Below are 119425 nucleotides of genomic sequence, written 5' to 3'. Positions count from 1 at the left end.
TAGAGACAGGCTTTCAATTTTATGATCAGTGCGCTGGAAAATGGCTGCAGTTTGTGGATTATCATTTGGTACAACTTGTTTTCAAAGGAGGACACATGGAATTATTGATTTAGATGGTTGAATTTACAGAAAGGTAGGGCGATATTTTCTTGTCTCGTAAATTGATGAAAACAACAGTGCTTAGCCTACATCTCACCAGTGGAGGCTGCTGAGGGGAGGACTCATCATAGTAATGGCTGGAATGGCGCGAATGAAATGGCATGGAAACCATGTGTTTGATGTATTTGATACCATTCCACTTATTGCGCTCCAGCCATTACCACGAGCCCGTCACCCCCAATTAAGGTGCCACCAACCTCCTGTGCATCTCACAGTGCATAAAAGGTAATCTTGTGTGAGAGGCTACCTACACTGGTATAATCTTCACCGCAAATGTACTGCAAAATTCAGACATAAATACATCAGTGAATACATCAGCCTACACCATTTAGGAAATAGTTGTGACCAAGATATTCCTGATCGGGTTGAAGGTAATTTTTTTATGAATTAGATGAGCCTATCTTTGGTAGAGCGTGCGTGGCTCACCTCGCTCCCTCAGAGGCTCAGAAAGTTCAACAAACTGAGGTTTTTAGATTTTTCATGAATGCAACGCAAAGTAATATAACGTGTTACTTTCATGCAAAGTAATATTGTAAAGTAACAAGTTACTTTTGTTATATGTAACAAGTAATATGTAATATTACTTTTTCAAGTAACTAATTCTGCTGTAATGACACATGCATTACAGCAAGATACCTTTCCACCCAGTTACTTATCAAACATTAAACAGTCACTGGACTGGCATCTGCAGGGGTTGGAGGGCAGTATTCCTCATAAGTGTCGTCAACAGCTTGGAGAATGTGATGAACTGCACTCAGCAGCAGGATGTCAGTGTTGCAGCTCACAGACAGCTCACTGGAGTAGTTCTTCACTGGAAGCACATAGGACAGTGGCAAACCCACCACCTCTGCTGCCTTCTGCATCTGTGGCACAGCAGAACATAAGATAGAAGATAGATTGCAGATATAATGGTATTACAACACGTTAAACTACACCTAATCTTTTATAGTAGGCCTACCTTCTCCTGTAGGATCCGGCTGGAGTAGACAAACTTCACATCCTCTTGTACAGCATGACACACCTGGTCCACATGGGTCAACAGAACCACCTGGGGGATATCTGGATGGACAGGGTCATACAGATGTAGGATCTTAATTTGATCACTCTTTTGCTGCTGAGAATGCAAACCTGTAGTGTATTTGAGTTTTAAAAAGGGTTCTAAATTTGGTAATTTCCACTTTGAAATTTCAGACTTGATTTGCCCTAACAAAAAATGTATCAAGCCCTACAAAAATGTGCATGAATTATAATCCACATAATAATTTACATTTCCTGCTGTAGTAAACTGGCTCAAATTAAGATCCAACATGAATTGCAAAAATCTCTGAAGCTGGAGACTCTTATCTCCCTCAATAACTTTAAGCATCAGTTGTCAGAGCACCTTACCGATCACTGCACCTGTACACAGCCCATCCGAAATTAGCCCACCCAACTACCTCATCCCTATATTGTTATTTATTTTGCTCTTTTGCACCCCAGTATCTCTATTTGCACATAATCTCTTGCACATCTAGCATTCCAGTGTTAATACTATTGTAATTATTCTGCACTATAGCCTATTTATTGCCTTACCTCCATAACTTGCTACATTTGCACACACACTATATATATTTTCTGTTGTATTTCTGACTTTATGTTTTTTTTTACCCCATATGTAACTCTGTTGTTTTTATTGCACTACTTTGCTTTATCTTGGCCAGGTCGCAGTTGTAAATGAGAACCTGTTCTCAACTGGCTTACCTGGTTAAATAAAGGTGAAATAAAAAAAATATGTATACAGTAGTCAATGTGTGTGTGTGTGTCTGAATTCACCTAGGCCTGAGATTTCAGCTTGAAGTGTCCTCAATGTCCTTGTAAGGTCCTCACTGGTGGTCATAACTTGGCAGGCATTCAGAACGAACACCGCACAATGGATTTGGTCATTTACCGATGGATTAGGTCTGTAACCTGAAGTCTCAGCTTTGATGGGCACATCACTTTGAAACTATTGAGTAGGACAACATCATTGTGTTGCCATTAGAAGCAAACAGAACAAATTAATTAATATTGTTGCGATCCAGTAATGAGCCACGTTATAATTCCCACCAAGTGGGTTAACCCTATTGACACAATGCATAGGATGTTTGAACCTGGGTTCGTGGCCCTGTCCCTCTGTTAGCTACAATGTGTGTATGTTGGTTACAAAGTGAATCATATGCATAACATGTTAATAATATAACATGTTCAGTAAAATTTTACATGGAGGTTCCTTTGATCTTTATCCCAAGCAAGGGTAGGAATCATCATGAAGACATTGCTACTCACAGAAAGAAAACAAATGCCGCCTACCTTGTGTCCCTCTGGGGCGTGTCCCTTGATGACAGTCAGTGCGTCTGTGAGGGTCAGGCCAGTCGTCTCACCGTCACCCAGAGCCAACACATCACACAGGGTTAGAGCTGTGGGCTTCCCCCCTCTCTCTGACCGGATGTCATACGACTTCAGCTTGGTAGATAAAGAGAGGAGACAGTGTTTTGTTATCGAGTTTTGTTAGAGACAAACTCAGACAACGACCACCAAAAAGACAGACATACAGTATATCCATAGATGAAAGGGGAGTATCTTTAGTATATATCCCTTCCCTCGCACCCACCCACAGGGCAGGTCCTCACATTCAGGGACACATTGATATGGCGGTCCAAATGTTACTCCTTAGCTTTCTATCTCAGTCAAGGCATTATCAATCTTATATGCTAAAAACTCTTTGTTACAGACGCTATACCTTCTTGATGAAGCCCTTTGTTGCAGTGCCAATAAAAGGCAGGAGAAGGACTCTTCCGAACATCACAGATCTGACAGAGTTGATGAAGCTGGATTTTCCTGACCCAGGAGGACCCATCAGCAGAACCCTGACTCGATTCAGAGACTGGCAGGCCGGTTTGAAGGAGACCAGATTCTTCCTCAGTGACCCCCTCTCTCTGGTAAAATGAGATAGCACAGAAAGAGCCATAATATTACATCAGGCAGCCTGCAGACTGCTTTTAGGCCACCAATATTAAGCCACAGACTAGCCTCTACTGCTGTAGAACAGATTACTTTGTTATTGATAGATTCAGGAAATTCATTTCCAATGTGACCTACTTCTCAGTCCATGACAGCTCCCTCCAAGGGTTCAGCAGCACATCTCCAACACCTTGAACATAATAAGAACAAAAAATTACACTAGGCCTAGACTTCATTTTCAGAGAGTACATTTAATTAATCACATTGTATTGGGGCAGAATTACTTTGAATGCGATGCAACTCCACATCCATGAAGGGCACCTCCAACTCTTCACTCCAACCAGTGGGTGTGTAGGTATCATCTTCCTTCACATCAACACAAAGTGTTTTGTCCTTATTGTTGTAAATTTTTAGGCAATGCCCAAAGGCCAAGTTTTCATTATTATACTGATTATTAAAAATGATCGAATCGCGGTGCTTCACGACAGGAAAGACGTTTGCTTTTTGATGGTCTATTTCGAAGACAAATGCCCCTTTGTCCTCTTGGAAATAGGAATCAGGTCGTTCACTCAGATAGCCCCCCTTCATCATGCCTGATTCCAAATAAACGATTACAACGAATCTTCCCACTTTATCGAATTTAGAAATCAAATCAGACATCTTAAATCCATGGTGGCGCGCCGTGTAGAGCAGGTGAAGTCGGACAGGTTCGGGAAAAAACTTTAACAACTGTTTCTCTCTCCCCAAATCCAGTGCAGATACGGCCATGAAGAAATCAAGCGGAGATCACTAGCCTGCTACGAATGGAAACACAATATGTGCGCCTATTTCCAAAAGCAACCTAATGTCCGCACCGGAATCAATAATGTTCTGACTGTGGAATGGCCATATCCACATATGCCTAATTAACAGCCTATCGAAAGTGAAATGTTCCAGAAAAACGAAACTTATTGTAGACCAGCCCACTCACTGTCCACAAAAAAAGCTGCACGTAAAGGACCGGACATGATGGCATTGGGGCGGTGAGCAATGCGCAAACAGCTATTCTATTTTCCTGGTAGCCTAATCTTTTATGAGTAGTAACAAGTTTAGTTTCTCTGAAACACTCTAGGCCTACTATTGATATGGTGCGTGTTCGTAGGCTATCCACTAACACCACTCAGAAACTTGGAATTATTTCATTTGCATAGCAGTAGTAGATTTCGTGAAGTCTTGTGACATCAAATGTTTTAATGTCTTCAGTAGTACCTGCATTGAGCTTCGAGCAAGAGACGTATTTGTTGAAGCTCCTTCCTGAACCTGCCCAACTTCACCTGCTCAACAAGGGAAGCCACCATAGGTTCTACATGCATACGTTGAGATCTAAATTTGACAAAGAAGGAAGATTTGTTGTAATATTGTATTTCAAATCTGGGGATGTAATGAGTAAATCGTCTGAGATTTACTCATTTGCCTTCGAAATAAACCATCAAGAAGTAACACACTTCCCTGTTCTGGATGACTCTAAGGCGACACATTTTTCAATCTCTTGTTCTAATGGTTGCTTGAAGTTTGGGGAATGTCTAAAGTTGTACACCAAGAATAGAGAAATGTGCGTGAAATCGTTGGATATGATATATCACCAGAGTTGGCAGGGGCCGCAGTACCTGGATGTTGAGCTGTATCGAGTTGGAAGTAAATATATTTATTGTACTGTTAATTGTTCTGATTATGCACTATTCATTTTATATTCAAGGTGCTTGGAGGGAGCTGTCATGAACTGAGGAATAGGTCACATTGTGAATTAATTTACGGAATTCATCAGGAGTATCACACATTAACTTTCAGCAGTCTGCTTTTTGAAGGTTGTCTGATGCAGACCTGGGTTCAATTACTATTTAAGGTTTTTTCAATTACTTAAACATAGGCTACATTTCAAAGTACGTTTTAGGACAAATTTTATTCGGAAATACACTTGGAAAGTATTGTAATGTATTTGAAAATACTCATACATTGACAAGTGTATTTTCAAAGACACATTTGTAGTTGAACCCGGGTATGTTTGGTGGTAGGGGTATTTGAAATATATTTGGAAACAAGTAGACTATTTGAAAATAGATTCAAATAGTAATTATAGGAAATTATTTGCAAATACTTTCAAATACTACAAATAGAATTAGTTGATTCGACCAAATTATTTGCAAATACATAGACAATAAGTAATTAAAATACAAATACTTAAATAAGCATGTCTTTGAACTAGGGCTGTCCCCAAAAAATGATATCAAGATAATCGCAGGTTTTGCTGTGATTTAATCGTGATTAATGGTAAATACCGTATTTGCTCAAATTGATCTGTTATTTATACTGACATCTTGATGTTGTCTAAAGTAACATTTACCAAATTAGGTAAATTGAGAAAGCACACCCCCTTTAACCTCAATGTCAACTTGTTTTTACATGGCATTGTTGATTTGAGCTGTATAGATTATCTATTTTGGATGTTTAGAGTATTTCCAATGCTTTCAGACAATTAAGATTGCACTTAATTACAAAATGTTAACTTGAGTTATCTGATTAACTCTGACAGCACTTAATTGAACCCAGGTCTGGTCTGATGTAATAGTATGTCTATTTCTGTGCTATTCCATTTCACCAGAGGGAGAGGGTCACTGAGGAAGAATCTGGTCTCCTTCAAACCGGCCTGCCAGTCTCTGAACCGGGTCAGGGTTCTGCTGATGGGTCCTGCTGGGTCAGGAAAATCCAGCTTCATCAACTCTGTCAGATCTGTGATGTTCGGCAGAGTCCTTCTCCTGCCTTTTATTGGCACTGCAACAAAGGGCTTCATCAAGAAGGTATAGAGTAAAGAATCTGTAAGAAGGAGTATTTAGCATGATACATACAGTGCCTATTGAAGGTCTACACACCCCTTGCACAGTCTTCACATTTTACTGCCTTAAAATGTAATCTAAAAAGGGATCAAATCTTTTTTTCCCTGTTGATCTACACAACCTAGTCCACATTTTTATACTGAACTAAAATATAAAAAGTGTTTATCCCACGTTTCATTAGCTGAAATAAAATATCTCAGAAATGTTCCATACGCACAAAAAGCTGATATCTCTCAAATTTTGTGTACACATTTGTTTACATCCCTGTCAGCGAGCATTTCTCCTTTGCCAAGAAAATCCATCCACCTGAAAGATGTGGCATATCAAGAAGCTGATTAAACAGCATGATCATTAAACAGGTGCAACTTGTGCTTGGGACAATAAAAGGCCACTCTAAAATGTGCAGTTTTGTCCCACAACACAATGCCACAGATGTCTCAAGTTTTGAGGGAGCATGCAATTGGAATGCTGACTGCATGAATGTCCACCAGAGCTGTTGGCAAATAATGTAATGTTCATTTCTCTACCATAAACCGCCTCAATCGTTGTTTTAGAGAATTTGGTATTATGTCCAACCGGCCTCACAACCGCCGACCACTTATAACCACGCCAGCCCAGGACCTCCACATCTGGCTTGTTCACCTGCGGGATGGTCTGAGACCAGCCTCCCAGATAGTTGATGAAACTGAGGAGTATTTCTGTCTGTAATAAAGCCCTTTTGTGGGGAAAAACGGATTCTGACTGGCTGGGCCTGGCTCCCCAGTGGGCGTGCCTGGCTCCCCAGGGGGTGTGCCTGGCCCCCAAGTGGGTGGGCCTATGCCCTCCCAGGCCCACCCATGGCTGCGCCCCTGCCCATTCATGTGAAATCCATAGATTAGGGCCTAATTTCATTTATTTCAATTGACTGATTTCCTTATATGAACTGTAACTCACTAAAATCGTTAATTGTTTCATGTTACGTTTATATTTTTGTTCATTATAATTTCCCAAATTACTAAGAAATACAAAATGAGGATACATTGATTGCTTATGTCTTCACACCCCAGAGTTAATACTTGGTGGAAGCACCTTTGGCAGCCTTTACATCTGTGAATCATTACATCAACCTTGTAGTGGCATCATGTTATGGATATGCTTGTCATCTGCAGGGACTGGGGAGTTTGTCAGAATCAAAAGAAATATGAAAGAATCAAAGCCCAGGCAAAAAGTTCAAGGAACACCTGCCATTGTTTTCTGAAAACCTAACCCTGGGATAGTTTTATTTTCAGCGAGACACATATTGTTATGCCAAAGACAAACCAGAATGGCTTTCCAAGAGGTGGTGAGTGTTCCTGAGTGGTCTAGTCTCAGTCCTGACTTAAATTTGCTTGACAATCAGAGACAAAGTTTGCATATTGCTGTCCATCAATGATTCCCAACCAAATTCACTGAGCTTGAGCAATTTTGACAAAAACAATGGACATACAGTGCCTTCAGAAAGTATTCATACCCCTTGACTTATTCCATATTTTGTTGTGTTACAGCCTAAATTTAAAATTGATTAACTGTATTTCTTTCTCCCCCACCTACACACACATTGAAAACATGTTTTTAGACATTTTTGCTAATTTATTGAAAATGAAATTCAGAAATATTAAATTTACATAAGTATTCAGACCCATTACTCAGTACTTTGTTGAAGCACCTTTGGCAGCGATTACAGCCTCGAGTCTTCTTGGGTATGACGCTGCAAGCTTGGCACACCTGTATTTGGGGAGCTTCTCCCATTCTTCTCTGCAGATCCTCTCAAGCTCTGTCAGGTTGGATGGGGAGCGTCACTGCACAGCTATTTTCAGGTCTCCAGAGATGTTCGATCGGGTTCAAGTCCGGCTCTGGCTGGGCCTCAAGGACATTCAGAGACTTGTCCCAAAGTTACTCCTGCGTTGTCTTGGCTGTGTGCTTAGGGCCGTTGTCCTGTTGGAAGGTGAACCTTCACCCCAGTCAGGTCATGAGTGCTCTGGAGCAGGTTTTCATCAAGTAGCTCTCTGTACTTTGCTCCGTTCATCTTTCCCTCGATCCTGACTAGTCTCCCAGTCCCTGCCACTGAAAAACATCCCCACAGCATGATGCTGCCACCACCATGCTTCAGGGATGGTGCCTGGTTTCCTCTAGACGTGAAGCTTGGCATTCAGACCAAAGAGTTCAATCTTGGTTTCATCAGACCAGAGAATCTTGTCTCTCATTGTCTGAGAGTCCTTTAGGTGGCTTTTGGCAAACTCCAAGAGGGCTGTCATGTGCCTTTTTACTGAGGAGTGGCTTCCGTCTGGCCTCTCTACCATAAAGGCCTGATTGGTGGAGTGCTGCAGAGATGGTTGTCCTTCTGGAAGGTTCTCCCATCTCCACAGAGGAACTCTGGAGCTCTGTCAGAGTGACCATTGGGTTCTTGGTTACCGCTCTGACCAAGGCCCTTCTCCCCTGATTGCTCAGTTTGGCCAGGCGGCCAGCTCTAGGAAGAGTCTTGGTGGTTCTAAACTTCTTCCATTTAAGAATGATGGAGGCCACTGTGTTCTTGGGGACCTTCAATGCTGCAGACATTTTTTGGTACCTTTCCCCAGATCTGTGCCCCGACACAATCCTGTCTCTGCGCTCTACGGACAATTCCTTCGACCTCATGGCTTGGTTTTTGCACTGACATGCACTGTCAACTGTGAGACCTTATATAGACAGGTGTGCCTTTCCAAATCATGTCCAATCAATTGAATTTACCACAGGTGGACTCCAATCAAGTTGGAGAAACATCTCAAGGATTATCAATGGAAACAGGATTCACCTGAGCTCAATTTCGATTCTCATAGCAAAAGGTCTGAATAGTTATGTAATGTTTTATTATGTTTTTATACATTTGCAAAAAATTCTAAAAACGTATTTTTGCTTTGTCATTATGAGGTATTGTGTATAGATTGATGAGGATATATATATTTTTTAAATCCATTTTAGAATAAGGCTGTAACGTAACAAAATGTGGAAAAAGTCAAGGGGTCTGAATACTTTCCGAATGCACTGTAAGTATTCACATCCCTGAGTCAATATATGTTAGAATCCCCTTTGGCAGCGATTACAGCTGTGAGTCTTGCTGGGTAAGTCTCTAAGAACTTTGCACACCTGGATTGTACAATATTTGCACATTATTCTTAAAATTCTTCAAACTCTGTCAAGTTGGTTGTTGATCATTGCTAGACAGCCATTTTCAAGTCATAGATTATCAAGCCGATTTAAGTCAAAACTGTAACTAGGCGACTCAGGAACATTCAATGTCGTCTTGGTAAGCAACTCCAATGGATATTTGGCCTTGTGTTTAGGTGAATTTGTCTCCCAGTGTCTGTTGGAAAGCAGACTAAGCTAGGTTTTCTTCTAGGATGTTGCCTGTGCTTTATTCTGTTTCTTTTTACTGACTAGTCCTTGCCAATGACAAGCAGACCCATAACATGATGCAGCCACCACCATGCTTGAAAATATGAAGACTGGTACTCCGTGATGTGTTGTGTTGTATTTGCAATAAAGGACATAATGTTAATTTCTTTGGCACATTTTTTGCAGTTTTACTTTAGTGCCTTATTGCAAACAGGATGCATATTTTCCCTTCTTTTCACTCTGTCATTTAAGTTAGTACTGTGGAGTAACTACAATGTTTTTGATCCATCCTCAGTTTTTTCCTATCACAGCCATTCAACTCTAACTGTTTTAAAGTCACCACTGGCCTCATGAGCGGTTTCCTTCCTCTCCAGCAACTGAGTTAGGAAGGACACCTGTATCTGTGCAATTAATAACTTCACCATACTCAAAGGGATATTCAATGTCTGCTTTTTACATTTTTACCCATCTACCAATAGGTGCACTTTTTTGTGAAGCATTGGAATTCACTGCCCGACTGAGGGACCTTACAATTATCTGTATGTGTGGGGTACAGAGATGAGGTAGTCATTAAAAAAGTATGTTAAACACTATTATTGCACACAGAGTGAGTCCATGCAACATGTTACTTGTTAAGCACATTTTTATTCCTGAACTTATTTAGGCTTGCATTACAAAGGGGTTACATACTTATTGATTGAAGACATTTCAGCTTTTCATTTTTAATGAATTAGTAAACATTTCTAAAAACATAATTCCACTTTTACATTACGGGGGATTGTGTGTGTAAATTCAGGCTGTAACACAACAAAATGTGGGGAAAAGTCAAGGGGTGTGAATACGTTCTGAAGGCACTGTATGTTGCCCTAAGAGTTGTGCAAAGTTGTTAGAATATTATTCAAAATGATTTACAGCTGTAATGGCTGCCAAATGTGCTCCCACCAAGTATTAACTCTAAGGTGTGAAGACACAATTGAGACAACTTCATTCTTTTATTTTGAATTAATTTTGAAAAATGTCTAACTTTCACTTTGAAAATATGGTATAGGTTGTGTACATCTGTAGGGGAAAAAATCTAATTGAATCCCTTTAATATTACATTTTAAGGCAGCAAAATGTGAAGACTGTGCAAGGGGTGTGTAGACTTTCACTAGCAACGTTAAGATACTGTAGATAATGCCTTGACTGAGATAGAAATCCAAGGAGTATAATTTGTAACAGACAGAGACATTCTTGATGCTTGGGAACATCTGGACTGCCATATCAATGTGTTTATGAGTGTGAGGACTCGACCTGAGGGTGGGTGGTGGGAGGGAATGGGTGTTCTGTATGTCTGTCTCTTTAGCAGTCGTCTGAGTTTGTCTAAATAATTTACTCGCAAAACACTGTCTCCTCTCTCTTATCTACCAGCTGAAGTCGTATGACATCCGGTCAGAGAGAGGGGCAGTGGCGGCTCCTGAAAAAATTCTCAGGGGGGGCAATTTTTCTGATGATTTAGGTGACCTACACACATTTTAAAAAAGATATGTCCAGCAACAACATGAAGACAGGGGCAGCATATAAGTCAATACCAGAAGCATTTATTGACTGATCTGGGGAGATGGATTCCAGTTTCTGTGACAGATTATAAATAATCTCTGATGCCTTTGTTATATTAGCTTTTGGTTGAATGTACACAACGGTAACAAACAATTGGGGGAACTCACGGGGCAGATAGTAAGGTCGCAGTGACACAGAAAGCAGTTCAATGTCGGGGGTACAGAGTCGCTCTCTTACCAGGATCGATTTTCCCTGTGACTGTCAGATCGCGGTCCGCTCTGACCAGGGTGAAGCCGGCCGGCTCCACTTCTCTGTCCGGGACTCTGTCATCCAGCCAAGTCTCAGTAAATGCCAGCAAACAGGCCTCCCGATATTCGTGTTGGAAGCGCAGATTCGCTGACAACTCATCCGCTTTCCCCCTCAGTGACTGGGCATTAATCAGCAAGGTGGTGGGTAAGGGAAGTTTGTTCTGCTGTATTGGATTCCGCTGCCAGCAGCGTTTTCATTATTTAGTCCGTTCGTAGCGGGTATGTACACGATCAACAAGATCAGTCCAAAACCCACCACTGGAAATCCATGGTTGGCAGAATGTTTGTAAACTAAGTGTACAAATTAAAAACATAAAATAACGCCACTAAGTGTACAAATTAAAAACATAAGATAACGCCACACTGCAGGTCGCAACAGAGACGCTGCTACCCGCTATTTTCTTAGTTACGTTCATGGTTACGTTACGTATGACGAAAGCGCGTAAGTGCAAGCCCTCAGAAACCCATAGAGATTGTATTGAAAGCTCTGAAATTTGAAAAAAATAGATTTTACATGGGAGTCTATGACAGACTTCTGGGCGATTTTCAACCTGACTGAAATCGCCCCAAAAGGGGGGGGGGCCATTTGAAGCACGACTTTAGCCTGATTGGACATTTAGTGGCAGTCAGATCAGATTAGAACACTGATAACTACTGTTGCCGTGATATAATTGATTAGAAAAAAAATCCCTTCCTTTTCCCGTTTGGCAGTGCGTCGCCCATATCGCCCTATTGAACACACCGCCCCTGGAGAGGGGGGAAGCCCAAAGCTCTGACCCTGTGTGATGTGTTGGCTCTGGGGGACGGTGAGACGACTGGCCTGACTCTCACAGACTTACTGGCTGTTATCAAGGGACACACCCCCGAGGGACATGATGTATAGTATTACCTTTTCAAGATGTTCAAACCCCTCAGTCTTACTGAGGATAAATATCAGAAGAGATGGGCCTATATTGCTTGCTATGCTCTTGTCCACATTTGACACATGCAAACTTGTTGGCCTACTTTTTTTTATTTATTTTATTGTTATAACCAACTTTGAGATATATATATATATATATATATATACACAGTGAGGGAAAAAAGTATTTGATCCCCTGCTGATTTTGTACGTTTTCCCACTGACAAAGAAATTATCAGTCTATAATTTTAATGGTAGGTTTATTTCAACAGTGAGAGACAGAATAACAACAACAAAAATCCAGAAAAACGCATGTCAAAAATGTTATAAATTGACATGCTGCAAAATTTGACCCCTCTGCAAAACATGACTTAGTACTTGGTGGCAAAACCCTTGTTGGCAATCACAGAGGTCAGACGTTTCTTGTAGTTGGCCACCAGGTTTGCACACATCTCAGGAGGGATTTTGTTCCACTCCTCTTTGCAGATCTTCTCCAAGTCATTAAGGTTTCGAGGCTGACGTTTGGCAACTCGAACCTTCAGCTCCCTCCACATATTTTCTATGGGATTAAGGTCTGGAGACTGGCTAGGCCACTCCAGGACCTTAATGTGCTTCTTCTTGAGCCACTCCTTTGTTGCCTTGGCTGTGTTTTTTGGGTCATTGTCATGCTGGAATACCCATCCACGACCCATTTTCAATGCCCTGGCTGAGGGAAGGAGGTTCTCACCCAAGATTTGACGGTACATGGCCCCGTCCATCGTCCCTTTGATGCGGTGAAGTTGTCCTGTCCCTTTAGCAGAAAAACACCCCCAAAGCATAATGTTTCCACCTCCATGTTTGACTGTGGGGATGGTGTTCTTGGGGTCATAGGCAGCATTCCTCCTCCTCCAAACACGGCGAGTTGTCATTGGCAAACTTCAGACGGGCCTGTATATGTGCTTTCTTGAGCAGGGGGACCTTGCGGGCGCTGCAGGATTTCAGTCCTACACGGCGTAGTATGTTACCAATTGTTTTCTTGGTGACTATGGTCCCAGCTGCCTTGAGATCATTGACAAGATCCTCCAGTGTAGTTCTGGGCTGATTCCTCACCGTTCTCATGATCATTGCAACTCCACGAGGTGAGATCTTGCATGGAGCCCCAGGCCAAGGGAGATTGACAGTTATTTTGTGTTTCTTCCATTTGCGAATAATCGCACCAACTGTTGTCACCTTCTCACCAAGCTGCTTGGCGATGGTTTTGTAGCCCATTCCAGCCTTGTGTAGGTCTACAATCTTGTCCCTGACATCCTTGGAGAGCTCTTTGGTCTTGGCCATGGTGGAGAGTTTGGAATCTGATTGATTGATTGCTTCTGTGGACAGGTGTCTTTTATACAGGTAACAAACTGAGATTAGGAGCACTCCCTTTAAGAGTGTGCTCCTAATCTCAGCTCGTTACCTGTATAAAAGACACCTGTGAGAATGAAATCTTTCTGATTGAGAGGGGGTTAAATACTTATTTCCCTCATTAATAGGCAAATACATTTATAACATTTTTGACATGCGTTTTTCTGGATTTTTTTTGTTGTCATTCTGTCTCTCACTGTTCAAATAAACCTACCATTAAAATGATAGACTGATCATTTCTTTGTCAGAGGGCAAACGTACAAAATCAGCAGGGGATCAAATACTTTTTTCCCTCACTGTATATATACTAATGTACAGTATCTGTTTTGTTTGCTTCTCATCAATAAAATGATTCCCCAACACAATAGTTTCAAAGTTATGCGCCCATCAAAGCTAACGCTTTGAACACACCGACTGTGTCATTGCGTTTTGGTACACCAGAAGTACATTAATTTCCAATGGAACGCTGCGTTTGCCTTGCAGCATTGCATTGCAGAGGCAGTTGCAGTGCATTCTGTGTGGTGCGTACTTTGGATTTATCGAATGTATTTGTCAAACTGTATGCTTAAACGGGTTGACAGAAATGGTAGCAGAAGGTGAATGTTGAACTTTTGTTGCACACATATCTAGATGATGCTGCATACTATTTTGCGCAACGACTCAGTCGGCTTGTTCAAAGCGTGAGACCAGGTTACAGACCTGATCCATCGATAAATGACCAAATCCATTGTGCGATGTTCGTTCTGAATGCCTGCCAAGTCATGTCCACCAGTGAGGACCTTACAGAGACACTGAGGACACTTCAAGCTGAGATCGCATATCTGGGTGAGCTCATCCCAAAACTTCAGAGAGCAATTTTGATATCAGTTGATCATAGATATACCTAACTGATTTCTCTCTCTCTCTCTCACACTCCCTCACACACACACACGACACCATCCTCTCCAGACATCCCCCAGGATGTTCTGTTGACCCATGTGGACAAGGTGTGTCATGCCGTCCAAGAGGATGTGACGTTTGTCTACTCTATAAGGATCCTACAGGAGAAGGTAGGTTAAATAATTCAAATGTTTTAATCAATTTAGATTCACTCTATAATATGATGAAACAGTATTTTTAAAGTTTTATTTGCAATCTATTTTCTATCTATCATATGTTCTGCTATGCCACAGTTGCAGAAGGCAGCAGAGGTGGTGGTTTTGCCAGTGTCCTATGTGCTTCCAGTAAAGAACCTCCACATTTGCAGAATTCCACCATAAGCCCAGTAACCTTTTAATATTTGACGAATAACCATTGGTGAGAAATCATTTGCAGTTTTTTTTATTGTGATAGGATAATGTTTTTTGTTTTCTTTTGGGTGTTTAATTTTGTTCCAGATGTTGGAACCTACGTGTTGTATGCTATTAGGCTTAAAAATAACAAATTAATTCAAGTGAGACAAAGTATTACATTTTAGTAATTTAGCAGACGCTCTTATCCAGAGCGACTTACAGTTAGTGAGTGCATACATTTTCATACTGCCCCCCCGTGCGAATCGAACCCACAACCCTGGCGTTGCAAGCGCCATGCTCTACCAACTGAGCTACACGGTGGGATGAATTTGTTTTTGTACAATAAACCAATGAGAAGATGACAATGTCTGTTTTTTATGTTGGCCTATTGTATACTTTGAAACAGTGGCGTGTATTCATGGATGCCAGGGGTTCTCTAGAAAATGTACAAAAAAACATACACAATTATTTATCTTTCGTCTCTGTGTTTCATAATTTTCCTTCAATTCGCAAGAGGCTGAATGTATCTCACCGGAGAAAGAATCAGAGCGATGAATCTGTCTGATGCTGTTTGGTCAAAAAGAGTATGATAATGTTGCCGCCAGTAGCATTAAATGCAAGGGAATCCAGCGAAAATGTGTCCTCCCTTTATATATTTTTATACAATAATAGCCTATCAGCGTTGAGCTAAACTGAGTGAGCTCAACTGTGAATGGTTCTGGCACACCAAAAAAAAGTGTCAAGGGAAGCCAGTTTGGATTTGGCTTCACACCAATCACATCACATCACATCAAGCCAAACGTCATTGACAGAACTTGAATTGTTGCAACTTGTTGTGCTGTTGTCCTCCGGTGGCTAGGTAGCTAGCTAAAATTGGCCCTTTCCTAAATTAGCCATGGACGGAGATAGGGATTTGGACTTGTGGTTTTACTTAATTCTAAGTACTGGCCAATGATTATAACGGCGATTCTGATCCAACCAGAAATTCATATACAGTGGGGAGAACAAGTATTTGATACACTGCCGATTTTGCAGGTTTTCCTACTTACAAAGCATGTAGAGGTCTGTAATTTTTATCATAGGTACACTTCAACTCTGAGAGACGGAATCTAAAACAAAAATCCAGAAAATCACATTGTATGATTTTTAAGTAATTAATATGCATTTTATTGCATGACATAAGTATTTGATCACCTACCAACCAGAAAGAATTCCGGCTCTCACAGACCTGTTAGTTTTTCTTTAAGAAGCCCTCCTGTTCTCCACTCATTACCTGTATTAACTGCACCTGTTTGAACTCATTACCTGTATAAAAGACACCTGTCCACACACTCAATCAAACAGACTCCAACCTCTCCACAATGGCCAAGACCAGAGAGCTGTGTAAGGACATCAGGGATAAAATTGTAGACCTGCACAAGGCTTGGATGGGCTACAGGACAATAGGCAAGCAGCTTGGTGAGAAGGCAACAACTGTTGGCACAATTATTAGAACATGGAAGAAGTTCAAGATGACGGTCAATCACCCTCGGTCTGGGGCTCCATGCAAGATCTCACCTCGTGGGGCATCAATGATCATGAGGAAGGTGAGGGATCAGCCCAGAACTACACGGCAGGACCTGGTCAATGACCTGAAGAGATCTGGGACCACAGTCTCAAAGAAAACCATTAGTAACACACTATGCCGTCATGGATTAAAATCCTGCAGCGCACGCAAGGTCCCCCTGCACAAGCCAGCGCATGTCCAGGCCCGTCTGAAGTTTGCCAATGACCATCTGGATGATCCAGAGGAGGAATGGGAGAAGGTCATGTGGTCTGATGAGACAAAAATAGAGCTTTTTGGTCTAAACTCCACTCGCCGTGTTTGGAGGAAGAAGAAGGATGAGTACAACCCCAAGAACACCATCCCAACCGTGAAGCATAGAGGTGGAAATATCATTATTTGGGGATGCTTTTCTTCAAAGGGGACAGGACGACTGCACCGTATTGAGGGGAGGATGGATGGGGCCATGTATTGCGAGATCTTGGCCAACAACCTCCTTCCCTCAGTAAGAGCATTGAAGATGGGTCGTGGCTGGGTCTTCCAGCATGACAATGACCCGAAACACACAGCCAGGGCAACTAAGGAGTGGCTCCGTAAGAAGCATCTCAAGGTCCTGGAGTGGCCTAGCCAGTCTCCAGACCTGAACCCAATAGAACATCTTTGGAGGGAGCTGAAAGTCCGTATTGCCCAGCGACAGCCCCGAAACCTGAAGGATCTGGAGAAGGTCTGTATGGAGGAGTGGGCCAAAATCCCTGCTGCAGTGTGTGCAAACCTGGTCAAGACCTACAGGAAACGTATGATCTCTGTAATTGCAAACAAAGGTTTCTGTACCAAATATTAAGTTCTTCTTTTCTGATGTATCAAATACTTATGTCATGCAATAAAATGCAAAATAATTACTTAAAAATCATACAATGTGATTTTCTGGATTTTTGTTTTAGATTCCGTCTCTCACAGTTGAAGTGTACCTATGATAATAATTACAGACCTCTACATGCTTTGTAAGTAGGAAAACCTGCAAAATTGGCAGTGTATCAAATACTTGTTCTCCCCACTGTATTGTGCCTCTGGCCTGAGAGGATGGAAGTTCAATATGTAGGTAGATGTAGTAGGCTAAAGTTAGGAAAAGGGTTAGGTTTAGCTAAAAAAGAATAATAAAAAGGAACTTTAAGTAAATTTGACAAAAGCTGGATCCCATCTAAACATGACCCTGTGCCCATGCACTCACAAATGCCATAATGCGACCGATACAATGTTATCTCTATCATTCTCTATGGGCAGATATCAAAACTCTCCTGTGGTGGTATGTGTGGACCATGATAATTCCTTAGTGATGTGGATATCGGGCTGCTTTGGAGCACAGAGAGGCCTGAGCCCCTGATCCTGCCAGGATACAGCAGGATGGTATGGATGGCCCACATAGGGGGATTCACACTGGCTGTTTTAATAGAGCTTCAGTTGAGTAATATTACTCAAAATGTCCGTTGTAATTGCACCTGCATGAAAATCTTCATATGTGTCTTCTCTCTGATCGATACTTTTATTGTGCTCAATACTGATTGAGGGTCATTAGTGGCAATGCATTCTGGGATAGGTCATGGCCTCTCCCTCTTCAGTCTGCCACATAGAGCCCCACAGTGGAGGTGTCATAATACCCATAAAACCTAGCAGTCAAACAGGGAAGTTATGGTTTACATGGTTATCAAACGGTCACGCCAGGGTAAGCCTACACGAAACACAGCCCTTATTTTAAGTGTTTCTAAAATCCACTATGGGAAAATGTTATGGTGGAAAAAACGATTAGAACCATTTCCTTGTTTGACCGCTAGGGTTTATGGGTACTATGACTCATGCTGTGGTACTCTAACTCACCTGAGTTAGAATACCCCACGACTATTTACCAAGACAGATTTAAATATATGTTTTGTAGTTGTCTATTTACCGCCACAAACCAATGCTGGCACTGACTGCACTCAAGGAGCTCTATAGCGCCATAAGCAAACAAGAAAATGTACATCCTTAGGCAGCGCTCCTAGTGGCCAGTGATTTTAATGCAGGGAAACTGAACTCAGGCTTACCTCATTTTTATCAGCATGTCACCTGTGGAACTAGAGGCGAAGAAAAACTCTAAATCACCTTAATTCCAGACACAGAAACGCTTACAAAGCCCTGTATTTGGCTAATCTGACTATAACTCTATCCTCCTGATTCCTGCTTACAAGCAAAAACTCAAACAGGAAGTACCAGTCTTTCTCTTTCTCTCAAGTGCATGCTGCCACCTACTGTGCTGGAATGTACAATCAATCATGATCTGCCCAATTCTGTACTACCATGGAAATAAAATTCAAAACCAAATAAATCCCTACCTTCACCCAGAAGCACCAGCCCCGACAGTAGATCCACTTACTACAGGTACATCCATGTAAGCTCCATCAGTCTGCATTGTAGTTCTATCAATCTGTTTTACGGCCTCTGCATATGATACATCATGACTGATCCTATATCTCTGAGCCTCTCTAGCCTCTCTCTGTACCTGGCATCTACCAAATGCTTCACTGTGTTCTCCCCCACAATTACAGCATTTAACCACATTCACCGTAATCATGTGCCCCTCCACACTTGGCACATATTTTCTTTCCTTTACACTGAGCAGCTACATGTCCCATTCTTTGTCATTTAAAACACTGCAGTGCATATGGGACAAATTCTCTAACATTGAAACTAAGGAATCCTATCTGTACTTTTCCCGGCAAGACTTTCTCAAACCTCAGTATCACTAATAAGCTTTCACTTCTTTGACCCTCTTTCCTACTGATCAACCTATTGGCCTCAATCACTCTGCCTCCCTTCACATTTTCTTTAATTTCATCTGTGGACATAGATATTGGGACCCCAGTGATGACTCCCCTCAATGTAGCATACACACCAGGGACATGGCTTTTAATCTTCTTCCCATTAAGCTTTTCCATTTTCAGAATATTCTCTTGCTGAGCCTGGCTGTCACACAATATTAACAATCTACCATTTCCAATGAACCGAGCTAATTTCACTTCACCTACCTCTTTCTCTATGGCATTAGTTAGTCGGATAGGGTGTAAGTGAGGCCCTGTGGTCTCATCAAACACTATCACCACTTTCCACTCCGACACATCACTACTCTTGCTTTCTACCTTGGACCTCTTTATGCTTTCTTTACTAGACGCTCCACTGCTTTCTGTATCATGATCTCTCTTCTTCCTGTCTTTCCACTACCGACCATTCCCATCCTTGACCCTCATCATCCTGCTCCATACCATCAAAACTGACACCCATATTGTTCGCATTCCAGCACAGCTGTTGCTTCACCAACATTTTCTCAATTTCCTCCATTTCGTTCGCACTACTCGCCGCCATTTTCGACCTCTCGCCCCTTCGTCCCAATCGCCTCCTCTCCTCAATTATCTTTGACCTTTTTCAAAAGGAGGTGAGCGAGGACAGAGGAGAGAGGCGGAGGTGGTAGGTGTGGTGAAGTTCTCGGTGCCCAAGGCTTGCACCGAAGGTCAGGATAAAGTCTGTGACAATAGGAGTGAAGTTTTTGGAAAAAGTGGACCCTTGCCTTTTGGCTGATCCATTTGTGGTTTCAGGGTGGGTGCTGTGGAATCGGTGAGGGTAACCAGAAGTGGTCTTGTGATAATTGTTTGTGTTTCTGCTGGTCAGAGGGAGCAGGTGCTCTGTGTTAAACGAATGGGGGCAAGAGATGTGAATTGTTTTGCTCTCAAGAAAAGGGTGCCATTGAAAGGAGTGATTACTGGAGTAGCGATAAATGTGAAAGCTGACCAACTGAAGGGGAAGATTCACAGTGTTTGTGATGCTCGTCGTTTGGTGCAACGCAGACAGGGTGGCGTGAGTGGAGAAACAGAATAGTCATTGTCTGTTCTTTTGAGTTTTGATGTTGAGTCTTTGCCCGACAAAGTGATGTTAAGATATATAAGTTATCCTGTACGAGCTTTTGTGCCGAATACATTACGTTGTTACAGGTGTCAAGCTTATGGGCATGTGGCAGCAGTGTGTAGGAGGGAGGTTCCTAGGTGTGAGAAATGTGCAGAAGGGCATGAGACAAAGGAATATGTAGCATTGGGGAAAGTAGTGGTATGTGTTAATTGTAGGGGTGCCAATGGGGCTGGGGATCAGAAATGTCCTGTGCGAGAGAGGCAGGTTGAGGTTCCCAGGGTTAGAGTAGTGCAGAAGTTGTCATATGCTGAGGCAGTGAAGAAAGTAGAGGAAGATGGGTCAAGCGGGAGGGATCCTGAGAGGAGTGGTGTGAGTAGTAGATCTGTACCAGTACAGAGGGATAAACCAGTAAGTGATATATGTTTCAGTAAGATTGGATTTTTGGCATTTATAGCAATGGTTATCAACTGTACTGCAGGGATGGAACATAAGTCGCAGAAAATAGAGGTTATGGTGGCAGCTGCAGAGAGGTATTTGGGTGTGCGAGACTTGACCAATCAGAAGAGTTACAGGGTTTCCCATTCTTTCAGGCTGTTGTCCTGAAGTAGGACTAAATAGATTGAAATAGTGGAGTATGGTATTTATTATTATTTGTTATGTTTTGTGAGTGTAGTGTTAGATGGTAGGGTATTAATATTATTATTATCATTTATTAATGTTTATTTTTATTTTTTAAGCAAAGTATAAGGGAGTTATACTCCAGTCTAGTGGGTGGCAGTAATGCAACATTTATTGGATGCCAACCGCCGTTAAACCTCATCGAAGAAGAAGAAGAGTGCCTGCATACAGCCCTTAGCCGTGGTATGTTGTCCATATACCACAAACCCCCGAGGTGCCTTATTGCTATTCTAAACTAGTTACCAACTTAATTAGTATGGAGGACTAAAAGTGCCACAATTAAATAAATAAATACACCATTAAATAATTACTTAAATGTGTCATTAATTAATTAAATGTGTCATTAATTAATTCAAATTAGAATTAAATACATAAATGTGTAATTAAATGTATCATTAATTAATTCAAATACCGATTCATTTTATGTAAAATACATATATAATTATTTCACTATTTACATTTACATTTCATGATCCTGCATTGCAGTGATTCATGAATTACTTAAAACTGTCAAACTGACCCATCAAAGTCAGTGGGCGGGGCTAACGCGAATCTAGTCTGATCCATTGCTTTGGTCTGAAGTAGAGTAGGCCAACCTGGATAGAGACAATGGAGGATCTCCGTGAACTTTCCAGGGAGTTGGTTAGAGACATTTTAAACTTAGCAGAGGATGTAGAAGCAGGACCTGCTGACATTATCCGGAATTGATTTGTCTTGGCTTGATGCAGAGGGTAACCAATCAGGCGTTAGGTTCCGCCTACCAACTTTTGATGGGTCAGTTTGACAGTTTTAAGTAATTCATGAATCACTGCAATGCAGGATCATGAAATGTAAATGTAAATAGTGAAATAATTATATATGTATTTTACATAAAATGAATCGGTATTTGAATTAATTAATGATACATTTAATTACACATTTATGTATTTAATTCTAATTTGAATTAATTAATGACACATTTAATTAATTAATGACACATTTAAGTAATTATTTAATGGTGTATTTATTTATTTAATTGTGGCACTTTTAGTCCTCCATAAATTAGAGCAGTAACAATAAATGTTTTGTCATACCCGTTGTATACACTCTGATATACTACGGCTGCTGGCAATCAGCATTCAGGGCTTGAACCACCCAGTTTATAATTACAAATAATTTGTAGTCTGCAAATTCACTGCAAGAAGTCCAAACAGATATGTTTGACTAAAACATAATAATTTCAAACCTTGCTTACATTTGTATACGATCACGTGTCTCTTTATTATTCGTGGGAATAATTTTACAGTCCTATGTCCAACAATGAAAATGTAAAAAAGTATATATAATTGTTTTATTTTGCTCCGAAAACTCGGCCTGCCAGTTGGGGAACTCTGTTGTAGCCCATGGAGTGGGGACTGGGCTGTTTGTCGGCCAATAGCGGTCCCCAGTGTCCCCTGTGTGTGCAGATTTTAGTTCCTACATGTGTGTGCTATAGTCCCGTGTAGCTCAGTTGGTAGAGCATGGCGTTTGCTACGCCAGTGTTGTGGGTTCGTTTCCCACGGGGGACCAGTATGAAAAAAAATGTATGCACTCACTAACTGTAAGTCGCTCTGGATAAGAGCGTCTGCTAAATGACTAAAATGTAAGAAGAAGAGGAAGAAGAGCTAATCTTATTGAGAAAAGGCCCGTCTCTCAATCCCCATCCCACCCCAGCCCAACAGTTGGAGATATTGCATTATCTAGCTAACTGCTGAGCTGCAACATTATGCCAAAGAAGAAGAACTGATGCGTAGACCAGACGTATAAAATAACGGTGCCGACCCGGAATTGAGTTGTTGTCTTTTATTCGATGGGGTTGATTTCAATTAAAAAATTAAAAAATTCGTAGCAGAATCACCGAGTTTGACGAGCAAGCACGATTGACACGAATAGAGGAGAAGAGAACACCCGAAAGGCGCATCTTTAGATGTTTCTTGTCAAGGCAGGTTTGCGGACAGCTATATTACTTGGAGGGTCCCCAATGACATTAGCTAGCTAGGCTATGTAATTGTTAAGAGTGATGCCGACCGACTGTATGTTATTGTTAACGTTTAATGTTTTTGTGTTTGTGTATTCGTCCACGATTTGCGTTTACTGGGAGTAGTGAACACGTTTATCTGGCTGTAGGCTACATCAACAAGGTTTCCCCCCAGGATCACCTTGACAAAGCAGGCCAGAGTTCCTACTTTTTTCAACATTTTTTGCACGGTCAGTAGGCTATCAGTGTTTGAGAATCTCAGCCTAACTTCCCCACTTTTGATTGACACTTGAAACATTATTGCGCTTCTGTCAAAAACGCAGACACGGTTACTTTGTAGTCAGATTGGCATCTCATTTACACGAAACAGTGTACATTTTTGTTCTGTAACTGCTGTGACAACGTTTCACTTTTTATTTATTTATTTTAACTAGGCTTAACTCTTCATTAATAGGCACTCTGTAGCTAGTAAGATTCTAAACGCCCTCGGACCTCTGGACGTTGACATCCTGCCTCCACAAATCCCACCAGACGAGTGAGTTTGCATCCGTGTGTCATCGCAGCACTGTCATGCTGCTGTCTCACTCCGACCTATGGAAAGTCAGTTTGGAGTACATCTCCAGACCCTGCACGGTGGTCCTCGCCACCATCACCGCTGCCCTGTACTACCTCTGGGGCCGTGAGGGCCAGGTCAGTCCCTCGGTCCGAGACTAGCTGCCTTCGGGGTACTGTCTCCTGGCTTTGAGAGCATGTGCCTCTGCGCCCCTGTCCCATTTACCATCTAGTTTTTTACTCTTGAGTGCTTCATACCTCTATCTGCGGGCACTCGCATTATGTCCATCCCTCACCTTAGTTTTTAGAGCAGGCTATAGGAACCAAATAAGTTATCACCCAATATTGTATTGATCTTGGACTTGATAGGCCTATCGGATATAAATTAGGCATGTACCCTGTAAGATATGCTATCATCCAGTGTTCTCCATCCTCATTGTTATCACCTTTTACTCATATGTAGATTTTGTTCCATTGCCCAACCACCACAGCTAGCAGAACATATGGCCCACAGTGTCTGTTTGTTTGCCTCTGCTTATTCTACTCTGTTTTCACCCATTTCTATCTTCTCTTTTGTTCTCCCTCTGTCTCTCTCACACCCACACTTACACCTGTGCACACCTTTGTTTAGTCCCCTTTGCTCATACACACATGCTCACATACCCATGTCCTCTCTCTCTCTCTCGCCTTCACCCTCAGACACCGGTCTTGGTGTGTAGCGATGCATTCCGTGTGTTCCTACAGAGGCACTGTCCCGTGGTGGCTGAGCGCTTCAGCCCTACTCCCTGGTGCTGGGGCGGCCGGCTGCAGACACTGGTCAGAGTGCTCATCAAGTCCAGCCCCCAGGTTGACTACAGGAAGTAAGACAACCCAGAACCCACAACTTCCTTCCCTCCTCTCTACCTGTAACCTCTATAGTCATCTGCATATTGGGCCCACTTAATGTATACCATTTGAAAGGGTATTCTGTTAATACTAACCCTCCTGTCTCCTCCACTCTCCTCAGTGAATTGATCAGGACAGCTGACGGAGGTCAGATCTCTCTGGACTGGGTAGATAACGGGGCCAGCGCCGCCTACCCAGAATGCTACTCTCGTCCCACAGTGCTCATCCTGCCGGGCCTCACAGGGAACAGTCGCCAGACCTACGTCCTCCATGCCGTCAGCCAAGCCACACGCCGCGGATACAGGTCAGCCTGAGAGGCCATGACCTCTCACCTTTCACTTTACCTGTCATGCTATATGGAGTCCTTGGAAAAATCTCAAACAGTTTCTTGTTGGTTCTGGATTGGACTAGATTGGTCAAACAGTGCAGTATGGTAGCTTGACTCTGTCAACTGGAGTTGAGAAACACCGAAATGGGGCTCTTTGTCACTGTGCTGAGGTTTGGAATCTGAGATTAGATCTTTGTCTCTCTGTTTTCCCAGATGTGTGGTCTTCAACAATAGAGGGTTTGGAGGAGAAGAACTACTGGTAAATTCAGGGAGTGACTGAATGCCTTTTAAGTGCACTATCATGCATATTCCATCAGGGTCTGACACAATGCAATTTTACAAGCAGTTTGATAAGACATTATACTACTGTTCAAAGCTGACATTGTATACAAACATCAATAATGTAACATATGGTCTATGCAGTGCTTGAGCCTAGTAGTCTCATCACCTTGTCAGCACCTGTCTTCTCTCCCAGTAGACTCTGATGATCCCAGTCCTACCCCAGTAACCTACACCCACCCCCCTCTCTCTCCCCCAGACCCCTCTGACCTTCTGTGCGGCGGACACCTCAGACCTGGAACGGGTGGTCCTCCATGTCAGGGAACTCTTCCCACAAGCCCCTCTGCTGGGCACCGGCGTGTCTCTGGGAGGGTAAGTGCTTATAAATAAATAAAAATACATAGAGGTTCTAACTGCTTAAGTCTGTTCATAGCACATTTTGTGACGATTTGTTTTTTTCCTCCCTTCTACCCCTCTCTAAACACTCTTCTTTCCCCATCTTCTATCTTTTTCTTCTCTTTCGCTCCTCTCCTGTCTTCTCCCTCACCTTCCCTCCTATTCCCGTATGTATCCCAGCATGCTCTTGTTGAACTACCTGGCTCGTAAGGGTAGTGAGGCAGGGCTCGTTGCCGGCCTCACCATGTCTGTCAGCTGGGACACACTGGAGTCCTGTGCCTCGCTGGAACAACCAATCAACCGCCTGATCTTCAACCGACACCTCGCCAGCAGCCTGTGCCGAGCCATTAACAGGTAAGACTGACTTGTTTAGTCGCTGTGGTTGTGGTTTCCATGTACGTGTTGCTGTGAATGTTGTTGCCATGGTTATTGGCCTTTCAAAATGGAACAAGACCTGTCATTACTAGCCTTGGTGTGATTGCAACCCACATATCTGTCTCTCTCTTGCGTTCTGTCAGACACAGGAAGATGTTGGAGACTGTGGTGGATGTGGACCATGTACTAAAGGTAAGAACCAGTTTCATATGGTTTATCTATGAGGTGCCATCCTGTTGTGTGTAGAATGAGTGTATTAGTTGTTGCGCTGGTGCCCTTTTTTAAATCTAACTCTCTCCCTACGCCCCTTTGTGTTTACCCTCTCAGGCACGTACTATCCGGGAGTTTGACGAGCGCTACACGTCGGTCATGTTTGGCTATAAGTCCTGTCTGGACTACTACCAGGAGGCCAGCCCAAACTACAAGCTTCCCAGGACGACAGTGCCCATTCTCTGCCTCAATGCTGCCGATGACCCCTTCTCCCCCAAACATGGTGGGTACTGCCTGGGATAGTGCCTGGGGTATAGATGGTTCTTATTTAGATTTTGGAAGCAGCCCTCAACGTTTGTCATATGTACAAAAGTATGTGGACACCCCTTCAAATTAGTGGATTTGGCTATTGCTGACAGGTGTATAAAATCGAGAACACAGCCATGCAGTCTCCATAGACAAACATTGGCAGTAGAATGGCCTTACTGAAGAGCTCAGTGACTTTCAACGTGGCACCGTCATAGGATGCCACCTTTCAAACAAGTCAGTTCGTCAAATTTCTGCCCTGCTAAAGCTGCCCCGGTCAACTGTAAGTGGAAAAGTCTAGGAGCAACAACGGCTCAGCCGCGAGGTGGTAGGCTACACAAGCTCACAGAACGGGACAGGCGAGTGCTGAAGCGCGTAGCGTGTAAAAATCGTCTGTCCTCAGTTACAACACTCACTACAGAGTTTCAAACTGTCTCTGGAAGCAATGTCAGCACAAGAGCTGTTCGTCGGGAGCTTTATGAAATGAGTTTTCCTGTGCACAAAGCGAGGTCCATACAGAAATGATTTGTTGAGATCAGTGTGGAAGAACTTGACTGGCCTGCACAGAGCCCTGACCTCAACCCCATCGAACACCTTTTGAAGTGGAACGCCGACTGTGAGCCAGGCCTAATCGCCCAACATCAGTGCCCGACCACACTAGTGTTCTTGTGGCTGAATGGAAGCAATGTTACAACATCTAGTGGAAACCCTTCCCAGAAGAGTGGATGCTGTTATAGCAGCAAAGGGGGGACCAACTCCATATTAATGCCCATGATTTTTGAATGAGCTATTTCAAAGATTTTACTGAGTTACAGTTCATAGGAAATCAGTCAATTTAAATAAATAAATTAGGCCCTAATCGATGGATTTCACATGACTGGGAATACAGCTATGCATCTGTTAGTCACAGATACCATAAAAGAAATGTGCCTCACAATGGGCCTCAGGATCTCGTCACGGTATTTCTGTGCATTCAAATTGCCATCGATAAAATGCAATTGTGTTCAGCCTTTTATTGTCCCCAGTGCATTCAGACCCCTTGACTATTTCCACATTTTGTTACTTACAGCCTTATTCTAACATTTATTAAATTACATTTTTCAATCTACACACAATACCCCATAATGACAAAGCGAAAACAGATTTGTTTTTGAAATTTTAGCAAATGTAAAAAAAACAGAAATAACTTATTTACATAAGTATTCAGACCCTTTGCTATGAGACTCGGAATTGAGCTCCGGTGCATCCTCTTTCCATTGATCATCCTTGAGATGTTTCTACAACTTGATTGGAGTCCACCTGTGGTAAATTCAATTGATTGGACATGATTTGGAAAGGCACACACCTGTCTATATAAGGTCCCACAATTGACATTGCATGTCAAAGCAAAAACCAAGCCATGAGGTCGAAGGAATTGTCCGTAGAGCTCTGAGACAGGATTGTGTCGAGGCAGAGATCTGGGGAAGGGTACCAAAAAAATTCGCCAGAATTGAAAGTGGCCTCAATCATTCTTAAATGGAATAAGTTTAGAACCACCAAGACTCTTCCTAGAGCTGGCCGCCCAACCAAACTGAGCAATCGGGGGAGAAGGGCCTTTGTCAGGGAGGTGACCGAGAACCCGATGGTCATTCTGACAGAGCTCGAGTTCCTCTGTGGAGATGGGAGAACCTTCCAGAAGGACAACCATCTCTGCAGCACTCCACCAATCAGGCCTTTATGGTAGAGTGGCCAGACGGAAGCCACTCCTCAGTAAAAGGCAAGACAGCCTGCTTTGAGTTTGCCAAAAGGCACCTAAAGGACTCTCAGACCATGAGAAACAGGATTCTCTGGTCTGAAGAAACCAAGGTTGAACTCTTTGTCCTGAATGCCATGCGTCATGTCTGGAGGAAACCTGGCACCATTCCTACGGTGAAGCATGGTAGTGGCAGCATCATGCTGTGAAGATGTTTTTCAATGGCAGGGGCAGGGACTGGTAGACCAGTCAGGATCGAGGGAAAGATGAGCGGAGCAAAGTACAGCGAGATCCTTGATGAAAACCTGCTCAGGACCTCAGACTGGAACATTTACATTACATTTACGTCATTTAGCAGACGCTCTTATCCAGAGCGACTTACAAATTGGTGCATTCACCCTATAGCCAGTGGGATAACCACTTTACAATTTTTTTTTTTTTTTTGGGGGGGGTAGAAGGATTACTTTATCCTATCCAAGGTATTCCTTAAAGAGGTGGGGTTTCAAATGTCTCCGGAAGGTGGTGAGTGACTCCGCTGTCCTGGCGTCGTGAGGGAGCTTGTTCCACCATTGGGGTGCCAGAGCAGCGAACAGTTTTGACTGGGCTGAGCGGGAACTATGCTTCCGCAGAGGAAGGGGAGCCAGCAGGCCAGAGGTGGATGAACGCAATGCCCTCGTTTGGGTGTAGGGACTGATCAGAGCCTGAAGGTACGGAGGTGCCGTTCCCTTCACAGCTCCATAGGCAAGCACCATGGTCTTGTAACAGATGCGAGCTTCAACTGGAAGCCAGTGGAGTGTGTGGAGGAGCGGGGTGACGTGAGAGAACTTGGGAAGGTTGAACACCAGACGGGCTGCGGCATTCTGGATGAGTTGTAGGGGTTTAATGGCACAGGCAGGGAGCCCAGCCAACAGCGAGTTGCAGTAATCCAGACGGGAGATGACAAGTGCCTGGATGTTGGAAGGTTCACCTTCCAACAGGACAACAACCCTAAGCACACAGCCAAGACAACGCAGGAGTGGCTTCGGGACAAGTCTCTGAATGTCCTTGAGTGGCCCAGCCAGAACCCAATCGAACATCTCTGGAGTGACCTGACAATAGCTGTGCAGCGACGCTCCCCATCCAACCTGACAGAGCTTGAGAGTATCTGCAGAGAAGGATTGGAGAAACTCCCCAAATACAGGTGTGCCAAGCTTGTAGCGTCATACCCAAGATGACTCGAGGCTGTAATTGCTGCCAAAGGTATTTCAACAAAGTACTGAGTAAAGGGTCTGAATACTTATGTAAATGTTATATTTCAGTTTTTTTTTTTTTTTATACATTTGCTAAAATGTCTAAAAACCTGTTTTTGCTTTGTCGTTATGGGGTATTGTGTGTAGATTGAGAAGGAAAATACAACAATTTAATCAATTTTTGAACAAGGCTGTAACATAACAAAATGTGGAAAAAGTCAAGGGGTCTGAAAGTTTTCCGAATGCACTGTGTATATATAGTGATCAATTGTTGGTCTTCATCTAAATGCTTCAAACTGATATTTTCCTCCTTCGGTGTCACTCCCTTCCTCTCCATCTTCTACCCCCCCCCCCACCCTTTCTCTCTCCCCTCTCTCCCCCCTCTTTCTCTCTCCCCCCTCTTTCTCTCTCCCCTCCCTCTTTCTCTCTCCCCTCCCTCTTCCTCTCTCCCCTCTTTCTCTCTCCCCTCCCTCATTTTCTCTCTCCCCTCGTTTTCTCTCCCGTCCCCTCCCTTGTTCTCTTTCTCTCTCTCTCGCTCTCCCCTATCTTTCTCTCTCCCCTCCCTCTTTCTCGCTCCCCTCCCTCTTTCTCGCTCCCCTCCCTCTTTCTCGCTCCAGCCCTCCCGGTGGCCCTAGCCAAGCGCCTGCCTAACGTAGCCCTGTTGGTGACATCCCACGGCGGACACATAGGCTACCTAGAGGGCCTTTACCCACGTGGGGAGGGCTACATGGACCGCCTGTTCGGCCAGTTCATTCAGGCAGCCTTTGATCACCCTGGGGACCTCAAGGGGGCCTGCAGCATCAAGGAAGACCTGCTGGATTGACCTCAGACACCCTGGTCATGTGATAAGGTCCTGAGTGATCTGGGACTGACCGATTAACCTCACCAGCACCCCCTCTTCTTTTTAATCTCAGGTGCTTATTCGTCGACCAATCAGACAGAGCTTAACGCAATAGACACTATGACATCATATGTCAAAAATGTTATAAATTGATTTGCATTTTAATGAGGGAAATAAGTATTTGACCCCTCTGCAAAACATGATTTAGTACTTTGTGGCAATCACAGATGTCAGACGTTTCTTGTAGTTGGCCACCAGGTTTGCACACATCTCAGGAGGGATTTTGTTCCACTCCTCTTTGCAGGTCTTCTCCAAGTCATTAAGGTTTCGAGGCTGACGTTTGGCAACTCGAACCTTCAGCTCCCTCCACAGATTTTCTATGGGATTAAGGTCTGGAGACTGGCTAGGCCACTCCAGGACCTTAATGTGCTTCTTCTTGAGATACACTTTGTTGCTTTGGCCGTGTGTTTTGGGTCATTGTCATGCTGGAATACCCATCCGCTACCCATTTTCAATGCCCTGGCTGAGGGAAGGAGGTTCTCACCCAAGATTTGACGGAACATGGCCCCGTCCATCGTCCCTTTGATGCGGTGAGGTTGTCCTGTCCCCTTAGCAGAAAAACACCCCCAAAGCATAATGATTCCACCTCCATGTTTGACGGTGGGGATGGTGTTCTTGGGGTCATAGGCAGCATTCCTCCTCCAAACACAGGGAGTTGAGTTGATGCCAAAGAGCTCCATTTTGGTCTCATCTGACCACAACACTTTCACCCAGTTCTCCTCTGAATCATTCAGATGTTCATTGGCAAACTTCAGACGGGCCTATATATGTGCTTTCTTGAGCAGGGGGACCTTGCGGGCGCTGCAGAATTTCAGTCCTTCACGGCGTACTGTGTTACAAATTGTTTTCTTGGTGACTATGGTCCCAGCTGCCTTGAGATCATTGACAAGATCCTCCTGTGTAGTTCTGGGCTGATTCCTCACCGTTCTCATGATCATTGCAACTCCACGAGGTGAGATCTTGCATGGAGCCCCAGGCCGAGGGAGATTGACAGGTCTTTTGTGTTTCTTCCATTTGCAAATAATCGCACCAACTGTTGTCACCTTCTAACCAAGCTGCTTGGCGATGGTCTTGTAGCCCATTCCAGCCTTTTGTAGGTCTACAATCTTGTCCCTGACATCCCTGGAGAGCTCTTTGGTCTTGGCCATGGTGGAGAGTTTGGAATCTGATTGATTGATTGCTTCTGTGGACAGGTGTCTTTTATACAGGTAACAAGCTGAGATTAGGTGCACTCCCTTTAAGAGTGTGCTCCTATTCTCAGCTCGTTACCTGTATAAAAGACACCTGGGAGCCAGAAATCTTTCTGATTGAGAGGGGGTCAAATACTTACCGGTATTTCCCTCATTAAAATGCAAATCAATTTATAACATTTTTTACATGCGTTTTTCTGGATTGTTTTGTTGTCATTCTGTCTCTCACTGTTCAAATAAACCTACCATTATAGACTGATAATTTCTCTGTCAGTGGGCAAACGTACAAAATCAGCAGGGGATCAAATACTTTTTTCCCTCACTGTAGCTTAAAAACTAAATTAAAAGATACACTTTTCGTTCATCTTTTAATTTAGTTTTTAAGCTACAGTGAGGGAAAAAAGTATTTGATCCCCTGCTGATTTTGTACGTTTGCCCACTGACATAGAAATGATCAGTCTATAAATTTAATGGTAGGTTTATTTTTAACAGTGAGAGACAGAATAACAACAAAAAAATCCAGAAAAACGCATGTCAAAAATGTTATAAATTGATTTGCATTTTAATGAGGGAAATAAGTATTTGACCCCTCTGCAAAACATGACTTACTACTTGGTGGCAAAACCAATGTTGGCAATCACAGAGGTCAGACGTTTCTTGTAGTTGGCCACCAGGTTTGCACACATCTCAGGAGGGATTTTGTCCCACTCCTCTTTGCAGATCTTCTCCAAGTCATTAAGGTTTCGAGGCTGATGTTTGGCAACTCGAACCTTCAGCTCCCTCCACATATTTTCTATGGGATTAAGGTCTGGAGACTGACTAGGCCACTCCAGGACCTTAATGTGCTTCTTCTTGAGCCACTCCTTTGTTGCCTTGGCCGTGTGTTTTGGGTCATTGTCATGCTGGAATATCCATCCACGACCCATTTTCAATGCCCTGGCTGAGGGAAGGAGGTTCTCACCCAAGATTTGACGGTACGTGGCCCCGTCCATCGTCCCTTTGATGCGGTGAAGTTGTCCTGTCCCCTTAGCAGAAAAACACCCCCAAAGCATAATGTTTCCACCTCCATGTTTGACAGTGGGGATGGTGTTCTTTCTGATTGAGAGGGGGTCATACTTATTTCCCTCATTAAAATGCAAATCAATTTATAACATTTTTGACATGCGTTTTTCTGGATTCTTTTGTTGTTATTCTGTCTCTCACTGTTCAGATAAACCTACCATAAAAATTATAGACTGATCATTTCTTTGTCAGTGGGCAAACGTACAAAATCAGCAGGGGATCAAATACTTTTTCCCCCTCACTGTACTTGGGTTTTATTCTCATATAATATGGTTATGTGATTGTAATAGTGGTTAGCATACACAATAAAATAAATGGAAACGTCTTTGTATAACATACTGCACTTAATCATTCTTTGGTAGTCAATTACATTTCAATTTAGGAGATCATTGAAATTCCAGTGAAAAAGTTGAAGTGCAATTTATTTTCAATTAGGATTTTTTCATTGAATTAGAATTTTGATTCACATCCAGATTTGACTGAACTGAAATTGACCTCATCTGATTCCACCACAAAGAGAACAGATGAAATATATTGAACATGAAGGAATATGTTATGTAATACATACTGTGTATATTTATCTGTGTAAAGGCTATATCGATGAATGTATAAAATGCAAGCTGTCTAAGACTTGCCTTAGCGTTGGTCCTATCTCGGCCAGGAAAATGTGTTTGAAAAAATAGTTTTTTTATCATCAATATTGTTGGAGATTGTTTTTGACTTTTTTTGTTGCAACATCCAAACCTTTGCTGAAGTTTTTCACAATTCCATTTCAAAACAATCTGGGGTTTCCCACACATTCCACAACATAGCTTAGTCCTGCATACGTTCATGTGCATGATATGACCCAGAAAATCAATATCTTTATTTGTATGTAAAGTACTGTACACATATTAAGCTAGACATGGTAAATTAAAGGATGTAAAGGAGTGCAAATTGCTATCAGAAATGTCTGCTTGCTGTCCTTCTCTCTTGGTTTACAAATACAAGTGTAAAACCCCTGATTGTTTAATATGGACCAGTACCACTATACTAGCTATGCTATTTTAAATCCAGCCTATGTTTGATAATTATTATTGTGAGATGTGATTTTGATGAGTATTTTGAGGTTGTTTATTTGATTTGCAGTATTTTGTTCAATGGAGGATACATGCACAAAGCTCTGAGACGGCCTAAATTATGATACATTTTAAGATGCCTTGTGAGCTCTGACCTTACCCAAGGACTAAACCATTTAATTCAATGACACCCACAAGGGTGTGTGACAACTCAGTGGTTTAAACCTAGGGAAAGCTCACGTTTGACTTTTTTTATTTCTTAGTTTTGGAAGATTGTTTACCGCTTTGACTTGTTTGAAATTTGTACACAATTGTGGAAGTTTGAGTAAATATGTTTTATGATTATGGACTATATTATACAGAATGTCTTGTGGTTAAGTAACAGATATAGGTAATATTGCACAATGCGTGTCATGACAATGGAGCAACTATGTCTGTTTGTCTATCTTGCACTGAGACACTGGCTAAAGCAGTTACGGTAAAACAGGAAGATGATGTGATGTTTTTATGATGCTGCCATGGCGATCACCAGTAGTACCCTCCTCTTCCATCCCCACCCTATTAACTCTTATACACACTTGTGTTATTACTCAGTAATAACATCCGCTGGCACAAGACGGCCTGGACCTTGGGAGGAAGGCCCCACATACACTGACTGACCACTATACCTGCTGCACTGCAATGACAATGTGATGGCAATAATAATCTATTGTAATTTTTTTCTAGACCTTCCATTGTCCTTTTCTGTTGTTACCATGCCACTAATTTAAATATTAAATCTGTATTCCTTAATAAAAACACAAAGTAACAGTTGTTGTTTCTGTCAATATTCTGTTATTCAGTTATACAGTGGGAGGAAAAAAGTATTTAGTCAGCCACCAATTGTGCAAGTTCTCCCACTTAAAAAGATGAGAGAGGCCTGTAATTTTCATCACAGGTACACGTCAACTATGACAGACAAATTGAGATTTTTTTTCTCCAGAAAATCACATTGTAGGATTTTTAATGAATTTATTTGCAAATTATGGTGGAAAATAGTATTTGGTCACCTACAAACAAGCAAGATTTCTGGCTCTCACAGACCTGTAACTTCTTTAAGAGGCTCCTCTGTCCTCCACTCATTACCTGTATTAATGGCACCTGTTTGAACTTGTTATCAGTATAAAAGACACCTGTCCACAACCTCAAACAGTCACACTCCAAACTCCACTATGGCCAAGACCAAAGAGCTGTCAAAGGACACCAGAAACAAAATTGTAGACCTGCACCAGGCTGGGAAGACTGAATCTGCAATAGGTAAGCAGCTTGGTTTGAAGAAATCAACTGTGGGAGCAATTATTAGGAAATGGAAGACATACAAGACCACTGATAATCTCCCTCGATCTGGGGCTCCACGCAAGATCTCACACCGTGGGGTCAAAATGACCACAAGAACGGTGAGCAAAAATCCCAGAACCACACGGGGGGACCTAGTGAATGACCTGCAGAGAGCTGGGACCAAAGTAACAAAGCCTACCATCAGTAACACACTACGCCGCCAGGGACTCAAATCCTGCAGTGCCAGACGTGTCCCCCTGCTTAAGCCAGTACATGTCCAGGCCCGTCTGAAGTTTGCTAGAGTGCATTTGGATGATCCAGAAGAGGATTGGGAGAATGTCATATGGTCAGATGAAACCAAAATAGAACTTTTTGGTAAAAACTCAACTCGCGTTGTTTGGAGGACAAAGAATGCTGAGTTGCCTCCAAAGAACACCATACCCACTGTGAAGCATGGGGGTGGAAACATCATGCTTTGGGGCTGTTTTTCTGCAAAGGGACCAGGACGAGTGATCCGTGTAAAGGAAAGAATGAATGGGGCCATGTATCGTGAGATTTTGAGTGAAAACCTCCTTCCATCAGCAAGGGCATTGAAGATGAAACGTGGCTGGGTCTTTCAGCATGACAATGATCCCAAACACACTGCCCGGGCAACGAAGGAGTGGCTTCGTAAGAAGCATTTCAAGGTCCTGGAGTGGCCTAGCCAGTCTCCAGATCTCAACCCCATAGAAAATCTTTGGAGGGAGTTGAAAGTCCGTGTTGCCCAGCGACAGCCCCAAAACATCACTGCTCTAGAGGAGATCTGCATGGAGGAATGGGCCAAAATACCAGCAACAGTGTGTGAAAACCTTGTGAAGACTTACAGAAAACGTTTGACCTGTGTCATTGCCAACAAAGGGTATATAACAAAGTATTGAGAAACTTTTGTTATTGACCAAATACTTATTTTCCACCATAATTTGCAAATAAATTCATTAAAAATCCTACAATGTGATTTTCAGGAATTTTTTTTCTCATTTTGTCTGTCATAGTTGACGTGTACCTATGATGAAAATTACAGGCCTCTCATCTTTTTAAGTGGGAGAACTTGCACAATTGGTGGCTGACTAAATACTTTTTTCCCCCACTGTAATTAGGGTGTTTCCCAGGTAAAGATGTTAATTATTAATTTCCTAGACACGTCTTTAATTTCCCTTAAGACACGTCTGACATTATAATAATCATTGCTGTATTTATCGCAAAAAAGAGCAGCAATTCACCTTAGTTTGTTTGGTTGTCTTTATTATAGCACTGTGTCAGTCTCTCAGAGGTAAAACTAATAACACAGGTATTGCTTGGTGCTCCATGTCTAAACCTCTCATCCTGGAGCCATGCTCAGGTCTTTAATGTAGTTACATGTAGATATTGATTAACAGGATGGGTATCAATAATTAACTAAAGACAATAAAAATCCCAACTCACAATGTGAACTCTTCAGCCTCATTTAGATTACTTTAATGATGTTGAGCTGGGCTGGAAAAGATCCAATGGCTTCGCAGTGGCTTTGTGTGGAAAAACAGCACCTTATAAAGTAGGGGGGGGTTTTTCCACCTCTTGTTTTCCTCTCAGCATAGATCTAATCTGTTTATTGTACTATAAAAGCTAGTTTCTGCTGGTTGAAACTGGTGGTTGAAAGTCACTTGTGGTGTTTTTTGTAATGTGCTGTTGCGGACTGTTCTGGTTTTCCCTAGCTTTTACTCTAAATGTTCTATCACTCCCATCTTTAAAACCTGCTCTGGCACATTTTAGTGCTGATACATTTACATTTTACATTTTAGTCATTTAGCAGACGCTCTTATCCAGAGCGACTTACAGTTAGTGAATACATATATATATTTTTTTTATACTACAATTTGGGTATTGATCTCTTTGTCTTAGCCCACATGAAGAAATACTACAATTTACTATAGAATACTACAGTGCTTACTATAGAATTCTATAGTTAACTGTAGTATACTGTAGAATAATATACTACACACCATAGGTGAAATTGCCACGGGGTTGGGGGACAATAATTTATTAATTAAATAAAAAGTCCCTGGAGGTCAGGGATCTCCCAGATAGCATTAGAACAGGTCATATGCAATGGCAAAATGTGTAGAATTGCAGGAAATGAGCTTTAAAGGTTGACTTTGGGCACGAAAAACGTGCATTCCTCCTCTTTCTCAGTTGCCAGTTCAGCTAAACAAGCCACTTCTAGCTAGCCAGTAACTCCTCCAGTATGTGTTGAAGTCATTTCACCAGATTTATTTTTGGATGGACGCTGAGAACGGTAAGCACTGTCCAGTGTTTCCAGATTACTTTGAAATATGACTTATAATTAATTATAAAATGAGTGAAATAGTTTTCCATCCGAAACATTTTAATTAAAGGAAAATTCCACGCAAAAACGATCTTTGGATATTTGGTTCATTAGTCCATTGTTGATATAGTCCTTAAAAGTTTTGCATGTCAGCAATCAAGTTTTCAAGATATATAACTTTCAAAATACAGAAATACAGCTGGTATGATGCATTTTGCATCACGTAATGCTGCGTTTTGCATCATACCGGCTCTATTTCTCTATTGTGAAAGTTATACATCTTGAAAACTTGATTGCTGACATGCAAAAAAGATGTGGGACTATATCAACAATGGACTAATTAAACAAATATCAAAATATATTTTTTGGGTGGAATATTCCTTTAAGTATGTTAAAAAGCTGTTTTTCTGTGTTGGAGTGGTGTGGGCATTCCCCAACAACAGAATGGTGTGGGCATACTGTATACCGGTCATAAGAAATATTAATGCGAGTAGACTGTTGATTGGCCAGCTCATCGTCCTCAGGAGGAAGACATCATCCTCTGTGAGGAGATAGCAAGCATTTTGGAAACAGTCTGTTTGAGATACAAGTTTGGTGGGTTTATTTAAGGGATCTTTCTCCAATTTATGTTTTGGCCACAAATACAAGTATAGTATGAGTCAACAACATTATTTGGGTATGAGTTAACAGAATATGGTGTAAAGTACTTAAGTAAAAATCCTTTAAAGTACTACTTAAGTAGTTTTTTGGGTATTTGTACTTTACTTTACTGTTTATCTTTTTGACAACTTTTACCTTTACTTCACTACATTCCTAAAGAAAATAATATACGTTTTACTCCATACATTTTCCCTGACACCCAAAAGTACTTGTTACACTTTGAATGCTTAGCAGGACAAGAAAATGGTCCAATTCACACACTTATCAAGATAACATCTATTGCCCCTGATCTGGCGGACTCACTAAACCGAAATGCTTCATTTGTAAATTATGTCTGAGTGAATAAAAATAAAAGAATAGTGCCATCTGGTTATCGTAATATAAGGAATTTGAAATTATTTATACTTTGACTTTGACTTTTGATACTTAAGTATGTTTTAGCAATTACATTTACTTTTGATACTTAAGTATATTTAAAACCAAATACTTTTAGTAGTATTTTACTGGGTGACTTTCACTTTTACTTTAGTAATTTTCTATTAAGGTATCTTTACTTTTACTCAAATATGACAATTTTGTACTTTTTCCACCACTGGTTGGTGGTCATTCCACTTATCGTTCCACTAACACTGTGTTTTCAAAATACCCTTCCATATACCCCTCAAAATATCCATCAAGAGGCATCATAAGTCATGTCAAACTGTGTAGAATTGCAGGAAAAATGTCAAAACGATTTTCGGGGGAGGACCCCCTGGAACTCCATCTACTGTTTGTCCCCCCCCAATATCTACACCACAATTTCACTCTTGCTACACACTGTAGTATCCCTCAATCATGTGTAGTACTTACTATAGAATGTTGTAGTATACTCTAGAATGCTATAGTAAATATTACAGTATTATCCGCAAAAATATCATTGTAGTAAATACTACAGTGATGTCTGCAAAAACACTACAGTCCGCAAAAACAATACACTTTTTTTTTGTGTGTGTGTACTTTTTACCCCTTTTTCGTGATATCCAATTGGTAGTTACAGACTTGTCCTATCGCTACAACTCTCGTACGGACTCTGGAGAGGCGAAGGTCGAAAGCCATGCGTCCTCCGAAACACGACCCTGCCAATCCACACTGCTTCTTGACACACTCCTCGCTTAACCTGGAAACCAGCCGCACCAATGTGTCGGAGGAAACATTGTACAGCTGGCGACCGAAGTCAGCTTGCAGGCGCCTGGCCCACCAAAAGGAGTCACTAGAGCGCGATGGGACAAGCAAATCCCTGCCGGCCAAACCCTCACGACGCTGCGCCAATTGTGTGCCTCCTCATGGGTCTCCCGGTCACGGCCGACTGTGACACAGCCTGGGATCGAACCCGGGGCTGAAGTGACGCCTCAAGCACTGTGATGCAGTGCCTTAGAATGCTGCACCACTCAGGAGGCTAACACTACACTTTTTTAACTATAGTAAATACTACAGTATTGAATTTGCATATACAGTACCCAGCCCATTCCCCTCCCCCATGTCGCAATTTGTGCCACCCATAAGTTATAAACCTACATGCTAAATATATGTCACGCCCTGACTCTGGGGACTCTTATTTGTTGAGTCAGGGTGTGATTTTCTATGTGGTCTAGATCTATGTTGGCCGGTGTGGTTCCCAATCAGAGGCAGCTGTCGCTCGTTGTCTCTGATTGGGGACCATACTTAGGCAGCCTATTGGCACAAGTGGGTTGTGGGATCTTGTTCCGGGTGAGGTATGCTGTTTGTGTACCTTGGACTTCACGTTTCGTTTAGTTTGTTGTTTTGTCGTTGTTTATTTGTTTCAAATAAACATGTATGCATATCACGCTGCGCCTTGGTCCAACCCGTCTATGAACGAACGTGACAGAAGATCCCACCAAACGAGGACCAAGCAGCGTGCCCAGGCGGAGAGAGTAGCCATGTCACAGGTGGGCAAGTTGTGGTCGTGGGAGGAGATATTTGCGGGGAAAGGGCCATGGGCGAAGGTAGATGCCCAGGCAGGAGAGGAGCAACGGCAACACAGAGGACACCGGTCGAGGAAGAAGCCAGAGAGACAGCCCCAATAATTTTTTTTGGGGGGGGCTAAAAGGGTGGTTGGCGGAGCCTAGTGTTAGAGCAGAGCCAACTCCCCGTACTCACGCGAGGAAGCGTGTGACTGGGCAGGCTCCGTGTTATGCGGAGCTACGTACTGTGTCGCCAGTGTGCCGGCACAGTCCTGTACGTCCTGTGCTAGCACCACGCACGTGCCGTGTGAAGATGGGCATTCAGCCAGGATGGGGTGTGCCGGCTCAACGCTCCTGGTCTCCAGTACGCCTCCTCGGTCCCGCATATCCTGCGCCGGTTCTACGTACTGTATCGCCAGTGCGCGTGCACAGCCCTGTGCGTCCTGTGCTAATGCCTCACACATACTGTGCGGAAGTAGGCATCCAGCCAGGACGGGTTGTGCCAGTTCTCCGCTTCAGACCTCCAGTCCGCCTCCACAGTCCGGTACTGCCCGTTCCTGCTCCTCGCACCAAGCCAGTGGTGCGCGTCGCCAGCCCGGTCCGGCCTGTCCCTGCTCCTCGCACCAAACCAGTGGTGCGTGTTCCCAGCCCGGCCCGGCCTGTTCCTGCTCCTCGCACCAAGCCAGTGGTGCGCGTCGCCAGCCCGGCCTTTACCTGCTCCTCGCACCAAGCCAGTGGTGCGCGTCGCCAGCCCGGCTTGTTCCTGCTCCTCGCACCAAGCCAGTGGTGCGCGTCGCCAGCCCGGTCCGGCCTGTTCCTGCTCCTCGCACCAAGCCAGTGGTGCGCATCGCCAGCCCAGCCCGGCCTGTTCCTGCTCCTCGCACCAAACCAGTGGTGCGTGTTCCCAGCCCGGCCAGGCCTGTTCCTGCTTCTTGCACCAAGCCAGTGGTGCGCGTCACCAGTCCGGCCCGGCCTGTTCCTGCTCCTCGCACCAAGCCAGTGGTGCCCGTCGCCAGCCCGGCCCGGCCTGTTCCTGCTCCTCGCACCAAGCCAGTGGTGCGTGTCGCCAGCCCGGCCCGGCCTGTTCCTGCTCCTCGCACCAAGACAGTGGTGCGCGTCGCCAGTCCGGCCCGGCCTGTTCCTGCTCCTCGCACCAAGCCAGTGGTGCATGTTCCTAGTCCGGTTCGGCCCGTGCCTGCTCCTCGCACCAGACCAGTGGTGAGTGTGTCCAGTCCGGCACGGCCCGTGCGCGTTCCACCGGTGCCTGGTCCGGCACCAGTCAGCAGCTCCAGTCCGGAGCCAGAGCAGTCCGCTCCACCGGTGCCTGATCCAGCTCCGGTCAGCTGCTCCAGTCCGGAGCCAGAGCAGTCCGCTCCACCGGTGCCTGATCCAGGTCCGGTCAGCTGCTCCACTCCGGAGCCAGAGCAGTCCACTCCACCGGGGTCCAGTCCAGCTCCGGTCAGCGGCTCCACTCCGGAGCCAGAGCAGTCCGCTCCACCGGTGCCTGATCCAGCTCCGGTCAGCGGCTCCACTCCGGAGCCAGAGCAGTCCGCTCCACCCGTGCCTGATCCAGCTCCGGTCAGCGGCTCCACTCCGGAGCCAGAGCAGTCCGCTCCACCGGGGTCCAGTCCAGATCCGGTCAGCGGCTCCACTCCGGAGCCAGAGCAGTCCGCTCCACCGGTGCCTAGTCCAGCTCCGGTCAGCGGCTCCAGTCCGGAACCTGAGCAATCCTCTCCACCGGTGCCCGGTCCAGCTCCGGTCAGCGGCTCCAGTGCAGACCCAGACGTCAGCCCCTCTCCAGGTTCGGGGTCTCCCACACCAGGGTCCAGACAGGGCTTGGAGTATAGTGGGAGGAAGGAGAGGGGAAGCAGCGCGCCGAGGTCCAGACCAGACCAGGGGCGCAACAGGGAGGCGGAGAATAGGTGGTTGTCACGCCCGGAGCCGGATCCGCCTCCGAGGCAGAATACCCACCCGGCCCCTACCCTGTTAAGTAAAGGTTGTGCGGTCGGAGTCCGCACCTTTGGGGGGGGGGGGGGGGGGGGTACTGTCACGCCCTGACTCTGGGGACTCTTATTTGTTGAGTCAGGGTGTGATTTTCTATGGGTTCTAGATCTATGTTGGCCGGTGTGGTTCCCAATCAGATGCAGCTGTCGCTCGTTGTCTCTGATTGGGGCCATTACTTAGGCAGCCTATTGGCACTAGTGGGTTGTGGGATCTTGTTCCGGGTGAGGTATGTTGTTTGTCTACCTTGGACTTCACGTTTAGTTTAGTTTGTTGTTTTGTCGTTGTTTATTCGTTTCAAATAAACATGTATGCATATCACGCTGCGCCTTGGTCCGACCCGTCTATGAACGAACGTGACAATATAGACCATATATTGTGTTCCCTACAGGTTATAGAAAAGAACAGAAGCTCTGAACTATCCATTCAGAGCCCAGTACTACCTAGAGTACCTACAGGTGAAAGCCATCCACTTCTATGTCAAAGATAATAAAACAAAAACACTATAGTAAATACATTACATTTACATGTACAATTTTTGTCATTTAGCAGACGCTCTTATTCAGAGCGACTTACAGTTAGTGAGTGCATACATTTTCATACTGCAGAAACACTATAGTAAATACTACAATATACTACAGTCTGCAAAAACACGACAATAAATACTACAGTATACTACAATACGCAAAAACACAACATCAATTACTATAGTATATACAGTACTACAGGTTTCTTTTACTACAGTATTTATACTATAGTTACCTGTAAATACTTCAGTATACTACAGTAAAGTCCACAAAAACACTACTGTATACTATATATCTTTTTTTTTCATGTGGGAACCGCTCTCTCTTCCCCTGTGTCAAGGCCTGTGTATTCATGGGTGTTTTGAGGGAGTATGAGGAGTATCCATTTCTCCTCCCACTCCTTAATCCCCCTGTTCCACATTCCTCTGCCCTCCCTAATTTCCCCCCTTCACCTCCATCTCTTCTTTGTCCCTTGCCCCCTTTACTTCCACCTCCCTGAGTCTCTGCCCTCTTCCTCCCCCCCTCCCCACCCACCCCTACTCCCCCCCACCCCCAACCGTCCCTCCCCACCCGTCCCTCCTCCTCCCTCCTCTTCCTCCTCATCCTCCTTGGTTCCCCTGTCTTCCTCTACCTGATGTAATAGGAGGAGCCTCGGGGGTCTGGTTAATGATCCAACACTCTCGAGCTGCTGAGCAGACAGACGGATAAGGAGTAAGAGAGGGAGAGAGAGAGAGTGAGAGAGGGAGAGAGAGAGAGAGAGAGAAGAGAGAGAGAGAGTGAGAGAGAGAGAGAGGGAGATAGAGAGAGAGAGAGAGAGAAAGGGAGAGAGAGAGCAGTAAGAATAGAGGCGTAGAGGGACCTAGGTGAGGTCAGAAAGAGGAGAGTGAGGGAGAGGAAAGATACAGGATTAGGTAATTGTAGTGAAACAGAGATTGGAGGCAGTGTGTTTGTGTCTGTACAAATGAGTGGACTCTGCATGGGGCCTAGGAGCATTTAGATCACGTTTCCCTTTCAGGTGGAGACAACCTGATACAGGACCTACAAGACTTTACCGTATCGGTGGATTTACGGAGTGCTGGAGGAAGGTCCTGAGCCTCATGTGACGATCCATGTGGGAACTGTAGCAGCTACACAGACTCACCCTCCTTCCTACCACACCTCTCTACACAGCGTACAGGTGAGTCTGACTAAAGTCTTTTCCCTTGTAGAATCAATATCTTTGAGCAAAAATGAGACCTGTTGGAGCTATATCAGAGTTTGGTTGCAGTAATATGCATGTAGTTTTAATGGGCCAAGTTGTGATTGTAGTGACTGGCTTGGGGGCCAGTCGATTGTTATGTGAGGTAATCATTTCTCAATGGTTAACCCAGGTATTGGAGGTCATGATCCCAATCTGCCCCATTTGAGTGTTTTCGTAGAATGGCTGCACTCCTATAAAGCAATATTATAGACAATTTCCTTACCTTAAATGTCAAGGGTAAGAAGAGCCTGAAGTGAAAATCAGCAAATAGTTTGTTGCAACATGATTGACATGCACTTTACATTAAACCAATTCATTCACCTTTCCATTTAGAAATTAAATAGTTTTGTCTTTAATTACAGAGTGGAAAATGTAGACTTTATCTCCTATATTGTTGTTAGTTGTTTGCTGGGTAACTTTACAATCTGTAACACCACACCTAATCTCTGCCCTGTCCAATGTTCAGGGTGAAGGAGAGGTAATTGTGGTCACGTGAAGAGCGGGCACTAGACTGATTGCTAGGCTAACCCTGGCTCAGTTTGTATTGATGTGGATGTGTGTGCTAGGCTAATTGCTAGGCTAACCATGTGCTTTGTTTGCATGGATGTTAATGTATGCTCTGTCAACAGAGACCAAAACAGTTTTTAATTGACTACTAAATTAAAATTGTGAAGCCCCTCACAATCAATGCTACTGTATACTGGTCAATGGAAACATCAGTTGGGTAGTATTGGAGGGGGTTGCTACATGTATATGCACAGACACACAAATTCAAGAAAACACACATTTGTGCTACCATGAGAGAGTGGATGTGTTTTTAAGACATGCACCAGCTTAAATTCATGCCTGCACACATACACTAAAGGTAGCTTAGATTCCGGAAACAATTGTCTGACCTGTGAGTCTACCAGAGGTACGCAAATATTAGAGTCACAAAATACTGGCAGGTGGTAGTGAACATAAAAACGAAGTGACCATTAATAAATGACCAACAAGGCCTGGGTTAGTGATAACAGTTTCTATATAAGATGTCTTTCCAGGGTGGTATTCACTATTCATAGTGCCCCTAGTTGGTAGCGCATCATTAGTGTTCATTATTCATGTTGACAGTGCAGACCTCTCGCTGAGAACTGACTGTGTGCCAATTTAATGACAGATACTGGGGATACTGTGTGTGTGTGTGTGTGTGTGTGCATGCATGCATGTTTTGTGCAGCTTGTATGAGTGTGAAGACAAAAAAGTCAAGAATACTCTTCCTTATTTTGAACATTGTGTAAAAGGCAGCATTGGAAAATTGGCTTCAGTCCACATATCTTGGCATCTCTAGAAACACATAGTGTAAGCGGTTAGTGATTTTCCTTACAAAATCAACGTTTCAGCTAAATTAAATGTGTATGAAAAAAATGCCTTCATGTTTATGTGTTTACCTTCCTGTGACTCCTCTCACACGCCTCCACCCCTCCCTTCAGCCATGGAGGACCAGTTAGAGGAGCTGAGGCAACAGCTGGAGAAACAGACCCTGATCAACCAGGAGCTGCAGAACCACAACAAGGACCTAGGTACGATCACGACCATGACTACCATGACCGCAAGCATAACTTAGATCAAGACCATGAACATGATTGTCTTGACCACAACAAAGACTGCAGCCATGAAATCAACCTTGACTTAAAACACAACTATCCCAACCAATACCATGCTCTCCTGTCACCTCTAGAAAGAAGACTGCAGGAGAAGGAGAAGTTGCTGAAGGAGCTACACAGTCATTACCATGACCTGGGTAAGGGCATTTTGTGTCAGATCACTAACCATAGAACTTCATGTATATTAACCCTAATTTCCTGTGTGTGGTGTCTATATATCCCAGAGTTCCCTGCTCAGATGAGCAGTAATGAAGGGGAACCGGAGGTCAGGAAGAGCCGAGCGGCTGTCATGGCCCCTGAGCTAATCCCAGAGGAGCAGCTGGAGATCATGAAGACCAAAGTCAAGAAGACTGTGAGGTGATTGGCTAGGGCTATGCATGCAGCATATGTACAATATCATGAGTTATGTGACAACAGTACTGTATGGTGGTGTGATGCCTCCTTCCGCAGTGAGACAAGTCTGATCATCATGGCCATCCAGAAGAACGACTTCCTGAGTCGCCTTGACGACGAACAGATCACCATGATGGTGGAGCTCCTAGTGGCCATCGACTTCAAACCAGGAAATGATGTCATCAAGGAGGGCAGTGAGGGAGACAGCATGTACATCGTTGCAGGTATGTGTGAATTTCCCAACAAACATTGCTCAGTGTTGCTATGTCTGCTTATTATTCCCAATTAAACGATAACCATCACCCCTCAATGTCCCCCCTCTCCCCTCCTTCTCTACTTTCAGCGGGTGAGCTCTATGTCAGTCAAGCAGGTCGTAACCTTCGAACCTTGACCTGTGGGGATGTCTTTGGAGAGTTGGCTATTCTGTATAACTGCAAACGCACCGCCACAGTCAAAGGTGAGATGCTATAGAACTTGGCTATTGAGTGGTACACAATAACTAACTATGTGTACCTTCCTATTGTCTGTACTGTGCGTGTGCGCTGAACTGAATATTGCTTGTTGTTATGAATGAATTGTCCGCCTCACTCCCCATCGTAGCTAAGACAGTGGTGAGTCTGTGGTGTTTGGAGAGACAGACGTACAGAACCATCATGACCAACAAGTCCAAGAAGAAACGTGAACAGATAATGGGCTTCTTAAAGACGTGAGTTTACACACTTAACCTCATGACTTACATACACTCTCTTGGTCACACACCCATGCACACTGCTAATTCTGCTCTTATATGCTTACCTATCAGGTCTCAGACTCTGAAGGCCCTGAATGATGTTCAGCTCTCTAAGATCATTGACTCCATGGAGGAGGTTTGTGCTCAGCCATTTTACACACCTCACCCACGCTAGATCGCTTTTCCAGAGCATTAACATACAAATCCCATATAAAATGTGTTGTTTCTTGAAGGTGAAGTACCAGAACAATGACGTCATTGTGCGTGAGGGGGCAGAGGGCAACACGTTCTACATCATCCTTAAAGGAGAGGTACAGTAATGGCGACATGTTTGGTGGCTACTGTGATCCAAAACATACTGTTTCTGTGCACCATTTGTTTGATGATCATAGTGAACAACAACTAACTACACTAGTGGAGGATTGGAGTCTACAATACTCTTACCTGTGCTTACCAACCCATCTGTTTATTGCCAGAGTCAACCTTTTGACCCGTCTGTGTCAGTTGAACTTTATTTGCACAGCTCTTTTTTCAATGTCATACTGGTGCTGAATCGCTTATCGGATGGATCTGGCCTTGAGGACAAAAACGAGTCTGTGTGCGGGTCTGTACGTGTGTGTATGTGTGTGTGTCTGCCCTCAGGTCCAGGTGACTAAGAAGGTGAACAGCCAGCAGAAACAGATTCGCAGGATGGGCAAAGGGGAGCATTTCGGGGAATTGGCCCTCATACGGTACCTAAGGCGATAAAGAGACTTGCTGTTGTACAATAAAATGGCCTTGGTGTACAGTGTTAGTTAGTGTGGCTGCTCATATGTGTGGATCTGTACATAACCTACAGTGAGATCCTGAGGACTGCAACCTGCACTGCTCTGGGCCCTGTTACCTGCTTCTCCATCGATAAGGAGTGAGTCTGAACAAGTCAATTTCTATTTCTTGATCGGTTAGTTTATGGAATGATTGATGGTCTGTTATGTTCCCCCTCCAGGGTATTTGAGGAGACGATCCCCATTGAACACCTGGAGCTCCATGATGAGTGAGTATAAAGACACTCTAGTCCTTTTAGTTCTATCTTCACCACTCTAGTCAAGCAGTCTAACTGTAGTCTGTGGTCCACCATCAGCTCTAAGGTTCTGGAGGAGCCAGATGCTCCAGAGAAGACCAGTCCTAGTTCCTCTCTGAGGCTGAAGGACCTGATCCCTGTGCTGTACCAGGAGGGGCGCTACCAGGGAGAACCTGTCACCCTCGGAGTGGGAGGATTTGGTCGCGTTGAACTGGTACATGTGTTTGGTGTTGTTGTACTGTTTGGCTATTTATAGGGATAGTTAGTGGCTGAAGCTAACTGATGAAAGTTTACTGTCCCCTTTAAGGTGCTTGAAAGCCAAATTCAAAGTTAAATGGCTCTTTTTAGATCCCAAGTTTATCATTGTTTTTGTTGTTGTTGTTGTTGTTTTCCCCAGGTGACCACGCTGCACCATGGGAAGTACTTTGCCATGAAGCGGGTCAGTAAGAAGCACATTGTTGCTAAGCAACAGGAGGAGCATGTCCTCTTTGAGAAGAGGATCCTCAAAGCCATCCAGAGTGACTTCATCGTCAGGTGACTGTGGGGCTAGGTGGCAGGTGGCCTAGCGGTTAAGAATGTTGGGCCAGTAACCAAAAGCTTGCTCTTTCGAATCCCTGAGCCGGCAAGGTGGAAAAATCTGCCGTTGAGCAAGGCAGTTAACCCCCAACAACAACTGCACCAATAACATCAATTAAGGTAGCCCACAGCACCTCTTTGATTCAGAAGGGTTGGGTTAAATGTGGAAGACACATTTTGGTTGAATGCATTCAGTTGTGCAACTGACTAGGTATTCCCTTAACCTTCAACCATCATCATCTACGATAGCACTTTAACCCTCTTTGTCCCTTTGTCAATTGATGGTATTCATTAAGACTGTGGGGCTAGGTGACCCCTGACCTCTAACCTTTAATGTCCAACCATCATCATCTAAATTAACACATTAACCCTCTTTGTCCCCTTATCAATCGATGGTATTCATGAATCACTAAAGTACCGAGGGAGAAGGGAAAACCATCAGACACTGCTTTGGCCCTCAAGGTCCAGGAGGACTGAGGATACTGTACCATATTTAACCCTGTGTTATCTCTCTCTCGCTGTTCAGGCTCCATTATGCCTTCAAAGACACTCGCTATATCTACATGATTATGGAGTTCTGTGTAGGAGGGGAGATCTGGACAAAGCTCAAAGAAGTGTGAGGAAACATGGCTGACTAAGTCTACCTTTAAGTGATAATGCCCAAGAAGCCGTTGTTTTGGAGGATATATCGGCATGGGTGTTGTTAACCGTGCCAATATATCCTCCAAACACTGGCTTCAAGGGCACTATCCCTTTTATACAATGGGTTAGCAACATGTTCAAACAATGATTGACATATTTTCATTAAAAACTTTAATTTGTTGAATTTATTCATACTATTTTATCCTTCCACAAGAAGGTGTCCCGACACAAATCTAGGGTTGCTACCCAAACCAGCTGGTCGTTCGTTCTATCGGTTCGGTTGCCAGAGATAGTGGTCCTCTGTAGCTCAACTGGTAGAGCACGGCGCTTGTAACGCCAAGGTAGTGGGTTCGATCCCCGGGACCACCCATACACAAAAATGTATGCACGCATGACTGTAAGTCGCTTTGGATAAAAGCGTCTGCTAAATGGCATATTATTATTTATTATTATTTAGAGATGCGAGCCAGTAGTTCAGTCTTTTTGTTCTATATCTATGGACGCGACCCAGTCATTCGTTCGAAATGTTCCATTGCCGTACTGGCTGGCAATGTTCTTATCCCTTGCTTGCTAGCTGGTCAACAACGGCTAACTTACAGTCACGTCAAACAGTGCAGCCACAATATCAACAGCAGCTGGCTTTGCATTTGTTTAAGCGGTTTTCTAGTGACATTTATTTGGATACATCCATAACAATGAGTTAATGATGCGCGATTTCGCCTGGCATAGAAAATGTGCTCTCTTGTCAGGACACTGTTGTTCAGACGAGCTAGCCAACAACAAAGCTAACACAATCACTTCAAACTGAAGCTGGAAATAATAATAATATGCCATTTAGCAGACGCTTTTATCCAAAGCGACTTACAGTCATGCGTGCATACATTTTTATGTATGGGTGGTCCCGGGGATCGAACCCACTACCTTGGCGTTACAAGCGCCGTGCTCTACCAGCTGAGCTACAGAGGACCAAACTAGCTGCACATAGTTTCAATTGATATTTTTTCAATTGACATTTCTTTGTATACATCCATAAAAATAATGCCAGCTGATTCATGATTTCGACTGGCTGAGAAACGCTGCCTGCCTGTCTGTCTCGTCCCAACTCCCGCTACGTTCATTACTATGGGACACCTGGAGATTGAATTTGAATATTGAAACAATGTTGCAAATGTCGGAGAGACATGCAGCAAGGTTTATACAAATCTCCGCTGTTGAAAACTAACTGTTAGTCTAAAAGAAATGTGAGATAATGTCTAGATGCTTTTTATAGTGGAAATCAAGTTTATAAATTGCCTGGCTGGGCTGATGAGACAGTGGATTGCGCAGTCAGATGGAACAGAGTAAATAGGCATTTTAACGTCATAGATTTAGCCGGTGGTAACTTGTGGAATAGACACCGGCTGGAATGCGGTTTTAACCAATCAGCATTCAGGATTAGAACCACCCATTGTATAAATTCAGATATACACAACTGAGGTTGAAGATTTTTCAAGACATTTAATTAAGATCAAAACTATTTTATCTGCTCTGTCTCTGTGTTTGGCAGTGGTCACTTCGATGAGCCCATTGCTGTGTTCTGCACTGCCTGTGTAGTAGAGGCCTATGCCTACCTCCATAAGAAGGGCATCATGTACAGAGACCTCAAGCCTGAGAATCTGATGCTGGATGCCAAGGGCTACGTCAAACTGGTGGGTGGTACGTTAATGATAACATTAGCGATGCTAAAGAGTTCATGCATTCAGATAACTCTCTGTGTGTTTATTTGTGCATGTTTGAATGTGTGTGTTTTTACATGTAGGTAGACTTTGGTTTTGCTAAGGAGTTAGTGCACGGTAATAAGACCTACTCATTCTGTGGTACTCCTGAGTACATGGCCCCAGAGATCATCCAGAACCAGGGACACGACTTCGCTGCTGACTTCTGGTCCCTGGGCATCCTGGTCTATGAGCTGCTGGTGGGGAGGTACTGTACAGATCAGCACGGAAAGGGTTAAAGCAGCTTGATATTTCAGTAAACAATTGTTTATTTCAGTAAAGGATTATCTAAAATACTGTTTTACCAACGGACTGTTTTGCCTTTCAGCCCTCCATTTTCCAGTTCCGAGCCCGCGAAGATCTACCCTAAAATTTTGGATGGGTTGCTCAAGTTCCCCCCTTACATGGGCGAGGGGGCCAAGTCTCTCATCAGTAAACTGTGCAGGTTAGAGATGATGTGTTAGGTGCAGGATATAGTTTGATGTTATAACTCTTTTTCATACGTGTTTTGATTGGTTATTGATGGTTTGTGTTGTGTTGTGGCCCTCAGACCTCGGCCGGGTCAGAGGCTGGGAAACACCAAGAATGGGATCAAAGATGTCCGCAATCACAGGTAACCATGAGGACCCAACTGTCCGGTGTGTGTTTGTTGGTGTTGGAACTGTTGCAAATGTTGTACTATACACTGTACAGTAAATATTTCTGTCAGTCACCTTTCTTTTGTGAGGATTCATCCCCCTCTCCTGTATTCCCCTCCAGGTGGTTTAGTAGTATGAACTGGCAGAAGCTTCGTGTGGGCCAGGTGGAGGCTCCTACAATCAGACTCATACGCAAGGTCAGTCTAGCCTCAGCACACAGCTTTGTTTTGTTATCTTTGTGAAGCTCAAGCAGGTAACTCTTTAAATTTAAGGTATACTTCAAAGGATTTATAAATGGTTTGATAAGTATTTTACAAATGGTCAATTATTAGTTTATATGTAAAGATCAAGTACAAATTCAGGGTACGGATTGAGTTGTAAGTAGTTGCCATTTAGTCACTGTGTCATATCCAGTGTCAACGTCATTCCCAGACAACCACTGATCTGATCTCTTCCCATCCCTTTTTCCTCCAGGGTCCATGCTACATCAACTTTGACCGCTTCCCCTTCGACCAGACTAAGGCCGATGAGGAGTTCTCTGGCTGGGACAAAAACTTCTGACTCCAACCAGAACCAGATCCTGAACCTGAACCAGTCCTAGAGGGTCAGAGTTCAGAGGTTACACCGGGGCTCACTGATAGGTGGATCCAGACCAGATTACTTCTTGGTGACCTCGATGTTCCCGTTACCTTCTAGACTCTGAAAGACCAACGCACCGTAGGGGCAGGAATGGGACTATGCCCAGAGCGATAGATACACATGGATAGGTTCTGACTACTTTGTACTAAGGCTCTAATTTCACTATGCTGGCTTCGCAGAACCCTCTGGTGGCTGCTCTGTGACTTTAATAAGGTGAGAGATACTGTACAACACTGAGAGGCATGAAGTAAAACATGTGAATATGAACAGCCACTCTTGCATACACACCTTCTGATCTTTGTGGATGCCATCTTAACTTGGCACATGCTCACTGAAAGCTGTATGTGTGTGTTGTGCCCAAAAGAAAGTATAATATAAAACGGCTGGATGGAATGTCTCATGCTGGACAAAGTGAATGATTTTACCTTTGACCCTCATTGTACTGTGTAACTCAGGATGGCATTATCATTGCTTTTATTGTGTTAGTGTCTATGCCTTGTAGCATATAATGTCTGTATAGAATACTAAATGTATGTGTTTCACTTTCAAATAAATATATATGGCACCTAATGAACCCTAAATATACATAGAGAACAGGTGTTGTAGTACAACAAGTCAACACTAGGGGGCAGAGGCTGAAAAGGAATGAACACTGTCTGTTCTCAGCACAGCACAGTGAGTTTCCAATGTCTGTTCTCAGAGTCCTATAATGTACAGTACCAGTCAAAAATTTGGACACACCTACTCATTGCAGGGTTTTTCTTAATTTTTACTATTTTCTACGTTGTAGAATAATAGTGAAGACATCAAAACCATGAAATAACACATATGGAATCATGTAGTAACCAAAAAATTGTTAAACAAATCAAATTATATTGTATTTTTGAGATTCTTCAAAGTAGCCACCCTTTGCCTTGATGACAGCTTTGCACACTCTTGGCATTGTCTCAACCAGCGTCATGAGGTAGTCACCTGGAATGCGTTTCAATTAACAGGTGTGCCTTCTTAAAAGTTAATTTGTGGAATTTATTTTCTTCTTAATGCGTTTGAGCTAATCAGTTGTGTTGTGACAAGGTAGGGTTGGTATACAGAAGATAGCCCTATTTGGTAAAAGACCAAGTCCATATTATGGCAAGAACAGCTCAAATAAGCAAAGAGAAACTACAATCCATCATTACTTTAAGACATGTAGGTCAGTCAATACGGAACATTTCAAGAACTTTGAACGTTTCTTCAAGTGCAGTCGCAAAAACCATCAAGCGCTATGATGAAACTGGCTCTCATGAGGACTGCCACAGGAAAGGAAGACCCAGAGTTACCTCTGCTGCAGAGTATAAGTTCATTAGAGTTACCAGCCTCAGAAATTTCAGCCCCAAAAAATATTTCACAAAGTTCAAGTAACAGACACATCTCTACATCAACTGTTCAGAGGAGACTGCGTGAATCAGGCTTTCATGGTCGAATTGCTGCAAAGAAACCGCTACTAAAGGACACCAATAAGAAGAAGAGACTTGCTTGGGCCAAGAAACACAAGCAATGGACATTAGACCGGTGGAAATCTGTCCTTTGGTCTGATGAGTCCAAATTGGAGATTTTTGGTTCCAACCGCCGTGTCTTTGTGAGACGCAGAGTAGGTGAACGGATGATCTCCACGTGTGTGGTTCCTACCGTGAAGCATGGAGGAGGAGGTGTGATGGTGTGGGGGTGCTTTGCTGGTGACACTGTCAGTGATTTATTTAGAATTCAAGGCACACTTAACCAGCATGGCTACCACAGCATTCTGCAGCGATACGCCATCCCATCTGGTTTGCGCTTAGTGGGACTATCATTTATTTTTCAACAGGACAATGACCCAACACACCTCCAGGCTGTGTAAGGGCTATTTGACCAAGAAGGAGAGTGATGGAGTGTGCATCAGATGACCTGGCCTCCACAATCACCCAACCTAAACCCAATTGAGATGGTTTGGGATGAGTTGGACCGCAGAGTGAAGGAAAAGCAGCCAACAAGTGCTCAGGATGTGTGGGAACTCCTTCAAGACTGTTGGAAAAGCATTCCAGGTGAAGCTGGTTGAGAGAATGCCAAGAGTATGCAAAGCTGTCATCAAGGCAAAGGGTGGCTATTTTGAAAAATCTAAAATATATTTTGATATGTTTAACACTTTTTTGGTTACTAAATGGTTCCATATGTGTTATTTCATCGTTTTGATGTCTTCACTATTATTCTATAATGTAGAAAATAGTAAAAATAAAGAAAAACCCTTGAATGAGTAGGTGTGTCCAAACTTTTGACTGGTACTGTAGTTTAGTACAGACAGCAGGTTTGGTATGGAGTGATGCACTATGTATTATTCAAACATCATTACAGTGTCTGTTAGATTGACTAAAGCTCTTTTAAGTCATCAGTCCACTCACGACAAACAACTCTTATCAGGAAGGAAATACAAAACAACAAATCAATCTCCTGCGGCTAAGCCTAATCTGTGACGGTGGGCTGAAGTACATTTGATTTCTATTGGATTAAAAAGGCGCTGAATGATTGATCAATATGATTTGCCCAAGGGCCGTACACATTGTCATTGACAATAAAACTATTAAGATTAATCATATTTTTGATAAGCTGCCAAGGACAGCGTTCAGTGTTTGTTACTATTGTTTTTCCTTTGTGTGTATCTGCCAGGCTGTCGTTGTAAACAAGAATTTATTCTTAAGTGACTCGCCTGGTTAAATAAGGTTAAAGAAATAATAAGCTACATAAAATAAATCTGTATGGATCCTGATTGTTTGTGAAGAGTGTTTTAACCACTGCTTCACATCCTGAAAGGTATCCCGTGTGGCTTGAATCGACTCAATAAACATATTTATGTCCTTGTTATATGTCTTATTGACAGTATGTTGCACCCCAGGGAAACCTGCTTTCCTCACTCACTGTGCTACTGATTTCAACACAGTTATGACTGTGATCCGATTCAGAGGTTTTCTACCACTGCTGATTTTGAATTAAAGTCGCAGAGAGGTAGAGCTCTGTGTCATGCCAGGCTTTTGAGGAAGAAGGAAACAGCATTGTTCCCTTCTGTTAGGGATGGTTTGACATTTACATAATGGGGACCTGGAGGAAAATGGGGGAGGGTCATGCTTTTTACATTTCTGTCAGGGAGAGGGTTTAGATTGGTCCAGGGGAGGTTCATGTAATTCGTAATTGATGAAATGTCAATATTTCTCAGTGTTTTAGAATTAGTTGCTTGTTAGGCTAAACACTGAGTGTACAAAACATTAAGAACACCTGCTCTTTCCATGACATCCAGGTGAAAGCTATGATCCCTTATTGATGTCACTTGTTAAATACACTTCAATCAGTGTATATATGCGGGGGAGAAAGGTTAAAGAAGGATTTTTAAGCCATGAGACAATTGGGACATGGATTGTGTATGTGTGCCTTTCAGAGAGTGAATGGGCAAGACAAAATATTTAAGTGCCTTTGACCTGGGTATGGTAGTAAGTGCCAGGCACACCGGTTTATTTCAAGAACTGCAATGCTGCTGGGGTTTTCACGCTCAACAGTTTCCCGTGTGTATCAAGAATGGTCCATCACCCAAAGGACATCCAGCCAACTTGACAGAACTGTGAGAAGCATTGGAGTCAACATGGGCCAGCATCCCTGTGGAACGCTTTCGACTCCTTGTGGAGTCCATGTCCCTGACAAATTGAGGCTGTGCTGAGGGCAAAAGGGGAGGGGGGTGCAACTCAATATTAGGAAGGTGTTCTTAATGTTTTCTGTGTATCAGTGTGTGCGCGATGCCACCCCTCATCTCTGATTCCCCACTGAGCGCACAATATGAAATGCGCCTGAAATATTTATTGTGAACAGTTTTGAAATGCCTCTCGACATTTCCCTTCTTCGTATGAGCTACGTTTGAGTGGCAGATCAGACACACACATTTTGAATTTGTTGTGGTGAAAAAATTATCTTCCTCCCACTCACTGTGAAAGTGGTAGATTTCGGATTCTTGCTTCTTGGTCCAGCACTCATATTAAAAACGTAACAGCAACTTCATAGAAAAAAACTAGGTAAAAAAACAACTACCACTGGAACAACAAAGAATATTCGGTTACAGGTCTGTTACAGGTCTCGCAAGGGTGGAAATGTAAACGTACTAATTGCAGACGGTTGCTATGGTAGCAACAGTTTGGAAAACAAATGTAGCAAGTATAGTATATTTTTATTTTGGCTGTGCAGTAATATTTGAGAAAGAAGCTGACCTATAAGCAAAGCATACGGTGCTTCAGAACTGTGGACCTCATAATTTTTAAGCAGACTCGATGGTAACGCTGTGAATTGCCAAAATATATATTTTTAGTGCATACATTTTGAAAACTTTTATGTTTCTGCTACCGTCTCTTATGACCGAAAAGAGCTTCTGGTGATCAGAACAGCGATTACTCTCCTCGAACTGGACGAAGATTGTTTTGTGTCTTAAAGTAATGATGGACTGTCGTTTCTCTTTGCTTATTTGAGCTATTCTTGCCATAATATGGACTTGGTCTTTTACCAAATAGGGCTATCTTCTGTATACCCCCCTACCTTGTCACAACACAACTGATTGGCTCAAACGCATTAAGAAGGAAATAAATTCCACAAATTAACTTTTAAGAAGGCACACCTGTTAATTGAAATGCATTCCGGGTGACTACCTCATGAAACTGGTTGAGAGAATGCCAAGAGTGTGCAAAGCTGTCATCAAGGCAAAGGTTGGCTATTTGAAGAATCTCAAATATAAAATATATTTTGATTTGTTTAACACTTGGTTACTAAATGATTCCATATGTGTTATTTCATAGTTTTGTGTCACGGTTCAGACAGACGACCAGAGGACCACAATTGCGTCACACCAGAAAGTTTATTAAACTTAAGGGAAAAGGGAAGTAGGGAGTGAATGAAGGCTCCAGGGGTAACAGGGATCCCGTCCAATGCGCTGGGTCTGTGCCCCCCCCAGTGGCAGCGATGCGTCCTATGAAGCCGGTGGTGGGTGGTCCAGAAGTCCTGGGGGGGGGAGACACAGACACAACAGGGCGGAATGAAACCAGGCAGCAGTACAGTTCAAGGGAAATCCAAAATACGTAGTAGCAAGGCAGAAGGCTGGTCAGAGTTACCGGGATTGAAGAGTAGTCAGGAGTCGTAATGGCAGAAGCAGGTCTGGATCTCCTGAGGCAGAAGAGTATCCAAAAAACAGGCAGGTCCGGGGTCACAAAACCAGGGTGAGCCAGAAGCGCGAGCAAACAGGTTCCGGGTGTGAGCTTTGCAGACGATCTGACACCGGAGAGCTGAAAGACAGGGCCTTAAATACTGGGAGAGGTAGTGGGTAATGCAGCGCAGCTGGCAGAGTAATTAGAGCAGAGCAGAGCAGGGACAGGTGGAGCTAGTTAGGCTGAGTAGAGAGAGTGGTGAGCAGAGTGGAAGAAAATTAAGGTGGTAACCCGGTGGAGTGAGAGGCCCATGACAGTTTTGATGTCTTCACTATTATTCTACAATGTAAAAAATTGTACAAATAAAGAAAAACCCTTGAATGAGTAGGTGTGTCCAAACTTTTGACTGGTAGTGTATATCAGGGTTTCCGTCAGGAAAATTTGGTGCCGGTCAAGTGACTGGGAAGATTTTAATTGATTGGGTGTTTGAGAAATGTACTGGTCATCCGTATGCATTGGGTGCTTAACCCATTAGGGCATCCATTCACACAGCCAGCACCATCAATAAACAAGGGATATTGCCCAAATGAGCCACATTTATAAACAGCCTATGACAAATTACAAAAACACTATTCGTTGTTTTTCGATGTGTAGCATATTCAAAACTTTATAGCCTATTGTTTTATTGTTTTTTACTTGCTTAAACAATAATTTTCCACCTCACGGTTCAGCTGTCAGAGATTTTAGCACTAAATGCATCAGGGCATTGCATGCACAGGTGGCAGGTAGCCTAGCGGTTAAGAGCACTGGGCCAGTAACCGAAAGATCACTGGTTCAAGTCCCAGAGCTGGCAAGGTGGAACAATCTGCCGTTCTGCCCTTGAGCGAGGCAGTTAACCCACAACAACAACTGCTCACCAGCCGCTGATGATGTGGATGTTGATTAAGGCAGCCTTCCCGCACCTCTCTGATTCAGAGGGGTTGGGTTAAATGCAAAATACACATTTCGGTTGAAAGCATTCAGTTGTGCAACTGACTAGGTATCCCCTTTCCTATAGGCTTAGGTGTCCACTGTATGATATTTTTTATAAAGATAAACATGATATTGTTAGATTATAGGAGTAACTCTGGTAGGCCTAAAACATTCTTCCTCACCTCAAGTTCCATGTTTGGAGACAGTTGGAGTCCTGGTGGACATTGCCTTCATATCATAGCCCTACAGTATAATAGGCCACACCACACCAAACCTTCACTGAAGTTTAAAAACTTTATTACAGTAATATCTAAAGTAAGTCAAGCCATTGTTAATAGGGAAAATACGAGCAGGATATTATATCATGGCAAACACAACATTACAGTTGGAACTTAATTTGGCTCAACAGAATGAAACAAAACACTTGCGAACTGGTTTAGACCTTCACAAAAGTTTTGAACAGACTATATTGCAGCAATTACCAAGAAAGGCTAGTGCCTACCATACCCAACAAATGACAGCAATGGGCTAATTATATTTATTTTACAACAGATCTACTTATAACCTATGTTAAACTAAATAAGGAGCACACAATTAAAAAGACAGGTGAGAGGAGCTGGTTAGGCAGCAGAAGGAGCGGGGGTTAATGAAGGAACCCAGTCCCGCTCCTCGCACCAATCAAGTGGTGCGTGTCGCCAGTCCGGTCCGGCCTGTTCCTGTTCCTCGCATCAAGCCTGTGGTGCGCGTCGCCAGCCCGGCCCGGCCTGTTCCTGCCCATCGCACCAAACCAGTGGTGCGCGTCGCCAGCCCGGCCCGGCCTGTTCCTGCCCCTCGCACCAAGCCAGTGGTGCGCGTCGCCAGCCCGGTCCGGCCTGTTCCTGTCCCTCGCACCAAACTAGTGGTGTGCGTCGCCAGCCCGGCCCGGCCTGTTCCTGTCCCTCGCACCAAGCCAGTGGTGCGCGTCGCCAGCCCGGTCCGGCCTGTTCCTGTCCCTCGCACCAAACCAGTGGTGCGCGTCGCCAGCCCGGCCCGGCCTGTTCCTGCCCCTCACACCAAGCCAGTGGTGCGCGTCGCCAGCCCGGTCCGGCCTGTTCCTGTCCCTCGCACCAAGCCTGTGGTGCGTGTGTCCAATCCGGCACGGCCCGTTCCTGCTCCCCGCACCAAGCCAGTGGTGCGTGTGTCCAGTCCGGCACGGCCAGAGCAATCCGCTCCACCGGGGTCCAGTCCAGCTCCGGTCAGCGGCTCCACTCCGGAGCCAGAGCAGTCCGCTCCACCGGTGCCTGATCCAGCTCCGGTCAGCGGCTCCACTCCGGAGCCAGAGCAGTTCGATCCACCGTCGTCGGGTCCAGCTCCAGTCAGCGGTTCCAGTCCAGACCCAGACGTCAGCCCGTCTACAGGTTCGGGGTCTCCCACACCAGGGTCAAGACAGGGCTTGGTACGTCGTGGGAGGAAGGACAGGGAAAGCAGCGCGCCAAGGTCCAGACCAGACCAGGGGCGCAACAGGGAGGTGGAGAGTAAGTGGTGGTCACGCCCGGAGCCGGATCCGCCTCCAAGGCGGAATGCCCACCTGGCCCCTACCCTGTTATGTTTATGTGGCGCGGTCGGCCGCAACTTTGGGGGGGGGGGGGGGGGGTACTGTCACGCCCTGACTCTGAGGACTCTCATTTGTTGAGTCAGGGTGTGTATTTTCTGTGTCGTGTTGTGCTATGTTGATTGTCTATGTTGAGATCTAGTATGTGTAGATCTATGTTGGCCGGGGTGGTTCCCAATCAGAGGCAGCTGTAGCTCGTTGTCTCTGATTGGGGACCATACTTAGGCAGCCTTTTGGCACCTGTTAGTTGTGGGATCTTGTTCCGTGTTATGGTATGTTTGTGTGCTACATTGGACTTCACGTTTCGTTTGTTGTTTTTGTCGGGTGTTTATTCAGTAGATAAATAAACATGAATGCTTATCACGCTGCGCCTTGGTCCTTCTCGTTCATAAACGATCGTGACAGGTCTCCCCCCCGCTCTCCAGAACCCCTAACTCAAACATCTTCCCAAGGCTATGCAAAGGCCTAGTCTTTATGTCTGTCTGTCAGGGGAATAAAGCTTCCCCTCGCACGCCTGGTGCTGCAGATACAAAACATTACCCCAGCTCTCAGCCCTAATGAACTGTTTCTATAGCAACCACCGTGCTGTCTCCTGCATTTTTCACACACAGAGAATTGCTAAAAGGGTCGTTCCACCTCAAAAAACACAAGAAAGTGGATTTCGACACCCACCATCTCAGATTGTTCTGAAATAGTTTATGTTGTTAGAAACAGATAAGATTAGCATTCCTGCAACATTCTTTTGTTGAAATATAATTTAATCTCTTCGAAACTAAGCTAATTGATTGCATCCAAATTGACCATTTTAAATTATAGGATTCATATAATATTCAATACTGTATATACAGTGGCTTGTGAAAGTATTCACCCCCCTTGGCATTTTTCCTATTTTGTTGCCTTACAACCTGGAATTAAAATGGATTTTTGGGGGGTTTGTATCATTTGATTTACACAATATGCCTACACTTTGAAGATGCAAAATATTTTTTATTGTGAAACAAATAAAAAATAAGAAGAAAAAACAGAAAACTTGAGCATGCATAACTATTCACCCGCCCCAAAACTGCTCCAGCTCCTTCAAGTTGGACGGGTTCCGCTGGTGTACAGCAATCTTTAAGTCATACCACAGATTCTCAATTGGATTGAGGTCTGGGCTTTGACTAGGCCATTCCAAGACATTTAAATGTTTCCCCTTAAACCACTCAAGTGTTGCTTTAGCAGTATGCTTAGGGTCATTGTCCTGCTGGAAGGTGAACCTCCGTCCCAGTCTTAAATCTCTGAATGACTGAAACAGGTTTCCCACAAGAATTTCCCTGTATTTAGCGACACCCATCATTCCTTCAATTCTGACCAGTTTTCCAGTCCCTGCCGATGAAAAATGGGGATGGTGTTCTCGGGGTGATGAGAGGTGTTGGGTTTGACCAGACATAGCGTTTTCCTTGATGGCCAAAAAGCTCAATTTTAGTCTCATCTGACCAGAGTACCTTCTTCCATATGTTTGGGGAGTCTCCCACATGCCTTTTGGCGAACACCAAACGTATTTGCTTATTTTTTTCTTTAAGCAATGGCTTTTTTCTGGCCACTCTTCCGTAAAGGCCAGCTCTGTGGAGTGTACGGCTTAAAGTGGTCCTATGGACAGATACTCCAATCTCCGCGGTGGAGCTTTGCAGCTCCTTCAGGGTTATCTTTGGTCTCTTTGTTGCCTCTCCGATTAATGCCCTCCTTGCCTGATCCGTGAGTTTTGGTGGGTGGCCCTCTCTTGGCAGGTTTGTTGTGGTGCCATATTATTTAAATTTTTTAGTAACTGATTTATTGGTGCTCCGTGGGATGTTCAAAGTTTTGGATATTTTTTTATAACCCAACCCTGATCTGTACTTCTCCACAACTTTGTCCCTGACCTGTTTGGAGAGCTCCTTGGTCTTCATGGTGCCGCTTGCTTGGTGGTGCCCCTCACTTAGTGGTGTTGCAGACTATGGGGCCTTTCAGAACAGGTGTATATATACTGAGATCATGTGACTGATCATGTGACACTTAGATTGCACACAGGTGGACTTTATTTAACTAATTATGTGACTTCTGAAGGTAATTGGTTGCACCAGATCTTATTTAGGGGCTTCATAGGAAACGGGGTGAATACATTTGCACGCACCACTTTTCTGTTATTTATTTTTTAGAATTTCTTTAAACAAGTAATTTTTTTCATTTCACTTCACCAATTTGGACTATTTTGTGTATGTCCATTACATGAAATCCAAATAAAAATCCATTTAAATTACAGGTTGTAATGCAACAAAATAGGAACAACACCAAGGGGGATGAATACTTTTGCAAGGCACTGTACAGTCGTGGTCAAAAGTTTTGAGAATGACACTAATATTGGTCTTCACAAAGTTCGCTTCTCCGGACAAGGTGTTTTCCGGATGCCCCAAACAATCGGAAAGGGGATTCATCAAAGAGAAAATGACTTTACCCCAGTCCTCAGCAGTCCATCCCAATACCCTTTGCAGAATATCAGTCTGTCCCTGATGTTTTTCCTGGAGAGAAGTGGCTTCTTTGCTGCCCTTTTTGACACCAGGTCATCCTCCAAAAGTCTTCGCCTCACTGTGCGTGCAGATGCACTCACACCTGCCTGCTGCCATTCCTGAGCAAGCTCTGCACTGGTGGTGCCCCGATCCCGCAGCTGAATCAACTTTAGGAGACAGTCCTGGCGCTTGCAGTTCTTGATGATCCGATAAATGGTTGATTTAGGTGCAATCTTACTAGTAGCAATATCCTTGCCTGTGAAGCAATGATGACGGCATGTGTTTCCTTGCAGGAAACCATGGTTAACAGAGGAAGAACAATGATTTCAAGCACCACCCTCCTTTTAAAGCTTCCAGTCTGTCATTCTGACTCAATCAGCATGACATAGTGATCTCCAGCCTTGTCCTCGTCAACACTCTCACCTGTGTTAACGAGAGAATCACTGACATGATGGCAGCTGGTCATTTTGTGGCAGGGCTGAAATACAGTGGAAATGTTTTTTGGGGATTAAGTTCATTTAAATGGCAAAGAGGGACTTTGCAATTAATTGCAATTCATCTGATCACTCTTCATGACATTCTGGAGTATATGCAAATTGCCATCATCAAAACTGAGGCAGCAGACTTTGTGAAAATGTGTCTTTGTGTCATTCTCAAAACGTTTGACCCTGACTGTATAGTACCTAACATCCAATTTGGACCAAACTTTTTTTGAACAATGAGTTGGACATGAGGAATCCAAAGAAATTGTCAAAATCCACCCAAGCTTAATTTCTCAGAGATCTAATTATATTTCAACATAATTATGTTGCAGGAATAATAATCTTAACTGTTTCTAACTACAGAAATGATTTCAGAAACAATCTGAGATGGTTGGTGTCATGGCTTGCTGAAATGACATGGAACGACCCAAAAATGAAAAGTCACTTGTGGAAACGTTGGAAGAACAGAGCAGTTAAGAAAGATGACATCAAAACACAAACAAGATACTGAATGAACCACATTAATTAACCATGTGGATATGCCCGGAAGACAGAGTTCATTAAAACAATGGCTCCAGTATAATGCTGTAATGTAGGGGCCCCAATGCGGTATAACATCTCATAACTGAAATAACACCCTGACACCAGCCCATGTTTTATCTAGCCACCCAGTAGGTGGGCTTGGGCAGAGAGAAGGTCAGAGGACTATTCATCCTCTCAGCATGGGAGGGAACCCCACAGCCCCATGGACAGCACCATGGACACCCTGTCACAGGCACCCTAAAGGTCAAACAGTCAAACACACTACTCCTCCCCTGCAGCGGAAGAGTAGCCATGTTCAAAGTTACAGTTCCTTCAGAAAGTATTCACACCCCTTGAATTTTTTTCACATTTTGATGTGTTACAGCTTGAATTTAAAATGTATTAAATTGAGATGTTTTGTCACTGGCCTACACACAATACTCCATAATGTCAAAGTGAAATTATGTTTTTCAAATGTTTTATTTAAAATAAAGAATGCAAAGCTGAAATGTCTTGAGTCAATAACTATTCAACCCAAGTTGGTTATGGCAAGCCTAAATACGTTCAGGAGTAAACGTTTGCTTAACAAGTCACATAATAAGTTGCATGGACTGTTTGCAATAATAGCGTTTAACATTATTTTTAAATGACTACCTCATCTCTGTACCCAACACATACAATTATCTGTAACGGTCCCTCCGTCAAGCAGTAATTTTCAAACACAGGATCAACCACAAAGACCAGGGAGGTTTTCCAGTGCCTCAGAAAGAACCTATTGGTAGATGGGTAAACATTTTAAAAAGCAGACATTGAATATCCCTTTGAGCATGGTGAAGTTATTAACTATACTTTGGATGGTGTATCAATACACCTAGTTACTACAAAGATACAGGCCCTCTTTCCTAACTCAGTTGGCGGAGAGGACGGAAACCGCTCAGGGATTTCGCCATGAAGCCAATGGTGACATTAACTCAGTTACAGAGTTTAATGGATATACTAGGCAAAAACTGATGGATCAACAACATTGCAGTTACTCCACAATACTAACCTAATTTAGAGAGTGAAAAGAAGGAAGCCTGTACAGAACAAAAATATTCCAAAACATGCATCCTGTTTGCAACAAGGCACTAACGTAATGCTGCAAAAAAGGTAGCAAAGCAATGATTGTTTTGTCCTGAATATAAAGTGTTATGTTTGGGGGCAAATCCAATAAAACACATTACTCTCCATATTTTCAAGCATAGTGGGGGCTGCATCATGTTATGGATATGCTTGTAATCGTTAAGGACTGGGGAGTTTTTCGGAAATGAAATAAACGGAATGGAGCTAATCACAGGCAAAATCCTAGACGAACATCTGGTTCAGTCTGCTTTCCACCACACACTGCTTTCCATAATTCACCTTTCAGCAGGACAATAACCTAAAACACAAGGCCAAATCTACACTGGAGTTGCTTACAGTGAATGTTCCTGATTGGCCGAGTTACAGTTTTGATTTAAATCTAGTTGAAAATCTAAGGCAAGACCTGAAAATGGTTGTCTAGCAATGATTAACAACCAATTTGACAGAATTTTAAGAATTTTGAATAGAATAATGGGCAAATGTTGCACAATCCAGGTGTGGAATGCTCATAGAGATTTCCCCAGAAAGACTCACAGCTCTAATGGCTTTATCTTTGCAACTCTGCCTAGAAGGTCAGCATCCCGGAGTCGCCTCTTCACTGTTGACGTTGAGGCTGGTGTTTTGCAGGTACTATTTAATGTAGCTGCCAGTTGAGGACCTGTGAGGCGTCTGTTTCTCAAACTAGACACTCTAATGTATTTGTCCTCTTGCTCAGTTGTGCACCAGGACCTCCCACTCCTCTTTCTATTCTGGTTAGAGCCAGTTTGCGCTGTTCTGTGAAGGGAGTAGTACACAGCGTTGTACGAGATCTTCAGTTTCTTGGCAATTTCTCGCATGGAATAGCCTTCATTTCTCAGAACAAGAATAGACTGACGAGTTTCAGAAGAAAGTTATTTGTTTCTGGCCATTTTGATCCTGTAATCGAACCCACAATTGCTGATGCTCCAGATACTGAACTAGTCTCAAGAAGGGCAGTTTTATTGCTTCTTTAATCAGCACAACAGTTTTCAGCTGTGCTAACTTAATTGCAAAATGTTTCTTTTATGATCAATTAGCCTTTTAAAATGATAAACTTGGATTAGCAAGCACAACGTGCCATTGGAACACAGGACTGATAGTTGCTGATAATGGGCCTCTGTACACCTATGTAGATATTCCATTAAAAATCAGTTTCCAGCTACAATAGCCATTTACAACATTAACAATGTCTACACTGTATTTCTGATCAATTTGATGTTATTTTAATGGACAAAAAAATTGCTTTTCTTTCGAAAACAAGGACATTTCTAAGTGACCCCAAACGTTTGAACGGTAGTGTATGTAAATGAGATATTTCTGTATTCAATTTTCAATACATTTGCAAAAACGTTTAAAAACATGTTTTCACTTTGTCGTTATGGGGTTTTATGTGTAGATGGGTGAGAAAAAAAAAGATTTCATCCATTTTGAATTCAGGCTGTAACACAATAAAATGTGGAATAAGTCAAGCAGTATGAATACTTTCTAAAGGCACTGAGTGTACAATAAATGATGGACACCTACCAAATATTGAGTTGCCTCTTTTGCCCTCAGAGCAGCCTCAATTCGTTGGGGCATCGACTCTACAAGGGTTGCTGTACCATGTTGACTCCAATGCTTCCCACAGTTGTGCAAGTTGGCTGGATGTCCTTTGGGTGTGAAAAACCCATCAGCGGTGCTGTTCTTGACACAAACCGGTGTAAAGAGGTTTTATATTATACCACAAATCTAATACCACATTTCCAAACCACTAGCTTTTATTGGTCTTTAAAAAAATGTGATGTACCTTGCTGCATGAGTTTTACTGCTTGTTTATTGTTGTTTTACTGTTGTTCTCTGCAGTTATTGATTAGATTTGCAGCGTTCAAACTCTGGCCTGTGAGATAAAAAATTCATCAAGCCGTGTTTTTCCCCTCCATTTGAGCTGCAGTGACCATTAACTGAATCTTGAGGCTATCGTCTGTAGAGGATGAAAGCAGTGACAGTCAGAGGTTTTCTCTGAATAAAACATATATCTTCCTCTCATTTCTTGGAACTTGGAATTTGGTGAACCCTATTGTCTTTATTGTCATCAATAAAGTTACTCTGAAACAGTTTGAGTGGCCTAAAGCTACCTCACAAAGACCATTGATGAGAACTTAAAACCATATACTCTCCATTTCATGAGATGCTCTGTTGCTTGTGCTATATGACTGCATGGTATTGCATTTTCCTAACGAGACAGTTTGGCAATAGCAAGTGTCACTGTGCTAGCATTTCTCGTGGCTTGCCTCCTCCGGGTTTGGAAGCAGTGGCTGGGAAATGTTTTATATCAATGGACTGCATCTTGCTTAGCAGACCCTGTCTCATAACTAAAGGAGGTAATAGTTAAAGAACAAAATCCAAGAGTCCAATTATGAGCAGAATCACACACACACAGCTCTAACATCTCTCAATCTAACACCATCTTGTCTGACTGAGCCTGACGCATCCTTTTCAGTCTGATGTCACAGAGTACAAACGCATGAAGAACTCAGTCAATCACTCAATCATTCAATCAGTCATTCAATCAAGTCTAGATAGGAAATGAAGGCTTGATTTGTGCGTGTGTGTTTGGATTGTCATGTAGTGTGGTATGTCAAGTATGTATACAGTTGAAGTCGGAAGTTTACATACACCTTAGCCAAATACATTTAAACTCTGTTTTTCACAATTCCTGACATTTAATCCTAGTAAAGATTCCCTGTTTTAGGTCAGCTAGGATCACCACTTTATTTAAATAATATTATATGTCAGAATAATAGTACAGAGAATGATTTATTTCAGCTTTTATCTATTTCATCACATTCCCAGTGGGTCAGAAGTTTACATACACTCAATTAGTATTTGGTAGCATTGCCTTTAAATTGTTTAACTTGGGTCAAACGTTTCGGGTAGCCTTCCACAATAAGTTGGGTGAATTTTGGCCCATTCCTCCTGACAAAGCTGGTATAACTGAGTCAGGTTTGTAGGCCTCCTTGCTCGCACACGCTTTTTCAGTTCTGCCCACAAATTTTCTGCTGACAATTCCTTCGACCTCATGGCTTGGTTTTTGCTCTGACATGCACTGTCAACTGTGGGACCTTATATAGACAGGTGTGTCTTTCCAAATCATGTCCAGTCATTTGAATTTACCACAGGTGAACTCCAATCAAGTTGTAGAAACATCTCCAAGAATGATCCTTGGAAACAGGATGCACCTGAGCTCAATTTCGAGTCTCATAGCAAAGGGTCTGAATACTTAGGTAAATAAGGTATTTCTGTTTTTTGCCAACATATCTAAAAACCTGTTTTCGCTTTGTCATTATGGGGTATTGTGTGTAGATTGATGAGGGAAAAAAATAATTTAATCAATTATAGAATAAGGCTGTAACGTTACAAAATGTGGAAAAAAGTAAAGGGGTCTGAATACTTTCCGAATACACTGTACATCACTCTATGGGCTGCAGCACTTCTCAATGCCACTCAACACAAAGAGAGATTGACTGACTTCCATTTGAAGGGCATGTTCAGTATGGGGCCTGTCTTCATACTGAACAGTAAGGCAGCTGAGGTTGAGCATCTGTGTCTCATTAGGCCTGTCTCTGTGGACAGGGCCAGGGCGAGGAGCTGCTCAGTGTCACACTTCTTTACAATCATTAAATAATGTGTCACATCATATTATGGTAAAGGTTGTCAATACACCGTTCATCGTCTCTCAGACTAAATATGGCTGATTTCTACATGATAATAGAGACGGTCTGGGGTTCTCATCCAGCTGGCATGATGACATATTGTATATTTAAGACATGGAAGCAGGGAGTACCTTTGCGTATAAAGAGTATACACCAACACAATAGGCCTTTAGCCTAGTTGAGTCGCCTTGCGTGTAAGTGACGCATACAATAAATATACAATGGCGACCCTTTAAGGACATATTTGCATATGCAGTACAGTATATAATTTGCATGTGAATAGGTGTTGATTACAATCATGTAATCTATGTAATCTATGTAATCTAGCAACTTCAACTTGTATGGTGCAGGTATAGGAACATACAGTATGTTCTAATCATCTCAAGTTTTCTGCTAATGCAATGTTCTTTTTGGATGATTAGGCTCTGTATCCTGTACCTGTGAGGTCACATAGAACATGTTCTCCCGCCTCACATCTGTGATTCAGAAACCCAAACCTGTTATTAGATAATAATCACAGCATCTTACTGAGGATTGCCTTCCCCACTCACAATGATATCTGAAGGAGACTTAAAGCTTATAGCAGTTTGGTCAAAGCTACAGTAGGGTCTATGTTCTTCTTCATTTTAGGCACGGCCATTTTCAGAAAGGATTTATACAGAACAAAGGACAACCAGCTAGGTTTAGAATCACAAGCATTAGTTATTGAATTTACAACTGACATTACAGTATGCCATCTAGCAATCTGCAATAACACCCTTTTATGTATTGTATTGTATCTGGCCAGGGTCTAGAGACTGAAAGCTTGGTACAGTATACTGTTAGTCTGTACATTTTATTTGGTCACAGTGAGTTTCCTTTTCCAGTTAATTGCATTCTTCAAGCTATGGGTGTTGCTTTCTGTGCAGGAACAAAGCATTGACCTTGTGAGTACTTCATATAAAAAACTTTAAGGTTGTCGTGGTCTGAAGAATTTACACGTCGACGTTAACACATTTCACGCTGAATGGAAAAATTGTCGTCCAAACGTCTTACTGGAAGCAAAGCACAGCTGGAAATATGCATCTACAAACATTACATTTACATTTACATTTTAGTCATTTAGCAGACGCTCTTATCCAGAGCGACTTACAGGAGCAATTAGGGTTAAGTGCCTTGCTCAAGGGCACATTAACGTCATTTAGCAGACGCTCTTAGCCAGAGCGACTCGCAAATTGGTGCGTTCACCCTATAGCCAGTGGGATAACCACTTTACAATTTGGGGGGGGGGTTAGAAGGAACACTTTATCCTATCCCAGGTATTCCTTAAAGAGGTGGGGTTTCAAATGTCTCCGGAAGGTGGTGAGTGACTCCGCTGTCCTGGCGTCGTGAGGGAGCTTGTTCCACCATTGGGGTGCCAGAGCAGCGAACAGTTTTGACTGGGCTGAGCGGGAGCTATGCTTCCGCAGAGGAAGGGGAGCCAGCAGGCCAGAGGTGGATGAACGCAATGCCCTCGTTTGGGTGTAGGGACTGATCAGAGCCTGAAGGTACAGAGGTGCCGTTCCCCTCACTGCTCCATAGGCAAGCACCATGGTCTTGTAGCGGATGCGAGCTTCAACTGGAAGCCAGTGGAGTGTGCGGAGGAGGGGGGTGACGTGAGAGAACTTGGGAAGGTTGAACACCAGACGGGCTGCGGCATTCTGGATGAGTTGTAGGGGTTTAATGGCACAGGCAGGGAGGCCAGCCAACAGCGAGTTGCAGTAGTCCAGAAATAACAAATAAAGTAATATGCAACATGGTGTTATATACACATCGGTTTATTAGAAATAAATGAAAGAACTAACTGTTCTTTTCTCTTGATATACGTTGTAATCATTGAGACAACTTGAATGCTTCCGGGCACACATACATCACAATGTTAGATCATGAGCATGTTTACATTCATAATGAGTCTCAAAATCCATTTCTATATAAACGGCTGAGATAAATTCAAAATGCTTGAGTCTGGACATTGATGCAAACCACAGACGTGATCATGACGTGTCTTTACCCTTGAAAAACACTACCAAGATCCTTCAGGGGGGGATGGAAAATTTATGTAATGATCACATACAGTACATGTATGCACACACACACACACACACACACACTCACTCACACTCACACTCACACTCTGAATCACCCCGTGGGCTGTAGATATGCTTATATAATGTGACGCGCTAGTTTTTCTCGTGGTGACAGGACTCCTTACAGTGCCTGTTCATCATACAACAGCCTGGGCGAGTGAACTCCCATGGGCCTCTGCTCTGAGCTGTGTGAGCATTCTCCCTCATAACCACACTGATAATGGACTGTGTCCCAATACTGATAAATAGCTTTCTACTGTATCCTCGTCTCCTTGTTCGTCATGATCACTTGAATTGATAGGATATGGCAGATTATATGCTATGGGGGAAACCTATGCAGTCCTTTGACGTCAGGGGTCATGAAGGAAAGCTAAGGAGACAAGGAAAATACACCATTTAAGAGTATTAGGACACTTCTTGGAAATAGGACAAACCTGTCATTGGCTGTCTTTCCCCCCCAGTAACACATGATTCAATTTTATACTGTACACATAAACTAGTGCCGTAATGGCAATGATGCCTGCTCAGATTTGTTTCTCCAACATGCTCTCACAGTCTCACGTCAGAATTAGACGTTTATTCATGTTTCTCAAACGTCAAATTTCAAAGTGTTTAAGGTTCCGTTTTGGGCATTAACTCTGAATTTTTAAGGTTAGGGTTAAGTTTAGGAATTAACTCCAAAATCTTAAAGTTAGGCATTAACTATGAATGGTTAAGGTAAGGGTTAAGGTTTGGGATAGGTTTAAAACAAAAATCTAAAAAACAACTTTCTATCTCCGGATTTGAATATGCAACCTTTGGCACTAGAGGCAGATGGATGAACGCGATTTTCTTTTTAAGCCTATACCAAATCTCAAAAACAACTTTCTATCGCTGGATTCAAACATGCAACCATTAGCACTAGAGGCAGATGCTTACACCCATCCGCCATCCCTGTCCACAATGCCCTAGCAAAACCGAAACCTACTTGAAGGTTACAGCGCTCACTGTTGCTCCTAATGGCCGGTTTCCACATCATCTCACGAAATCCGCAGACATGGATGGACGTCAAATACTGACTTTTATCACGGGTGACCTGGCTGCTTTCTCATCCTTCAAACATCCATACTTTTAGTTAACAACCATTACTCTGCTCAAAATTAAACCTGGTTTCTTGATGAAATGGGCATTTGTAAGACACTTTGTACTGTATTGTATGATGCACATGAGAAGTAAATGTGTGACGTTTTGGCAAAATATTACATTAAAAACATGATTGGAAATATAAGAAAGCATAGAATAAAAAATACAGGAAGACACATTAAAGTAACAATCCAAGTCATTTCTTCATTGCATCTCCCCTCATTAAAGTAACAATCCAAGTCATTTCTTCATTGCATCTCCTCTCATTGAAGTAACAATAGAAGTACTTTTTTCATTGCGTCTCCCCTCAGCCTCATAACACATTGCATAACCACGCCCATAACCATGCCAATAACCACGGCCATTACCCACACACCCAATCAGAATAAACAGTGAGTTTCAAAAAGCCAACATGCATAAAATGGGCCTGATTTGTATAAGAAAATACAGTATATGTATGTCCCAAATATATATATTCTATCCAACATGATGAATAGCCTGTCAGAGGTGAGAAGCCCGATTTAACCTTGAGGTTACCAAGCTATTTCCCTAATCTGCCTTCCACACCAACCACCCATTGAGAAGTATTCATCACTATGGAACTCCATGATATAAGCTTTGTCCTCCTCGAGCTCTGCTTAGATAGCATACTGTTATTCAGAGGTGGACACAGGAATAGGGTTTTTATGATGAGAATTCTGTTTAACCCCAGAAATAGTGATGTACAGACCAAGTGAGGGACTTAATGACAAAGCATTAGTCAAAATGTCTGTGTTTAACACCCCCTCTCCCTCCCCCCGCTGCGTTAAGAAAACCAACCAAAGAATAATCTTAGAGTCTTTGTACTATGTGTGCAGATCACTTCTGCTTTTGATGGACTTAACAGTGAGATCAAGACATATCTTACCTTAGTATTTCCACATAAATGGATGAGTTGTTGGGATACAGAGTTACTGAAGGCAACCATAGAGGTGAATGGTTGATATGCCTATGTAGGACCACTCTCTCTTTGATAAATAGAGTGTCTACATTTGTCTATGAGTGGGAGGAGAGGAGGAGAGGGATGAGGAGGAGAGGAGGGGAACAGGGGGAGTAGAAGGAAGAGAGTGACATTCTATCAGTGATGCGCCTGAATGACAAAGTCGCCATTGCAGGCAGGGGACACTGGGACAGTAACAGGGACAAAATGGTTGACACACAGACAGACAGAGGTCAGAAATATCCCCATATGTCAATCAGTCCAGCTCCAATAGGAGAGATGCTTGTATCTCCCTCTCTGTCTTCTGTTAAAACTCCATTTCAAAAGGTAAAAGTTAATATCCTTCCATGCACCTTCTCCTTGTTACTTGATGTGTTGCTGTGTTCTCTAAAAGACATATATTAATGTACAAATATTCTCAAGGATTGCTTGAGTAAGAATTAAGACTTGATAACGACCCAGATACATAGACTCAGTCCAACATGCACTGGCAATCAAAAAAGGGTTCAAAGTGTTCTTCCATCATTTAAGGCACTAGGAATATTCCTTAGGTAAAAAGCTTCAAGTCCTTCTTGAAGATAACAAAAAGGATCCAATCATTCTGCTTTAAAACTGTAAGAGGTGTCATTGGTGAAAGCAAGGCATCAAAGAAATGCAGCACTAGTAGTCTCAATACATGAACCATACAAATGTGTAAACTGAAATGAAAAAGACACAATCTTCAAAATACATCAACTGAATGCTCCGTAAGTTTGGTGATTATTGTTGCCTCCTGGTGAGAACCTAACACTTGTTGGGTAAAAGGCGCTAGAGAAAGTTTCATCTTGGATGATACAGTGTTGGACAGTGAAGAACCTCTTCATCTGATACAGACTTCAGAGCCTCTCTGTGTTTTCAGGTGGAGTGGGAGTATTAATGTGTGTGTCTCTCCACAAGCTCCATCAATTAGTATGTGTGTGTGTTTGTTTGTGATCGTTGATCTATGTGATGATCGACCTGTGTGTCTCTCTCCCTCACAGCACTCAATCGATTACTGCACAGCCTAGTATGTGTATGCATCTCATCTCCTTTGACGAATATGTGTGTGTGCATGTGTGTGAATCTGAAAACTCACCTAGGCCTGAGATCTCAGCTTGAAGTATCTATCTGTCTCTCCAACCAGCCTCTTAACCAATGAGCACAAGTGTGACCATGAACACGCAAGTGTGTGTGTTAGTCTCACTTAATGATCTCCACTGAAGACCATAAATGTGTCTCACCTCCATGTTCCTTCCACAACCCCGGTGTCTCATCACTAGAGGCTCTCTATGATGGCTACCTCAGCGTAGTCCGGACTGAGTCCGTTCAGGTAGAGTCCACTGCCATTGCGGGCCAGGGCTCCAGGGACAGGAGTGAGGGAGAGGGCCAGGTTGGGGTATGCCTCCCTCTCATCCCCTGGCCCCAGGTTCACGGACAGCGTCCTCCTGCCCGGGGTCATCTCCTGGTTGATGGGGTTGAGGCCCAGCTCTGAGGACAGTCTACGCTTAATGGAGGCGGCACGCTCAAACTTGTTCGAGATGTCTACGCTCAGGCGACGCCGTGTCTCCTTGAACTCAGCCGACACGTTAGCCGTCCACTCTGCTGCATGGATCCGGAACTCCCCCACCTACAGAAAGATAGATAAAGAAAGAGAGAAAGAGAGAGAGAGGGATGTGACTTTCCAAAGATTCATCAAGAATTCCTGATGTATTTGACATATTCAAATATAGTATGAATAAAGAAAAACCCTTGAATGAGTAGGTGTGTCCAAAGTTTTGACTGGTACTGTATGTGACACTCTGGCTCCGGGACTTTTATATTTGAGCCAGGGTGTATTTGTTTTGTTGGGTTTTGGTTTGGTTATGTTGGGTTTTGGGTGTATTTCTATGTTTGCAGTTCTGTGGGGTTTATGTCTAGGTTTGGTCAATGACTCCCAATCGGAGGTAACGAGTGTCAGCTGTCGGCTCGTTATCTCTGATTGGGAGCCATATTTAATCTGATTGTTTTCCTGTGGGAATTGTGGGTTTTTGTTCCAAGTTCAGTCATTGTCACTGTGGACTTCACTTTCGTCTTTTGTTTTGTAGTTACGCGCTTTCTTAATTAAAGTCATCATGTTCACTCGCAACGCTGCGTATTGGTCTGCTCCCTTTATAGACGATCGTGACAGAAAAACCCACCATAAAAGGACCAAGCAGCGTGTCAAGCGGCAACAGGACCTACCTACACAGGAGTTATGGACGCCTATCAAGGATTCATGGACTTGGGAGGAGATACTGGATGGAAAGGGTCCTTGGGCACAACCGGGAGAATATCGCCGCCCTCGTGAAGAGCTGGAGGCAGCTAAAGCCGAGAGGAGGTGGTATGAGGAGGCAGCACGGAGTCGAGGCTGGAAGCCCGTGGGTACTACCCAAAAATTTCTTGGGGGGGGGCTAAAAGGGAGTGTGGCGAAGTCAGGTAGGAGACCTGCGCCTACTCCCTGGACTGACCGTGGAGAGCGAGAGTACGGGCAGACACCGTGTTACGCAGTAGAGCGCATGGTGTCTCCTGTACGCAGGCATAGCCCGGTTCGGTACATTCCAGCTCCACGTATCGGCCGGGCTAGATTGAGCATTGAGCCGGATGTCATGAAGCCGGCCCAACGCATCAGGCCACCAGTGCGTCTCCTCGGGCCGGCTTACATGGCACCAGCCTTACGCATGGTGTCCCCGGTTCGCCTACATAGCCCGGTGCGGGTTATTCCTCCTTCCCGTACTGGTCGGGCGACGGGGAGTATACAACCAGGTAAGGTTGGGCAGGCTCAGTGCTCAAGGGAGCCAGTACGCCTGCACGGTCCGGTATTTCCGGCGCCACCTCCCCGCTCCAGCCCAGTACCACCAGTGCCTACACCACGCACCAAGCCTCCTGTGTGTCCCCAGAGTCCTGTGCGTCCTGTTGCTGCTCCCCGCACTAGCCCTGAGATGCGTGTCCTCAGCCCGGGACCACCAGTTCCGGCACCACGCACTAGGCCTTATGTGCGTCCCCAGGGTCCAGCATGCCCTGTTGCTGCTCCCCGCACTAGCCCTGAGATGCGTGTCCTCAGCCCGGGACCACCAGTTCCGGCACCACGCACCAGGCCTATAGTGCGTCTCGGCCGGCCAGAGTCTGCCGTCTGCCCAACGGCGCCTGAACTGCCCGTCTGCCCAACGGCGCCTGAACTGCCCGTCTGCCCAACGGCGCTTGAACTGCCCGTCTGCCCAACGGCGCCTGAACTGCCTGTCTGCCCAACGCCGTCTGAACTGTCCGTCTGCCAAGCGCTGCATAAGCCGCCCGTCTGCCATGAGCCTTCAGAGCCGTCCGCCAGACCGGAGCCGCTAAAGCCTTCCGCCAGACAGGATCAGCCAGAGCCTTCCGCCAGACAGGATCAGCCAGAGCCTTCCGCCAGACAGGATCAGCCAGAGCCTTCCGCCAGACAGGATCGGCCAGAGCCTTCCGCCAGACAGGATCAGCCAGAGCCTTCCGCCAGACAGGATCAGCCAGAGCCTTCCGCCAGACAGGATCAGCCAGAGCCTTCCGCCAGACAGGATCAGCCAGAGCCTTCAGCCAGCCATGAGCAGCCAGATCCGTCGGCCAGCCATGAGCAGCCAGATCCGTCGGCCAGCCATGAGCAGCCAGATCCGTCGGCCAGCCATGAGCAGCCAGATCCGTCAGCCAGCCATGAGCAGCCAGATCCGTCAGCCAGCCATGAGCAGCCAGATCCGTCGGCCAGCCATGAGCAGCCAGATCCGTCGGCCAGCCATGAGCAGCCAGATCCGTCGGCCAGCCATGAGCAGCCAGATCCGTCGGCCAGCCATGAGCAGCCAGATCCGTCAGCCAGCCATGAGCAGCCAGATCCGTCAGCCAGCCATGAGCAGCCAGATCCTTCAGCCAGCCATGAGCCGTCCAGCCAGGATCCGCCAGAGCCGTCCAGCCAGGATCCGCCAGAGCCAGCCAGCCAGGATCCGCCATTGAGTCCGGTGCTGTCCCTTAGCCCGGTGCTGCCCCTTATCCTGGTGCTGCCCCTTAGTCCGGTACTGCCCCTTAGTCCGGTGCTGCCCCTTAGTCCGGTGCTGCCCGTTAGTCCGGTGCCGCCCCTTAATCCAGTGGGGTTTAGTTGGGGGGTGGTCATATGGAGGAGGCTACGGAAGCGGATAGTGACTAAGGTGGGGTGGGGACCACGACCAGGGCCAGAGCCGCCACCGTGGACAGACGCCCACCCAGACCCTCCCATAGACTGTATGCTGGTGCGCCCGGAGTTCGCACCTTTAGGGGGGGGTACTGTGACACTCTGGCTCCGGGACTTTTATATTTGAGCCAGGGTGTATTTGTTTTGTTGGGTTTTGGTTTGGTTATGTTGGGTTTTGGGTGTATTTCTATGTTTGCAGTTCTGTGGGGTTTATGTCTAGGTTTGGTCAATGACTCCCAATCGGAGGTAACGAGTGTCAGCTGTCGGCTCGTTATCTCTGATTGGGAGCCATATTTAATCTGATTGTTTTCCTGTGGGAATTGTGGGTTTTTGTTCCAAGTTCAGTCATTGTCACTGTGGACTTCACTTTCGTCTTTTGTTTTGTAGTTACGCGCTTTCTTAATTAAAGTCATCATGTTCACTCGCAACGCTGCGTATTGGTCTGCTCCCTTTATAGACGATCGTGACACTGTATATATACAGTGGGGGGAAAAAGTATTTAGTCAGCCACCAATTGTGCAAGTTCTCCCACTTAAAAAGATGAGAGAGGCCTGTAATTTTCATCATAGGTACACGTCAACTATGACAGACAAAATGAGGGAAAAAAATCCAGAAAATCACATTGTAGGATTTTTTATGATTTTATTTGCAAATTATGGTGGAAAATAAGTATTTGGTCAATAACAAAAGTTTCTCAATACTTTGTTATATACCCTTTGTTGGCAATGACACAGGTCAAACGTTTTCTGTAAGTCTTCACAAGGTTTTCACACACTGTTGCTGATATTTTGGCCCATTCCTCCATGCAGATCTCCTCTAGAGCAGTGATGTTTTGGGGCTGTCGCTGGGCAACACGGACTTTCAACTCCCTCCAAAGATTTTCTATGGGGTTGAGATCTGGAGACTGGCTAGGCCACTCCAGGACCTTGAAATGCTTCTTACGAAGCCACTCCTTCGTTGCCCGGGCGGTGTGTTTGGGATCATTGTCATGCTGAAAGACCCAGCCACATTTCATCTTCAATGCCCTTGCTGATGGAAGGAGGTTTTCACTCAAAATCTCACGATACATGGCCGCATTCATTCTTTCCTTTACACGGATCAGTCGTCCTGGTCCCTTTGCAGAAAAACAGCCCCAAAGCATGATGTTTCCACCCCCATGCTACACAGTAGGTATGGTGTTCTTTGGATGCAACTCAGCATTCTTTGTCCTCCAAACACGACGAGTTGAGTTTTTACCAAAAAGTTCTATTTTGGTTTCAACTGACCATATGACATTCTCCCAATCCTCTTCTGGATCATCCAAATGCACTCTAGCAAACTTCAGACGGGCCTGGACATGTACTGGCTTAAGCAGGGGGACACGTCTGGCACTGCAGGATTTGAGTCCCTGGCGGCGTTGTGTGTTACTGATGGTAGGCTTTGTTACTTTGGTCCCAGCTCTCTGCAGGTCATTCACTAGGTCCCACCGTGTGGTTCTGGGATTTTTACTCACCGTTCTTGTGATCATTTTGACCCCACGGGGTGAGATCTTGCGTGGAGCCCCAGATCGAGGGAGATTATCAGTGGTCTTGTATGTCTTCCATTTCCTAATAATTGCTCCCACAGTTGATTTCTTCAAACCAAGCTGCTTACCTATTGCAGATTCAGTCTTCCCAGCCTGGTGCAGGTCTACAATTTTGTTTCTGGTGTCCTTTGACAGCTCTTTGGTCTTGGCCATAGTCGAGTTTGGAGTGTGACTGTTTGAGGTTGTGGTCAGGTATCTTTTATACTGATAACAAGTTCAGACAGGTGCCATTAATACAGGTAACGAGTGGAGGACAGAGGAGCCTCTTAAAGAAGAAGTTACAGGTCTGTGAGAGCCAGAAATCTTGCTTGTTTGTAGGTGACCAAATACTTATTTTCCACCATAATTTGCAAATAAATTCATTAAAAATCCTACAATGTGATTTTCTGGAGAAAAAAAATCTCAATTTGTCTGTCATAGTTGACGTGTACCTATGATGAAAATTACAGGCCTCTCTCATCTTTTTAAGTGGGAGAACTTGCACAATTGGTGGCTGACTAAATACTTTTTTCCCCCACTGTATATATATATATATATATATATATATATATATATATATATATATATACACACAGTACCAGTCAAAAGTTTGGACACACCTACTCATTCAAGGGTCATTCAAGGGTCAGGACAGTCTTCAAGGAGTTCCCACATATGCTTAGCACTTGTTGGCTGCTTTTCCTTCACTCTGCTGTCCGACTCATCCCAAACCATCTCAATTGGGTTGAGGTCGGGGGATTGTGGAGGCCAGGTCATCTGATGCAGCACTCCATCACTCTTCTTCGTAAAATAGCCCTTACACAGCCTGGAGGTGTGTTGGGTCATTGTCCTGTTGAAAAACAAATGATGGTCCCACACCATATGGGATGGTATATTGCTTCAGAATGCTGTGGTAGCCATGCTGGTTAAGTGTGCCTTGAATTCTAAATAAATCACAGACAGTGTCACCAGCAAAGCACCCCCACACCATCACACCTCCTCCTCCATGCTTTCCGGTGGGAACTACACATGTGGAGATCATCCATTCACCCACACCGCGTCTCACAAAGACATGGCGGTTGGAACCAAAAATCTCCAATTTGGATTCCAGACCAAAGGACAAATTTCCACCAGTCTAATGTCCATTTATTGTGTCCTTTAGCAGTGGTTTCTTTGCAGCAATTTGACCATGAAGGCCTGATTCACACAGTCCCCTCTGAACAGTTGATGTTGAGATGTGTCTGTGACTTGAACTCTGTGAAGCATTTATTTGGGCTGCAATTTCTGAGGCTGGTAACTCTAATGAACTTATCCTCTGCAGTGCTTTCCTCTCAATCTTAAATAAGCATGCCCCATTCAAAAAAGGCAGAACTAAGAACAGATATAGCCCCTGGTTCTCCTCAGACTTGACTGCCCTTGACCAGCACAAAAACATCCTGTGGCGTACTGCATTAGCATCGAATAGCCCCCGCGATATGCAACTTTTCAGAGAAGTTAGGAACCAATTAGCAAGCAGTTAGGAAAGCAAATGCTAGCTTTTTCAAACAGAAATTTGCATCCTGTAGCACTAACTCCAAAAAGTTTTGGGACACTGTAAAGTCAATGGAGAATAAGAGCACCTCTTCCCAGCTGCCCACTGCACTGAGGCTAGGAAACACTATCACCACCGACAAATCTACAATAATTGAGAATTTCAACAAGCATTTTGCTACGGCTGGCCATGCTTTCCACCTGGCTACCACTACCCCGGCCACCAGCTCTGCACCCTCCTCTGCAATTTGCCTATGCCCCCCCCGCTTCTCCTTCACACAAATTCAGACAGCTGATGTTCTGAAAGAGCTGCAAAATCTGGAACCCTACAAATCCGCTGGGCTAGACAATCTGGACCCTTTCTTTCTAAAAATTATCAGCCGAAATTGTCGCAACCCCTATTACTAGCCTGTTCAACCTCTCTTTCGTAACGTCTGAGATCCCCAGAGATTGGAAAGCTGCCGTGGTCATCCCCCTCTTCAAAGGGGGTGACACACTAGATCCAAACTGTTACAGACCTATATCCATCCTGCCCTGCCTTTCGAAAGTTTTTGAAAGCCAAGTTAACAAACAGATCACCGACCATTTCGAATCCCACCGTACCTTCTCCGCTATGCAATCCGGTTTCCGAGCTGGTCATGGGTGCACCTCAGCCACACTCAAGGTCCTAAACGATATTATAACCGCGATCGATAACAGACAGTACTGTGCAGCCGTCTTCATCGACCTGGCCAAGGCTTTCGACTCTGTCAACCACCGCATTCTTATTGGCAGACTAAATAGCCTTGGTTTCTTAAATGACTGCCTCGCCTGATTCACCAACTACTTCTCAGATAGAGTTCAACGTGTCAAATCGGAGGGCCTGTTGTCTGAACCTAGGGCAGTTTCTATGGGGGTGCCACAGGGTTCAATTCTCGGGCCGACTCTTTTCTCTGTGTATATCAATGATGTCGCTCTTGCTGCTGATGACTCTCAGATCCACCTCTACGCAGACGACACCATTTTGTATACATCTGGCCCTTCATTGAACAATGTGTTAACAAACCTCCAAACGAGCTTCAGTGACATACAACACTCCTTCCGTAGCCTCCAACTGCTCTTAAACACTAGTAAAACTAAATGCATGCTCTTCAATCGAACGCTGCTGGCACCCGCCCACCCGACTAGAATCACTACTCTCGGCGGGTCTGACCTAGAGTATGTGGACAACTACAAATACCTAGGTGTCTGGTTAGACTGTAAACTATCCTTCCAGACTCACATTAAGCATCTCCAATCCAAAGTTAAATCTAGAATCGGCATCCTATTTCGCAACAAAGCCTCCTTCACTCATGCTGCCAAACATGCCCTCGTTAAACTGACTATCCTACCGATCCTTGACTTCGGCGATGTCATTTACAAAATAGCCTCCAACACTCTACTCAGCAAATTGGATGTAGTCTATCACAGTACCATCCGTTTTGTCACCAAATGCCCCATATACTACCCACCACTGTGACCTGTACGCTCTTGTTGGCTGGTCCTCACTACATATTCGTCGCCAAACCCACTGGCTCCAGGTCATCTATAAATCACTGCTAGGCAAATCCCTGCCTTATCTTAGCTCATTGGTCACCATAGCAACACCCACCCGTAGTATGCGCTCCAGCAGGTATATCTCACTGGTCATCCCCAAAGCCAACACCTCCTTTGGCCGCCATTCCTTCCAGTTCTCTGCTGCCAATGACTGGAACGAACTGCAAAAATCTCTGAAGCTGGAGACTCTTATCTCCCTCACTAACTTTAAGCATCAGTTGTCAGAGCAGCTTACCGATCACTGCACCTGTACACAGCCCATCTGAAATTAGCCCACCCAACTACCTCATCCCCATATTGTTATTTATTTTGCTCATTTGCACCCCAGCATCTCTATTTGCACATAATCTCTTGCACATCTATCATTCCAGTGTTAATACGAAATTGTAACTATTTTGCACTATGGCCTATGTATTGCCTTACCTCCATAACTTGCTACATTTGCACACACTGTATATATATTTTCTGTTGTATTTTTGACTTTATGTTTTGTTTACCCCATATGTAACTCTGTGTTGTTGTTTTTTATCGCACTGCTTTGCTTTATCTTGGCCAGGTCGCAGTTGGAAATGAGAACTTGTTCTCAACTGGCTTACCTGGTTAAATAAAGGTGAAATAAAAATAAATAAATAAATAAAAGAGGTAACTCTGGGTCTTCCATTTCTGTGGTGGTCCTCATGAGAGCCAGTTTCATCCTAGCGCTTGATGGTTTTTGCGACTGCACTTGAAAAAACTGTAAAAGTTCTTGAAATGTTCCGTATTGACTGACCTTCATGTCTTAAAGTAATGATGGACTGTCGTTTCTCTTTGCTTATTTGAGCTGTCTTGCCATAATATAGACTTGGTCTTTTACCAAATAGGGCTATCTTCTGTATACCCCCCTACCTAGTCACAACACAACTGATTGGCTCAAACGCATTAAGAAGGAAATACATTCCACAAATTAACTTTTAACAAGGCATACCTGTATATTTTTATTTGTTTAACACTTTTTTGGTTACTACATGATTCCATATGGGTTATTTCATCGTTTTGATGTCTTCACTATTATTCTACAACGTAAAAAATAGTGAAAATAAAGAAGAATCCTTGAATGAGTAGGTGTGTCCAAACTTCTGACTGGTAGTGTATATATATATATCACAGGAGGTTGGTGGCACCGTCATTGGGGAGGACGTGCTCGTGGTAATGGCTGGAGCGGAATTAGTGTAATGGTATCAAATTTGCTCCGTTCCAGCCATTGTTATGAGCCGTTCTCCCCTCATCAGCCTCCACTGATATATATATATATATATATATATATATATATATATATATATATACACATACATCTTTTCGACAAAGGGGACTGATTGCCTTTTCCCCTTTGAATGAAGTTTCTACCCAGAACTATCCATTCCCTACACCAGAATGTGCTTTATAAGATGCAAAGGGACGCAGGGCATTTTCAAGGTTAAAGAGAGGGAGAGAAAAGGAGAGTGGGGAAAAATGGAAGAAGGGGGATGAAGTTATTGATTATTTTCATAAAATATAGTATGAATACCTCCAGGGTATTTTCTTATACAGTAAGCTGAGATGAGCTGTCTTGGGCTACTGGATAGAAGACCCCCAAGCTAAGATTTGTGAGTCTGCATGTGTGTGCTTTTGCTTCCCTCCCCCTCTTCATCTTTCTTCCACATTTCCCTTCCTCCCTCTCTTCCTCACTACCCACTCTTACCCTCTCATTTTCACTTCTCCTCCACACACTCTCTTGTTCTCTCACTGTCTCCCTCGCTCTCAATAATAGGTTTCTATGTAAAGCTCAGGTCTGCATCTTAGGGCTCAAACTCACACTCCTAATGACGCAAGTATTCCCACGGCAGAGTCACACATATCTCTCCCTTTGTTATGGGAGCTACTTTTTATATGGGATAATGAATGGAGATTAATATGGAGGTTTGTGCCTGTCAGCGTGCATGTGTGTGTGTGTGTGTGTGTGTGTGTGTGTGTGTGTGTGTGTGTGTGTGTGTGTGTGTGTGTGTGTTCTCCTTCATCTACTTAAGCTAAACTAATGAACATGACAGAGCGGTAAGGTGAGCCATTATTCATTTGCGGCTGTCCGAAGCACAACGCGATTGAAATTCAACTGTATTAATCATCCTTTAAAAAATACATGTTACAACTTCATTAATCAGGGAAATGCATTCACGTTTAAAGGGTAAACTAGGGGGTTGAAGTAGAACTAAGCACACTGTAAGGGAGGAGGGTAGGTGGTTTAAGCATCCTTTATACACTGAGTGTACAAAAACATTAGAAACACCTGCTCTTTCCATGACAAAGACTGACCAGGTGAACCTGTGAAAGCTATGATCCCTTATTGATGTCACCTGTTAAATCCACTTCAATCAGTGTAGATGAAGGGGAGGAGACAGGTTAAATAATGATTTTTAAGCAATTGAGACATGCATTGTGTATGTGTGCCATTCAGAGGGTGAATGGGAAAGACAAAAAACGTAAGTATGGTAGTAGGTGCCAGGCGCACCGGTTTGTGTCAAGAACTGCAACACTGCTGGGTTTTTCACGCTCAACAGTTTCCTGTGTGTATCAAGAATGGTCCACCGCCCAAAGGACATCCAGCCAACTTGACACAACTGTGGGAAGCATTGGAGTCAATATTGGCCAGCATCCCTGTGGAACGCTTTCGACACCTTGTAGTCCAGGGGTAGGCAACCCCACTTCATGTTTTTGATTTAACTGACCTGGAACACCAGGTGTGTTGAATTTAGGCAATCACTGAACTGATCAATTAACTCAGTTGGTCAGGTGTGGACCCTAGATGGACCAGAATCCTGCAGTACCTTTGGCACTCCAGGAACAGGGTTGCCTGCCCCTGTTATAGTCCATGCCCTGACGAATTGAGGCTGTTCTGAGTGCATAAGGGGCTGCAACTCAATATTAGCTAGGTGTTCCTAATGATTTGTCCACTCAGTGTATAATGGATAAGAAGACATACTGTACATCTGATCTAAAAGGTTGGTTTATTTTGAAGTTATCCGTTTTAGGTGTGTGTTGAATATGCCAGGTCGTGGTCGGATGCTCTAGTAAACACTTTGCCTCACCCTGTTTGGGGATTTGATGCATGATCACAACTTGTTGTGCTGTGATTTGGTGAATTCACAGCTACAGTCGTGGTCAAAAGTTTTGAGAATTAAGTATTGGTCTTCACAAAGTTCGCTGCTTCAGTGTTATGAGATTAATGTCAGTTGTTACTATGGTATACTGAAGTATAATTACAAGCATTCCATAAGTGTCAAAGGTTTTTATTGACAATTACATTAAGTTTATGCAAAGAGTCAATATTTACAGTGTTGACCCTTCTTTTTCAAGACCTCTGCAATCCGCCCTGGCATGCTGTCAATGAACTTCTTGGCCACATCCTGACTGATGGCAGCCCATTCTTGCATAATCAATGCTTGGAGTTTGTCAAAATTTGTGGGGTTTTGTTTGTCCACCCGCCTCTTGAGGATCGACCACAAGTTCTCAATGGGATTAAGGTCTGGGGAGTTTCTTTGGCGCCCTGACGCTTTCTTCACAACAATTGAACCTCGCTCCTTGAAGTTCTTGATGATCCGATAAATGGTTGATTTAGGTGCAATCTTACTAGCAGCAATATCCTTGCCTGTGAAGCCCTTTTTGTGCAAAGCAATGATGACGGCACGTGTTTACTTGCAGGTAACCATGGTTAAGAGGAAGAACAATGATTTCAAGCACCACCCTCCTTTTAAATCTTCCAGTCTCTTATTCTAACTCAATCAGCATGACAGAGTGATCTCCAGCCTCCAGTCCTCGTCAACACACTCACCGGTGTTAACGAGAGAATCACTGACATGATGGCAGCTGGTCCTTTTGTGGCATGGCTGAAATGCAGTGGAAATGTTTTTTTGGGATTAAGTTCATTTTGTCAGGCCACCAGCAACAATGACGAACGTCCTAACCACTGTCCGAATAAGGGACATCTCTAGGATATGTGCTTATTGGACCAGTATAGTTAGGCCCTGTCCAGAACCCCCCCCCTCCCTAGGCACTTGTGTAGAACTGAAACAACTTGATAGGTGTAAGCAATAGGGTGACTGCACTTTGAAGTAAATCTCAGCTCTGTTAAAAGTACATTCAAGAAAATATGTTATTGATCATAGTGATTCAGGAGTATCATTAAAACAAGTTCATATGCGCACCAACTATACAGAATGCCCTTCAATTGCTGAAATAAGTAAATCAAATCAATGATGAGAATAGTCAGATGAACGGATAAGTTCATTTTCACGGCACAGAGGGACTTTGCAATTCATCTGATCACTCTTCATGACATTCTGGAGTATATGCAAATTGCCATCATCAAAACTGAGGCAGCAGACTTTGTGAAAATTACTATTTGTGTCATTCTTAAAACTTTTGACCACGACTGTACATTCCAGCTAATAATTCATAGAAAAATTTTTTGTATCAGTTGTCAGGACCCGCCTAATGATCCCAAAGAAACGTTCTCCCCAAAACATTTTTCATTACACATCACGCCTTGTTACTGTTGCATCAAGGCCCTGATTGGTGAACCACTGATCCATTCAAAACTATTTGTGTCTGTTGGCAAGGTTAGGGATACTCACACAGTACTTTTAACATAGTGTTTCAACTTACATATTTGACACACTTTGAGATACATGATTACATTGTGCATGTTCATGAGAATCTCCCCATTCCACAGTGAGGTCCCATTAGTTTGTAGCCCAAATGGATTGGACGCTACCAAACAGAAGTTGGCACATCGACGGTATCGACTTCAGACGAGTCTCCTGACACTTGTGGGGGTCGTAGAGCAAAACAGAGAACACCACCGTGTTTGTGAGAGTCTCCCCTTTCCATATGTTATAGACAGAAGCATGCTACATGGCAGACTAATCCTAACTCATCTCTCGGCATGTCCAGCCCATCCATTATCTCAGCCAATCATGGCTAGCGGGAAGGTTCCTGTCTTTTTCCGTGGCTAAACCAACTAGCCTCGTAATTTAACAATTTAATTCGTAGTTACAGATGCCATACAAGTTTGTTATGAAGGCAGAAGGGATTTCTGCCCAAAAAATTAATTTTGATAAAAAAATAAATGTTTACGTTCAAATGCTTCTCCTGTGAAGTGGTGATGTGTGACATACGCCTAGTTTCCTGAAACGAGTCGCATATTACTTTTATGAGTAATGGAGTAATATAACGAGTTACTGTTTTTAAATATTGTAATATTATTACAGTTACTTTTTCAAGTAACTCGTATATATTTGTTTTAAGCCTTGTCTCATGCTAACAGAATTCATACCAGTTTCCAATTGGCTATCGTAAAGCTGAAAATCAAAGAAACATAGCAGCTCTGTTGTTACCCCGCTTAACCTTTTCCTTGTGGAAATGCTCCCATTATTTTGAGTTAATTGAGGAGAAAGAGAATAACAATGTTTGTCAAATGCAAACTCTGCAAAGGCAGCATTGATCTCTTCGTCCAGAAACACCATATCAAACCTAAAAAAGCATCTGGAGGTCGTGCACAAAGGAACAAAGCTTGTACCCAAAGTTCCAGAAACGCGTGAAAGAGGAGAAATCTATACACATAATGATAATAAACATACAAGTGTTCTAACGGAGTTTCCATATAAGCAATCGAAACGTCTGATAAATGCAATTCCAAACTGCAATAATGACACTAATACTGTATATTGCTAAGAATGTGAGAGTAGGATGACTTCCCTAGCGGATCTGGAACCCAGGCCACCAGCACCAATGACGAACGTCCTAACCACTGTCCGAATAAGGGACATCTCTAGGACATGTGCTTATTGGACCAGTATAGTTAGGCCCTGTCCAGAACCCCCCCCCCCTCCCTAGGCACTTGTGTAGAACTGAAACAACTTGATAGGTGTAAGCAATAGGGTGACTGCACTTTGAAGTAAATCTCAGCTCTGTTAAAAGTACATTCAAGAAAATATGTTATTGATCATAGTGATTCAGGAGTATCATTAAAACAAGTTCATATGCGCACCAACTATACAGAACGCCCTTCAATTGCTGAAATAAGTAAATCAAATCAATGATGAGAATAGTCAGATGAACGGATACCTGACATGAACATGGTGCCGTAGCAGGAAGATCAGAGTACCATGCACCAAGAGGTTGTGAGTTCAAATCCCAGGTGAGGAATAATGGTTACTGTATAAATAAATATGCACAATGTAATCAAATATGTAAGTTGAAAACAGTGTATGTTAAAAGCACTGTGTGTGTGAATATCCCTAACGTTGCCAACAAACAAAGAGCTATGAATGTATCAGTGGTTCACCAATCAGGCCCTTGATTGGCTCGGCAACAAGACGTGATGGGTAATACATTTTTCTTTGGACACATCAATGTTCCCATGAAACGTGTCTAGAACATTAATATCTTATGTTCTGAGAAGATGGCAACCATGGTCTGTGTATGTTTGGTGGGACGTTGATGGAATATTCTCCTAACCCACAGAAAACTGGATACATGAATGTTCTTGCAACATTCTCATTTAACGCGTCTAGAACATTAATATCTTATGTTCTGAGAACATTTGACATTAAAGGAATGGTCTCTTGGAAATATTCCTTGCACATCATGGGAACATTTCCGTGAAAACGTTAGTTAAGGACCTAATGAGACTCTTAAGGGAATGTTCTCTAAAGTTCTGGGAACGTTTGTTCTTAGCTGTGATCTTTGCATTTTGGCTCCCTTCCACATTTCAACATGCAGTGATTACCAGTGTACCACAGATACTTATGCTATAGGGTACCTACAGTATAGGTTCTTAAAAGGTCTATAGGAAGTATCTGTGACTGTGCCGTATGGTGGTTTGGTGCAGTGGTTTCCACACACATCACGTACCTCCTCCTTGGTTTTCTTGGAGATGACTCTGAACCAGTCTCCTATCATACTGAGCACGGCAGCAAAGTAGGCTAAACCAATCAGGATCCAGAACCACACCACAGGCTTGTAGTAGTCCAGATACTCTATCTCAGAACCACCTATAGGGAGGAGACAAACACACATTTAATAAAGAATATACAAGCTTTTAGTGATATCACACCTCTAGCCAGAGAGAAGAAAAGAGAGGGGGAGACAGAGAGAGAGGAGGAGAGAGAAGGAGAGAGAGGCTATGCCACACAGAGTATTGATTATTGATCTTCTACTGTGAAGAAGGGGACAGAAATCACGTTTTGTCTCAGTAGATTTAGCACAAGTGTGATTTCAAACTAAACCTTTTTAAGACAAATAAGGGTGGATAGGAGAGGGGGATAGGAGAGGGAGAACATACAACATTGTCAGAAAAGATAGCTCTTAAATACCTTTTTCAAGACCTTTTTCACCGGCCACAAAGTCGCCGAAGCCGATGGTGGTGAGGGTGATGACCACAAAGTAGATGGACTCCAGCGTGCTCCAGCCCTCTATGTGTTTAAAGATGACCGCCGGCAACGCCACGAAGAGGACACAGCCAAACAGGATGAAGATCACCGTGGAGATCACCCTGATCTTGGTCTGGCTCACTTTCCACTTCTGAGGGAGAGACTGGGAGGCATGGTAGAATAGATCAACACATTAATAAAGAGATGGATAAAGAAATGAATAAATAAACGTGGTAATGGAATGTATGACATAATTAACATTTGAAAACAGTACAAAAACATCCAGGGCTCTATTTTAACAAACCTAACGCAATTCTTTAAATAGCCTGCCCCATATTTGCTAAATATGCTGAACATGTTTGCAGTCCACATTTTTCTAATTGCATTGCTTCAATATGGAAATCCATTGTTAAACATAGGCTATAGCATTCACACTGATATAGGGGCTAGGCCTACTGTAATTTGTAGTTTGGACATGGACGTGCCAAATATAGTCAATAGGTAAGATTCAATTCACTAGGCTATTGATAAGGACTAAAAAGACAGTGTATAATTCTTATCAAATTCTAATAAAACGAAACAACAACTTGTTTTAAACAGGGTATGTCTAAATACAGTAACAGGCACCATAATTGCTCCTCGTGGATGTATAATACAGACAAGGCAACTTAGACAATGGATGGTTTATGCACATCCCAACCTTTCAAAGGAGCTGCATGGACAAAAATAATGTCCAAAATAAAGAAAAAGCAGGAATGTATGTTGACTGTTTTGCTGCTCGTGATATTTTAATAAAAGATTGGTTATAGGCTACTGATTAGGCAAAATCGATGCCATAATCAATTGCGTTACCGCTAAGACCAGCTTTTGGTGAGTCTTAAATATCACCAGTAGCACTGCTTGAAATTGGAACATGTTTCTAAGGACACAGCTCAAATATTTCCACCCTTCCCACGAGCTGATATAAGACAGTTAAATTACCAACCCTGGCGCCAGGGTTGGAAAATAGCAAAGCTCTGGCTTTTACATATCGAAATTGCCAAGGAGCGTGCATTTGACACTAGCACCGCCTTAACGCCAGCCGAAAATAGAGCCCCCAGTCTTTAACAAGGCCTTTTTCCAGTCACTTCACAATGAGATGAGTCATTTCCTTGTGTTGGCATTTTTCCTGGAATAAATGTTCAGTGTTTTGAATGTCACACACACAGTGGGTCTGCCAATGAGCTTTACTGACATCATGTTCCTTACAGACCATGTCATACTGTATGCCATCAGGCTATACATCATTACATCAGCAGGCTACATCGCAGTCGCCAGACAAAGTTTAATTCAAACCCATAGAAAGACATGTGTAACATGGGCTCCCAAGTGGCGCAGAGGTCTAAGGCACTGCATCTCAGTGCTTGAGGCATCACTACAGACCCCCTGGTTCAATTCCAGGCTTTATCACAACCGGCCATGATTGGGAGTCCCATAGGGCGGTGCACAATTGGCCCGGGTTTGGCCGGTGTACATTTACGTCATTTAGCAGACGCTCTTATCCAGAGCGACTTACAGTTAGTGCATACATTATTTTATTTTTTTTCATTATTTTTTCATACTGGCTCCCCATGGGAATCGAACCCACAACCCTGGCGTTGCAAACGCCATGCTCTACTAACTGAGCTACCTCCCTGCCGGCCATTCCCTCCCCTACCCTGGGCCAATTGTGCGCCACCCCATTGGTCTCCCGGTTGCGGCCGGCTACAACAGAGCATGGATTCGAACCAGGATCTCTAGTGGCACAGCTAGCACAGCGATGCAGTGCCTTAGACCACTGCGCCACTCGGGAGGTGTAGGCCGTCATTGTAAATAAGAATTTGTTCTTAACTGACTTGCCTAGTAAAATAAAATAAATAACAGGGGTATGACAGTCTGTAGTACTAGTAAACCTTCTTAATACACTGAAGTGTACACTCCACGATAGAGTCCTTGTCCTTCCCTAGACAGTGGGTTACACAAGCATGAGAACAGGGCCTGTGGGACTGAGACTTAAAGAAGGGTCATCCTCAGATCAGCTCATCAGTGATGTGTTCCACTGTGTTTTACAGCACACAGCAGCTAGAGCCCAGAGAGAGACAGAGGGAGAGGTCAGAGTCAGGACTGAACCCTATAGGTCCAGCCTTGGGCCCTGACAATAAATGTTGATACGGAGGGAATAATTATGATTTATTTAACCAGGTAAGACCCATTGAGGTTAAAAACCTATTTTGATGAATGATGATGAATAGACCATAGCCGCTTGCCAAGCATAATATACTGTATATTTCACAGCTCACTGGCATAAAAAAAAAACTAGAGTCGATTGATGTGCCTGCGCGTCACACGTGACATAATTTTAAAACATTGAATAGCTCCCGTGTTTTTATGAGATTTACCGTTTCTCGCGGGGCAGCTGGTAGTTTAGGGGTTAAGAGCGTTGGGCCAGTAACTGGAAGGTCGCTGTTTTGAATCCTGAGCCAACTAAGTGAAAAATCTGTCAATGTGCCCTTGAGCAGGGCACTTAACCCTAGTCGCTCTGGATAAGATCGTACAGTGGGGGAAAAAAGTATTTAGTCAGCCACCAATTGTGCAAGTTCTCCCACTTAAAAAGATGAGAGAGGCCTGTAATTTTCATCATAGGTACACGTCAACTATGACAGACAAATTGAGAAAAAAAATTCCAGAAAATCACATTGTAGGATTTTTAATGAATTTATTTGCAAATTATGGTGGAAAATAAGTATTTGGTCACCTACAAACAAGCAAGATTTCTGGCTCTCACAGACCTGTAACTTCTTCTTTAAGAGGCTCCTCTGTCCTCCACTCGTTACCTGTATTAATGGCACCTGTTTGAACTTGTTATCAGTATAAAAGACACCTGTCCACAACCTCAAACAGTCACACTCCAAACTCCACTATGGCCAAGACCAAAGAGCTGTCAAAGGACACCAGAAACAAAATTGTAGACCTGCACCAGGCTGGGAAGACTGAATCTGCAATAGGTAAGCAGCTTGGTTTGAAGAAATCAACTGTGGGAGCAATTATTAGGAAATGGAAGACATACAAGACCACTGATAATCTCCCTCGATCTGGGGCTCCACGCAAGATCTCACCCCGTGGGGTCAAAATGATCACAAGAACGGTGAGCAAAAATCCCAGAACCACACGGGGGGACCTAGTGAATGACCTGCAGAGAGCTGGAACCAAAGTAACAAAGCCTACCATCAGTAACACACTACGCCGCCAGGGACTCAAATCCTGCAGTGCCAGACGTGTCCCCCTGCTTAAGCCAGTACATGTCCAGGCCCGTCTGAAGTTTGCTAGAGTGCATTTGGATGATCCAGAAGAGGATTGGGAGAATGTCATATGGTCAGATAAAACCAAAATATAACTTTTTGGTAAAAACTCAACTCGTCGTGTTTGGAGGACAAAGAATGCTGAGTTGCATCCAAAGAACACCATACCTACTGTGAAGCATGGGGGTGGAAACATCATGCTTTGGGGCTGTTCTTCTGCAAAGGGACCAGGACGACTGATCCGTGTAAAGGAAAGAATGAATGGGGCCATGTATCGTGAGATTTTGAGTGAAAACCTCCTTCCATCAGCAAGGACATTGAAGATGAAACGTGGCTGGGTCTTTCAGCATGACAATGATCCCAAACACACCGCCCGGGCAACGAAGGAGTGGCTTCGTAAGAAGCATTTCAAGGTCCTGGAGTGGCCTAGCCAGTCTCCAGATCTCAACACCATAGAAAATCTTTGGAGGGAGTTGAACGTCTGTGTTGCCCAGCGACAGCCCCAAAACATCACTACTCTAGAGGAGATCTGCATGGAGGAATGGGCCAAAATACCAGCAACAGTGTGTGAAAACCTTGTGAAGACTTACAGAAAACATTTGACCTGTGTCATTGCCAACAAAGGGTATATAACAAAGTATTGAGAAACTTTTGTTATTGACCAAATACTTATTTTCCACCATAATTTGCAAATAAATTCATTAAAAATCCTACAATTTTATTTTCTGGGAAAAAAAATCTCAATTTGTCTGTCATAGTTGACGTGTACCTGTGATTAAAATTACAGGCCTCTCTCATCTTTTTAAGTGGGAGAACTTGCACAATTGGTGGCTGACTAAATACTTTTTTTCACCACTGTATGTCAAATGTAAAAAATGTCTTGCTGCAGCTCAATCCCCTCTTTCTGCCTTTTCCATAACATGGGGCTTGTGAAACAGGATCCGGACAAAGAAATTGTCTGTAAAACTCAAACAGTTTGAGCTTGCAACTCATACTACCCCATCTTCGAAAGATGAGACTCTCACGAACTCCCACAAGCTTTACAGTGTCTGAACTTTCAGACGCCCACGTCCTAATTTCAAAGATGTCTTCTTACAAAACTGACTGTCCAGACCAAGCTACAAACTAATAAGTCACCAACATCGACTGGTAAGACTTTCAAAAACATTTAGCCCTCGCTTGTTTGCTCTACGACACACACAAGCTTTAGGGGAGTCTTTAGAAGGTAACCCAGTACCACACTGTACAAACGTCACAAAAGTGAATAGGGTGTAAAAAGTGCCATATCGTAAAACTTAAATGAATGGGTGTTTATTTGCTTAAATCACTGAACACAACAGGGGCTTATTAGAGACAGGCTTCTATATGAGCCAGGCGTCTATGTCCTTAATGCACATAGCTTTTGCTCATTTGCATTGTTAATTGTTTAATTCCAGCATTCACTTCCAGCATTTTAATCAATTTCTTAATTTCCTGCACTAATGTGGTATCATTTACACAATGTTTCACGTTTCTTTTGACTTAATATGCCTCTATTTTGGGAGAAAAAAAACTTCCTTGACAGAATAATTATTCTCAGCTTTGACTTTGCATTTTCGGCGGTTCTTACTTTTGCCACTAGAAGGCGATCAGCCGATTTCTGGGGGTCTGTACTCCCGAAGTTGTGGACTGTTTTTGTGCTTGCCAGTTAGCTGTAAGCAGCCAATGGCAAGCAGTTTCTTACTGAATTACATTACTTAATTATTTACTGTAACAATTCAAACATTAAACTTCGTAAACAATTCATGGTAACCTCGTAAACAATTCATTTAGACTCAGCGTTTATTTGAAACAGACACTTCAAATCCTTATTCCTTATTTTGTCTGTTTTGCCATTTAAGAATGTGTTATTCAGTGCGTTTCTATGGACTATAGCAGTAAAGGCCTCACTGCAATATTTTATCAAATAATAAAAAATAAAAAATAAAATGTTTATATACCTACAGGGGTCCTAAAATTCAAATCAAATAGCTAAATGATCCATGGTATGACCATCTTAAAACAATTCCATATGTTAGCTTAGTAGATATCGCGAACCAAGGGCTTAGACTCACAGGGGCTCTCCTGTCTATGTTTCATCTGGATACTGTACTACTGTCCTACTCTGCTGCTCCCTATGGGCAACACTAGCAGAGAAACACATCAATCAAAGCTCATCTTATAAAGCCTTCAATTAAAGAGAGCAGTAATTTCCGCCTAGCTCGGTAGTAACAAATGAAAAACAATGCAATTCAGTCACTGTAATAGTTCTAACAAGGACAGAGAAATCATCAAACAGCTCTCTGTGAGTTTTGTGTTGGCTGGTGCCTGACTACGGCCTGTTTGATAGCCCAGGTTTACATGCTGCTCCTTGTGGGTGGTTGTGGATCGGTGCGGCTCGCTGTACCTCATTGTGAGTCGTTGTGGGCAGAGAGGGGAAAATTAATGACTGACTATAAAACTTTGCTCTCGTTCCGTTTATAGAGTATGTGTCTTCCTGGCTGAGCGATTGTCCTCTCTAATCCCACTCACAAAGTGTGTGTGTGTGTATGTGTGTGTGTGCATTTGCGTGTGTGTGTGTGCAGTTAACAGTAAGAGCAGAGTGCCCTGGTGATAGGTCTCCTCCAGTGAGGGATAGACTCTCCTTACTGTCATTAATAATGGCTGTACAGGTTTGCTACAGCAACACATCCAAGCCCTTCTTTTGATTTCACTCTTGTAGTATTGCTCTTAATATTCAGTCCAGAGTGAGGGATACTACATGTATGGGAAATAATTCCATATCCTCATGTGAGCTGGGTAACCACTCAAATAGTCTGTCTTTTACAATTGGTCTCCAGAAGCTGTTGTCGTGGCAACCCAAATAATGCATGCACAGTCAAACTACTTCTGCATTGAAATCTCCTTATGCATTGGTAATGAACTGAGGGGGTGTAGAAGCTGACTAGCTAAAAACAAATACTCAACTACTAGAATGTGTGGCCAAAGAGCTCTATTTTCATGTCATCCAACAAATGTAAATGCCTGGAGTTGCTAAATGGCATTGGCACTCGGATTGGAACCGGTGCTATGGTCAGATGACAGGAAAATATAACTCTTTGGCCATACACATCAGTGGTGGGTTTGGTATTGAAATTAGGATGTATAAGCAGAAAATAACCCTATACCTAGAGTAAAATAGGGTGGTGGATCTTTGATGTTATGGGGAAATGTTGCTTCCACTGATCCTGGGGCCCTTGTTAAGGTCAATGGCATCATAAACTTTACCCAGCACCAGGACATTTTTGACAAAAACCTGGTTGCCTCTGCCAATCAACATTTTGCAATGGCCATCTCAGTCTCTGAACTTGAATCCCATTGAAAATCTGTGGTTTGAAATTAAGAGGGCAATCCATAAGCGCAGAAAATGGATATCAAGGATCTGGAAAGAAGGATTCAAGGATTCTGTATGGAGGAATGGTCTAAGATCCCGCCCAATGTGTTCTCCAATCTCATAAAACATTTTAGAAAAAGGCTCAGTGCCGTTATCCTCGCAAGGTGAGGTATTGAAAGGTATTGAAAACAGGGTGCCAATAATTTTTACATTCCCATCTTTTTGAGAGAAAAAATATTACTTGTCAAAATCTCTGTCACGCCCTGGCCTACAGAACTCTAGCTAGTTTGGTCAGGGTGTGAATATTCTAGATTTGTATTTCTATGTTGGCCGGTGTGGTTCCCAATCAGAGGCAGCTGTCGCTCGTTGTCTCTGATTGGGAATCATACCTAGGCAGCCTTTTGGCACTATCTAGTTGTGGCTTCAAGTTCCGTGTAAGGTTTGTTGTGTTGTACCTTTGGACTTCACGTTTCGTTTCCTTTGTCGTGTGTTTATCGTTGAATAAACATGTACGCATATCACGCTGCGCCTTGGTCCGACCCTTCTTTAAACGATCGTGACAGAAGAACCCACCAAACGAGGACCAAGCAGCGTGCCCAGGAGAAGCAGAAACCCTGGACACAGGTGGAGGAGCAGAGAGTATGGACTTGGCGGGAGATAAGAGAGGATCTGGCAAGGCAGATGGAGGCCCTGAAAGGGATCAGGGTGGAGAAGGAGAGACAGCCCCAATATTTTTTTTTGGGGGGGCTAAAAGGGTGGTCGGGGAGTGACATAGAGGAGCCCCGACCACTGCACTCGTGGGGGCTCAAGGAGGAGTCCTAACTGGAGGAGGACGGGGCACGGAGTTTAAAGGACGGAGACAGTCATAGACCTCCAGCGCCGGTTCCCAGTCCGGTACGCCCCGTACCTGCTCCCCGCACCAAGCCAGTGGTGCGTGTTCCCAGTCCGGCCCGGCCTGTTCCTGCTCCTCGCACCAAGAGAGTGGTGCGTGTTCCCAGTCCGGCCCGGCCTGTTCCTGCTCCTCGCACCAAGCCTGTGGTGCGTGTTCCCAGTCCGGCCCGGCCTGTTCCTGCTCCTCGCACCAAGCCTGTGGTGCGCGTCGCCAGTCCGGCCCGGTCTGTTCCTGCTCCTCGCACCAAGCCAGTGGTGCGTGTTCCCAGTCCGGCCCGGCTTGTTCCTGCTCCTCGCACCAAGCCAGTGGTGCGTGTTCCCAGTCCGGCCCGGCCTGTTCCTGCCCCTCGCACCAAGACAGTGGTGCGCGTCGCCAGTCCGGCCCGGCCTGTTCCTGCTCCTCGCACCAAGCCAATGGTGCGCGTCGCCAGTCCGGCACGGCCCGTGCCCGTTCCACCGGTGCCTGGTCCGGCACCGGTCAGTGGCTCCACTCTGGAGCCAGAGCAGTCCGCTCCACCGGTGCCTGATCCAGCTCCGGTCAGTGGCTCCACTCTGAAGCCAGAGCGGTCTGCTCCACCGGTGCCCAGTCCAGCTCTGGTCAGCAGCTCCACTCCGGAGCCAGATCAGTCCGCCCCACCGGTGCCCAAGCCAGCTCCGGGCAGCGGCTCCACTCCGGAGCCGGAGCCGCCACCGAGGCTGGAAGCCCACCCGGACCCTCCCCTATTCAGTCAGGATTGTGCGGCCGGAGTCCGCACCTTTGGGGGGGTGGGGGGGGGTACTGTCACGCCCTGGCCTACAGAACTCTAGCTAGTTTGGTCAGGGTGTGAATATTCTAGATTTGTATTTCTATGTTGGCCGGTGTGGTTCCCAATCAGAGGCAGCTGTCGCTCGTTGTCTCTGATTGGGAATCATACTTAGGCAGCCTTTTGGCACTGTCTAGTTGTGGGTTCTTGTTCCGTGTAAGGTTTGTTGTGTTGTACCTTTGGACTTCACGTTTCGTTTCCTTTGTTGTTTTGTCGTGTGTTTATCGTTGAATAAACATGTACGCATATCACGCTGCGCCTTGGTCCGACCCTTCTTTAAACGATCGTGAAAATCTCTTTCTCTGAGCAATTGCATTAGTATAAAATAATATAATTTTCAAAAAACTTTCAGCATACAATATAGCTCAGTATCTGTATTATTTGTTTTATACAATCTTTTTTGCTCATCTTTATCAAGGGGGTCAATAATTTTTGATCTGACTGTATGTATGTCCATTATTATGGGTTGTCTGCACACAACATACTGTTTCAACAGCCTGATCCTGCAACTGCCACTGCGAGATGAGCATAGGGGAATGTAACCACTCTCAAATTAATAGACGGAGCTATGGATGCAAGGACTGAGACACAAACAGACATGAAACGTTTAAAACTCACCCCAACGATCTTCTCCACTCTGTTGATGCCTTTCCCGAAGATGGTCCCAAGCTGGTCTCCAACACCAGCCAATAGGAAGCCAAAGAGGGGGATTCCCAGGAGGGCATAGATGATACAGAAGATACGGCCCCCCTCCGTGTGGGGAGAAATGTTCCCAAAGCCTAGAGAGAGGAGAGAACACACACACACACACACACAAACACACAGGGAGAGGTTAACTAGACCAGGGTTTCCCAAACTCGGTCCTGGGGCCCCCCCAAGGTGCACGTTTTGGTTTTTGCCCTCACACTACACAGCTGATTCAAATAATCAAAGCTTGATGATGAGTTGGTTACTTGAATCACCTGTGTAGTGTGTAGGGGCCAGGACCGAGTTTGGGAAACCCTGAATTAGACAATGGTTTCTCAGCTCCATGCAGTCCTGGGCACCGGCGGCAGGTTTTTATATTCCAGACAATTATTCTCATTACCAAGACTCAACCAAATGGACAAATTGTTACAACAGTATATGAAGTATTCCAATAAACAATTGAAATGAACTATTCAGATCTTGCCGTGTGACCTACTATTGAGGATTGAATTGAGTGTCAGTTAATTGGTTTCAGCACACAGTGGTTCTATAGGATCAGCGTAAAGAAAAAGTGATTAAAATCTACGCTAAGTGTACAAAACACTCAGTGTCCAGGTGAAGACTAACCAAGTGAATCCAGGTGAAAGCAATGATCCCTTATTGATGTCACTTGTTAAATCCACTTTAATCAGTGTAGATGAAGGGGAGGAGACAGGTTAAAGAAGGATTTTTAAGCCTTGAGACAATTGAGACATTGATTGTGTATGTGTGCCATTCAGAGGGTGAATGTGCAGGACAAAATATTTAAGTGACTTTGAACGGGGTATGGTAGTACGTGCCAGGCGTACCGGTTGGAGTGTGTCAAGAACTGCAACGCTGCTGTGTTTTTCACACTCAACAGTTTCCTGTGTGTATCAAGAATGGTCCATCACCCAAAGGACAACCAGCCAACTTGACACAACCGTGGGAAGCGTTGGAGTCAGCATGGGCCCGCTTCCCTGTGGAATGCTTCGACACCATGTAGAGTCCATGCCTGGACGAATTGAGGCTGTTCTGAGGGCAAAAGTGGGTGCAACTCAATATTTGGAAGGTGTTTCTAATGTTTTGTACAAATACCCCTTTTAGGGGGACATCGTGTGATGTTGAAACGACAGTCCTGTCTGAGCCTTCAATTTTCCCATCAGGAAAATATCTTGAATGACTCATGAATACCTAATAATCCCAGCATGATTTTTGAGTGCTCCAGTCCTAACAACTTGAACTAAAAATATCCATGTTTTGACTATAACTCATTCAAGCAATTGAAACACGAACTGTGTGATGTAGGATGTGAAGACAAAGCTGATCATGATCATCTCGACTGAGAGCTGCAGCATTAACCAGTCTGAGAGTAGGAGTAGAGGGAGTTTTACACTAACTGGCTGAGAGGGGTAGAGAGAGCCTAATCACAAGGAGCAGCAAGCCAGTGCCGCATCTATAATTCACACACACCCTCCTCTCCTTTCTCCTCCAGGAGCTCACACTGCAGACCTGTGCTCAGTGCATTACACACACAGACACACACACGCAGGCAGGCACGCATACACATACGCAGGCACACACACAGGCACACACTTACTTAACCAATTAGGCTGCACTACTGTATTCAGTGTGGTGAAAGAGCCCCATTGAAAATCCACCTTCTCATTGCAGTAAGAAATGCATATATCAGGCAAACCCCATTCACATTCCCATTTAAAAATACGTAGCACTAAACAAATTGAACACCCATTCACAAATCCATTCATGTACTACAACAGCACCATTCAAAAACCCATTGCTCTGAAACAGCTTATAGTAATTACAAAAAGCTGAACGATACATTAACACTATCATTCAAAGCACTGAATCACTCTCCCCATTCAAATACTGTATGCACAGTCAGTGGATGTAACAACATCTAAATCCAATTGCCATTGGAATTTCAATAGATAGGAAAGGAACTACTGTATATTTAGACAATGTTTCCAAAAAAAAGTTTATTACACCACTTTACATTAAAATGACTAGATTTCCCAAAAGCCAACCCCCCTTTAGGCTACATGCAACTGAGCCAATTCCAGCAGCCAATTCCACCCACTTAGACTGTAGTCCCCTGAGCCAGGAAAGGATGGGAAGGACCTGCAGGGCAGAGTCTAATGGCTCTGTGGCTTCACTTCCTGACAGACAGTCACATGCCACACACACACACCAATCATGCCTCATTAATTGCTGCACTCAAACAATCAGAACTCGACAGGACGCAACATTAGTCATAACACCCCATGCATGTGGTGAGGAGGATAGAAATCGCTCTCGCTTTTGAACTTAATGTCTTTCGTTTGTCTTTAAAAAAAAATGCATTATTCATTTATTTGAGACAGATGCCAATCAGCACTGTCTGGCATGTTGAATGAAACCAATAGATGTTTTGTATCATTGCACTTGCTGACACTTCCTGTTTTCAGCATCGGCAACATCTCTGGTTAAGATTTCCTCTGTCTGAATGAATCTAACGAGAGAGAGAGAGAGAGAGAGAGAGAGAGAGAGAGAGAGAGAGAGAGAGAGAGAAACCCATTTCCAGGGTCAGCAGCTATTGTCATTACCCAGGAGGGAGGGCTCCTATTATGGGATGAGAGAGAGGACTTCATGGGCAGAGAGTGGAGGTAAGTGGAAGAGAGGAGGAAATCAGGAGAGTTTCTGAAGGAGAAAACCCTTTTAGCACCGGAGATGGGGAGGAAATAAAGTACATGTACTGAAAGATGGGAAACATTACTATAGGCTGTCAGTCACTGACTTCTGTACAACTGAAGAGTAACCCTCTGCTCTCCGTATCAAAGACATTTGATGAGAGAGCAGTGTAGAGTGTAAATCTACTATCCTTACCCACTGGGCACACACTGGTTGAATCAATGTTGTTTCCATGTCATTTCAATGAAATTATGTTGAACCAACGTGGAATAGACGTGGAATTGACATCTGTGCCCAGTGGGTAGTTGCTACACCCTTTTTTTGATAAAAAATTAATGATATATACCCATTGATTCTTAAAGAATATAACATATAAATGCCTCATGAGCAACTGTCATACCGCATCAGAACCCAAAATATATGCTTGTTTTCGCCAATGTTTGTAAAGAATATAAATGTAAACAAACACTGTATAGCCTCAAAACATGGTTAAAAGTATAATTTTGATCATAATAAATGATAATATGCCATTTAGCAGACGCTTTTATCCAATCCAATTGATACCATGGATGGTCAGTCCTTGTATACATAGCTCTGTCTATGAATTGGAGAATTTGAGAGTGGTTACGTCATTCTATGCCCATCCCTTAGCTTTTTACCAAAATAGAGGTGGGGTGTCTGCTTTGTTATTGTTTAAATTAAGGATTCTAGCTTTAAATCAGTTGATGATATGGGCGAGAGAAAGAAAGGGAGAATGGGAGAGAGAGAGAAAACGAGAGGGGTAGAGCGCAAGAGACATGTCTGACAAGCTAAAGCTGTGGAAGATTAGTGCATAGGTTACTGTGGGGTTTTAAATGAGGCTTCACATTTTTAACACTGAATACAGTACATCTCCAATTAAACTGTGTTAAGGCCTTAAAGAGGCAGTGTGTGAACTATGTGTGGGAACTGTGATGACACCTGACCAGACCTCCACCTCCATTATCCACACATCCTCCACATTAAGTACAGTGTGTCATCACACATACAGATGTAGGATCTTAATTTGAGCCAGTTTGCTACAGCAGGAAAATAATCCTGCAGCAGCAGGAAATGTGAATTATTATGTGGATTATAATTACATTGACATTTTTGTAGGGGTTAATACATTTTTCATAAGGAAAAATCAAGTCTGAAATTACAAAGTGGGAATTACAAACTTCAGAAGCCTTTTTAAACCTAAAATACACTACACATTTTGTGCTGCATTGCAGGAGAGTTCTCCTGCAACAGGGTGATCAAATTAAGATCCTACATCTGTACTGTAGTAGGTTATCATTCATCGAGTCACGCAATAGCAACGTGCTAACGTTAATGTTTGGACTTGGAAAATACAGTGTATGTAATAACACATATAGCAACCTGTAGTAGCCCCTAGCCCCTCTCAGTGGGACCAGTGGGACTGCAAATGGACAATAAAAGCTTAATGACGGCACGGCTCTAGAAATGTATGCACTTTGAGATGCAGGATCCAAAATGTTATTAAGGTGAGCCACTTCATTAGCCTTTACAGGGGGAACATGCTCGTTAGGCTTTAATTGAGACACGTTTTAACCCCTATGGATTGAGTGGAGGCCAGGGTTTGGTCAGGGTTTGGTCTATTCAAAACACGCCATCTTATGTTACATAGGATATATACCATGTTTGAACAAAGGGACGAGAGAATAATCATATTTGAGATTGGGTTAGTTGTTCTCCAGATTCTGCAGAAATCTGTAAATTGATGCTGAAATCTTTTGATATAATAAACCTTTATAATCAAAGTACAGTGTCAGCGGATTCCTTGTCAACACAGCATATCAGCATCGTTGTCTCGACACCACAAGTGACAACAGATATACCATGGCCTAGTTACTGTAACTGTATACTGAGTTCAGCAAACTTGGTTCAAGATTCATGATGTTTGCGGGCACCATGTGGACACCAAATGTTCCATTATTTATGTATCCATTATTTATCTTAAAGTGGATAATTCACCCTCTCGTCTCTTCGTGTACAGTACTTGGGGGATACAAGATCTGGGGGAGAAGCAGTGTTAGATACAACAACAGAACAGAACACTGTAATTAACTATCAACCCTTCAATGTTAACTACCTCTCTCATTTACCAGCTCTGTGTCTTAAGGATGGGATAAATCCTCTGAGAGCTGTTTGATCTCCATACCATGTAGGATGCAGCCTTCACGGGAGAGACAGGCTATAGGAGGAGGACTAAATGAGGGTTCCCAGGAGGAAAGCCCATTGTGATCAATTGCATTGTTTGCCTCTGCCTCACTGACAGATATAGATGGCAAAGACAGAGAAAGAGACACAATCCAGAGTTGTTTCAATTCACTTCCTGGATAGATTGAAATCCAGGCGAAGCTAGAGAATGACTGATAACCAATTAGACCTCTTCTACACCCACATCTCCCGAACTACTCGTCAGAGTGGATTCTGTTCAACCACCTCTAATTGATTCAAAGAAGCAACCGCAGCAGAGAGAAAGAGAAATAAATAGAAGAAGGCTAGTTATAAACATTATTTAACCAAAAGGCTTTAATTGTTATAGCAGAGATGAACTGTGAGTCATTTCCTTGTTGGAGAAAGTCTGCCAGTCTAGTCTTTTGTTTCTGGGCAGTGGAATGAAAAGGATAATGGGAGAAAATGAATCACCCTATTGTGTGTTATATTATTTATATTGTACCTCTCCTCTAATCAATGAGCTAATCAATGGCTACATATCCGCAAAAGCAGCAGTTGGCAGGGAAGATTGTCTAAATGGCTGGACAAAGTGTGACCATTTAATACAAACAGATTGTTAAAGCATTAAAGTGGTGTTATGTCTGTCAAGTTCACGGGAAGTTCCCCTAGGTAAAGGAGATGTAACATTACCTGTGGATAACCCCTTGAAAACAAAGGCAGTCAAAACAACATCAAAGAAGTTCACAAACATTTGTGAAAAAACGGAGAGAAAAGCCTTCATGATGTTGTATAGTCAGACAGAGATCCAGAATCGAACAGCTTGAAAGGACAAAATTGTCCTGCAGATAAAAAAACATTCAAACTAGAGCAGTTTTAGTTGGAAATCTAGAAGTCTAATGTCAGTGAACACCATTGCCTGGTTCCAACAAACAGCAATCTCAAACATGCCTACACAAGACTTGTGCTGCAGTGAAGGGAGAAATAGAACTCGTTCTCACATCCCAGATGACTACCATCAAATGTCAGAAAAGCACAGATGGAGGGTACTATAGATCTGACTCTCTTCCACCATTCCTCTTAGTGGGTACACAAACAGCACATTGAAGGTTTGTGTTCATGTTGATTTAAAGAGGCAAAGACAAGTGCCTAGGAAAAGGTTTGGAACCGAGCCCAGCAGACACACGTTCCTCTGACAGGTTCTACTGTCAGGATCCAGACAAGCTATCAGACCAGCGGTGGCTCTGTGTTTGTGTTTGTGTGTGTGTGTGTCACGCTTTTCTCCTTTCTGCAGCTAAGCTCTTTCAGCTGGAGCTGACAAGTAAAGTGAGGGGAAGAGGGGTGCCAGAGCTGTGAAGAGATATAAACATTCAGACTCATACCCACCTTTGGGATTTATGACAATCCCTTAATATGTATGGTGATGATTAGTAATTACACTCAGTTAGTACTAAGTACTTCAGTGCACCCCCATTATTCAAGAATCCACACTAGAATACTCGCGCATCAAAAACTCTCAATCATTGCTACTCTCCCTTCCGAGACGGCTACAATGCCCTCCCCCGCCCTCCCTTTGGCAAATCAGATCATGCCCCCATTCTGCTCCTCCCTTCCTATAGGCAGAAGCTCAAACAGGAAGTACCCGTGGTAAGGACTGTTCAACGCTGGTCTGACCAATCGGAATCCATGCTTCAAGATTGTTTTGATCACGCGGATTGGGATATGTTCCGGGTTGCCTCTGAGAATAACATTGACATATACACTGACACGGTGAATGAGTTCATCAGGAAGTGAATAGGGGATGTTGTTCCCAATGTGATGATTAAAACCTATACAAACCAAAAACCGTGGATAGATGGCAGCATTCGAGCAAAACTGAAAGCGCGAACCACCGCATTTAAACACGGCAAGGTGACTGGGAATATGGTTGAGTACAAACAGTCAAGTTATGCCCTCCATAAGGCAATCAAACAGGCAAAATGTCAGTACAGAGACAAAGTGGTCACAATTCAACGGCTCAAACAAAAGACGTATGTGGCAGGGACACCAGATAATCACCGATTATAAAGGGAAAACCAGCCACGTCGAAGACACCGACGTCTTTCTACTGGACAAGCTAAACACCTTCTTCGCCCGCATCGAGGAAAACACAGTGCCGCCGACGCGGGCCAATGTCACTTCCGAGGACTGTGAGCGCTCGTTCTCCGTGGCCGACGTGAGGAAGACATTTAAGCACGTTAACCCTCGCATGGCTGCCGGCCCAGACCGCATCCCTAGCTGCGTCCTCCAAGCATGCGCAGACCAGCGGGCTGGAGTGTTTACGCACATATTCAATCTCTCCCTATCCCAGTCTGCTGTCCCCACTTGCTTCAAGAGGTCCACCATTGTTCCTGTACCCAAGAAAGCAAAGTTAACTGAACTAAATGACTATCGCCCCGTAGCACTCACTTCTGTCATCATGAAGTGCTTTGAGAGGCTAGTTAAGGATCATATCACCTCCACCTTAGCTGACACTCTAGACCCACTGCATAACGCCCCAATAGATCCACGGATTACGCAATTGCCATCGCACTGAACACTGCCCTATCCCATCTGGACAAGAGGAATACCTATGTAAGAATGCTGTTCATTGACCACACCTCAGCCTTATAATAATATAATATAATTTGCCATTTAGCAGACGCTTTTATCCAAAGCGACTTACAGTCATGTGTGCATACATTTTTACGCATGGGTGGTCCTGGGGATCGAACCCACTACCCTGGCGTTACAAGCGCCATGCTCTACCAATGGAGCTACAGAGGACCACAGAGCCTTCAACACCATAGTACCCTCCAAGTTCATCATTAAGCTTGGGGCCCTGGGTCTGACCCCGCCCTGTGCAACTGGGTCCTGGACCTTCTGATGGGCCACTCCCAGGTGGTGAAGGTAGGCAAGAACACCTCCACTACGCTGATCCTCAACACAGGGGCCCCACAATGGTGCGTGCTCAGCCCCCTCCTGTACTCCCTGTTCAACCCATGACTGCGTGGCCACGCACGTCTCCAACTCAATCATCAAGTTTGCAGATGACACAAGAGTGGTAGGCAGCAGTGGAGAAGGTGAAAAGCTTAAAGTTCTTCGGCGAACACATCACTGACAATCTGAAATGGTCCACCCACACAGACAGTGTGGTGAAGAAGGTGCAGCAGCTTTACAGTTGGCACTATGCATTCGGGCAGTTAGCGTTCTCCTGGCATCCGCCAAACCCAGATTCGTCCATCAGACTGCCAGATGGTGAAGCATGATTCATCACTCCAGAGAACGCGTCTCCACTACTCCAGAGTCCAATGGTGGTGAGCTTTATACCACTTCAACCGACGTTTGGCATTGCGCATGGTGATCTTAGGCTTGTGTGTAGCTGCTCGGCCATGGAAACCCATTTCATGAAGCTCCCGACGAACAGTTATTGTGCTGACGTTGCTTCCAGAGGCAGTTTGGAACTCGGGTGTGAGTGTTGCAACCGAGGACAGACCATTTTTACCCGCTTCAGCACTCTGTGGTCCCGTTCTGTGAGCTTGTGTGGCCTACCACTTAAAGGCTGAGCTGTTGTTGCTCCTAGACGTTTCCACTTCACAATAACAGCACTTACAGTTGACCAGGGCAGCTCTAGCAGGGCAAAAATTTGACGAACTGACATGTTGAAAAGGTGGCATCCTATGCCACGTTGAAAGTCACTGATGTTTTCAGTAAGGCCATTCTACTGCGAATGTTTGTCTACGTAGATTTCATGGCTGTGCGCTCGGTTTTATACACCTGTCAGCAGCAGGTGTGGCTGAAATAGCCGAATCCACTAATTTGAATGGTGTCCAAATACTTTTGTATATTTATTGTATATATAATATCTTATATTATACAGTGGGGAAAAAAAGTATTTAGTCAGCCACCAATTGTGCAAGTTCTCCCACTTAAAAAGATGAGAGAGGCCTGTAATTTTCATCATAGGTACACGTCAACTATGACAGACAAAATTAGATTTTTCTTTCTCCAGAAAATCACATTGTAGGATTTTTTATGAATTTATTTGCAAATGATGGTGGAAAATAAGTATTTGGTCAATAACAAAAGTTTCTCAATACTTTGTTATATACCCTTTTTTGGCAATGACACAGGTCAAACGTTTTCTGTAAGTCTTCACAAGGTTTTCACACACTGTTGCTGGTATTTTGACCCATTCCTCCATGCAGATCTCCTCTAGAGCAGTGATGTTTTGGGGCTGTCGTTGGGCAACACTAACTTTCAACTCCCTCCAAAGATTTTCTATGGGGTTGAGATCTGGAGACTGGCTAGGCCACTCCAGGACCTTGAAATGCTTCTTACGAAGCCACTCCTTCGTTGCCCGGGCGGTGTGTTTGGGATCATTGTCATGCTGAAAGACCCAGCCACGTTTCATCTTCAATGCCCTTGCTGATGGAAGGAGGTTTTCACTCAAAATCTCACGAATATACCAAAAAGTTATATTTTGGTTTCATCTGACCATATGACATTCTCCCAATCCTCTTCTGGATCATCCCAATGCACTCTAGCAAACTTCAGACGAGCCTGGACATGTACTGGCTTAAGCAGGGGGACACGCCTTGCACTGCAGGATTTGAGTCCCTGGCGGTGTAGTGTGTTACTGATGGTAGGCTTTGTTACTTTGGTCCCAGCTCTCTGCAGGTCATTCACTAGGTCCCCCCGTGTGGTTCTGGGATTTTTGCTCACTGTTCTTGTGATCATTTTGACCCCACGGGGTGAGATCTTGCGTGGAGCCCCAGATCGAGGGAGATTATCAGTGGTCTTGTATGTCTTCCATTTCCTAATAATTGCTCCCACAGTTGATTTCTTCAAACCAAGCTGCTTACCTATTGCAGATTCAGTCTTCCCAGCCTGGTGCAGGTCTACAATTTTGTTTCTGGTGTCCTTTGACAGCTCTTTGGTCTTGGCCATAGTGGAGTTTGGAGTGTGACTGTTTGAGGTTGTGGACAGGTGTCTTTTATACTGATAACAAGTTCAAACAGGTGCCATTAATACAGGTAACGAGTGGAGGACAGAGGAGCCTCTTAAAGAAGAAGTTACAAGTCTGTGAGAGCCAGAAACTTTTGTTGTTGACCAAATACTTATTTTCCACCATCATTTGCAAATAAATTCATTAAAAATCCCACAATGTGATTTTCTGGAATTTTTTATCTCAATTTGTCTGTCATAGTTGACGTGTACCTATGATGAAAATTACAGGCCTCTCTCATCTTTTTAAGTGGGAGAACTTGCACAATTGGTGGCTGACTAAATACTTTTTTTCCCCACTGTATATATATACAGTACCAGTCAAAAGTTTGGACACACCTACTCATTTCAGGGTTTTTCTTTATTTTTACTATTTTCTACATTGTAGAATAATAGTGAAGACATAAAAACTATGAAATAACACATATGGAATCATGTAGTAACCGAAAAAGTGTTAAACAAATCAAAATATATTTTATATTTGAGATTCTTCAAAGTAGCCAAACTTTTCCTTGATGACAGCATTGCACATTCTTGGCATTCTCTCAACCAGCTTCATGAGGTAGTCACCTGGAATGCATTTCAATTAAAAGTTAATTTGTGTAATTTCTTTCCTTCTTAATGCATTTGAGCCAATCAGTTGTGTTGTGACAAGGTAGGGGTGGTATACAGAAGATAGCCCTATTTGGTAAAAGACCAAGTCTATATTATGGCAAGACAGCTCAAATAAGCAAAGAGAAATGACAGTCCATCATTACTTTAAGACATGAAGGTCAGTCAATACGGAACATTTCAAGAACTTTTACAGTTTTTTCAAGTGCAGTCGCAAAAACCATCAAGCGCTATGATGAAACTGGCTCTCATGAGGACCGCCACAGGAAAGGAAGACCCAGAGTTACCTCTGCTGCAGAGGATAAGTTCATTATAGTTACCAGCCTCAGATTGCAGTTCAAGTAACAGACACATCTCTACATCAACTGTTCAGAGGAGACTGTGTGAATCAGGCCTTCATGGTCGAATTGCTGCAAAGAAACCACTACTAAAGGACACCAATATGAAGAAGAGACTTGCTTGGTCCAAGAAACACGAGCAATGGACATTAAACCGGTTGAAATCTGTCCTTTGTTCTGATGAACCCAAATTTGAGATTTTTGGTTCCAACCTCTGTGTCTTTGTGAGACGCAGAGTAGGTGAAAGGATTATCTCCGCATGTGTGGTTCCCACCGTGAAGCATGGAGGAGGAGGTGTGATGGTGTGGGGGACTTTGCTGGTGACACTGTCAGTGATTTATTTAGAATTCAAGGCACACTTAACCAGCATGGCTACCACAGCATTCTGCAACGATTCGCCATCCCATCTGGTTTGCGCTTAGTGGGACTATCAATTGTTTTTCAACAGGACAATGACCCAAAACACACTTCCAGGCTGTGTAAGGGCTATTTGACCAAGGAGAGTGATGGAGTGCTGCATCAGATGACCAGGCCTCCACAATCACTCGACCTCAACCCAATTGAGATGGTTTGGGATGAGTTGGACCGCAGAGTGTAGGAAAAGCAGCCAACAAGTGCTCAGCATATGTGGGAACTCCTTCAAGACTGTTGGAAAAGCATTCCTCCTGAAGCTGGTTGAGAAAATTCCAAGAGTGTGCAAAGCTGTCATCAAGGCAAAGGGTGGCTACTTTGAAGAATCTAAAATCTAAAATATATTTTGATTTGTTTAACACTTGGTTACTAAATGATTCCATATGTGTTATTTCATAGTTTTGATGTCTTCACTATTATTCTACAATGTAGAAAATAGTAAAAATATAGAAAAACCCTTGAATGAGTAGGTGTGTCCAAACTTTTGACTGGTATTGTATAGATACACACATACTCCGGACTCTGACATTGCTCGTCCTAATAGTTCTATATTTCTTTGTGTGTATTCTTGTGTATTGTTAGTTATTACTGCAATGTTGGAGCTAGGAACACAAACATTTAGCTATACCCGCAATAACATCTGCTAAATATTTGTATGCGACCAATACAATTTCATTTGATTTGATTATCCTGATAGATTTTCTTTAATAACCAATTGGTTCTTCTCTTCTTTATAAATAAAGTACCACTGCTTTTACGGCCTGGCTGAAAGTTACCAGTGGAAAAATGTACACAGCATTGACATAGCATTGATTAGTCTGGCTAATGGTTGATTATGGATCAGAGAGTACTGATTAGTGAGCAGACTCACCAATAGTGGTTATGACGGTGCCAGCGAAGAAAAAGGAGGAGCTTAGGTCCCACAGACTTGTCTGATTGGATGAGTTTGCTGTCGGGTTGACACCCGCTCTGATGGCAGAGACCACTTGCTGAGGAGACAGAGAACAGCGGTTTAGGGTTAAGGGTCACACACATACTTTCACAAACATTAATATAAACACACTCCACTCAAGTAGGATAATACCTCCTAATGTGTGTGTGTGTGTGTGTGTCTGCATGCATTCGTGTGTGTATGTGTGCACTAGAGCACACGTGTGTGCACGTGTGTGCAGGATTGGGTGTGCACTTGTGTGCATGAGTCTGCTCTTATGGTAGATGCACCACATGCTGGGAAACAAGTCTTTTCACTCGGCATTCATTCACTACCAGAGCCGCCTCTTCCTACTCTCAGACTACGTGCTGTGCGTATGGCCTCGCGGCAGCTAGGGCCGCTAGTGTGTGTGTGTGTATGTTAGCTGTGTGTTAGTTGTGACTGGTGACCCAGTAGTCTTTGTGCGTGACTGTCCTGTCAGATCCCAGACTGTTGCATAGGGAATAGAGCAGCAGAGCGTAAACTCACTCAGAACACTAGTCTTATCTCAGGAGAGACAGAGAGGGAAGTCATCTGAAGGAGACAGAACACACACACAGAGAAACTTCGGGGATCTGAGGAGGATGTGCTGTCGGGCGAGAAATTGTGGTCATGCATAGGTTCAGCTAAACTCAAAGCTTTCTCAAGCACACTCATATCATCTTCAGACATCAGAGTTTCAGCTAGTGCCAGTGGAGTCGGAGCATGGTTCATCCCCTATAAACCCCCCTAAAACAGCTCGAAATGTTAGATGGCGACAATACTCTGTAATCCTAACAGATCTCATTTGTGAGTTCAGCCCTGCTCTAACAAACAATATGAGAACCTGTCGGGTCAAACGACTGCCGACTCAATGACAGGTCTGGACATCCTTGTGTGTGTCCAGGAGGGAAATAACTCTTTAACAAACACAGAGGAAACCACAGGGTTTAACGAACGCCCACTCACTGATAATCCATGGCCATCCATGTGTCCCAGAGCAAAATAATTAAACATTGTGACAAATATAGAAAGACAAGTGGAGTCTAAACACAGCTCTTCTGCTTCCATACCAATCCCTTTAACCAATCAATAACATAAATAAACATCAATCTGAGCCTCTTGAGAGTTGGAGCCTTAAATGCTGCTTTTGTTGGATTATATGGATTTTGTCATTACGTTTCCTAGAGTAATAGGACAAGGGCATGATCTTTATAGATTGAGATCCAGCCTCAGTCCCTGAAGGGCCATAAACTCCACCTAAGAATGTCTTAGTCCAACACAGGAAGACATAGTATACAGTACATAGCTAGAGTACAGTATAGCCTCATGATAATATAAAAAAAATCGCTGAAAGAGTGTCAGATTAAAATAATTACTTGAAATATTGCTAGCTGCCCAAAAAGGCCCTGCAGATATTATAAGGCTATCAATGTTTCATCGTGGAGAGCAGATGCGGGCTGTGGTCCGTATCCTGCTGGTGGGAGTAAAACAGAACTAAGGCACTGTACTGCAGAAAGAGTCATAGCAGAAAGAAAAAGGAGACGATTTGGTGAGCTGGTGGGAATCATTAGGACTTCAGATGAAATGTTTGATCTGATTTAAGTATTTCACAGGCACATTGGGAGGTTTTTTCCATTACTGATAAAGTGCACTGAAGGCTCTCCCACATTCTGTGATTGCCTGCTTGCAAACATATCACATATCATCACTCAAGCCTGATCTTATCTGAGAAGTGCACTTGAATAAATAAATTAATGTGACATAACTGCAACGCAGGCAGGCAGCATGCAGCTAAATCAGGGACTCTGTGTTCCACTGCTATTATTATGTATTATTAAAGCCAGGCCACACACCCCAGCAGGGGAAACAGCACAGAGCACTGTCCATGGTCCTGATCCTGCACAATCAGCACCTACCCAGGCTAGGCTGCATGCTAGGCTACACCCCACACAAAAATACTTTGTAACAGGAGTTTAACCCAATGAGTCTCACCGACTTCTAACCCCTTTTAAACATTATGTGTTTGAGCGACAGACTTATGGGTTGTACCATTGGATTTGTCTATTTCTTCTGCATCCATAGATATCAGATACTAGTCTGTGTCAGTAATGGGGGCTGAGCTAGAGTATTGTTTGTGAGACAAGGGCAGATCCCCGAAGTGGCTCACAAGCTACACAAGAGGCATTAGAAGCTAAGGGGTTCTTCTACATAGCAGATCAAAGGACATCCCAGGACATAGTATCTATAATACTGTAATAAGCTCACATAGTTGCTGTCTCAAACTCCGAACTCCACACAGTAATTCACTGACTAGCTGGATATTAATTTCCCAGTGAGCAAACAATTTCTGTACTTACAGTATTCATATAATTCATAAATACATTTGCCAATAAAGCTCATGAATGCAACTATTCATGTCAAATTGTTTGTGTTCTACTTGTAGCCCTGGATGTCCTGAAAATAAAATGGTAAAACACTTAATTGTGAGGCTAAATATAAGGGCATGCAGATAAATGAAAGTTAGATAAATTAAAAGCCGATATTTGCTGGGGTCTCGGGAGTTGGGACTGAGGTCGTTCCACGAAATGAGTTCCTTTTGCATCCCTTTGATATTTTAAAGTGGAACTGACAGCATTTTAGCAACATGAAATCTTAATAAAGTCTGTTCATATACACCCCCAGGAAGATTATGACACTACATTTTCTGACAAGTGCACACTTAGACATGGTCATTTTCAAATTTTCCTAATTCTTAGAATGTTTGGGATTTACATATACTAAGGCATTTGTGAAAATTCTATAGCAATATATAGTGGGAAAGCAGCCGTGAGTTTGGACAATTAATAGATACTGCAGTAAATAAAACCTAATAAAAACATCTGTCTCATCCAGGACTGGAGTCTATGCAGACTGGTGTGCCATAGCCAACCAGAGCTACAGTAGGCCTTTATGCAGACAAGCCATTTGCCACTCGGGCCAGCCATAATTCACTTTAAACTGGACTGTGTGTTTACAGGCAGTAGTAACAGCGTGACTTTAGATCATTAGAACGCATTCGCCAAAAGTCACAAAATATACCTGAATTGATTTCTGCAAATATGTATATACCACAGGAGTCCTCTTACATTTGGGAACTTTACAGTCCTATTGATCAAACAACCATGAAAAGGTAGGCTATCTCTTATGCACATCAACAACAACAAGATCAACAACTAATGCTAGCCAGAGTATGATGAGCTAAAATCTAACGAAGGAACATTAGATAAACCCTCTCAAACTTTTTCAGCTAGTTGGCAGTCAAAATTGCACTGATAAACGATGGGGAATTGTAGCCTACTCATCCTTCTGCAGCTTGCCTGCCAATGCATGCTTGTCCCAACCAAGCACCCAAGCTAACTGGCTAAAGTTGGCTAGCTTGCTTACTATAGTCATTTCTATTATTAACCTTTTGATATGGGAAAAAGTGTTTTTTATGAAGTTGAAGATGTGCTATTATAAGGGTTTTTAAACATCTCAAAGGTCACTGAATTGGTGGATCGACCCAGCTACTACTACCCCAGTGACTTTCAGTAGAGCAGCAACTGGGTTGGTGCAAAGTCAAGGCGCTGTCCACTTCAATTCATCACTGTGAGTGAAGGGGAGACAAAACTTTACATGAACTTCTGGCCAACCCAGCCTGTGACTGTTGAATGTGATAAGAGCGGTGTTATAGTGTGATGTTAAAATCGGCATAATAATAAGTAAGAACCCTTTTTAGTTCCAGGTAGAACTCTTCTGGGTTCCATTTAGCATAGCATCTACTCTGATAGGCCTGCTGGCTCCATCTCTCTGGATGTCTGTCTCCTATCTGTCTCCCAGCAAAGGCAGGCAGGGATATTGATGCACATATTAATGCACTGTTTTAGCATTCACTTCCATAGTTGTTCTCAATCTGACCCTGTGGAATCATAAGATGGGGATAAGAAGAGGCCCACAATGGAAGGCCTTTCTGTTGGCGTTAACAAATGTGCCTTCATCCTTGTGCCGCTGTGCTGGAATCTCCCCGCGGCCGGACTTTCAATAACAAACACGCTTTTAATTACTCCCTTCGAGGGAACGTCTTTGTTCATTCATCCAGCGAGGTGGAGAGCCGGGGGCTCTGGAACACAGAGAGCTTGGTAAACGGAGTGTGTGTGTGAGTGAGAGTGAGAGTGAGAGTGAAAGTGAAAGTGAGAGTGTGAGTGAGAGTGATAGTGAGAGTGAGAGTGAGAGTGATAGTGAGAGTGTGTGTATGAAAGCTGTGCATATTAAAGAGAGGTGTGTGAAAGTGGCGGGACTAAGTGTGTGAGATAGAGCAGTGTGTGTGTGTATTAATAAATCATCTGAGTAGCCAGTTAGTGCCTTGCACTAACCTCACTGAAGGCCCTACTGGAGTGGTGCAACAGCTGACTAATGGCTACTAATGGAACGAGCCACCATTGCTGCGGTGTTTCCCCCTTAGGGAGGCTTAGGCGGGCAGCCGGGCGAGAGCTAAGTCTGTTCCTTACCTCCTACTCCCCTCATACAAACAATCCTGATCTCGCAAGCTTGCGAGATCAGGATGGTTCGAACGAGGCTAACTCCCCACCCCCATTCAAGCCTCAAACAGTTTGGCTTCAATGAAGTTGAGTTGAAAGTTATTTTGGTGTCACAAGCCCCCAGCTGTTGTGTTGAGTGTGCTTTTATGCTCCGTCTACAAAACAAAATCTAGCAGGAAACACAGCACAGGCTCAAATATTAATGCCATTATTCCTGTACTCAAACACTAGCAGGCGTTCACATCAGCACGGTATCTATTACCCCAGAGTGATAAGCCATGGTAGCCAGCCAGGTGGGTGCCACAGCATTGGTAGTAGTGGGAGATTTTGTCAGTGATCTCTATTATGGATAGACACTAGCAAGTGATCACTTCGGCTAGGGTGTTCCACTATAGGGGTAAGGCTTTTCCCTCAATTACACTCCAGCAAAAACCAACATACACTGTAAATGTAATCCATTATCATTCATTACTGTATGTAAACACTAGCACATCAGCTAGGGGCATTTCTCCCAGGAAATAATCTAGTGTTTTTCCCACTATAACTTTAGCCTACATAGTAACTCTGTGGACAGGATGTAGAGTCTGGACCCACCTTGACAAGGTCCTCGAGTTCGGAGGAGTTCACACAGGTGTGCAGCGACAGGAAGTCCAGTTTCTCGGCCAGGATGGCCAGCTTCTGTTGGCTCTCGTGGGGCTGCTCCAGCGCCCGGAACACCAGGGCTCCCACAATGAGGTAGAGCACCACCAGGAAGAAGATGACTGATACTGTCTTCCACCTCATGACGGTGAAGCGTGAGGTGTCGTACTCGTCCTCTGGGGAGTTCAGGACCACCGGCTTGGCAGCCGAGAAGGAGAGGCGGGGCTTGGAGTTGTGAGCGGCAGACTTTGGGTCAAGGAGATCAGGTGGGGCCACTGTAAGAGCGGAATAATTTCCATTGGCTGTTAACTTGGATGTCAATAATCACTGGTCATCGATCACTTTGTTATGGCCTCTCTTGTAAACACATCTCGCTAATGAAAAGGTTTACTTCATTTTACTGATAAAGTGGTAAATGAAAGTTCAATATGTTGTGTTAAGCCTTAGCTAAAGATGCAACAACAGCATTATTACATTATGGTGATGGAACTAATCATAAGATAAATGTGATAATGTAGGCTACTTAAACCATATTTGGACCAAATTGCAATCATCTATGACCTTAGCAGTACTCAGACATGAAAGCAGATGCAGGAGGATATCTCACAAGACAGGTGACGTGAATCACGTGAATTCCGGTTGAAGGACGACTGCTTGTTGTTCGATGTTCACGACCTTGATTTAACAATTATTTTACGGCCTCCGGTTTTATTTTCTCTCAATTGTTTTAATAGCCCTAGTAACAAAGTCTGGTTATGCACTAGTTGTATTATTTCACTATCTTACATCAGTTTTTACAAGTTGTAACTTTTTAGGCTAGGCTACTCTCTTTCCTGCATCTACTAGCCTACCTGTGAGTTGCACCTTAGAACATTAGACCTGTCAACGAAGATAATCCCAGTTGTGTCATTGATATCCAGCTAGTACATCAACTGGTATAGCTGCTTTTAGCAATCCTAGTATTTACACATTAGCGTTGCTGGGAATTAGCTTGCAAGAAAACGCAATAGTCCGCCGGAAGCCAGAAGTTAAATAAAATTCAGTTTAAACTTACTCTGTCGATTGTTTGTAGGCTTGGTCCTTATGCAAGGGGGAACTTGAGAAAAAAACATCTAATGGAACGTATAATTAAACAGAATTTCCAAACTTGGGTCTGTTGTAGACCCATGCATTTCCTCAGTGAGGCCAGTTCCTCTTTGCTTACCTCATATCAAAATACGTTTTTGCATTTTTTTGTGCAGGTATGGCGCACATGCAGGAATTTTATTTTGACATTAGGTGTTACAGGAGGGGGTCGCAGTTCCAGAACGACCCACTAGGTGTCATCCTCCGACAACCATAGGCCCTCCTCATTCAGTCGGGACTAATCATCATCATCCTATTGGTGTCACCTGTGTCTATTGGTTCACCCGTGTATTTATGCCCTCACTTCCCTGTGTTCCCTTGTTCAGTTTTCTCTGCTAGTTTCTCTATGTCCAGCAGTACTACTCAGTGTCTGATCGGAGATCTATGTACAGGTACTTGAGAAGTGTTCTCCCTGTTTCGTTATTTGTTTCAGTCTTAGGTAGTATTTTGTATTTTGGCTGTCAGACGGTTTTTGGAGACTTATTTGCTCCGCCTTTCTTTTATTATGATAAGTCCGTTATTTTGTATTTTGGGACCACCAGTAAAGATCCTTGTTTCACCATCTCTGCTTACTGCCTACTGTATATCCTGCACCGCACCTGGGTCACACCTCACCCCAACCCTTACAATTAGGTAAGCAGAGAGGAAGTGGGTCTACAACAGACCCACGTTTGGAAAGTCTGTTTAATAGAGTTCGCCAGCTTGTAATCCTAAAACCTGGAAATGAGTTACCACTGGTTGGTTCAGCCATTCCTATGGGGAAAATTAATGGGGAAAGAATAGGGTTTTGGGATAAATGCCGAAAATCAGGTCTGTGGTTAACACAGGCTTATGAGATCATATATGTTTTGCTCTATTTACATTTTAGTCATTTAGCAGACGCTCTTATCCAGAGCGACTTACAGTTAGTGAGTGCATACATTTTTCATACTGGCCCCCTGTGGGAAACAAACCCACAACCCTGGCGTTGCAAGCGCCATGCTCTACCAACTGAGCTACAGGGGAGATAATGAGATAATATCAGTCAGTTAACATTACCTTCATGAATTATGAAGCCTGTGTGCTTTTTTTAATTACATAAATGCTTCAAAATTCACAAAAAGTGACGTTAGCTGATGAAGATTATCTCATAGATCAAAACGTATAAGATCTCCTAAGCCTATGTTTACCACAGACCTTATTTTCAGAGGTTATCCAAAAACTCTCCAAAAACTCCATTCATTTTTCCATAGGCTTTGTCCAACCAACCATGGCGGAGTTAGTGCCTACAAAAAAAGCACCATTACTATTGCTCTCTATTTACAGTATGTTCTATTAGATGTTCTTTCTCAATTTTCCCCCTTTATAAGGACCAACCCTACTGACAATCGGACAATTGGCAGAGTAAGTTGAAATATAATTGTATTTAAAGGTAGACTCAGCGATATGACGTAGATGCAGAAAGTACACAGTATAGTGGGTACATTTCCGCAGCAATTAAGAGCGTTGAAGCGCGAGGCTCAACTTCTCCACTGTTTTGGTGCCCTGGCTACCACACTGAACAGCGTGAAGCGAACCTGTGCACATGCGCAGGTCCTGTGTGGGACTGTGTGAGAGTGAAGTCTTGCATCTCGGGGTGCTACTCATGGCAACGTCATTTCACTGAGTCTACCTTTAACTTCTGGGTGACTATCCTGTTTTTTTGCAAGCTAATTCCTAGCAATGCTAGTGTGTAAATATTAGTGTTGCTAAAAGCAGCTACAACTGGTAAGGATTGTTGGATCTTAATGACAATAGAAAATCAATGTTCTAATGGCATTGCTTTGCTAGGAGTACATTTTACATTTCATTTTTTTGTAATTTAGCAGACGCTTTTATCCAGAGCGACTTACAATTAGTATAATTTCCAGGTTATTCACATCTATGCCATTCCCCATCCCTGAAAGTGTCAACCCTTAATCGAAACATTAACATCCACACCCCGCTACAGTTTCAATAAAAAGCTGAGGGATGGGGCTAGAGAAATGCAACCACTCTCAAATCCATAGACTACGCTATGGATGCAAGGATTGACCATCAATGATATCAAAATTATAGTTTTAACCATTTTTTTAGGCTATACAGTGGTTGTTTAGATTTAGATTGTTTACAAACATTGGAGTAAAACAAGTTTAGACCTATATTTTGGGTTCTGATGGAGTATGACAGTTGGACTAAGCTCATGAGGCATGTATATAGTCAATGAGTATATCATTAATTTATAAGTCCAAAAATGGTTGTAGCAACTAAGGATTGCCCCATTATGTCAATGGAACAATGTACATAAACAAATGCATGTACCATATTATAAAATTAATCACAAGGACATTACCAAAGATAAACTTGCTCCATTTCTGAAGCAAGAAGGAACATATCTCTCTGTAATTCGTGACAGAAAAGGACCTAGGCATGCTGTATTGTCAAAAAATAAAACATTTGAAAAATAAATTAAAAGGAAAGATTGAAACCAGGGCATCAGCTGTCTTGTGCATGAAATGTGGTTTTGCCATTATTAACAAAAGAGCCCAAGCATTTTTAATCTCTTGATAAATTAAACATCCTCAGTTTCACACAAGGCAGACCAACCGATAACAAGCGTTACGAGTCTGTATTACTACATAATGACAAGGTTTTTCAAAAGAACAAACAAAACGTCTCTAGGCGATTGTAGCCTATACTGTAGGCTATTATCTCGTGAATAAGATGAATTATCTACTTGTTATAATTGTTTCCCATTCATGCATATGGTAGCTTGATGCGTTTAATGAAGATTTTAGAAAAGCACCCAAATGACGTCCGTTGTGCACAACTAACTATCCACGTGATGTTTTGCGTTTGAATCGTTTTTAATCGGATAACTGTCTCTATTGCATATGGTTAAAATCGAATAGGCCTATTGAGTAGAATAAAAGGCTACGCATCGAATAACCCAGATTTTATCATTGTCAAAACTAAACTAAACAGTAGAACAACACCAAACACTGGACACGCGAAAGGACACCACCAATTGTTTCACTGTACCTGGGCATGGTCTTTTCCTCCAAAGCAACGGTTTTCTGAATAATATTAAACGATCTGAAAAAGGCACGGTAGACTGGCCAGCTGGTGGGAGTGTGTCAAGCAACATGCGATTTGAATATCAGCCCACCGTAGGCTACTGTAGTCTAGCCTAGGCTACTTATCATGCGTCTGAATTTCAAAATGAGTGGGTTTCGCACTTACTTCTTCTCTACCAAATGCCCTTTTCTTGCTGTTCCTCATCGGCAGAGATTTCCAACCGTAGGCCTAAATATCTTATTGTTTTCAATTCGCCCGTCTCCCTGTTGAGCGCTCCGTGCATCAAGGGTCGCAATTATCCACATGGTTTTGGGGAGGCGTACTTCCCACATAAAAGTATTCCTACTCTCTCCTCTCGTCTTGGTCCAGTTTATAATCGCCGAAATAAATATTTGTCAGTACGCCGCGTTCCCATTTAAGGGTGGGCGAAGATGGAGCGTGACACAATAGCGGGAGGGCGGAGAGGAACAAATGGTTCCAAGA

General features: G+C 43.6%; 5 protein-coding genes across 5 annotated transcripts; 3 read left to right on the top strand and 2 right to left on the bottom strand.

Moving 5' to 3' along the window:
* On the bottom strand, positions 1 to 4131 carry LOC311106694 (interferon-induced protein 44-like). The gene is made up of 7 exons (XM_084149089.1): positions 3423 to 4131; positions 3277 to 3328; positions 2918 to 3113; positions 2488 to 2640; positions 1972 to 2143; positions 1118 to 1218; positions 1 to 1022 (listed from the first exon to the last, which is right to left on the bottom strand). Exons 1-7 carry the CDS (start codon positions 3904 to 3906, stop codon positions 822 to 824), a joined length of 1359 nt encoding a protein of 452 aa, XP_084005215.1. The 5' UTR covers positions 3907 to 4131; the 3' UTR covers positions 1 to 821.
* A 15-nt stretch (positions 4132 to 4146) lies between these two features.
* On the top strand, positions 4147 to 15152 carry LOC311106785 (interferon-induced protein 44-like; the record flags this gene model as incomplete). The annotated part of the gene is made up of 7 exons (XM_084149171.1): positions 4147 to 4160; positions 5777 to 5972; positions 10809 to 10844; positions 12009 to 12127; positions 14302 to 14354; positions 14478 to 14578; positions 14702 to 15152. The coding sequence occupies 7 exons, from the start codon at positions 4147 to 4149 to the stop codon at positions 14786 to 14788; spliced, it is 606 nt and encodes a 201-aa protein (XP_084005297.1). The 3' UTR covers positions 14789 to 15152.
* Positions 15153 to 22731: 7579 nt separating this feature from the next.
* Positions 22732 to 31566, top strand: LOC311106688 (phospholipase ABHD3-like). The gene is made up of 9 exons (XM_084149082.1): positions 22732 to 23637; positions 24199 to 24359; positions 24506 to 24688; positions 24926 to 24971; positions 25251 to 25363; positions 25568 to 25741; positions 25906 to 25954; positions 26090 to 26255; positions 29857 to 31566. The coding sequence occupies exons 1-9, from the start codon at positions 23518 to 23520 to the stop codon at positions 30060 to 30062; spliced, it is 1218 nt and encodes a 405-aa protein (XP_084005208.1). The 5' UTR covers positions 22732 to 23517; the 3' UTR covers positions 30063 to 31566.
* A 13399-nt stretch (positions 31567 to 44965) lies between these two features.
* Positions 44966 to 51494, top strand: prkg3 (protein kinase cGMP-dependent 3; the record flags this gene model as incomplete). Its single annotated transcript, XM_084149068.1, has 20 exons — positions 44966 to 45056; positions 45215 to 45277; positions 45365 to 45497; positions 45591 to 45757; positions 45877 to 45990; positions 46134 to 46239; positions 46336 to 46399; positions 46497 to 46574; positions 46906 to 46994; positions 47102 to 47167; positions 47249 to 47296; positions 47384 to 47537; positions 47721 to 47857; positions 48426 to 48515; positions 50088 to 50229; positions 50340 to 50503; positions 50624 to 50740; positions 50846 to 50908; positions 51055 to 51130; positions 51408 to 51494. The coding sequence occupies exons 1-20, from the start codon at positions 44969 to 44971 to the stop codon at positions 51492 to 51494; spliced, it is 2046 nt and encodes a 681-aa protein (XP_084005194.1). The 5' UTR covers positions 44966 to 44968.
* Positions 51495 to 71760: 20266 nt separating this feature from the next.
* On the bottom strand, positions 71761 to 119181 carry LOC311106468 (potassium channel subfamily K member 2-like). Its single transcript, XM_084148803.1, has 7 exons — positions 119108 to 119181; positions 114698 to 115017; positions 109467 to 109584; positions 97212 to 97372; positions 88135 to 88354; positions 87674 to 87813; positions 71761 to 73527 (listed from the first exon to the last, which is right to left on the bottom strand). Coding segments are annotated over exons 1-7 (1311 nt in total). The 5' UTR covers positions 119109 to 119181; the 3' UTR covers positions 71761 to 73176.
* Positions 119182 to 119425: the final 244 nt, after the last annotated feature.

This window comes from Coregonus lavaretus (genome assembly GCF_964263955.1).
Source record: "Coregonus lavaretus genome assembly, chromosome: 31".
Taxonomy (NCBI): domain Eukaryota; kingdom Metazoa; phylum Chordata; class Actinopteri; order Salmoniformes; family Salmonidae; genus Coregonus; species Coregonus lavaretus.
Note: the sequence above shows the minus strand (reverse complement) of the source record. Positions and strands in the feature narration are given on the sequence as shown.

Coding starts and splice junctions, on each gene's coding strand:
- LOC311106468 (XM_084148803.1), bottom strand. Junction 109,585..114,697: donor AACTCGAGGACCTTGTCAAG/GTGGGTCCAGAC, acceptor CTGTCTCCTCAG/CAAGTGGTCTCTGCCATCAG. Junction 88,355..97,211: donor GAGTGGAGAAGATCGTTGGG/GTGAGTTTTAAA, acceptor CATGCCTCCCAG/TCTCTCCCTCAGAAGTGGAA.
- LOC311106688 (XM_084149082.1), top strand. CDS start 23,518: ATGCTGCTGTCTCACTCCGACCTATGGAAAGTCAGTTTGGAGTACATC. Junction 23,638..24,198: donor TCTGGGGCCGTGAGGGCCAG/GTCAGTCCCTCG, acceptor CTTCACCCTCAG/ACACCGGTCTTGGTGTGTAG. Junction 24,689..24,925: donor GCCACACGCCGCGGATACAG/GTCAGCCTGAGA, acceptor CTGTTTTCCCAG/ATGTGTGGTCTTCAACAATA.
- LOC311106694 (XM_084149089.1), bottom strand. CDS start 3,906: ATGGCCGTATCTGCACTGGATTTGGGGAGAGAGAAACAGTTGTTAAAG. Junction 2,144..2,487: donor ACGCCCCAGAGGGACACAAG/GTAGGCGGCATT, acceptor CCTACTCAATAG/TTTCAAAGTGATGTGCCCAT. Junction 1,219..1,971: donor AGCTGAAATCTCAGGCCTAG/GTGAATTCAGAC, acceptor CTGTCCATCCAG/ATATCCCCCAGGTGGTTCTG.